Source organism: Phoca vitulina, unplaced genomic scaffold, assembly GCF_004348235.1.
Source record: "Phoca vitulina isolate PV1807 unplaced genomic scaffold, GSC_HSeal_1.0 scaffold59, whole genome shotgun sequence".
NCBI classification, from domain to species: domain Eukaryota; kingdom Metazoa; phylum Chordata; class Mammalia; order Carnivora; family Phocidae; genus Phoca; species Phoca vitulina.
Window position 1 is genome coordinate 2,028,257 of NW_022589762.1, and position 144,179 is coordinate 2,172,435.

At 38.4% G+C, this 144,179-nt stretch overlaps 1 protein-coding gene and 1 pseudogene across 1 annotated transcript; one reads left to right on the plus strand and one right to left on the minus strand.

Annotated features, from left to right (window-relative positions):
- Positions 1-3,314: 3,314 nt before the first annotated feature.
- On the minus strand, positions 3,315-97,934 carry ADIPOR2 (adiponectin receptor 2). The gene is made up of 8 exons (XM_032391078.1): positions 97,831-97,934; positions 47,432-47,685; positions 17,419-17,538; positions 13,288-13,459; positions 10,405-10,591; positions 9,953-10,140; positions 7,586-7,779; positions 3,315-6,175 (listed from the first exon to the last, which is right to left on the minus strand). The coding sequence occupies exons 2-8, from the start codon at positions 47,600-47,602 to the stop codon at positions 6,047-6,049; spliced, it is 1,161 nt and encodes a 386-aa protein (XP_032246969.1). The 5' UTR covers positions 47,603-47,685; positions 97,831-97,934; the 3' UTR covers positions 3,315-6,046.
- On the plus strand, positions 91,267-94,454 carry LOC116623697 (annotated as a pseudogene).
- Positions 97,935-144,179: the final 46,245 nt, after the last annotated feature.

Below are 144,179 nucleotides of genomic sequence, written 5' to 3' on the forward strand. Positions count from 1 at the left end.
GCCCCATTTATAGCTGAAGAAGTGGAGCCTCAGAGAAGAGAGTGACTCAAGCTCACTTGCTCAGCCAGTTTACGTGGGAAAATAATGCTAGGAATGGCTAGCACGGTCAGTAACAGGTATTAACTCATTTAATCTCGCAACAATCCTCTGAAGTAGGTACTGTTATTAGTCTCATATTATAGACCAGGAAACTGAAGCATAGCCTTGAAAATTGGCTGCAAATTATTGAAAGAGCTCTGTGAAGTTCGAATGTGATACTCATGCAGTGTGCCGGGCATATAGTAAGCACAAATTACATGTTAACTACTATTAGTCTATTACCTCATTTGGGGTTGGAAGGGGAGAGTGGACCAAGAAATGACAATGTGGATGCCAAGAACAATAGGCAAAGATCACAGGTGTCCATCTGGCACAGGTGGGTGAGAATGCAGCGGGGAACCCTTTCTCCAGCCCCCTCAGATGCCACAGCTCAGAGCTTCCCCACCCTCCTGTCAAGAAGACCTGATCGTGACAGGCATGGCAGCATGAACACTTCCTACCTGTTGCTCCAGCGCCTCCACCACCAACAGCACCCAGGGCCCACGGCCACCCCTCTGCCTTGCTTTGGCATTAATAAATGTTCTGGGCTCCAACAGCATCTGACCTCTACCAACTCCCAGACACAGGCTGCTAGTCTTTCTCTCTAGGACAGCAATCCTGTGTTTTGAAAGGCCTGTCTTCCCTGCCCACCCACGGAGAGCATTTTCAGGCAAATTTATCAACTATCTTGGCTAGGTCATTGAAAATCCAAGATTAGGAAGTGCAGGGCAGCTCCTGGCCTTGTTTTGTCTACTTCATCCCCATGTCTTTGGATGGCCAGGAGGAGACTGTAAAATTGGGAAATCACTTTTAGAACAAATGGAAGGAATAAACTAACCTTTCTGATAAACTAACCTTGCTCCTCACCTGGGAGAACGGGAAGATTCTTGTGAGCTTCGGAGATCCGAACAAATAGTCTTCCTTTCTTCAACATAACCACTAACAGACAGCAGGTGGCAGCCTCACTCAAGCTAAAGAGCCATCACTGATCTCGGATGAACAAAGTTAAAACCAAAGCCATTTAGGGCGCCTGGGTGGCTCAGATGGTTAAGCGTCTGCCTTCGGCTCAGGTCATGATCCCCAGCGTTCTGGGATCAAGTCCTGCATCGGGCTCCCTGCTCCTTGGGAGCCTGCTTCCCCTCTGCCTCTCTCTCTTTCTCTCTCATGAGTAAATAAAATCTTTAAAAAAAAAAAAAAAAAAAACCAAAGCCATTTAATAAATGACAAGATTCTGTTAGAATCTCGAAATCTCTTTTCTTAAATGACCAAAAACTCAAAGCTGCTGTCAGATCCTCCTTCTTCAGTACCAGGGATAAATTAACCACTAGATCCACCTAGTAATTTTGTACATTTTAATAGAAGTGCTTTCAGGTAAAAACAGTTCACCACTTCACAATGCTAAATGAAGTTCTGATTCAGGAGGGCAAGGGAATGGAAGTATCTTAAAGTGAGAGAAGTAAATATCGGGGAGGGGGTCACAACAGGAAGAAATTGGAGCAAGAGTTTGGCAGAAATGCCCGCCAATCACTATGGAAAGTTTGAGAAATGTTTATCTCAGTGAAAGATGCGAAGAATATAAGCCCATTTCAAAAGGTGAGAAAAGGGACACTAGGGAAATAAACTACCTCTTGCCCATGTCACTGGCAAATGGCAGAAACCTGACCCTGAACCTACCTCTTGTTCTAGGTCAACATAGCCAAGGCAGGGATGGGAGGTGGGCTATGAGAGGTTTTCATGTTCCTGCGGCTAGATTCCCTGCTTCCTCAGTTTCCCCGATCCCTGCTCCAGGCCATCACAAGTTACAAGAATCAGACGGACCTCCTTGTTTCTAAGTCACATCACTGAAGGCAGAAAAACTTCATACATAAGGACACAAGAAGTAGAGGTCAATAGTTCATAACCAATGAGTGAAAGAAAACACAGAACACGCTGTAACTGAAGCAAAATATTCTAGAGACAAGGATATTTTTTTAGGATAAATTGTAAAGCAACACTGCCCAAGGGCTTCTTTAGGAACCCCAGAGCCCTAGCATTCTACAAATTCAAAATTCAAACTTGTCCTTTATTTCCTTCGCAATACCCACGGCAATTATCATGCAATATCATCACCTGAGAATGGGAACATACAGTTTTTAGCAAAAAACTAGGAAAAAACCAAATGGTTCTTTATAAGCCCTCAAAAGAGCAGAATGAGATCCATGTTCTATACCCAGATAATATATGGGGAAACCCTAAAGTTGTATCTATGCTTAAAAATGAGAACTCGGGGTGCCTGGGTGCTGCAGTCGGTTAAGCGTCCAACTCTTGGTTTCAGCTGAAGCCATGATCTCAGGGTCATGAGATTGAGCCCCGCATCTGGCTCCAAGCTTAGCACAGAGTCTGCTTGAGGTTCTCTCTCTCCTTCTGCCCCTCCCGCTCATGCTCTAAAATAAATAAATCTTGGGGCGCCTGGGTGGCTCAGTCGTTAAGCGTCTGCTTCGGCTCAGGTCATGATCCCAGCGTCCTGGGATCGAGCCCCACATCGGGCTCTCTGCTCCGCGGGAAGCCTGCTTCTCCCTCTCCCATTCCCCCTGCTTGTGTTCCCTCTCTCGCTGTGTCTCTCTCTGTCAAATAAATAAATAAAATCTTTAAAATAAAAATAAAAATAAAAATAAAATAAATCTTTAAAAAAAAGAGAGAGAGATAGAATTCAAATACTGCAAATTCCCTTGCAAAGACAATTTACCCAAGGCAAAGTGGTTGGAATTCCTCTTTCTTAAATTACACAAAGGGTTAACAAACCCCCAAACCTTTAGGTCAACACATGAGATTTAATCCGAACGGTGTTCTTATTGTAAAGAGTGCTGGCACAAGTCACACTTGGCCTTTCTGAGTATTACTCAACCCAGGAAATGAGTAGTACTGATCAGAGCACAGGGAGGTGGTTACGATTCTCTGAGATACCAAGAGTCCTTCAACAGAAACCTTCACATAAAGTATCCATTATTTTAGGTATTATTCTGATAAACTTTAATCATAAATTAAGAACTACCCCTTGGAGTTAGCGCTCCCCTCCATTCTAAACCTGGTCCCAGTTGTAATGAAAGCTTAAGGAAGGTCAGGAAAAGTGAGTTGGGCATAAATAACTTTGATTTGTGCATTCAGAATGGGAAGTCTCTGATGATTTCTTAAGCTTCACTGTCTAAATTAAGGCTTCAAGGGAGGTAAGCTGAGGCAGTAAGACAGTACACAACAAATGTGGATATTCCATTTGGTTCTTTTTATTAGAAGTTGAGAATACAGCAAGTAAGGGAAATCCCATGGTGAATGGAACCATCACACAGAGGCCTTTCTGGAACCCCAACCTTCTATGATCCCCAAAATGTGCTTTGTGGCTTCAGCAATTTATAAAGGGGAAGGGGGAAAATACTGAAAAAGGCCACTATTTAATGGTGAAAGAATGAAGCTGGAGAGGTCCTAACCAGCCTTGGGCCAACAAAGAAAATTAAAAATCTGCACAGAGCAAGCAAGCCTCTGATGCTGAGAGTAAGGCATTCAGGCGCCAACCTGGTGAGAGTTCTCAGCAAGCACTGTGAAGACCAAGTGCACGGTGAGGCTGTTGGTAGTGAGCTGCACACAGACACACACATATAAATGGGGGCACACACACGCACTCGCGCACACACACCCTCAAGAGGGAGATTTTTACTGGATTACACATCACTGATGTTAATTTCATTTTTCCTAACAGTTTGTGCTATGTTGAACCAGATTCAGCTCCTCCTTTGGGGTGTGGGGTGACTGGGCCCAGAAACTACTACTTCTGTTGGTGTTGTCACAGGGCTGCATCTTATACCCTGTATCCCAAAGTGCATGACCAAAGAGCAAGCCTGGCTTCTGATATGTGCTGTTGCTTCCATGAGACTAAGTGTCCTTCCTTCCAGATGGCCACTGCCCTGCTGGACTATTCCCTCAAAGGGAGTAATACTGTTCTTTATTCTGCCAGGCACTGCACCAGTTCACCCACTCAAGTCTTCTGCTGGGTCCCCCGGCACCCAAGGCAGTGACCTTACCCAGAACCGAAATACTTTCAAGTTCTTCCCCAGTTCTACAATGGAGTCCTTCTTCCTGGTTCCCAGCTTTTGCTGGAGATTGGAAGGGGAGAGAAAGGAGATTAATAACCAAGAAAACGCTCTCCTGCATAGGAGACCCTTCCCATACACCAAACACCTATTGGAGGGTGCCAGCCCCTGTGCTCAGGGCTTCAATGCTTAGTTCTAAAACCCACAATCCCCAAGATGTAACTCAATCACCTGAAGTCTTGGGTGACAGCAAGTAACCTAATACTCAAGTGCTATTTTGGTGGTTTGTCTGTGAGCCAAGATTAGAATTCTATGAACCAGATCCTTCCCCTACCACTCTCCCTGACACCGTAACAGGGTACCTCTGGGGCATGAGCAACCCTTTTTCTACTTCTAGCAGCTCTTTAAAGATACAGCTGTACCAGACTCCCTGGCAATAACATACCATTTTCTTTCACAACTTCCCACCATGCTATCCCCAAAAATTGGGGTTCAGGGAATACTGATGACTCCAAGGTGGGTACTAGACCTTGCTTTACAAGAGTTCTACTGGCTTTCTTGTTCAAGGACAGCTGATATGTGTGTCACGACTAGGCTTACTAAGACAGTGGTGCCAGAGGTGAAATTTACCTTTTCTGATCCAAAGGAAGCATTCTCCCAACCTATGTAAATGAGCTCAGGAGGCACCTGGGCAAGTCGGAGTCTCTTTTGTGGCTGGCTCCATGCCAGGAACTATGAAGCCAGGGAAAAGTCCATTTGTATTCCCAAGAGGGGGAAGGGTAGTTAGGGCAGTGCTTTTAACAGAAGGAAATTTCTGGGGCGTTCCAGAGCTCCACAGCAAAGATATGGAAAACTGTCACATCCCTGCAGATAAAAATCACCACAAAATTGAATAGGATGCCAGGAAGTAATCAGATCAGCCTCTGGGCTTGCTCCACCCCCCCACTGTCTCCACTACCCCTTTGCTGGCATAATTGACTTTCCCAAGTAAATGGCTCTGCTCTTTAGAAGGGGTCACTCTCAGCACAGAAAACCAGTCTCTCAAGTGATATCTTAACTAGAGCCTTTATCTAACACATCCTGTCAGCCATTCACGTGCTGCTTCCAATGAGAAAACACATACAGCTTCCCTCTACCTTGGGACTCCCAAAGGCTCTCAGACATGAGAGTGGTCATGTGATCACTGGGCTGGAGCTGTACTTTCTGCCCCACAGGGTCCAAGGTATGCCAGCCTTTAGAAGGCACCTTGGTGCACCAAGGCATTATACATTCTGGGGCCATCACCTGATCCTCCTACAGTCACTTTGTGCAAAATTGAAACAGTGTGTGGTACTTGCATGTTTCATTCTATACAAAATTCCCCTCCCTCCCGTACCCCTATGTTTTAAACATTTATATAAATTCTTATTTTAAACAGTAAGTTAGAAATCTTATTTACATTAATTTCTTTGTTCTCCCAAAAGAACATCTAAAATCACATTCCCACCCTTTAATAGGATATAAATGTTCACCTAAATTGGTTTGTATTATTGATTTGAGAGAGAAAGGGAGAAGAACGAACCACCAGCTAAACTGTGTTCCCATCTTCTATAAAAAAATGTGACACGGATCAGAAGCCAGTTTGCCAAGGTAGTGCAGAGCCCTCAATCAGTAGATCCCAATTATAAGTCAGGGTTTGGGCCATTTCTCCTTTTCTCCAAATTGATGCACTCCATCCTTTGAGGTATGATTTATTTTTGTTTTTCTCTTCTCAGTCGTGTACCAGGTGGAGCCCCAGGGGCATCACAAAGCCCACGAGGCTGTCCAAGTTTTGGGGCTCCTCTGGCACTGGCATCAATGGCCAGTAAGGGAGGCCTGCAGACGCTGCAGGCCTGTTCAGGGTCACAGTCCCCGGCTTCTGGAAGGTGTCACAGTGCATCCTCTTCACTGCAGCCTCCGCCAATCATGAAACGGAACTCCTGGAGGTTTGAGACGCCGTGGAAGTGAACAAAAGCGCCAGCAACCACAAAGATGTGAAACAGCTGATGAGAGTGAAACTGGAGGGAAGGGGGGAGGAAAGAGAAACCCATTCATTATTAAAGTCTGCTAAAGAGTCTTCAGGTTTGTTTCTGCTGAGGAGGGCAGGGAATGGAGGTGACAGAGCTCAAATTCAAGGTGTCCACAGATCTTGGAACATCCATTAGGGCATATCACATTCTGCTGAACTCAAGGCCAGCTGTGTCCAAAGAAATCAAGGTGCTACCGGCTAAATTCTAACTACGAAGATGTGTACACATATCACAGGAGTATCTGGTAAACTTGGGCAAGTGGCATACACACACTCTTGCCAACAGACTACGAAGGCCCAAAAATCCCTCCATGCCCAGCAATGGGCTACAGTTAGACATGGGGAGGTTTTCCTCTTTGCTGAAGGAGGTTTTTATCATGGCCTCAATAAAGCACCAGGGCTATGGCCAATTTAAATGTTGCTCTCTCTCAGAAAAACTAAAGGGATTTCCAGGATTAGGTAGAAGGTTAAAACATATGTCTCCTCAGCTCTAAGACTCTGGAATCACATGAACAACATACCTTATCAAAAGACTAGCAAAGCCGGGCCTTTTCCTTCCTTCTCAAATCAGAAACTGGTCTACAAGCACATGACGTTTTTTTCTGATTTAATCTGTTCTGTTGAATGCTAGTTCATTTCTTAAAAGGGATCTATCAATTGCTCAGTGAACCAAACATCATTTCAAAAATTATACTATTCGCTCATTATCATCTCAAAATGAAAAGTACAGTTGCAAAACAGTATTCATCAAGAGAAAGATAATGATTTTAGAGGTGTAAACTAGAAGGAGCCACAAGTCACATCCCAGGAAATGCTTCCTAGGAAATCAGAGGGGATTCATTCTCCCACAAAAGGGGGGGGGGGGGGGGGGGGGGGGAGAAAAACTCCATAATCAATGTCCAAAATGATGATGAGGCAATCTCCAAAAGATAAATTAACTAATTTGAATCTGAAAAGATTGCCTAAATTAGCATTACCTTCATTTTATGAAGGGCTAAATTAAACTTTGAAGACTAGATGATCAACTTAGTTTACAATAATCAGCAACAGGTCAAGGAACAGAATTCCAAAGGTCAGACTTCATGTCAAACAACTTTTCAATTCTGTACCTATTGAAAATGTTTCAGGCCACCTTCAATTACAAAATTTTCCATCTATTGGTCCCTTACATTTCTTTCCCCTTCTCTTTCCCTCTCTCTTAACCACAATCTAGTTAGCTCTCCCTCCTCTTGCTACCAAAAACACATGTATACACAATCTCTCATTACAAATCAAACAACTAAAATACAGGTCTCAATTTTGAGTCTAAAATTTTTTCAATTATTTCATTTCCCGGGCTGCCAGGAACATACTAACAGATACGTATGTATACATACTAACTGCCCCTGGTCATACTCACCCAGATATCACACTTGCCAGGAAAAAAGCGTTCAGGGATGCGGGCAGCATAGAGGGCGGCGCCTGTGATATAGAGGCTGGCCATCAGCATCAGCCAGCCAATCTGCCCTATGGTGGCGGCCTTCAGGAATCCCTCCGAGATGACATAGTGCAAGGTAGGAATGATTCCACTCAGGCCAAGGCCCAAAAATACTCCTGGCAATCACAAGAACAGAATAAAGTAAAAATGCAGAAGAGAAGTAAGGAAGAAGTCAATATTACGACACAGCACTCGTAATCCTATAAACTAAATATTTCAAGTATGAGGCTTCTTGTTTGAAAGGCAAAAGGAGGTTCTTCAAACTCTGGGACACTGCCACAGCAGACAGCGCAGCTATGGTCTAAAAGAGAGCCATTTACGAATGCAAGGAGCCTCCTGCTGAGAGAGGCTCAGCTGAACAAGTCAGCAGTCCTCAAAGGGCTTAGAAATGTGTTGCTAAGTGTTTCAGGAATAGACAGCTCAAGGAGTTTGTTTAAAACCAACTTTCCTAAATGCTGCCACTTCATAGACACAGAATGCAATATAGAGCAATTTCACCTATTTTATCTCCCCCCTTTGAAGCAACAGGGATCCCTGGGGTTGGAGTGAAGTGGAAGGGCAGGGGGAGGCAACTGGGGGGGGTAGGGGGGAGGTCACGACTGCTCCTGAAAGCTCCCAGTCCCAAAAGTACCAATCTGGTACAGAAATCTATCAGAATCACTCCACCACAGCCCTACTGCCTTCAAAATCATCTACAGCAGTGTTTTTCAAACTTCTGAATATGACCTAGGTGAATCTGGATTAGCATTTTTTCTTTTTTAGTGAACTACAATGAAATAAAAATCAAACTGTCGCAAATGGAGTGTTAAGTAGTAGTTTGCAGAAGTTGAGTCATATGTGTGAATTTATGAGCATATACACAAATCTGTGTCAGTCGAAATACCACAGAACACCTCGCACCCAGGAGCCAATAACTGCTTCCACATTTTGACACAGAGTTAGAAATGACTTTTAAGTCTCAAAATACAAGACAAGGAGCCTATTACTTGCTTTGGACATTACCAAGTAAGTTGCTGGTATGCAACAATACATGCATGCACATACACATGATGAATAATGGGAACCTACAAGAGAAGAGGAAAATGACAATGCTCATCTCACAAAAGAAGGGAATCAAGCAGGCCAAAATAAAAACCTTTTCCTACTTCTACTCCTCACTGAAGAAAAACCGTCATGATCCTGTTTTATTTGTTATTTTTCTCTACATGCTAAACAGAGGCTCTAGCAGTCTTGCCTACCATTCTGGAAGTCAAAAGCTCAGGAGCCTGGTTCTTCTGATGTGTATCACAGCAGAACGAATGTTCAGCTGTACTCTATCTCCCGCGCTGAAGCAGGCTTAGCCCCACAGTTAAGTACTGCTGGAAGTCACCCCTGACCACTGCTTCTCTGCTCAGATAATCACTTAAAAAGGGAAGTGGGGAGACTGTTGCGAATAGTGGGCATTAACAAGAAGTTAAATTCTAACTTCTAACCTTCTATAGGAAACTGCAGATGAACCATGGCTTGGATTTTAATAGGAAATGGTTTTGGGGTTTTTTTTGTTTTGTTTTAATAAGGTTTTAAAGGTTTACTACTACTTGTTCATTCTCAGTAGGCTCCAGGTTTGATACCAAGGATAGAACACTGAAGGATATGGCCCTGGCTACAAGGAGTCCCAGTCCAGTGGGAAACAAAAACATGTCCCCATGAACTCCCTACTCCTAGAGGAAGGCTCAACCAGAGGCTTTTGGCTTTCCAAACAATCTCCATCGAGACAGGCCTCATTCTAAATATAAAAAGCCTCTTTTTCCCTATATTAAAAGAGATGTATGGTGCTTACTTTAGTAGAATACAATCATATGAAGTTTTATTTACCTAAGCAGTACACATTTTCGAATAAAAATACAAAACAAAAAAATGACGCCAACAAAAGAACCAATCACTAAAAAAAGTACACTCCAAGCTGAGAATGAGAAAGAGTAATCATTGTTCTTTTGTGGTTTTGTTTGTTTGTTTGTTTGTTTTTTACAAAGGTTACAGAGCCACAGCCTTATGGACAGTACATGGTCATAAACTCAAGTGAATTACAAAATATACACATTGACTCATAAAGCTCCCCGTGCCCCTCAGCTCTATGCGCTTTAAGACAACTAATGAACATTACACTACATTAAAAGCCCCTGAAGAACAGGAACTATGACTTATTTATCTTTGCATCACAAGTACATAGCACAGGACTTGGCAAGTAGACCTTTAATAAATGACTGGTAAATAAATGAATGTCCAATGTAAAACCCCCACATCTCTTACCTGCTCTTACTCCTCGATACTGAGGGGTAGCAAACATGTCCCACTGGGAAACTATAATGGCCGCAATGCCCAGCACACAGATGACAATTAAGTAGATAAAGCAAGGTTGTGGATTACAGTAGAAAGAATAATAAAGCCATGGAACAAAACTTCCCATAATCAGAAGAGCAATGCCAGAATAATCCAGTCTAAAATAGGAAAAAAAAAATTCATGTGATGTTAAAAAGTACGACCCACTACAGGTTCCAATTACTCCCCTATGACATGAGCTAGCACTAACAGACAAGAGGCAAACGGGGATGCTTGCTTTAATTAAAAAAAAAACAAAAACAAAAGAACTTTTTTTTAAGTTCCCATCAGATACTATCAAGAATTCTGCCAATTCTGCTGGATGTTCTTCCCTAACCACTGACTCTAATATTTGATTACAACGTAGACTTTCCAATACTTACTTAGAGAAGAGCCGGGAGACCCCTTCTGAGTGGCAGTAGACCGTGTGGAAGAGCCATGAAAAAGAAAGGCAGAGAATGGCCCCCAAGAAAAATAATCCAAAGACCACCTTCTCTTGAAGAGGGGCCACAAAGGAGATGTTCGGGCGAAACATATAAAAGATCCCCAGGCACAGGAAGAATACACAACCTACAAAAAGAGTACAGAAAGAGAAAAGACGATCCTTGTCAAGATAACAGTGTTATGTGTTGATGAGGTTCTCAGTACTTCACAATCACAATGTATCTGAATCAAAAGCTCCATGAGAAAGATTTTCCAAATAACTAAAGCTTATCCAAAATTTTGGTCTACTTCAAACACTGCTGGTACCATATACTCCTCAGCTTCAAAAACCGAGTGTATAGGAAATAGTACTTTATTTATCTAAGAGCATAATCCAAAAAGAAACCAGACAATGCTGCTACTCCTTAGAAGGCTAAATTAGTCCATTTCTACCTCTAGATCTAGTATAGAATTTCATTTAGAAAGTTTTTGGCACATATGCTGGAGCCCAGCTTTCAAAGATCCATTTTGGTGTTTGCTTTTGCAATGAATTCTAATACCTCCAAACCCTGTCAAGAAATACAGCTTTTGGGGCACCTGGGTGGCTCGGTTGGTTAAGCGTCTGCCTTCAGCTCAGGTCATGATCTCAGGGTCCTGGGATTGAGTCCCGCATCAGGCTCCCTGCTTAGCAGGGAGCCTGCTTCTCCCTCTCCTCCCCGTTCTTGCTCTATTTCTCTCTCTCAAATAAATAAATAAAATCTTAAAAAAAGAAAAAGAAATACAGCTTTCTTCCACCAATAGCCGTCAAGGAACATTATGCTTCTCGGTCCTCACCAGTTGGCCCAACAGATTCAAGAGTTAAGGACAATAAAATGCCTATTCATGCTATTTCATAATCAGTTTTTAAACTGCTCTTCTTCACAGTAAAATACATATTCTTGCTGCTTAGGAAAAGGTCACTTAACACAAGGAAGGCACAGAAATTAAGAAGTTAAACATGTGCTAAGTAACTGTTCTATTTAAAAAACTTTTACCCTTGAGTAGAAGTCAGTAGTGAACTGGTTTTGCTGCTCTATTCCACTCTCACTACACTCGCAGGTAGAAAGGAATTTGGGGACACAACAGAAATCAAATATGTGATACAAAATGCAAGTCAAATGGGGGTAAACCAAAAAAGATTTCGTATATTCACAGGGTTGTGCAACCATCACTATTATTTAATTTCAGAATATTTTCATCACCCCAAAAAGAAGCCCATACTTACTACATTCATCTCCCACTCCCTACTATCCCCCCAGCCCTAGACTACCACTAATCTACTTTCTGTCTCTATGGATTTTCACATTCTGGACATTTCGTGTATATGGATTACATAATATGTGGCCTTTTGTGTCTGGCTTGTTCCACTTAGCATAATGTTTCAAGGCTCACCCATGTTGCAACACATCAGTACTTCATCTCTTTTTATGGCCAAATAATATTTCATTTGTATGGATATGCCACATTTTTACCCATTCACCAGCTGAAAGGTGTCTGGGTTGTTTCTACTTTTTAACTATTATAAATAATGTTGCTAAAAACATCTGTATACATGGTTTTGTGTGAACATGTTTTCAATTCTCTTGAGTACGTAACTAAGGAGCAGAACTACTGATAACTCTGTTTAACTTTTTGAGGAACTGTCAAAACTGTTTTCCATAAAGGCTGTGCCATTTTACATTCCTACCAGCAAAGTATGAGAGTTGCAATTTTTCTACATCCTTGCCAAAACTTATTATTTTCCATTTTCTTGATTATAGCCATTCTAGGAAGCGTAAAGTGGTATCTCATTACGTTTTTCAAAGTATTTGAATTGCAATTTCCAAAATGACTAATGATGTTGAGCATCCCTTTTTTTCCCCCTTTTTTAAAACTGAAATAGAGTTGACACTTGAGCATTTTTTCATGTGTTTATTGGTCATCTGTAGACCTTTGGAGAAATGTCTATTCAGATGCTTTACTCATTTTTTAAACTGGGTCATCCTTTTATTGTTTAGCTGTAGAAGTTCTTTACTAGAGCCTCATCAGATAGATGATTTGCAAACATTTTCTCCCATTCTGTGGGCTATCTTTCCACTTTCTTGATAATGTCCTTTGACATACGAAAGTTTTTAATTTTGAGAAAGTCCAATTTATCTATTTTTTCTTTGGTTGTTTATACCAAACTTAGGTGTCAATTATCACATAATCTAAGGTCACAAAGATTTACATCTATGTTTTTACCTAATAATTTTATGGTTTTAGTTATGTTTAGGTCTTTGATCCATTTTGAGTTAATTTTGTAATGAGGTAGGGATCCAACTTGATTCTTTTACATGTAATTACTCAGTTTTCCCCAATACTCTTTGCTGAAAAGACTATTCTTCCCCCACTATATTCTTCCTTTAATATGCAATCATGATGGAAAAAAATATTAGGGATCACATTCTACTTCAAGCAAAACTAAAATTTAGTTGTGAATATTCTAAGTAATGATTTTGAAAAATCTATTAAATAAGCACCTTCCTCAAAGTGTTCATTAAGACATTATACCACATTTTATATAGCACATTTCCCTTGGCCTGGTTCAAGAATACAGTCTGAAAATCTAATAGATAAAATTATGACTTAGGTAAATAAAATCAAAGTGCAAACTAGGATAACCACAGAATAAACCAGTAAGAAACTTCATCATTAGAAATCCAAAAAACAAAATGGCAAATCCCAAATACATTTTTTTGTTTTATCCTTATCCTCAAAATACACAGGGAAAAAAAAAAGAATAAAGTGAATCACTAATCCCCTGCACCACTGATATTACATACCTAAAAGATGTGTCCAGATGTTACCTGTCTCTGTGTGTATTCTGAAAATGCTCTTAAAACAGGCCCGGAAAGAAGGCATTGGGGGCCGATGTCCATGTAAAAGGAAATCGTTATCCTTGAGCCAGTCTGGTAGTACATCATGAGGGATTACTCGCCACCGACCTTCCCATACCTGGAAGAAGAATATCAAATATCTTTGTGGTTTTGTCAATGTAGCAACACTGGTTGCCCTGAAAGAATGGTTTTAAGCTTCGTTTCAGTGTGGCTAAAGGTCGGGTCCACCTGTACAGACTTGCCTTCCTTCATCAACCACAACAGACTTTACCTCTGAAAAGTCCCTGTGATATTAAATATGACTGTTTTTATACTTAACATTTCTGTTGGTGGAAAAAGAACTACAGCAGACCCTTGAACGTGGGTTTGAAATGTGCGGGTCGACTTATATGCAGATTTTTTACAGTACAGTTCTGTAAATGAATTTTCTCTTCCTTATGATGTTACTAACATTTTTTCTCTAGCTTATTTTAAGAATATAGTTTATAATACATATCACGTACAAAATATGTTGACTTTTCATACTACTGGTAAGGCTCCCAATCAACAGTAGGCTATTAATAGTTAAGTTTTGGAGGAGTCAAAAGTTATGCATGGATTTTCAACTGCGAAGGAGTCAGTACCTTTAACCCCTGTGTCATTCAAGGGCCAAACCCATACATAGAATCACTTGTGTGCCTTCTGCTAAATTCTCTCCCTTTCCCTTCTCTTCCTACCACAACAAACATGAAGTAAAACAAAAAGTCCATAGGAGTCAAAATCTTTGATCTCCACCATCAACTAGTTGAAGGAGCTTTAATCAGAAAATCACCAAGCCTCAGTTTCATTTATAAAACGGGGTGACAGTACTTTACTTTGTAAGGATCAAATGAAATAACCCAGAGCACTTCGTGAATGTTTTAGCAAGCCCCAGCATCCACCCCACAGGTGGTATGTAACCCTGACCATTCCCAGAGGCTATTAACCTACCTAAGAGTTAGTGACTAATTCACCCTCCTCATGCTGGAGAGATGGCAAAGAAACTCAAACGTTAAGGGCCCTTCAAAAGTCCCATCACCACCACCCCCTACTCCCTTTTCTTCACTGCCCCTTCCCCCACAGACTCTAACAGAAAAGGGACCAGGAATTTGGTACCTGTCCTTAAAAACCTGTCATCCTCTGCACTCTGCTTCTTTTAATGTCTCTCAGCCTGGAGAGCTCACATCATTAGGATTACTTAATCCCAAACTAACTTGTTTCTCCTAATCAGAAAGATAGAAGGAAAAATGCCAGGTATATGTCTACCTATAGACTTCAGGTTGAGACAATGACCCCACTCCTACCCCTCAGGGTTCTTGTGACAAACAACGTGGCTAGGCTATTTCTACTGTGCAATGCAAAATGACTGCCAGCTACTGAGCCCATTTATTTTGCTTCACATCTTCCTGTTCTCTGCTCTCCTTAATCCTTATTGAAATACACTTGTAAAAGAACTGATCCTCTGTGTAACTCCAAAGGAAGTGAGAACTAACATTTTAAGAGCAGAAGTGGCCCTCTTAACGCTACTAAAATTCACTCTCTCTAGCCTCCTCACTTCCTCTCTCGCCTTCTAACTCAAAACCTGAGGCCTGGAGTTATGATAATCTGGCCATTCGATGCTTGTTCGTAACATACAAAAAAAATACAATAATGCCAAAAGACTAATCTAGATATTTAATGTCTACTGGTAATAGTATTACCACTTGTAAAAGTAGCTGTTTGAGATCTTCCAAAGGACTTTCTGGAGAGAAAGAATACTCTAGGAAACTGAATTTCTTTTCTCTAATTTGGACTTGAAAAAAAGATAGCTACTGTTAACATTAACTTTACAAGATGCTACTCTGTTTTACTTTGGGAGAATTTTATTCTCTAAGAGGGAGAGGAAAAGAGAAATCAATCCTTACATCCTCAAGGCAGTTCACAGTCTGCAAACAGCTCTGCTGTGACCATATGAAAAGTGCTATTGTGTTACCCCACACAGCCAAGATGCTCCCTTTTTGCAGTCAGAAAGAATATGTTGAGTTTCTTACTAGTTATATTTGCATATAACGTCAGAATGATTTTTCTCCATTGTTTCTAAACATTCTAGCAGTCTAAAATGAGCCAAGGAGCTATACTTTCATAATTATACTGAAGTTAGTGTCATATTCAACAGACACTGCACCCTCAATCCTCAACCTGGAGTCAATGCAAATGCCAACCCAAACAGGCATCCTCTTTTACCCGCCCCCCCAGGGGGAAAAAACAGGATCACAACTTGGCCAAATACTATTTATTTATAAGCTTAACAAAGGCACTGTATAAATCAAACATCTGAGCAATGGTCCACTGGATTTGTATTAGATCATTAATGCACAAAACACTTCTTTTTAATTGAAGGCTGGAAAAAAAGAGAGCATGATCAAATTGGACACTCTATAAAGACTAAATGATTTTATTTCCCCATTCCTATAATAAAAGCTTTTCCAAAAGGGAGTGTATACCAGCAAGGCCACAGGACACTTCATTTTAAATTGTTTACTTGCTTGCAATCCAAGAAAAAAACTGTGTGTGTCACTAGACCCAGCTAGTTGTCAAGTACACTCAGTCGCATGACCGCAGCAGAGCAAGTGTGGAGAACGCCGTGTCACAAGAAGCCTCTCTAGTCCACTCTCACTGACACACTGCTAGAGGATGATATGGGAATAGTAATAATTTTTGTGCTCCACTCATTCTTCTTCAATAAATCACAGTATGGAGCAAACAAATGCCCTAGTTATTCTCCCATTAGCTGTTACATTAGAAGTTTTATTTGCTTTATTCTTTAGTCTTAGTTCAGAAAAGGAGAATAAAAAGGCAGTCAAGTTAGCTACAGTACCCCACTGATATATATATATTACAAATCCCTAATGGCCCAGACACTAAATATTCAACATCCCTGTGTGTTAATTCTCCTGAGAGAGCAATCACTAGAAAAAATCTATTGTTTTGCTTGTCTTTTTCTTCACCAATTTTCAAACACTGAAAATTTTCTGGGCTCTAAGTAGACCCATAAATATTCGTTCCCCTCCCCCACCACTCTCCACCCATCCTTTTTCTCTTAGAAGAGATGTCTATGCTCAGATTATAATGTTTTCTCATCCTCTGGTCCAAAGTACAGTATTCTATAGTCAACTGGCCCCCAATTATTTCTACCACCACTGTGAATGTAGGAAAACCCAACTTAGTTTTCAGGATGTAAGACCACACACATAAAAAGTCTTGGTTCCATGAAACCTATAAAAAAAAAAAGCTAAGAGTCACAAAAATTTCTCTCTAAGTAATCAAGAGCTCTCCAGAAATGTTTAACAAATAAATTTATTTACACATACTAACACAGACAGACTGACTTATGATTTTGGATAATTCCTGCCAGGGTCCCTATTGATCAGATTATCAAGTAGTTATAAATTTACCAGTGTCCCTGACTCTTTTCTCTAAGAAAGCAACCCCAATTCCAGTTACCATTTTAGAAGAAGAAAAAAAAAATCCCCACAATTGGTCCTAAAGAATCAGATAATGCATTAGAAGAAAAACCTTAGAGACAGAAAACATGCCAGCTAAAACTAGAAATACTAGATGTGCATGAAAACTGGGAAATTTATATCTAAAGAGTAGTTTGATTACCCACAGAATCCTTAGAAAGATTAGCACATTTGCCATCACAGTCACATAGCAGAAGAGATTCAAAAGACTTGGAGATGGCATTTTAGTATCTCTAGGCATCAACCACTCCCAACTTTCATCCTGTTTTATCTAAACTGTCAATAAAACATCTACTGTGTTAACTTACATCAGGAAACACTTGTTTCCCAGATGGATATTCCAGTTTTATCACAACTTTATCATGGCTACTTCAGGTAAACAAATGTATTTTGTCTTAAACAGGGTTAAAGTCATGAGATTGTTTCTGTCTGCATTTTGCCACAGATTATGTCCAAAGTAAACCAAAGGCTAAGGTACTGCAAAATCTCCTTAAAGGTTCCTATTTGGGAAGGGTTAAATATATAGTACAGAAATGATAAGAAACTGCTATCTTACCTTACAAACAAATTCTTCCATTCTTTCCATAGCATGATGGGCTTGTAAAAGAGGGGACATGCCCATAAACCCCTCATCTTCCTGAGAAGCTTCATCATTGCACTCATATTCCTCAGAGATCTGTAAGGCAATCATAGAAACAGTCAGGGACAGAGACCAGGAGCCAAATGAAACAATCAATACACTGACCTTAAAAAATTATAATGAAATAATTCTCTCAAGGTCAAAGCAAGGCCTCAAACAAGTAACAATATAGGAAGTACTGTCAGTTTATTATAGAATTATGAGTATTAAAAATGAACAATAGTTACTCAATTCTTCTTTCTGGCAGACAAATGAAATACGAGAGCATTCCCATGTTTGTTTCAGTAGCAAATTCCTGGGGTAGCTTGAATGGTTCGTTTTTTGTTTTAAGATTATATTCACAGATCACAAATTATTATTGTATATACACAGTCGAGAAATTGCTGAGGGGAAAATCTCTAAGAACCCCACCTGGTACATATAAAATAAATAACTGTAATACAATATGGTAAGTACTCTAGGGTAAAAAAAGGAAAAAAAAAAAAAACAACAAGAGAAAAAAAATATTTATTCAATTCTTAAGATATGCCAACCATAAATAAAAGGGCTTTATACAGGCCATCTAACTTAATCCTGACAGTCACCTATTATTAGGTAAGTATGCTTACCCCCATTTAACATATAAAGAACATCAGGCAAAGAGGTTAAAATAAGTTGCCCAAGGTTAAAAAAAAAAAAAAGAAAAAAAAAGGTAAAAACTCCCACATGCACGATCTTTCCACATTCTTGATGAAATGAAGAAAAGACAATCCGGATAGACCTTAAGGGATGAATCACTAAAATTAAGATTTGTTTCCAGATGAAGCTTCACACTAGTAGAGACAGAATGATACTGTGAGAAGGGCAATGGAACAGAAGTCAGGAGACCTAAGTAGTTAAGTGTGGTTTTACCACTAGGAGCGATGGAACCGTATACAGGTCTCTCAACCTGAGCCTCAATTTTCTCATTTCTATCTAAAAGAAGGAGTTTAAAACTAAACAATCTCTACAGTCTTCCCTATTCTCTAAAATTCTGAGATTCTGCTACTCAGTGAAGATGACAGCACAAGAGAACTGGAATTCCGTATCTACTAAGAGTCTGCTAGATAAACAGTACTGGCTAACATGACTGCATGAAGAAATGAATGACCTTCTACCTCCAGTCAGAAAACTGGTAAGGATGAACATGTAGGCATAGTAAGTAATCTACCACAACACTTGAATTTGAACATGTTTAAAAAGAAATCCTAAGGGGCGCCTGGGTGGCTCAGTCGTTAAGCGCCTGCCTTCGGCTTGGGTCATGATCCCAGGGTCCTGGGATCGAGCCCCGCATCGGGTTCCCTGCTCGGCGGGAGGCCTGCTTCTCCCTCTCCCACTCCCCCTGCTTGTGTTCCCTCTCTCACTGTGTCTCTCTCTGTCAAATAAATAAATAAAATCTTTTAAAAAAAATTTTTTAAAAATAAAAAAAATAAAGAAATCCTAAGATTTCATTTTCCTATTCTTTACTTTTCAAGATAACTAGGGGCTTAGTATTAAGCAGCACTTGAAACATGTTACATATTCAATCTCAACTGTTAAAAAATCATGTTCTCCAAGAAATTTACCTTGACTCTATTCTTACTTATAAAACACCCTCCATAAAAATAAAACAAGACGAAACCAGAGAGGGAGACAAACCATAAGAGACTCTCAATCATAGGAAACAAACTGAGGGTTGCTGGAGGGGAAGGGGGTGGAGAGATGGGGTAACTGGGTGATGGACATTAAGGAGGGCATGTGATGTAATGAGCACTGGGTATTATATACGACTGATTAATCACAGGTCTGTACCTCTGAAACCAATAATACATTATATGCTAATTAATTGAATTTAAATTTTTTAAATGTTAAAAAAAAAAAAAACACCCTCCATTCTTTACTTCCCTGAAACTTCCCTGTCCTTCAGTGCCCAGTTGCTCAAGCTTTCTTTCATGATTGCTACCTTCCCCTCCCCTACCAAGCATTTTTAGATTGCTTCTTCCATCCCCAGGAAATTTCATTAACACAATATACTGTGTTATCTATTTATGTACTGTGGCCCTATGGAGGGCTACAAACCACTGTAGTATTTTAGAGTTTTTCAATCCTCTCTCAATCAAGAAGCAATTTTCACCAGAGAATGTATATGTCCTACCTAACCCACAACAACTGCCTCCTCTTCTGAACTTTTCTAGCAATTGAAGTCTGTAGCCCTCATTTGACAACGAATATAATATCTGATTTACAGCTCTTATTTTATTGACTTATACTGTTTTATTTCCTGTTTGACATAATTTTACTTTTTTAGTGTATCGTTTCCTAAGTGAGATTTTAAGTGTCTATGTGGTCTTCTTCCCCATGGCCCCCAGAACAGCTCTGTGTAATATGTTATATACTTCACTACAGCTCAATTAATTAATGCTTTAAAATTTTTTCAACAAAAAATTTAAAGGTGCCTAATTAAACATAAAATAGACAATAGCTTAAAAGGATCAGCAGACTGAATTTAAAATATAAATTTATCTATGAAATGTAGAATAGCGGGGCGCCTGGGTGGCTCAGTTGGTTGGGCAACTGCCTTCAGCTCAGGTCATGATCCCAAAGTCCTGGGACTGAGTCCCGAATCGAGTTCCCAGCTCAGCGGGGAGCCTGCTTCTCCCTCTGACCCTCTCCCCTCTCATGCTGTTTCTCTCTCTCTCTCTCTCTCTCTCAAATAAATAAATAAAATCTTTAAAAAATTTAAAAAATTTAAAATAGCTTAAATATTTATGCATGTTCAACATGTATTTGATCTTCACAAAGAGTAACAGAAATGAGGATTCAGTCTTGATTTCCTTACAAATAAATTATGCCAGCAGTTTCTAATAAAACTACATATAAATGAGCATATAAAGTAGGACTAGTTAAATATTTCCTATACCAACGTAAGTAAAACTCAAATTAAGTTGCAGAACTGGTCTGAAATGTCAATGGGATTACTTACGGTCAGTAGTTCTGAGTATCAGGCTAATAATACATTTGGATCCATAGAAGACTACTGATAGGAAAAGGTAAACCAGATTCCCTGGCAAAAGAAAGGGCATTTCACACACTTAATCTTAAATTGGAAACTCAGATAAGAAAAATGAGGATAGGGTGCTTCTCTCCATGGGTACTCACACTTTCTACAGAAAAGAGAGATGAATGGTTCAACTTCCCAATCATAAGGAGGTAAGAAGAACAATGACGCTGCTGTTGGGAGCTAATATGCGTTTATCGAAAGAAAACAAGTACATTCAGAATGTAGGATGTATGGTCTGGGTCAAACACCAACTAGTTGCCAAAAACTTTATTCATTGAGTCAAACATTTTTTAGGAAAAGGTGGCTTGCCATAATGGATTAAGAGTGAGTCTGAAGTCAAGATAAACTGTGACTAGTGACAAATTCTGTCATCTTTGACAAGATTACATTTAACCTAAGCATCAGTTTCCTTATCTGTGAAATGATTTTAACAATACCGTACCTATAATGCAGATCTGTTTTAGGGATAAAAGATAATAAAAAGAAACTATCATAGGGCCCAGGACTTAGAAGGCAATAAATGATGGTCTTTATTATTATAATGATGGGCTAGGTACTGAGAACATTAAAGTTAGTATCACAACCTAGGGGAGAAGATATGCATGTAAGTAAATACAGCAAGGAGCTACTGAACTGTACGAAAAAGGTCTGATACAAATAGAAAAGAGAAAACAGCTAACTTTGGCACTGTTGGGAAGTTTCCTAGAAAGGTAACATCAACCAAGACCTGAAAAATGTGTAAGAGATTCATGAATCAGGCATGACAGGAGAAAGACAACAGGTAAAGGCAATGGCATGTATCCAAAAACATAGAGGAAAGAAAAAGCATGACACAAAGAATACATAGTTTAGCACGGCTGCTTCAGCAACAAGTAAATGTGATGTGAGACTAGAAAAGGTTAAGTACAGGGCCGCCCGGGTGGCTCAGTCAGTTAAGCATCTGCCTTCAGTTCAGGTCATGATCCCAGGGTCCTGAAATCAAGCCCCACATTGGGCTCCCTGCTCTGTGGGGAACCTGCTTCTCCCTCTCCCCCTGCTTGTGCTCGCTCACTCTCTCTCCCTCTCTCTCTCTCTCTGTCAAATAAATAAATAAATAAATAAAATCTTTAAGAAAAAAAGGTTAAGCACAGAAACAATCCAAATGCCCATCAACAAATACATAAAATGTGGCATACACATACACAGAATATTACACTCAGTCATAAAAAGGAATGAAGTTCCAATATGTACTACCACATGGATAAACACTGAATTATGCCACACACAAAAGGGCAAATATTGTTCAATTCCATTTATAAGAAAAATCTGGAATAGGCAATTCACAGAGACTAGAGAAGTAGAGAGTGGGTACCAGGGACTGGACTGGAAGAAGGGAATGGTAAGTTCTAATTCAATAGGTACAGATTTTCTGTATGGGATGTTGAAAAATTTTGGAAATAGTGGTGATGGCTGTACAACACTGTGAATGTAATTAGTGCCACTAAGTTGTACACTGAAAACTGGCTAGAATGGCAAATTTTATACTATATATTTTACCATGATAAAAAAAATTTTAAAGGACACAGGTGTCCACAGCAGCATTGTTCATAATAGTCAAAAACCAGAAACAATCCAACTATCAATAAGAAAATGGATAAACAAGTGTGATATATTCATGTAACAGATACAAGAGATTACTACTCAGTAATTAAAAAGAACAACTAACATACAAAAGAGTATGGGTAAGTAGCAAAAACATGCCAATCATAAAGAGAATATATATTTTATGATTCCATTTATATTAAGTTCAGCAACAAGCAAACAATCTATTGTGGTAGAAGTCAGAATAATGGTTCTCTCTGGGAATAAAGGAAAGGTGGGGAGAGGTTACCGACTTGAAAAAGGCATGAGAGAAATTTCTGAAATGATGAAAATAATCTGAATCTTGATCTGTGGTGATAATATATAGGTAGTGTCATAATGCTATATATTTAAGATTTGGGTATTTTACTGTGTTTAAATTATCCCTCAATAAAACGTTTGTGTAAATTATCCCTCAATAAAATGCTTTCAAAAACAAAAACAGGGGCGCCTGGGTGGCTCAGTTGGTTAAGCGACTGCCTTCGGCTCAGGTCATGATCCTGGAGTCCCGGGATCGAGTCCCGCATCGGGCTCCCTGCTCAGTGGGGAGTCTGCTTCTCCCTCTGACCCTCCCCCCTCTCATGCTCTCTGTATCTCATTCTCTCTCTCAAATAAATAAATAAAATCTTTAAAAAAAAAAAAAAAAAACAGGAGAGAGAACTAGAGGTGCTAAAGGTTTTTCATACTAAGGGGTTTTAGGTTTTATCATGCAGGCAAAGCTGAGCATTTAAATGATGAGGTTGGGCCAAGCTGAACACAATTAACATTTGTGTTTACAAACTTAACTTTGGCAACAGAGAGAAGGCGGCACTGAAGAAGGGAGATGGAAAGGAAAGAAAGAAATTAAGAAAACACAAAGTCTAAAGCAGTTGTTCTCAACTAGGGGCAATTTTGCTCCCCCACCTAGGGGACATCTGGCAATATCTATAGTCATCTTTACTTGTCACAAGTTGGGGGAAATGATACAGGCAACTAGTAGGTAGGGGGCAGGATGCTGTTACACACCCTACAATGCAAAAGACAGTTCTCCAAAACAAAGAACTATCTAGTTAAAATGTCAAGAGTCGTTGAGAAACTCTGATCTAAAGAAAATGATGAGAGAGGATCTATACACCTACTACAGTATTACGTGTTCACATAAGAAAAAAAAAATATTTTATAAGATACTTCACTCTTCTTACTAAGAAGTGGTTACTAGTGCCATGGCTAAATGGTAACCATTCATTCAAAAAATTTAGAAAGTACTCATTGAGCAGCTACCATTTGACAGATGAGGAACTTGAGGCTAAATGATTTGCTCAGGGTCACACACCTAGAAAATACCAGTCAGAAGTTCAACTCAGGTCCATGTAAGTTCCAAAGTTCATGCTATATTCTTTCCACTCACATTGTTTTCTAATTATAAAAGTGCCTGACTTTGTGGATAACAGACATTTGACCAAAAGGCCACAACACATACAGGCAGACCTTGATTTCTAGTAGTGCAGGATAGTAAAAATGACTGTGCAAGCCAAAATCATGTAAAGCAATCTTAATAACCAATGAGGAAAATGGCTATTTCATGACCTTTAAAAATTGTTAAAATATTAAAAACTCTATCAGTTATAAATGTATAAGGAAATTTAAAAAATAGTAAAACTAGTATTTAGTATGCTATATTTTAAAACAGAAACATTGAGAATTAAGTATTTATTTATTTGTAAGAAACTTACCAAGAGTAATTTGAACAGTGTTTTTTGTGTGTGTGTGTGTTTTTTTAAATAGGCTCCACACCCAATGTGGGGCTTGAACTCATGACCCTAAGATCAAGACTCACCTGCTTTACCAACTGAGCCAGCCAGGTGCCCCAGTGCTTGCCTTCTTGTTGTATAATTTATGATACAAAGTGGGCATCTTTTCTCAGCCTAGGGAAATTGTCCATACTCTTAAGTTTGGATCAGCTTTCAACATTTTATTCTTTGTGCTGTCACTTCATGAAATATCTTTAAGATTTCCTTTAACTTGACTTTTTTCCCCTGCATCACCTCTCTGGACATCTTCATCCTTTTTGTCACAAACGCTTTACTCCTTTATGTTGACCAGTTTGCCTTCACTATGTTCCTCTGGCTGCACATCTAGAATCTCTTAAGTGGTAGCAGCGTCAACATTCCCAGTCCCAATCAGGTATTTCTTCTACAGCCATTTATGTTTGATCTGATTTGCAAATGCAGCATTAACAGTTTCATTTCTTTGCTTTTATTTTTATCTTTGTTAGCCAATTCCCCCTTCTGATTATCCATTTTTGTAAAAAGTCATATGGGTTTATCACTGGGAAACCACACAACCTATACTCGCTGTCTTGTGCATTAAATGAATGACAGATGTATGATAACCAATCAGTCATGATAGACTTTTTTTTTTTTTTTAAGATTTTATTTATTTATTTGACAGAGAGAGAGATAGCGAGAGCAGGAACACAAGCAGGGGGAGTGGGAGAGGGAGAAGCAGGCCTCCCGCGGAGCAGGGAGGCCGATGCGGGGACTCGATCCCAGGACCCTGGGATCACGACCCGAGCCGAAGGCAGACGCTTAACAACTGAGCCACCCAGGCGCCCAGTCATGATAGACTTTCAAAGAAGTGACATGACTGCTCACTAATCACGATGCGTATCTACTATTTGCACAGTATATGCAGATTGTAGACTGAAGAGCTAGCACAAAAGTTTGTGCTTTATGCAATTACACACAGTAAATATACCACAGTAAGTGAAATTTGAACCATACTGTTGAGAGCCTGCTATTATTTAACTAACCCATGATAACTGAAACTCATGCATACTGGAACCTTGCAAAGCATTAAAGCTGCTTGTCCATTTTCTCTTCTCATCTTTTACAACTGCCCTTTCTACCCAAAATAGTGCTTCTAAAAAAATTAATTTCAATTTAACAGAATGCAAGCCTATACGTAAGGCAAGGATTTCACTGTGGATTACATTTCTAAGATATGTAACTACATCCATTTTTTTTTTTTAAGGCAGTTTTGTTAATAAATACCACCCAACAGTAATACAGCTGACACTGAACACGGGTTTGAATAGCACAGATCCACGTACACATGAATTTTTTACAGTACAGTACCACAAATGTATTTCTCTTCCTTAATGCTTTCCTTAGTAACACTTTTCTCTAGCTTATACAGTACACAGTATATAATACTGTACATAATACATAGAACATATAAAATATGTGTTAATCAACTTTTATATTATCAGTAAGGCTTCCAATCAACAGTGGGCTACCAGCAGGTAAGTTTTGGGGGAAGTCAAAAGTTATACACAGATTTTCAAAAAGTCGACACACCCTTAACCTCTGCACTTCTCAAGGGTCAACTATAATTCCATTTCTGGTGGTCCAGTGTATGCTTTGAGGCAGAATGTAGTCAGTGGTCAGAAATACATATCCCAGTAAAGATAAATACTTCTATCCATCCCAATATGTCAGCAAAATTTCTCAATTATAAAAGAATGTTTCATTCAGAAGTACAAAGTATTCTTTGTCTGTTAATTTACCAAGTATTGTCTCCAATTCTCCCCCTCCTAAAACAGAAGGCTCACAAATATGTCCTCAAAAAATAAACATCTAAGATACTAGCCCATAATGAGCTATATATTGTGTTCAAGCATTATGGAGTTGCTGATTAAGAGCTCTACATAGAGTCAGTGGAAGTAAATATAACTCCCTGGGTTAGACAGAGGATAACAAGTAGGAATAAAATGGTAGAGTCAAACACTGGCTAGAACACAGGATAAAAAAAAAATACTTTCTCTAGGGTACACATGCAAGTTCACGGCTATGCCACACAACAATGGTTTAGAAAGCCTATCCTGGGCACAGTATAAAAAATAGTCTTTGTCTTCCAATATTAACTCTAAAGAACTACCTTGTCATGAGCATTTGAAATGACATTCAATTTCCCATTAGCAGGCACTAAACCACAGTACCCAAAGATCTCTCTTTCAACACTAAATAGCATCTATATTAAGAAGACCACGGGGCACCTGGGTGGCTCAGACAGTTAAGCGTCTGCCTTCGACTCAGGTCATGATCCCAGGGTCCTGGGATCGAGTCCCACATCAGGCTCCCTGCTCTGCAGGGAGCCTGCTTCTCCCTCTGCCTCTCTCTCTCATGAATAAATAAAATCTTTAAAAAAAAAAAAAAAAAAGATGATCACATACAAGTGTTAAATACATGATATATTCTGTTTCTGTTGTCATATTCTAACCCTCATCAAAATAAATTATGAAGAGAAACAGGATATTGTGAAAGATGAAACACCACCAAAGCTGCCTTAAAAATGGCATAAAATTGGGACACCTCGGTGGCTCAGTCAGCTAAGCGTCTGCTCAGTTGGAAGCCTGCTTCTCCCTCTGCCTGCCACTCCCCCTGCTTTGTGCTCTCTCTCTCACTCTGACAAATAAATAATCTTAAAAAAAAAAGGGGCATAAAATTTAATTTTCTAAGGCTTTCTACAAATAAATTACTATATTTAAACTTAAAGGTCAATGCTCTGAAGTACAAAGACACTTTTAAATATTTTTCTCCTACATTCAGTGAAGTCCATCTGTGAAAACACTAAGTTAAACATATTATATTTCAAAATACAATGATATCTGACTCTGATGATCTATCCACAGTGCAACCTAAAATGACAATTCTCTAGAGTATCTTTTGCCTTTGGAAAGACAGACAACCATAGTGATAAAGATGAAAGACCTTTAAGATCAGTCTAATATGAAAAGAATTCATTTGGACATTTACCTGTTTTTAGCCCAATTCAGTTCAAAACCGTCATTAAGTTAAATGTTTACTAAAAAGATTCTTTTATTTAAAAAAGATATTTAGGGGCGCCTGGGTGGCTCAGTTGTTAAGTGTCTGCCTTCGGCTCATGTCATGATCCCAGAGTCCTGGGATCAAGCCCTGCATCAGGCTCCCTGCTCGGCGGGAAGCCTGCTTCTCCCTCTGCCTGCTGCTCCCCCTTGCTTGTGTTCCCTCTCTCGCTGTCTCTCTGTCAAATAAATAAATAAAATTTTTAAAAAATAAAATAAAATAAAAAATATATTTATTTGCCAGAAAGAGAGAAAAAACACAAGCAGGGGGAGCAGCAGGCAGAGGGAGAAGCAGGCTTCCCGCTGAGCAAGGAGCCCGATGTGGTGGGACTCCATCCCAGGACCCTAGGATCATGACCTGAGCTGAAGGCAGATGCTTAACTGACTGAGCCACTCAGGCGTCCCTACTAAAAAGATTCTTAAATAGATGAGTAAAGTATAGTCTCCGTCTTCCATGGGCTTACAACCTAATGAGCGTCTGACTTAGTCATATAAATGACTAAAATAGAAATAAGGTATAGTTATTAAAGGCAGGGAGATGTGGAGCTCAGAAAAGGTTGCATGAAAAACAGAATTTTGAAAAGATAAAAGAAAATAATCAAGAGGGGAAAAAAGCTAAAGTACCACTTTGAGGACAAGAGACCCATTCAGTTCAACTGAAAATAAGGATGCATTCAGGAGAGTAGCAAGACATAAATTATAAATGTAAATATTAGTTGAAGTCAGTAGACCAGTAGACAAAATGCCACACAGATCCACAATCGTAATACCTTCCATAGTTAGAAAATAAAGGTCAAGGAAATGGTAAAATACCCAGGGCAGAGAACAGTAAATCTTTGGTTAAAATTTGTCTGCCTTTATAGATGTCACTGAGAACTGAGATCTTCTGCATTCACAGATAGCTTAATTACGAGGACTAAGATCTAAAGGCCCCTATTTTTATCATCTGTTCCAGGGGATTCCTGCCCAGGAAGGTTAAGAATACCAGCCAGTAAATAACTTTATTATCCGCTTTAGAAACTTCTCAAAAATTCATTTAACTAAACAACAAACTGCTCAATCAGTTCCTTAGTACAATCAACTGTTCAACTGGGCAAATCTGCTCACTTAATCAAATACCTGTTCATTGAGACTTGCTCCACCAGTCCTAAAATATCAAATCACAAACTCTGTGTAACACCAATATGACTGCTATATATTTTTTTTTAAGATTTGAGAGGGAGCACACGTGCACACGCATGCGTACACACACACACACACACACACACACGTGGTGGAGGGGGGCAGAGGGACAGGGAGAGAGAAACTCTAAGCAGACTGGCCCTGAGCACAGAGTCCAATGTAGGGCTTGATCTCATCACCGTGAGATCACGACCTGAGCTGAAACCAAGAGTCTGACACTTAACAGACTATGCCACCCAGCCACCCCTGTATTCTTTTTTTTAAAGATTTTATTTATTTTAGAGAGAGAGCAAGGGACGGAGGGGGATCCCAAACAGACTGCGCTGAGAGCAGAGCCCCACGCAGGGCTCGATCTCCCGAGATCATGACCTGAGCCGAAATCAAGAATTGGACGCTCAACTGACTGAGCCACCCAGGCACCCCATGACTGCTATATTCAAAGACCTGACTTAAACCACTAGAACCCAGACCTCCAAACCCTATAAGTATCTATTCATGACCTCTCCTTTGTAAAACACTACTAGGATGCTTTATGTGGAATGCACTCTTACTGCAGCAAGTAATAAACCTGGCTTAGTTTGAGCAACAGGTTATTTAATGGTCTTTTTGGAAAGCTGACAGGCTGAATCCAGCTTAAATTTAGAAATCTGAAATGTGTAGTAAGGTAGTAAGCTGATATAGCTAACGAAGACAAACGCATAAGTTAATGGAAATTAAGGTGTGTACAAAAAAATGAAAGCTGAAAGAGAAAAGGCACTGATGAATGTGTCTCTTGAATTGTCCAGTAAAATAAGTACAATATCTAATGTATAAAACATTCATTTTGGGCTGCCTAAAAATATATATACTCTTAGCCTGTATAGACTAGTTGTCTCTATCAAAGCTTAACAGAAAAGATCTTTAAAATAATCCAATTTTTTTTTATTGTCACATAGCAACTCTATCTAATCTTAACTGAATGTCCTAAATACATTTCCCTCCAGAAAAGAAAATGTAGGATCAGCAGAAGAGAGCCTATTTACAAGATAGCTTTCTTAGGATAAATTAATATACAGTGGCATTCTCATGAGTTTGGTTAAAGTATAACTGCTCAATAAATAATTCCTAGGTGAAATGAGTAAAAGTTGGCTCCTTATCCCATTTATGAAGAAGAATCTGGAGCAGAAGTCAAGTAGGACAACCATAAAGGCTGCTCTCTTTGACTTAATACCTTGAAAACTCAAAGATGTGAAGAAAACGTGTAAACTAAAGATCAGGGCAACCTGGTTTAAAATGCCTCTTTTGTGGTTTTGTCTAAGGAAGCTTACAAAACACTAAACTATATACTTCAGCAAATACAGTTAAAAGAACCCAGGTTTTGGAGTCAGAGGCCTGGAAGAAATGGCCTATTCATTTCAACCAACAAACCACATTATACATTTCAAAAAGAATTCTGGATGATAAGAATACTGCACCAGGAGTCTAGAAATCTGGATTTTAGGCCTCAATTGTCTAGGCTTACTTGCTACCAAACCCTCTGCTACCTTGCACTCTTGATCTTTCATTCTAGCTATGCTGAACACTTTCCAGGCTTAGACACCAGTACATACCAATGTATACTCAATACATGCTAGCTATTATTGGTACTATTCCCTAAAAGCATCATACTATTTCTTACTTGTGTCTTCACATCTGCTGTTCCCTCTGCCTAGAATGACCTTAGTCTTTTCTCTTAGTTAACTCTGAAACTCAAGTTTTGCCTCCCTAGACCCCCAGCTGGAAGTACAGTTACTCCTATAGTATCCTGCACAATCGTACATCCCTTACCACAAATGTAGTGATTTCCTTGTCTGTCCCTCTAACTGGACTGTTAGCTGCTTAAGGGCAGAAACTATGTTTTATCTTTGTATTCCCAGAGTGCCAATACATACTTAAAAAAACACCGGGGTCCTAGGTGGCTCAGTTGGTTAAGCCATCCAACCCTTTTTCGGTTTCGGCTCAGGTCATGATCTCGGGTCATGAGACCGAGCTCTGCGTTGGGCTCCTCGCAGAGTGTGGAGTCTGCTTGTCCCTGCCCCCCCACCCCGACTTGTACTCTCTCTCTAAAAATAAATAAATAAAATCTTTTTTTAAAAGCACCTAAAAAATCTGCAGAAAGAATAAATGCATGCATGCATCTTTACTAAACTAAATGACTCTTAGTATTCCCTCCACTCTGACATTCTAGGAACCAGGTTTGGATACTTGGAAGAAAGCTGGGACTATTTAATAGAAACCAGGACATCTGAAGTAAAAGCTTATGGGGGAGGGAGCAGGCTAAATTAGTTCAATTTAAAGCAGTTAAAGGTCCAATAAAGGGGTCAGTACTAAGATGACAGATTTAGAAAACACCTTTGTGGAAAAAAAATGTTGAAGTCAAGGGTGGCTGAGATGTAAGAATAAGTTCAGGATGTGATTACCAGGATTTATTGCAATTACTTGAGTACTATTACAAAGAAGTATGGGGTAACAGAATTCTTATTTATTGTGCACTAACTTTAGCATGCCAGACACTGCACTGCTTTTACAAATTAAATAATCAAATCCTCAACAACCTTCTGAGATGAGTATTTTTATCCCCATTTTATGATGTGGAAATCCAGATCTAGCATGGTAAATAAAGAAATGCAATCTAAGGGAAGATACACAGCTCTGAGTGGTACCTTGATTCCCAAACTAACGACAATATCTTACATAAATGAACTAAATTCCTGGTCAATTTCTATCAGGCATTTTTTTCAAACTAATATTAAAAATATGACCATCATGTGAGCATCTGTTAAATGTTTTTGTTGTTTAAAGGAGGAAAGGGGTCATCCCTGACCCAGCAATTCCACTCCTAGGTATAGAGCTAACAGAAATACTTCTATACATTCACCAGAAGACAAGTACTTGAATATTCATAGAAATACTTTTTATAATAGCCCAAAACTTGAAACAACCCACTAGCCTTCATTAAGAGAATATGTTATAGTCACACAAAGAAAGTTAAAATGAACAAACTACAGCTACACAAAGTACAAATGAATTTCACAAACATGATACTGAAAGAAGCCAGAAATAAGAGTACATACTGAATGGTTCCGACGACATAAAGTACAAAAACAGGAAAACTAATCTATACCATTAGAAGTCAGGACAATGGTTACCTCTGGGAAAGAGACAGGCATCACTATGGAGGAGGGAAGGCATTAAGGGGACCTCTAGGGGTACTGGTTACACAGCTGGTGCCCAGTTTATACAAATTTATCACACTATCCATTTACAATATACGCACTTTTCTGCATGCATATTATACTTCAATAAGGTTTTCTGTTGTTTTTTCTCAAAAATGTTGGGAAATAATGATGTAGAAGAGATCAGAGATTCAAATCCAGGTCTCTCTGAACCCAAAACTCTGCTTTTTTTTTTTTTTCCTTTTACCAAACTGCTTCCTTTGAGATTATCTACTGAAGTACAGAAATGGCTTCACTAAATAAAAACAAACTTGGTAAAAGTGATAAAAGTAGCTATTAAATAGAGTTATTAAGCAAAGACACCTAATTAGACCAATCCATGAAAAACTAATTATGACCCTCATTCATCTTTTATCCTCTGACAAACAAGAGTTAAAACTATAGTGGGGGACCACAGAAATGTGGAGGTTGAGAAAACCTTAGCTATCACCTAGTTCCAACAACTTCATTTCAATATTAAGAAAATGAGGCCCAAAGAAATAAAGAAAACTGGCCAAAATCACACAGCTGGCTAGCAGTGGACCAGGGCTAAAACTTAGGTTCAATCATTCACTCATTCCTTTCCTTATTTATTGAGCAAATACAACACTCCAAACTATTTTAAGTGTTGGGGATAGGCATTCTGTTTACGTTAGCAAAAACAGATAATAACAAAGTCAACCTTTTTTTAAAGATGATTACAAAGTCTAATAAGAACAATATCCAATAGATTATGCCCTGTCTTTTGGATAGAACAGTCTGCCTTTCTAAGGTGAAATTTAAGCAGATCTTTTCTGACAAAAATACAGGCCTCCAATGATGTGTCATATCCAACATTTGTAAGTACTCTCCATATACCAGGCATCGTTCTCACTACCACACTACGAGACAAAGTACATACTATCAAATACTCCACTTACGGATAAGGACACATGCAGCTACTCTGGACCTACCCTGCTGAAGTTCCATCAGTCTAGAACACATACATATATATCATGAAAAGGAGAAGGCTATAATCACTAGTTCTCAAATTTTAAGTGTGCCCCAGAATCATATGAGGGAGCTTATAAAAAACAGACTCCTATTCCAGAGATTTTAATTTTATAAGTACAGTTAACCCTTGAACAACCAAGGGATGGGGCACTGACCCCCCCCCCCCATGTAGTCAAAAATCCACGTATAACTTTTGATTCCTCACAAACTTAACTACTAATTGTCTACTATGGACCAGAAGCCTTACCAATAATATAAACAGTTGATTAATACATATTTTGTATGTTATATACTGTATTCTTACAATGAAGTAGGCTAAAGAAAATGTTACTAAAAAATCATAAATAATATACATTTACAGTACTGGTACTTCATATTTCAAAAAAAAAATCCACATATAAGTAGGCCCATGCAGTTTAAACCTGTATCATTCAAGGGTCAACTGTATTTGATTCCTAGTCCTCTTTCTTTCTTTTTTTTTTTTTAAAGATTTTATTTATTCATAAGAGACAGAGAGAGAGGCAGAGGGAGAAGCAGGCTCCCCATTGAGCAGGGAGCCCGATGCGGAACTTGATCCCAGGACCCTGGGATCATGACCTGAGCCGAAGGCAGACGCTTAACCATCTGAGCCACCCAGGCGCCCCTAGTCCTCTTTCTTAAAAAAAAAAAAAAAAAAAAAAACCATTTTGCTTCTCAAGGAATAAAGTAAATTAACCTCTCCATTGCCTCAAATAAAGGACCCTCACACACAGGGAAATGAATTAATTGTGCACTATTTCATTTGAAGCTACTTAAGAGTCAATTCCACAATTACAATGGATCACTACCATCTATCACAGCGTCTCTTTTTCCACAATTTTGACCATCTATGAAAACAGTGTCCTTTAAAATGTATTATATTAAAGACAAATAACCATTCAAACTGCCAAATCACACTTTTGACAATAAATCAATGAAAGGAAAATCCAGCCCCATGCAGAGAAGTAGTATATTAAAACCTCCAATAAGAGTCCCAGTGTATCACTCACATAAACTCAATGGAACCTTAGTTTCCTCATCTGTAAAACAAATACTACTAATACCCACTCTATAAGGCTACTCCAGGAATGAATGAGATGATATGTGCAAAAGAGCTTAGAAAGTTGCCTCATACATTGTACAGGCCCAATAAATATGAGCTATCATTCTTCTGATAAATAATAAAAATATACTTATTCTATCACAGATTAAACAAGTATGTTGACTAATTTTCCCTGAACATCAAAACAGCATGCCCCAATATTCTCTTTCTATACATCTTTTTATGGAAACTACCTGAAACAATTTAGACCTAGAACACTATATTGGCTACTGATAAATTCATTCAACAACTATGTGTTATACACCCACCACAAATCAAAAAGACTGGGCTAGAATCTGAGGATGGGGTAACAAAAGGCAAGATTTGTTCCACCATGGAACATAGTCTACAAGCAAAAATAATTATTAACATCTAATCATATAAATACATAATTACAAGTTATGGTGTGTATTGTGATGAAATATAAATGGTATGCTTTAAGAATGGGAAAGATGAAATAGAATGAAGTGGAGATAGAGAATTTGTGAAAGGTTTTTCTAAGGAAGTGATATTTAATTTAAATACTAAAGAATAAGCAGCAGTTAGCCAGAAGTGTGGCCCTAACAACACCCCAGGCAGAGAAAATAACCACGTTTGAAGGCTCTCTAGCTGGAGAGAACTTAGCCTGTTTAAGGAAATAAGGCCAGTGTGGTTAAGGCTCACTGACCAAGAAAGAGAATGTCCTGAAATGAATTCAGACAACCAGAGAGGTGAGATCATCAGAGTCCTGTAGATTATGGAAAAGAGTTGGGATTTTGTCCTAAGTGCAATGGGAAGCAAATGAATTTTTTAAAATGGAAATGGCTAACAAAACTCTGCATTTTTTAAGAATTCTCTTTAGCAACTGTGTGAGGAATACACTGGACAAAAACAAGAAACAAAACAGAAATCCCTATTAGGAGATCTAGCCCAATATTCCAGATGGGAGATGATAGTAGGTTAAAGTAGTTTAATGGTATAGACAAAAAGAACCGAACCATTAGAAGTTGAACAGACACAACTTGAGTTTTTAATAGGTTTGAATTTAATTTCTATTTCCAGAGTCTTCAAAGAAGTTAAATAATTAAAATCTTCAGCCACAGCTAACCTAGGTAGATCTCCTGATAAAAACTCAAGAGTAGGGGAGACTGGGTGGCTCAGTCGTCACACGTCTGCCTTCTGCTCAGGTCATGATCCCAGGGTCCTGGGATGGAGGCCTGCATCGGGCTCCCTCCTCAGTGGGAAGCCTGCTTCTCCCTCTCCCACTCCCCTTGCTTGTGTTCCCTTTCTCACTGTGTCTCTCTCTGTCAAATAAATAAAATCTTTAAAAAATTAAAAAATTAAAAAAAACTCAAGAGTCAGGGACGCCTGGGTGGCTCAAGTCAGTTAAGTGTCTGCCTTTGGCTCAGGTCATGATCCCAGGGCCCTGGGATTGAGCCCCACATCGGGCTCCTTGCTCAGCAGGAAACCTGCTTCTCGCTCTGCCTGCCGCTCCCTCTGCTTGTGCTCTCTCTCAAATAAATAAAATCTTAAAAAAAAAAAAAAAAACCTCGAGTCAACTGTAACCACAATGAGATACCACTTCACACCCACTCAGATGGCTATATTCAAAAAGACAGGCAACGGACGCCTGGGTGGCTCAATCGGTTAAACATCTGCCTTTGGCTCAGGTCATGATCCCAGAGTCCTGGGATCAAGTCTAGCATTGGGCTCCCTGCTCAGCAGGGAGACTGCTTCTGCTTCTCCCTCTCCCCTTGCTCATGCTCTCTCTGTCAAATAAATAAAATCTTTAAATATACATATATATGTTTAAAAAAAATAACAAAGACAGGCCAAACTAAGTGCCGGCCAGGACATGGAAAAAGTGGAACCCTCGAACATTGCTAGTGGGGATGTAAAATGGTACAGCTGCTATAGAAAGCAGTCTGGCAGTTCCTCAAAATGTTACAAACATAGTTAACACATGGTCCAGAAAAATCACTCCTGTGTATAAGAAATGAAACCATATGGGCACACAAAAACTTGTACATGAATGTTCATAGCAACATTTTTTTCAATAAAGCATAGTACAACCATACAATGGAATATTACTCAGCCATAAAAGAAAATGAAGTTCTGATAAGTGATACAACACAAATGAACCTTGAAAGCATTATGCTAAGTAAAAGAGCTGGTCATAAAACACCACACATCCCATGATTCCATTATATAAAAAGTCTACAACAGGAAAATCCATAAAGACAGAAAGGAGACTGGAAATCAGCTGCCTAGAGTTAAGGCGTGGGGATAGGAATGATAGCTAATGGGTAAAAGAGGTTTCTTTTAGAGATAATAAAAATGTTCTAAATTAAGAGTGTTGTGATGGTTGCACAATTCTGTGTATGTACTAAAACTTTTGAATTGTACAACACTTTAAATGGGTGAACTTTATATATGAATTATCTCAGTATTTTTAAAAATAGTGAACTGTGAGTAAATGTGACATTTTCCTTTAACAAACAACAAAAAATCTAACTTGATTTCCCAAATATTCCTCAGAGGATACACAGAGATTTGTCTTTTTGCACACCATGCTCCTGAGAAGTTTATAATACATTATTTTAAATAAAAGAACTATAGGGTTGCCTGGATGGCACAGTTGATTAAGCATCCAACTCTTGGTTTCGGCTCAGGGGATGATCTCAGGATGGTGAGATCGAGTCCCATGTCAGACTCTGTACTAGGCATGAAATCGGCTTGAGATTCTCTCTCCTTTCTCCCTCGACCCTCCCTCTTGTGCGCTCTCTCTCTAAAAATAAATCTTTAAAAAAAAAAAAAAAAGAACTATAACTCTAGGCACTAATTTTTAAACAACAGTGAGCATCTTAGTCACTTGTGAAGATTTTAAAAAATACATTCATCCAGGACCCAAAGATTTGACTTAGTAGGCTAGGGATTTAATCCTGGCATTTGTGTTTATTTTCCTTAAAGGGCCATAAGTGATCAGATAAGCATTCCAAAATAGATTCATTGATTTAAAGGAATCTGCTAATAAACACCTGCACAAAAAGACATATCACTCTGTCATGGATACAACTACCTTTAAACCTTATTTTTATAAATTTAGAATTTCATTTAACTTGTTTTTTGTTTAAAAAAAAAAAGACACCTCTCTTGCCTTTCCTATTACATTTTTATCCTTATGCACAACTGGCATTTAATGTAGCTAGAGAATCTAAGCCTATGCAATCTACATTAAGTTCTATATTTTAAAAAGAGGGAAAAGGTGTGCCTGGGTGGCTCAGTCGGTTAAGCATCTGCCTTTGGCTCAGGTCATGACCCTGGGGTCCGGGATCAAGTCCCTTGTTGGGCTTCCTGCTCAGCGGAGAGTCTGCTTCTCCCTCTGCCCCTCCCCCCAACTCGTGCAAGCTCGCTTGTTCTCTCTCAAGTAAATAAAATCCTTTAAAAAAATTATAAATAAAAATAAAAAGAGGGAACAAATACTCAAAGAAAATGATGCAAAATCATTAGAAATATGAAAGAACGCACCATGATAACGTTAGGTTTCTTTCAAAATAAACAAAAAATCCACTGAAAGGTTAGAATGCTTCTGAGAAGCAAAATTATCCTGGCCTAAGAGAAAATTAGGTGTGCACAAAAATTCTGTCAAAAAACAAGTACCAATGGTTGAATCTAACCTCTGGGCTCAACATAAATACTCAGAGGCAGAGTTTGGAAATGAGGAACATGAAGCCAGCCTGCTGCCAATTTTCATAAAGGCATCATTGTTCAGCAGAAAGTGCAGTCAGAAGACCTAGCACATGCTCTCATTTAGCCATGTGACCTTGGGCAAATTACTCTAAGCTTTCTAAATCTCACTTTCATCCACTTTTAAAAAGAGATATCTGGTCTTCCTATTTCAGAGTGCAATCTTGAGAAGCAAATGAGATCATGTCTGTGAGAGTGCTACATACAAATTTAAGGCACTATTAGAATTATTTAGATGGATACACTCTATTTGCTAACAGTTCACATACTTCCACTTCAAAACTGGAAATTTCAAGAAATGAATCCTTCCTCCAAAAACAAAAAAAATCAGTGTATGGAACTCATTACGCCCCTGGAAGATATTAAGTTAGTATTTTGTCTTTAATTTCAGTCTCAAAATTACATAGTTTTCTGTAACTCTATCTTCCTTCTTTTCTAGCTCCCATCATTATTCTATACTAACAACTCTGAAATTAACAACAAGGGACAGAACTGTATACAGAGTAAATAAAGAACGTCATGAATGAAGAGAAGGGGCAAGGGAAAACTAGAGCAGTAGAAAAGTTTTCATTGCTTAAATGATCCAATAAGTTTTCTTATTGAAACCACCTCCCAGGTAGGTAGTACATACAGAGACACTGGCCTTTCCATAAACCACCTTCTCATTTTCAGCAAAGAACTTCCACTCCAAAGGGAAACAATACAGAAAGGACAAATTTTCATTAGGAACAAAAACACATAATTTCCTCTTTAGTAAATTGAGGAGAGTAAACAAGATGGTTTCAGAGAGTCTTTTCAACTCTAACATTCCACAATCTAAGGATCTCATTCTCTCACTCCATGATTCCTCACAGAAAATGTTAAAACAGATGTGAAGAGAGAAATGGTTCTTTTGTTCAGGATTTTGGCTTCTGAGTTAACTGTAAGATTAAAGGAAAATCAAATACAGGTTTTCAAGGCAATATAATGAGTTCATTCATAAGGATGAAAAAAATCACATTTGCTCAATTATTTGTTAGTGAAACAAAGAGCACAAACATTGTATTTAGAAGATACCACTCTATCAAGTGAAAATGATAAATAAAAATACATAGTATAAAATGAAACATTGTGAATCTGACACAAAAGGGACTGGATGGATAAATTCTAAATTCTAAAAACATTTTACTGTCTCATTAACTAATATTATAAATATAACTTTGTTGCCATTTTTAATCTCAAATTGGCTAGTCTGAAATTCTACTTCTAGCTTTAATAAAAGTCTTTAGGTTCAATAAGCATGTGTCAGTTTTGAATATAGTTAAAAAACAGTGGTACATTAAAAATCATATAGCGATATAGTTACCACCTATTCAATTAGACTGAAGAGAATCTCAAATCTCACATTTTAAAACAAAACTCTTGATTCCCCCTTTTTAAGCCTGCCTCCCCCACTTTACCAATCCCAGTTTTTGTGCAGTTAAAATATCCAGTAATCATCCTTGATTACCCTCTTTTCCTCACTCTCCACATCGAATCCATCAGGAAGTCCTGCTGGCTTGCCCTCCAAGATATACTGGGAATCCCTCCACTTCCCTCCATTTCTGCGGCTACTACCACCCTGTTTCAAGCCAACATCTTCTCTGACGTAGAATATTCTACCGGCTCCTGTCCTTCCATTCTGTCTTCTCACAGTTCCTTCTCCACATCCAAAGTGATCTTTTAAAAATCACAATCCCTCCCTCCTGTTTAAACACCCCAAAGGCTGTTCATTTTTTAGCGGATTTTATTAAAATAAAATCTAAACTCCTTCTATACACCTATATGATCTGATCCGTCCCTGGCCTACTGACCTCATCTCATTTCACTCTTTCTTCGTGTTCCTCATGCTCTAATTGCACTGGCCTTCTTTCAGTCCTCAAGGGGGAAAAAAGGGGGTGGGGAGGAGGAGACAGAAACAGCAGAGGGGAAAAAGCTTATTCCACCTCTGGCCCCCTATACTAGCTTGTTTCCTCTACCTGGAAATACTCTTCCCCTAGCTCTTTGCTGGTTCCTTATCACTCAGGCCTCACCTCAAACATGCTTTTCTTAACTATAGCTAAAGAACTTGGGGGGGGGGGCTGTTGATGGAGCACAGAGGATTTTTAGGGCACTAAAAGTACTCTGCATAATACCATAATGATGGATATATGTCATACATTTGTCCAAACCCATAGTATATACAACATCATGAATAAACTGTAAACTATGAACTTTGGGTAATTACGATGTGTCAATATAGGCTCATGAATTGTAACAAAGATAGCACTCTGGTGGGGGATGTTCACAGTGGGGGAGGCTATGCATGTGTGAGTGCAGGGAGTATGCAGAAAATCTCTGTATTTTCCCCTCAATTTTTCTGTGAACCTAAAAACTGCTCTAAAAAAAAAATAAGAAATAAATGTCTTCAAAATTCTCTCACCTCATTACTTTAGCATACTTTTCTCCTCATAGCAATTATCACCATCTGTAATTAGCTTATTCATTTATGTGTTCAGGGGTTTATCGTGTGTCTTCACCTCTGCACTTGCACCATGCAGGCAAAAATCATGGCTCTTACCCATCACATATTCCTAGCACTTAGAAACGCACCTGGCCCAGAGCAGGCAAACAGGGCCACCATGTTCCACCCTGCAGGCTGTGCACAGCACAACTTCAAATGAATCATTTACAAAGATTATGATTTGATGAAATCTCTTGGAGATTTGCAAAATGACAGACCTGGATCTGAAAAAATACATTCCTACAATACTTCCATTAATAGAAGACATAATAGTTCTAGATATGCTATTGTGACAATGTGCTACTGAGGTAGTCAGTACATATATTAGCTTTCTCAACCTGGGTACTTACTGACATACTTGGCTAGATACTTCTTTGTTATGGGAGCTGTCTGTGCATTATAGGATCTTTATCAGCAACCTTGGCCTCTACCCACAAGATGCTAGTAGCACAACTACCCTAGTTTTGACAACCAAAAATGTCTCCAGACACTGGAAATTCCTGGGAGGCTGGAATGGTCACTTAAGCATTCACTAAGTTTTCTCATCTATAACACATAGAGACTCAACATATCATAGAATAGTTCAACTGCAATACTTGTTTACATCATCTTAGGTAACCTCTGGATATTTACACTACTAAGTTTGTTTTTTGTTTTTTTAACATAATGCTCATTATTAGAATTCAGGGCAACAGTCCGGAACAGAAAAGCAAGCATCAAATCTAAAAACTAAAAGAATTTTCACAAATTCTCACATTATTCATGTAATATGCATACAGAAGACATACACAATGTTCTTGTTGCTCTTTTCTCAGAGAAACTGATGCACTGAAAAGTTCTGCAAAGTTATAATCAGGGGTCAGATAAACAGAAGAACCTACATCTTCCAACTGTCATTCCGGTATTCTGTGGTATAAGAAAATTCTCTCCAGCATCTGATGCAGCACTGAAAATTTGTGTTTTTTTTAAAGATTTTATTTATTTATTGGGGGGGGGCAGAGGAAGGACAAGCCCCAATGTGGGGCTTGATCCCATGACCCTGAGGTCATGACCTGAGCCGAAGTCAAGAGCTGGACACTTAACCGACTTAGCCATCCAGGTACCCCTAGCACTGAAAATTTATTTTATGAAGTATAGTAACCTACATAAAGATACTGGGATAGGGAATGGCTTTTTCCTTACAAACTGTGGCAGATTATAAAGTTTTCAATTATTCATTCACTCCTTTCCCATAGAGAAATAAAACCCCATCCCATTATCTTTGGACCTGGGCACATAACTGCTTTGGCCAATGGAACATAAGCAAATGCAACATACATCACATATGAGCAGAAACTTTGAATGCAAATGTGTGATTTGATTTGTTCTCTGGGACTTTCGCAATCTGCCACATGAACATATCCCAGACAGCCTCCTTCAGCCTGGGTCCCAGAGTAAGAATACTCATGGAGGTGACCCACAACAGAATGGCAACCTAGAGCAGTCACACTTGACCTACAGCCCTCATGTATGTTTCTATCGTTCTAAGTCATTGAGCTTTTAGAGTATTTAGTTCCTGCAGCAAAAGCTGACTAACATAGGGATGTACTTTTTTGGTGCACAAACATTAAAATATTTACATAACTCTAAATTTCAGTGTGTATGACCTTATAAGTTGTTCTCTCTCTCTCTCTTGCTCTCTCTACACACACACACACACACACACACACACACACACACACACACACAATCTTACCTTCTGCTTTTCTTTAACATTCAATATGCATATTATGAACATTTTTAGATTAAAAAATTACCAGAACATCTTTCTGCACTGAAGATAGTTGTGTTACAATTCTCAAATTCACATTTTGATACTCAAATACCACAAAAATAAGCAAAGTACAGATTCCAAGTATAGGTCCAAAGAATCCAGGAAAGATTCTCCACAAATCTAGAGTTAGAATATAGCAGGCCTGGGACACCTGGGTGGCTCAGTCGGTTAAGCATCTGCCTTTGGCTCAGGTCATGATCTCAGGGTCCTGGGATCAAGTCCTGCATTGGGCTCCTTGCTCAGCAGGGAGCCTGCTTCTCGCTCTGCCTGCCACTCCCCCTGCTTATGCACACGCCCATGCTCTTTCTCTGACAAATAAATAAAATCTTTAAAAATAAAGAATATAGTAGGCCTTGTGTCCTCCAATTCAGTCTTAGTAAGTGTTCTTTTATAGTCCAAAAATACCTAAAAAATAAGTACTTATATCTACACATTTGCTGTCCATAGAGGACAAAATGTACTCATTTATAAAAGGAATAAGCAAAAAACTAAAGGTTTTATGTAATTCTAATTTTATTATTATTATTTATTATTATTCTGTGTGGGAAACCAGAAAGTTTAAAATAATTTCAGCGCATGAGAAACACAACTTGGAAAAAAAGGTCACTTGTTTGTTTGAAACATCTTTTTACATGACAGAGAAAGAACTGCTTATTACACATGCTGTGAATACTTATCACCTGCTATTCACAATTTGATCTACTCCAAGGTCTGGCTTCTGTTCCCACTCCTCCACCAAAACAGCTCTTGTTAAGTTCACCTAGGAACACCATGTTTCCAGAACCAATGGTCACTGGTCTATCCTTTTTGTCCATGATCTCTTTAGCAGCACTAGAAACAAACCAATCACTGCTACTGCTCCCTCCCCTCCTTCTTGAAAGACTTTCCCAGTTTTTGTGATGTAACACTTTCCTGGGTTTTCCTCCTACCTTACCTACTTGCTCTCTCTCCTTGAAATGCCCTGAGAATGCTGGCGTCCTTCAGGCTGGATCCTAGGCCCTTCTCTTTTCCCTCTCTTCTCTCTTCCTCTCTTAAGTAACCTTAACCATTTGAATGGTTTTAAGTATCATATCTACATTGCAGCTAGTTCTAAATAAATTACTTCCAGCCCAGGCCACTCTTAGGAATGCCACATTCTTACCCAACTATCTTCTAGATGCATCCACTAAGATGTCTCACGTGCATTTTATATTTAACACAGCCAAAAGCAAGCTCTTGATCCTCCCACCTAAACTTAACTTCACCTCCAAACTTATCCTCTAGTTTTTCCCATCTCAGAATACAGAATCATACCCCAGCAATCCCAAGTATTCACGTCATACCTCAGACTCATTCTTGTCATTTCCTTCCCTTCTCCCTTAACCCATCATATCCAATCTACCAGCAAATTCTGTCAGCTCTACCTCCAAAGCACAGCTCAAAAGTATCCACTTCTTGCCAACTCAACTATCACCATCAACCCAGAATAAGCAACTCTCATGAATTTCTGTAGCAGCCTTCTGACTCATCTCCAAGTTTCTCTCCCGACCAACAGCCCCCAAAATCTGCTGTCTTCGCCTAAGAGCCCAAAGTGATCTTTCTAGAATGCAAATAAAATCTTATCACTCCTTTGCTAAAACTTTCCAATAACCTCCAATATACTTTCTCCATATCATGGTCTACAAAGGTTCTTACCTGAATTTTTTTTCCTCATTTCTTACTATCCTCCCCCTACCCACTGACCACACTTCTTAAATATGCCAAGTTCTTTTCAGATTCAGGACCTTGCACACACTACTATTAATTAAAATGCCCTGCACACACTTTCTCCTTTCCTCTTCCCCAATTTTCCATCAATCATTACTAAGCATTCAGTTACACAATCACTTCTAGAAACTGCCAGAGGTACTAATAATCACCATCAGTTCTTTAAATTGGGTATTAGTATATTTCAGAATAATTCAATGTGAGGCACCTGGCTGGCTCAGTCAGTAAAGCATGCAACTCTTGATCTTGGGGTTGTGAGTTCAAGCCCCACATTGGGTGTAGAGATTACTTAAAAACAAAATCTTAAAAAAAAAAAAAAAAAGAATAGTTCAATGTGTACATTCTGGAAACCCTTGAGAACATTTCTTAGTATCAGAAAATTGATAAAAATGTAGAATCCTGGGGCAGCTAGGTGGCTCAGTCAGTTAAGTGTCTGCCTTCGGCTCAGGTCATGATCTCAGGGTCCTGGGATCAAGCCCTGCATCAGGCTCCTTGCTCAGCAGGGAGTCTGCTTCTCCCTCTTACTGTCCCTCTGTGCATGCATGCGCCTGCACTCTCTCTCTCTCAAATAAATAAATAAAATCTTTTTTTAAAAAATGTAGAGTCCTATCATAACTGGAAAGGAACACAGATATCATCTATGACAAATATAAATCAAGGATAATTAAGTAACTTTTTCTATTTAACAAGGGTAGATGATGGGTCTCCTGACCCTGTGTTCAATAACTTGGGTCAACCCTCTTCCAATTCTGTTTACTACATCTCTATTTTCTTTAAGATAACCTCAATCATTAAAAAAAAAAAAAATCCCTAAGTTCATATGGAATGACAAAGGGCCTCAAATAGTCAAAACAGTATTTTTTTAAGATTTTATTTATTTATTTGAGAGAGAGCACAAGTGGGGGATGGGAGGGGCAGAGGGAGAGGGAGAAGCAGACTCCCCACTGAGCAGGGAGCCCGACATGGGACTCGATCCCAGGACTCTTGAGATCATGACCTGAGCCAAAGGCAGACGTTTAACCGACTGAGTCACCCAGGCACCCCTAGTCAAAATAGTCTAGAGAAAAAACAACAAAGCTGGAAATATCCCACTTCCTTCAAAACGTATTACAAAAGTACAGTAACCAAAATTGTATGGTACTGGCAGGAAGACATAGAGACCAATGGAACAGAATCATGAGCCCAGAAATAAACTCAGCATATATAGTCAAGTGATCTTCTGCAAGAACAGCAAGACTATATAATGGGAAAGAGACTATACAGAATCTCTCCGATAAATGGTACTAGAAAACTGGATACCCACGTGCAAAAGAGTAAAAATGGACCCTTACATAATACACAAAAATCAATTCAAAATGACTTAACTCAAAAAAACCTAAATGTAAAACCTGAAACTATAAATCTCCTAGAAGAAAATACAGAGCAAAAGTTAAGTTTTACAACACTGGTTTTGGCAATGATTTCTTGGATATGACATCAAAAGCACAAATAATAAAAGCAAATTAGACAAGTGGGACTATGTCACCTAAATAGCTCCTGCACAGCAAAGAAAACAATCAACAGAATGAAAAGGTAACCTATGGAATAGGAGAAAATATTTGCAAACCATATATCTGATAAGGAGTTAATATCCAAAATATAAAAGGAACTCCTAAAACTCAACAGAAAAAAAAAAAAACCAAAACTCAATTGGTTTATAAATGGATTAAAAAATGGGCAAAAGATGTGAAGAGACATTTCTCCAAGTATACAAGTAGAGGAAAAGAATGCTCAACATCACTAATCATCCAAAAAATGCAAAGCAAAACTACAGTGAGGTACCACATCACATCTGTTAGGATAGCCATTATCAAAAAAGAAAATAGTAAGTGTTGGCGAGGATGTGGAGAAATGAGAACCCTTATGCACTATTGATGGGAACATGATGCAGCTCCTATGGAAAACAGTACGGAGGTTCCTCAAAAAAACTAAAAATAGAAGTCATATGATCCAGTAATCCTACTTCTGGGTATATACAAAAAAGAACTGAAAACAGTACTGATAGCATTATTCACAATGGCTAAGAGGTACAAACAACCTAAATGTTCATCAGTGGATGAATGGATAAAATAATGCGGTATATACCCATAATGGAATAGCATTTAGCCTTAAAAAAGAAGTCTTGATATACGCTACAACATGTACAAACCTTGAGAATATTATGCTAAGTGAAATAAGCCAGTAATAGAAGGTGAGATACTGCATGATTCCACCTACATGAGATCTCTAAAGCAGTCAGACTCATAAAAGCAGAAAGCACAATGGCAGCTGCCAAGGGCTAGCAGGGGCAGAGAAAATGGGAGGTTTTCAGTCATGCAAGCTGTAAAAGTTCTAGAGATCTAATGGACATATAGTTAGCAATAATTCATGTTGTGTTTACGGTAATAAAAAGGAAAATTAAAAAAACACCTCCAGTCACTCATCCAAGTAAAATAACAACTGTTTAGGCCTTAGTAGCAAATGAGAGAAACAGCTTGCTGAGCTTAGATAGGAAAGTCTTAGCTACTAGTACACATTACTATAAAATGGCAGCAAGAAAGCAAGGTCTTAACTGTAGACGGAAGTTCTTACCCCAGATATCTCTTAAACTTCTCTCTAAACAGTAATAATGCTGGTTTAAAGACCAAATAATATTATACTTACTATAGGCAAATAGGTGCTTTTTTAATCCTACTGACCTGTCCTCTGTATGTGTGGGCACATACACACGCATGCATGCAAATCTTTCACTATAGCACAATCTAGCCAAGAAGATAAAGTTGGCTTAAGAATAGAAGAACTATCTTAAATTTCCTATATTGTGCCTATATTGCTACAGTGCTCTGATGAAATTCTTGTAATAGACCTGAAAGGACAAGAAAACCCTCTGGAGTTCAAACCAACACCACTATTACCCACACAATAAACATATCTCTTAGGATGGTAAAGATACAGTTTGGAGTAGAGGCTTTCAAAATGTTTTAACTACAACCCACATTAAGAAATGTATATATTATTCATATCTATGTACATATTTATATAAAACTATACAATTTCAACAAATAATATAATTTAAAGGTATATTACTACATACATGCACCTCACTGTTCTCTTACTATTTAATTTTTTAAACACTACTTGTAGTACCAAAATCAATTTCACAAACCACTAATGGAAACAACCTACAGTTTGAGAAACATTGTACTAGAGCCACAACAGTGAACACATGCTACGGAATTCCAAGGATACAAAGCACATAACAAAATGTATAAAACAATGACTTTCTGATGCTGTTCATAGATACTTATACCTTTGCTCTCAAGGCATAGTTGCTTAAATAATTTCAAAGCTGCTCTTTTCTCTGGGAAGTAAAAGGAAAGATTAAAATCTGCCTTCTGTTCCCAGAATTCTAGTGACTCCCAAGGTAGACACTGGAGATAAACCATATTTGTAGTAGTTCTAGCACAGAGTTAGAATTTCTCCAAAAATATAAATGATAATATGTCATAACTAAAACATGGTTGAATTATAAAGATTAAATAGTAACTACAAAAATCCATTTCCTTTCTCGGGCGCCTGGGTGGCTCAGTTGGTTAAGTGACTGCCTTCGGCTCAGGTCATGATCCCGGGGTCCTGGGATCGAGTCCCACATCAGGCTCCCCCTGCTCTGCGGGGAGCCTGCTTCTCCCTCTCCCTCTGCCTGCCACTCCCCCTGCTTGTGCTCTCTGTCAAATAAATAAATAAAGTCTTAAAAAAAAAATCCATTTCCTTTCTCAAACAAGATAAAGCAGATTAAGTATGATTTTAGGGTCAGCAGAAAAGGATTAACTATAAAATCAAATAATACCTAGCTAATTTAAAAATGAGACTTTTATTTATCCTGAACAAAAACTTACAAATGTGCTCAATATTCCTTTTCAAAACCCCATCCTCTCTCCAGCAACATCCCCATACTTTTTTTTTTCCTAAATATCTTCCCTCCAACCACATTCCCATAAACATTGTTTTACTTACCATCCTTCCCCTTTAACTTACTTTTTTATGATGGGAAGAAAGAACAGATGCCTCTAAAACAGGTTCCAAATTTCCTTGGTGGCTGTCATTATCACCTCTCCTTGTACCATCCAGCTGGTGCCCTTTTCTGAGCCTTATATCTGGCTCTGGAGTCCTGCTGCACCCCAATCGGTTTTCTGCTGTCTGGTTCATGGGATACCCAAGCCTTTCTTACAAAGAGGTCTTCCTTTCTGTCCCTTCTGGGGAGGATGGACTTTCTGGATAGTGAGTTGACCCTAAGGAGAGGAAAGTTGTGAATTAACATATTTTAAATAAACACATTAAATGAGTGGCTGGCGGAAGACAAAGGTTATATTATTATACACTCAAACAATAGAATACCCAGCAATCATTAAAAATAATAAAACAGGGAGCCTGGATGGCTCAGTGGGTTGAGTGTCTGCCTTCAGCTCAAGTCATGATCCCAGAGTCCTGTGACTCCCTGCTCAGTGGGGAGCCTGCTACTCCCTCTCCCTTTGTCCGTTCCCCGGTTCATGTGTGCGCCCATGCGCACACGCACTCTCTCGCTCTCAAATAAATAAATAAAATCCTTTAAAAAAAAGAGGGGCACCTGGGCGGCTCAGTCGTTAAGCGTCTGCCTTTGGCTCAGGTAATGATCCCAGGGTCCTGGAATCAAGCCCCACATCGGGCTCCCTGCTCAGTGGGAAGCCTGCTTCTCCCTCTCCCACTCCCCTGCTTGTGTTCCCTCTCTCACTGTGTCTCTCTGTCAAATAAATAAATAAAATCTTTTTTAAAAAAAGAATAAAACAATGTATAAAATATCTATATTTGCTAACAGGAAAGATGGTCAAAATCAATTTTTTTAAAAAAATCAGGATACAAGACAACATGTATAATGTTCCCAGAAGTTATAAAAGTATAATTGTATACGCACAGAATAACTACTAGAAAATATTAAAAACTGTGCTCTTGGTACGGAAGCACACAGGGAAGAATTTAAGGTCTCAAGTGAGGAAACTTTTCATTTTGTTCTGCCTGCATTTTTTTTTTTTTTTAACAATATATCATTTTACAGTATGCAATTCTTACTTACTTACTTCAAATATACCATTTTACAATACATCACTTTTTCATTAAAACCAGACCAAACTGCAGAAAGAGTATGTGGATTTTATGTATAATAGCTGGGTCCTACATATCCAGTCTCATTTAAACATCACAATGACCTCAAAGGGTGTATTTGTGTATCTACTTTCCAGGTGAGGAAACCAAAATTCACCATATTTTGTATGAAATAAATAGGACAAAGTCTCTGACTTTCATAGCACATATCATTGGTAATGTTTTGCATTTAAGTTCCTTAAACGTCTGACATTTCAATATTTGAGTTGTTGTGAATTCTAACTAGACTAACCTGGAAGGCAAGAAACTCAGGACTGGAGCATACTTCTTTTACATCCCTTGAGTTCCTAGAAAGTGCTATGCACATAAATATTTAATGAATATTTGACAGATAACATTTAAATGTTCTTGAGTGGTAAAAACTTTCAGAAATCATCACTATCTCTCTAAATTAGGCTGTAGTAAGTCCTTGGAGTTCAATTATTTCACGTCCTTGGCCCTGTACCTCTTAAACTCACAGTACAAAAGCTTAATTTAGACATGTAGTTACATTTACTAATAAGGTCATTATCACAGCCAATCCAACTAGAACATAAACAGAAGAAGCCAGGGTATGTGTTATGCTCATGAAATCCCATGAGATTCAAAGTTCTTCCTGGAGGAAAGGAGGAGTAGGGCAAAGTGGGAGGGCCCGGATAGCATAAAAAGAAGGTAAAATGGGTATTTGGTTTTCACATATAAATGGGTACGAAGACTAAGAATCTGCCCTAGAATTCGAATTAAGATAAGACTAAAAATCAGCCAACTGTTTCATATAATCATGTGAGTTTGCTGCAGGATTTCTCTAAGGGCTTTCAAAGTTTCTGGAGCAAGAACAAACACAAATCTTTAAGGATCACCAAACCTTAGCATGTGCCTATCACTTAAGGGCCTCAGCAAGCATATTAATAATACTGAGATTATAAACTATGCTATTAATGCCCAATTCTAAAAGAGAAAGCAATGCTAATAACCTACACTTATTTATGTGCAGCTCAGAAAACTATTTCACACCCACTACTTCATTTTGTTTCAGGGAAAAGGAAGCTAACATTTATTGTGGATCAACGATTCCACAAAGTTAAATTCTGTACCAGATAATTTACATGTGGTATCTCACATAATCCTAACATATAGCCACCCCCCCTGAGGTGTTTTATCCCCCATTTTATAGATGTGGAAACTGAAACTTGGGAGATTAATTTATTCAAGACCATGAGTCAATACAAATAAAGAGGAGCAGCTGGGATTTACATCCAGGTCTTTCTGGCCCTCATGATGTTCATGTTCTTTCTACTACCCAAAAGATTAAGACTGGGGAAAAAAAGATAAAAATTTGAACCCTAAAGGCACTTGGCTTACGTGGCAAGTAAACTACAGAATCAGAATCTTTATTCTCAAATTGTAGCAAGTAAAATAAAGCTTTCTGCAAAGCAGCCTTGAAATATGACCACACCAAACTTCTCATAAGCAGGAGCTATATATGGAGGAGTGTTGCTCATTTATGAGAATGTTAATGGAATATTCTATTAGTTAGAATTGTTTTGTAATCTGCAACTCAGAAAAAGAAAGCAGGGGCGCTGAGTGGCTCAGTCGTTAAACGTCTGCCTTCGGCTCAGGTCATGATCCCAGGGTCCTGGGATCGAGCCCCGCATCGGTCTCCCTGCTCTGTGGGAAGCCTGCTTCTCCCTCTGCCGCTCCGCCTGCTTGTGTTCCCTCTCTCGCTGTGTCTCTCTGTCTAAAATAAATAAATAAAATCTTTAAAAAAAAAAAAAGAAAGAAAGAAAAAGAAAGCAAATAACAAGAAATAAGTTTTCCCAAAGAATTTGTAAAGGATTCATCTTAAAATACAAAGAGTAAAATCAATTTCCAGGAAAGGCCTGAGAGATCAATATACATTCCTATCAACAATGTTTTCTAAATTTACAAGTAAAATAAAAGAATGAACAAAATAAGGCACTGTAAAATCTTCAATCAAAAAAATTTAATTCTATTCACTAATTTATATATACAAAGCAAGAAGGCCTACCACATTATTTTAGTTTCAACAATAAAATTATTGAAGGAAAAAGCATTTATGTCAGCCCTCCGGTTCCTAAAGATTTAATAAAACATCCCAATCCTAAAACACTCAACAACTGTAATGTACTATACATTTTAGTTTATTTGCATTCTACCTAATGATAAAATTAATTGCTCCTGGATGCAATGCTTTGAAATCAAAAGCATTGATACTAAAAGTCTAAGGTAAAATTACAATTAAGGTAAAGGTATCTTTAATGACCATTATTTAGCTCTGTCTTGGAGGTGTTAGACAATTAAAATAAGAGGTGAAAATGAGGGTTGAAAAACTATAACTACTTACAGATTATATGATACTTTAGCTAAAAACCCAACAGAATCAACTGGGAAAAATTATAATAAAAAAATTACCAAATGATTGGGTATAAAATTGACATATGGATATTAACAGCCTGCATCCTAAAAGCCCATAATATTTGGTTACTATGGAATAAACTAATATATCACAATAGGGAAAAAAAGGATAAAATGCTTCAAAGAAAACCTCAAAATGCTAATGAAGAGCTACAAAAACTGGGACTAATAAATGAGTTCAGCAATGTTGACAGAATATTGACACTCAAATATCACTTTTTTATATACTAAAAATAAATATGTAGAAACTGAAACTTAGAAAAATACTATTTAAAATTACTCCCAAGAAAATTAAATACTTAAGTATACACTTAACAAAGTATGCACAGGATCTGTTTGCCAAAAATTACAAAATGCTGATGAACAAAAACAGCAACATACCATATTCATGTACTAGAAGACTCAATAAAGATGTCAATTCTCCCCAAATTTTCTATAGGTTTAAAGGCAACTCCTATCAAGATCTTAGCATAGAAACAAAATAATGGCAAGCTTACTCTAAAATTTATATGGAAGGCACAAGGCCTACCAAAAACAATCTACCAAAAATCACTCTATCTAAAGGAAGGCCTATTATACAGCTACAGCAGTCAAGACAGTGTGGTAATGGCAGAGGAAAAGACACACAGATTGATGGAACAAAACAGAGATCCAAAATGTAGACACACAAATATGCCCAACTCTTATTTTAAAGATATGCAAAAGCAATTTATTTTTTTATAATTATTATATTTATTTATTCGTCAGAGAGAGAGAGAGAGAGAGAGCGCATGAGCACACACAAGCAGGGGGAGCGGCAGGCAGAGGGAGAAGCAGGCTCCACACTGAGCAAGGAGCTCAATGCAGGACTCAATCTCAGGGCCCCGAAGGCAGATGCTTAACTGACTAAGCAACCCAGGCATCCCTGGCAAAAGCAATTTAATGGTGAATCACAAAGGTGATAGCCACCCCCCCCCAAAAAAAGAGGACTTCAACCTAAACCTTACATGTTATACAAAAGTTAACTCAAAATGGATAATGGACTTAAATGTAAAATGCAGAAGTATAAAACTTGTATAAAAAACACAGGAGAAAGCCATCATAATCTAGAGCTATGCACAGAGTATTGAGACTTGACACCAAAAGATCCATAATAGGAAAAAAAATGAAAAATTGGACTTCATCAAAATTAACTTTTCTGTGAAGCACTCTACTAAAAAGTTAAAAAGACAAGTTGTAGACTGAGAGAAAATATTTGTAAATCACATATCCAACAACTATTATCTAAACTATGTAAAGAACTCAAAAATTCAACAGTACAAAAAAAACACTCCAACTAGAAAATGGACAAATGACAGGAACAGGTCCTTCCCCAAAGAGGATGTACAAATGGCAAATAATCACAAGAAAAGATGTTCAATGTCATTAGCCATCAGGGAAATGCAAATTAAAACCAAAATGAGCTATCATCACAAACCTAATCAGAATGGTTAAAATAAAAAAACAGTAAGAACAGGAGAATGACTTCTGGCATAACAGTGTGAGGAGCTCTGCTGACCTGCTCCCCAATGAAAATGATAAAAACCAAAACAAAACATTAAAAGCCTCTGGAAACAGTCCTAAAGGTAAACAGCAAATAAAGAAACATTCAAGATTACCTATGAAAATTCAGTAAGAAAAGCAAGAAGTCTATGGTATCTGAACCAAGATGTCTCTCTTCCTCCCAGGCCCAATTCAGAGGAGCAGAGAATCCACTCCAGACTTCTGCAGTCAAAAACACAGGACCCCTTGGCCTCCAGCACCCAGATGCAATCGGGAGGAACAGGAGGATGCCAGTATTTCTCATTCTGCCTTGGGTAACTATTGCCAAGGCTAATCCCAGATAAACAGTTTACAAGTAGGGGCTCTCTTCCCTCCTACCAGCCAGCTCTACTTGTGGAATTGAGGCAACTGCTACTTGACCATGTTATGCATGGTCATTCTTGACCCAGGGCACTGGGCACTGATCATTCTTGACCCAGCTCATGTGGACGTCCTACACCAGGAGAAGCAAGATGAGTGGACCCAAGACCAATGCCCACTGGCCCACCAAGCACTCATCTCTTAGAGTGTGGCTATTACTCAGAGAGAAACTTGTCATTGTCCCCATCCCCATATCTCTAGAGCCCTGGTTCAGAGATTTTGCCTGGGGGGAAGAAGCAGGAAGGGGGTGGGCAGGGAGGTCTAATCTCTTCCCAAAAGGCTTAACTTTATTTACAACACAGGTGAAGAAGTCTAAAGGCATTCTAAGGAACAGCAGAAATGCTGGCAGCAGATTCAAGATAGAGACTAAACTAGGGGTACCTGGATGGCTCAGTCAGTTAAGCATCGACTTTTTTTTTAAAGATTTTATTTCTTTGTCGGGGGGCGGGGCGCACAAGTAGAGGGAGCGGCAGGCAGTGGGAGAAGCAGGCTCCCTGCTGAGCAAGGAGCCCAATGTGGGACTCGATCTCAGGACCCTGGGATCATGACCTGAGCTGAAGGCTGATTCTTAACTGACTGAGCGCCACCCAGGCGTCCTAAGCATCGGACTCTTGATTTCGGCTCAGGTAATGATCTCAGGGTTGTGAGATTGAGGCCCACCCACCTCAGACTCTGCACTGGGCATGGAGCCTGCTTAAGGTTCTCTCTCTCCTCTCCCTCTGCCCATCCCTGCCTCCAAAAATTAAAAAAAAAAATTTTTAAAGATACAGGCTAAACTCTAGGCAGGTTAGTTTGCAAAAGAGTACCAGAGAATAAGAGAACTGATAGGAGTTCTCCTAGTGTCTAACAAAAATTAAACACTAAACTCAGAAACCATTCCTTCAAAGGAGCTAGAATTTGATGGGATTAGTCTGCAGAACAATTATAGTCCACGGCATTCTTAAAATCATGAGGGCAATCAGCTGGCAATTAATGAAGTTTTTAACAGCTGAGTGTGGTCTCAGAGAAACAAAAAAAGAGAGCCCAATCTAAACCATTATCACCCTTGGTAACTGAGCATATCCAAAATTACACCTCCCTGAGAAACAGTATCAGAAGCTGAACACTAATGGGGGAAACGACTCAACTAAAACAATCCAATCAGTCACTATGCAAGTTAACAAGCAAACAACAAACACTGGAAGAGGCAGCCCAGTACCTGTACCTAGAGCTGCTACATTATCTAAAAGGTCAAGTATCCAATAAAAAGTTAGGAGGCATGCAAAGAAGCAGGAAAGTATATCCATACACTGGGAAGAAAGAAAAAAGAAAAAAAAAAAAAAGGGTTACAAAGGTGGTCAAAAGGTGCAGACTTCCACTTGTAAAATAAGTCCTAGGGATATAATGTACAGATGGGGACTAGAGTTAATAAAACTGTATCGTATCTTTGAAAGTTGCTAAAAGGGTAAATCTTCAAAGTTTTCAACACAAGGAAAAGGGAAAAGAATAAATCTTCAAAGTTCTCATCACAAGGAAAAAGTTTTCATCACTACGTGGGGGGAAAAAACAGGCAAGAGAAAATATCTGTGAGAGAGACTAGACGTCAGATTTATCAAATAAATACTATAATGTAGCCATTATAAACATGTTCACACAGCTAAAGGAAACTATGGCTCACAATAACAATGTCACATCAGGGAGCTCAGTTGGAGGAGCATGTGACTCTTGATCTCGGGGATCCTGAGTTTGAGCCCGACACTGGGTATAGAGATTACTTAAATAAGTAAATAAAAACTTAACAACAATGTCACATCAGATAGAAAATATCAATAGAGACAAATTAGAAAAAAGAATCCAACAGAAATCATGGCATTAAAAAGTACAATAACAAACTTAAAAGTCATTAGATGGGCTCAACAGAATTGCAGAAGAAAAAATAAGCACACTTGGACAAAGATAAGACCTGATGCAAACCAAAAGACAGAAAGAAAAAAAAGTAGTAAAATGAAGAGACCCTCAAAGGTATTCCAGAAACCATGAAAACTTTAAGGACAGGACAAGAGGTGAGAAACCTCCAAATGCCCGGGTTCGGCTTACAGGTCAACCACTGGTCATGTCCTCTTAATTACCATCTCCTAAAAATTGTAAAGCAAGAATCCTACATCAAGCAAAACTACCCTTCAAAAGTGAGGGAGAAATCAAGACATTTACAGATAAACAAAAGCTGAAGTGGTTTGTGACCACTAGACCTGCCCTGCAAGAAATGCTCAAGGGAATTCTACAAGGTGAAATGAAAAGGAACTAGACAATACCCTGAAACCAAACAGAGAAATAAAGAATTATAAATAAATAATTATAAAAGCTAACAATGGTTTATAACTGTATTCATTTTCTATGTGATTTAAGAGACTAATCCATTTTTTTTTCCTTAAGATTGATTTATTTTAGAGAGAGAGAGCGAGCGTGTGCGTGCTCACGAGTGGGAGGGACAAAGGGAAAGGAAGAGAAGCCCCAAGAAGACTCCCCACTGAGCATGGAGCCCAATGCGGGGCTCAATCCCAGGACCCCAAGGATCATGACCTGAGCCAAAATCAAAAGCCAGATGCCCAAACAACTGAGCCACCCAGGTGTCCCAAGAAACTAAGACATTTAAAGGAAAAAACTATTAGTGTAACAGCTAGTACTACTGTAACTTTGTAACTCCAATCTTGTTTTCTACGTAATTTATGAGACTGATATATTTAAAAGAATTATTACTTATGTTTGGGGGCAAACAACATATAAAGATGTAATTTTGTGACAACAATAAAAATAAGTGGGAACAGAGCTGTAAAAGAGCAGATTCTGCGCATTCTTGAAGTTACTGTAACTTTAAAATGTTAAAGGTAACCCCATGAAAACCACCCACACACACACAAAATAGCTATAGAATATACAAAAAAGGACATTAAGGAATTTAAACAATGCCCTACAAAACACTGCATGATTTTTTGTTGTTGTTAATCAACAAACATAGGAATTCAGAAGGGACAAAAAGGCTATTGGGCATATAGAAAATAGTACAAACAGGCTGAAAGTGAAAGGATTGGAAAAGATATTCCACGCAAATAGTAACCAAGAGTGCAGGAATGGCTGTACTGATATTAGACAGAACAGACTTTACATCAAAAAAAAGATTTTAAGAGATAAAGAAGGATGGGGTGGCTGGGTGACTCGGTTGAGTGTCTGCCTTCAGCTCAGGTTGTGATCCCGTGGTCCTGGGATCCAGTCCCACATCAGGCTCCTTGCTCTGCGGGGAGCTTGCTTCTCCCTCTGCCTCTCTCTCTCTGTCTCTCATGAATAAATAAAATCTTTTTTAAAAAAAAGATAAAGAAGAACATTATATACTAACAAAAGTTTCAAAAAAGAAGATACAACAATCAGAAACATTTAGGCACCTAATAATAGACCATCAAAATATATGAAGCAAAAACTGATGGAATTAAAGGGAAAAATAGTTCTACAATAATAGGGAAGGCTTCAATACCCAGCTCACAATAATGGAGAGAACCACCAGACAGAAGTAAGGAAACAGGGGCGCCTGGGTGGCCCAGTCATTAAGCGTCTTCCTTCAGCTCAGGTCATGATCCCGGGTTCCAGGGATAGAGCCCTGCATCAGGCTCCCTGCTCAGCGGGAAGCATGCTTCTCTCCCACTCCCCCTGCTTGTATTTCCTTTCTCGCTGTCTCTTTCTCTGTCAAATAAATAAAATCTTTAAAAAAAAAAACAAAAAGAAGGAAACAGAGGACTTAACACAATAAACCAATTATATTTTTTTGTTAAGATTTTATTTATTTGACAGAGAGAGAGAGAGACAGCGAGAGAGGGAACACAAGCAGGGGGAATGGGAGAGGGAGAAGCAGGCTTCCCGCTGAGCAAGGAGCCCGATGCGGGGCTCAATCCCAGAACCCCGGGATCATGACCTGAGCCAAAGGCAGACGCTTAACGACTGAGCCACCCAGGTGCCCCTTAAACCAACTATATCTAACAGACATATACAGAACCACTTTACTCAACAACACACATATTCTCAGGCACATGTGGGACAGACCATATGTTAGGCCACAAATTAAATCTCAATACATTAAAAATCTCACAACAGAATAAACTTACAAATCAGTAAACTTAAAAGAAAACTGGAAAATTGACAATTTAATACAAATTAAACAACATACTTTTAAGCAACTGATGGATCAAAGATGAAATCACAGAAGAATGAAAATGACAACATATCAAAACTTACAAGACAACACAAATGGTGCTGGGGGGGAGGGGACTTTATAGCTATAAATGTTTACATTAAAAAAGCAAGACCAGATCTCAAATCAACAACCTAACTTTACAACTTAAAGAACTAGAAAAGAAGAACTAACTCTAAAGCTAGAAGGAGGGAAGTAACGAAGATTAGAGCAGGGACAAAGGGAACAGAGGGAAGAAAAATCAATGAAACCAAAAAATGGTTCTCCAAAAGATCAACAAAATTGACATAAACCTTTCGCTAGATGTACTAAGAAAAAGAGAAGATTCAAATTACTAATATTAGAAATGAACCTGGGAATATTACTACCAATCCTACAGAAATTAAAAGGATTATAAGAGAACACTATGAACAACTGTATATCAAAAAATGAGAAAACCTAGATGAAATGAACTTCTAAAAACAAAACCTACCAAGCCTAAAATTATGAAAAAATAGAAAATCTGACCTTATAGTCCTGTAACTGGTAAGGAAACTTAATCAGTAATAAAAAATTTTCCAACAAAGAAAAGCACCAGACCTAATGGCTTTACTCTTGAATTCTACCAAACATTTAAAGAACTAATACCAATTCTCAAACTTTTCCAAAAAAAAAAACAAAAAACAAAAAACTGAACAGTTCCTAACTCATTCTATGAGGCCAGCATAACCCTGATTACAAAGCCAGACAAAAACACTACAACAAAACTACAGACCAATCTCCCTTGTGAACACGATGCAAAAATCCACAAGAAAATACTACCAAAAATTCAGCGGCATATTAAGATTATACACCATACAATCTGATTTATTCCTGGAATGCAAGAATAGTTCAACACAGAAAAATCGATCAATGTAATATACCACATCAACAAAATGAAGGGAAAAAACATTCACATCACAAATGATGCAGAAAAAGCATCTGACAAAATTCAACACCCTCTCATGATAAAAACACTCAGTAAAATAAGAATAGAAGGAAACCTTCAGAGAAGTCATATATGAAAAAAAACACAGCAAACATCAAACTCAATAATAAAGACTGAAAACTTCTCCTCTAAGATCAGAATTTTGTACTTCATGTATCTATTCCAAGATAAATTTAATAAATCCAAAGATTAACAAACAATAAAATTAATCCCAAGCACTGAATATAGTGTTTTATTACCAAAATCATTAAGTATAAGCACCTTTTAAAAATTCCCAAGAATTTGGAACATAACAGGAAATTAAGGTATTCCTTTCTGTATTTTAATATAGTGTCCTATAACCTCCTAACATTAATTTAAGTAACATGAGTAGTGGTCTCATCCCTCATACATACACAATGACAGTCTGAAAAAAAATTAAAAGACTGATCATGAAATGACAACTCCAAAAAGTCACATTTTTAATGTAATAAAGGAGTTAAATTATTTTATATATATAGTTCTTATATATAGTATAGCCTGTTTATCACATACAGCTCTCTTAAGCCAGACCTTTATACAGACAGAAATCACCAAAACTGATTTTTAGTTTTAACAATTCAAAATAACTCGTATCAACAGTATGTGGATATCTGAGTTACATGTCTCATAGAATATGAGCTATTGTTTGCCAATGCCACTTGACAAATTTTGGACTGTCATAAAATCTCCTTCCGGGACACCTGGGTGGCTCAGTCAGTTAAGTGTCTACCTTCGGCTGGGGGCTGGGGTCATCATCAAGTCGGGTCATGATCAAGTCCTGTGTCAGGCTCCCTCCTCGGCGGGGAGCCTGCTTCTCCCTCTCCCCGCTCCACCACCCCCCCCCACTTTGCTTGCACTCTATCTCTCAAATAAATGTTTTTTAAAAAAATAAAATAGTATCTCTTTCCACAAGCAATTTTTTTAAATGATTCTCAAAGAGCTGTACTTTGCAAATGCCTCCAGAATTGCTATAATCTCCCTAAATAAGAAAGTAACACCACTAAACCCTTTAATTTCCAGCTCTTCACAAGGAAAACAAAACTTGGTACTCTTGACATAAAAAAGGTTGCTACTATATTAGCGTTACTTCTGTACATTCCATTTTTCAGAACCCTGAATTACTGTGTCCCGGAATGCTTTCTTCTATTAGGTGCCTGTCTTATGGACAGAGGACCTGAGCCTCAGAGGTGGAGATCTAACCACAAAAATTAGCAAAAATCAGATCCAGATTTCGTAACTCTGACTCCCCACTGAGTTCAAATTCTTGGTAGAGAATGTTTAAATTCCCCAAAAAGACAGTCTTAACCTATTAAAGTTCTTCTTTACCTATCATCATATTAATATATCATACCTACTTTCACCTAAGGGCTGCTCCACTTTAAAAACATTTACCTTGGAATAAAGAGCTCTAGCTCTAGCTCTAGCTCTAAAGAAAATCACTTAATGCCATTCATAGTCATTCCATCAAACCTGACATTTATTATTTTATAAGAGTCTCCAAGGCTTTTTAGTTCTAGACAGGTTATTTGTCCCAAAGGCACACTTTCCGGCAAACTATGAATTCCCTACATGTTTTCTAATAGTTATAAGCCTGTCAGTTGGACATTGAATTAAACCAAACCATTGTTTATTTGCCTTATGTTTTCCTACTTAATGATTTAAGGCTTTACCTTTCCAAGTTATATTCTCCAACTTGCTGACACAACAATTTGCTAATAATACAGATTTACTTGCCTTAGTGGACAGTATTACACAACATTATTGCTAAAGATATTCCTCCCCTATCCCAAATCCCTATATCCAATCCATTAGCAAATGCTATAGATTTTACCTCCAAAATACCTCTCAAATTCTTTCCATTTCTTTTCCTTTTCTCTATCACTTCTTAGGCCAGGTTATCAATATCTCTGACCAAGAATACTTTTGATAATCCCCTAATGGGTCTCCTTGTCTCTATTCTCAAACCTGCAGTCTATACAACGGCCAAAGTGTTCTTTCAAACAGAAAAATCCTACCAATTACCCTGCTAAAATACTTCTGGTACATTTTATTCCTTGCGCAAAAGAAAACCAAAACCTTTTCCATAATCTCCACAAGGCCCTTCATGATTTGGTCCCTGTCAACCTCTCCAATTTACCTCATAAAGCTCCCTAACCTGTTCAGTTATTCTTCTGATCCTTGTCTATACCAATCCCGAGAGTCATCAAGACCTGGAAAAAGACCTGGTCCCTAAAGTCACCTTTTCCAAAAACACTTACATGACCATCCTTACCTAACACAGCATTACCCCACCCTCCATACCAGTCACTGATAGCACTTTACACTGTTCATTTCCTTCATAACATTTCCCACTCTCTGAAATCATATTTTTGCTTGTTTCCTTTTTTATTATCTATCTTCCCCCACCAAACCATCAGTTCCAAAAGTGCAAACCTTTCTGTCCTGTTCACCACACGTATCTCTAACAGTGCCTGTCATGTAGTACACCCTCAAATTTTACCTAATGATTAAATGAAGCTTCTATTAGATATTCCTTGGTATTGGGGCACCTGGGTGGCTCAGTAGGTTAAGCATCTACCTTCAGCTCAGGCCCTGATCTCAGGGTCCTGGGATCGAGCCCCACATCGGGCTCCCTGCTCAGCAGGAAGTCTGCTTCTCCCTCTTCCTCTGCCCCTCCCACCTCCATCATGTGCGCACACCCTCTCAAATTTAAAAAAAAAATAAAATTCCCTTCAGTCCACAGACTGAACTCTGTCCTCCAAAATTCATGTTAAAGCCCTAACTCCAAGTACTTTAGAATATGACTATTATTTGAAGATAGGGCTATTAAGGAGGTAATTAAATTCATAATGGTAGGGCCCTTATCAAATATGACTGGTATTCTTATAAAAAGAGGAAGATACCAGAGATGCATATGCACAGAAAAAAGGCCATGTGAGGACATAGCAAGAAGGTAACTGTCTGCAAGCCAAGAAGAGAGATCTCAGGAGAAACCAAAACTGCCAACACCTTGATGTTGGACCTCTAGCCTCCATAATTGTGGGAAAATAAATTTCTGTTGTTTAAGCCACCCAGTCTGTGGTATTTTATGGAAGCCCTAGCAAACAAATACACCTGCCTTTCAATAGTAGCACGTTTCTTCAGAAATAAATGAAAATTAATTACATCTCAATGTTTATCTCTAGTAGCAGACATCATCATGGCCCTTTAGTCATTTACCATTTGATTTTTAACCACTTAATAAGCAATTTGGGGAAACCGCTTCAAGAGCATACAATTAACTAGTCAGTGTTGAGGACACTCAGGCAGGATCAACAAACTTTTTCTGTAAAAGTCCTGATAGTAAACATTTTAGACTTTGCAGGCCATAAAAGGTATCTGATACAGCTACTTAACTCTTACACTGTAGTGTAAAATTGACCTTAGACAATATGTAAGTGAATGGGTGTGGCCGTATACCAATGAAGTTTTATTTATGGACACTGAAATTTACACGTCGTATCATTTACATTCATATGTCACAAAACAACTTCTTTAAAACTATTTAAAGGGCGCCTGGGTGGCTCAGTTGGTTAAGCGACTGCCTTCGGCTCAGGTCATGATCCTGGAGTCCCTGGATCGAGTCCCGCATCGGGCTCCCTGCTCGGCAGGGAGCCTGCTTCTCCCTCTGACCCTCCCCCCTCTCATGTGCTCTCTCTCTCATTCTCTCTGTCTCAAATAAATAAATAAAATCTTTAAAAATAAAAAAATAAAAAAAATAAATAAAACTATTTAAAAATGTAAAAACCACTCTTAGCTCATGAGCCATACAAAAAAAGGCAAAAGCCTGGAGGCTACATTTCACCAACACTACCCTAAAACAGTAAGCTTACTTTATCACCTCCATTTTATAGATTAGGAAATCTCCAGGTTTCCCAACAGAGCAATGATTAACATAGCATCCCAATGCCTAGACTGCAAGTATGTTCATCTATTTCTGTCTACAAAACTATACAAACAGCAAAACAAAAAGGTGTCACAATTTGGGTTTTTTCTATCCTGAAGAACTCTGTGTTTACTAAACCTAAAAAAATCATTATTCTTCCTTAAGTTATATTTCTTCTCACACCATGAAGGAATTGAAAAAAAAAAATTATATAAATTAACAGATCAAATGACATGTCCCACTATTAACCTGACAATGGCTAGTAAGTACCAGAAACAAGGTACAGAAAAACACACCCTTAGATTCTAGTTTAATAAAGATTTTCTAAAATGGAAAAGTGACTCATAACAAAATTTGTAAAACCACCCAAGGTCACAATTCTGTAACTGTTTCCAGGTGCCTTCTTTCTTTGCATTAAACAATGACCACAACATGGTAACCTTTATTTTTTAACTCTTTTAAAAAAAATTTTTTTTGCCTCTTTTCAAGCTTAGGTAAATGGAAAACACAAAAAGCATTGAGAAGAATCCTCGCCAGTAAGAAAATGGCTACTGGGATATCAGAAAAGGGTAGCTTAAATTATCTTCTTTTTAAAAAGTTAAAGAGTATTTCTTCAAAAGAAAATTTCCAACCTAGAGGTAAGATTGGCAACCAAGTCAGACCTGAAACTTATGCCTCAAAATTCCTCTTTTTAAAAGGGACACCTGGGTGGCTCAGTAGGTTAAGTGTCCAACTCTTGATTTCAGCTCAGGTCATGGTCTCATGGTGTGGGATCAAGCCCCTCATCAGGTTCCACACTCAGTGTGGAGTCTGCCTGGAATTCTCCCTGTCTCCCTCTGCCTTGCTCAATTAATTAATTAATTTTTTTAAAAAGAGGTAAGTAAATTATGGTAAAGCAGAATAATGCCCCACACCACCAAAGATGTCTACATCTTAATCCCTGGAACCTATGAATATGTTATGAAACATGTCCAAAAGAGAATTAAGTTTATACATGGAATTAAGTCTTCAATGTTTAAGAGTATAAAGAAGCCCTGAGACCAAAAAAGTTTGCTAACCCCTGAGCTAAAAGCCTACAGCAGACAAGAAATTAACTAAGATAGGAGAGTGTGATTTTGGTTCTTTAGGTTTTCATCTAGTCTTTCACCATGTCAAGATAAATCTATATTTTTGTATTTGTAATTTTTAAAACCATTCAGTTTAGCTCGAATTAAAACAAGGTAATGTCTCATCCCTACTTAAAATCTTTAAATGAATGCTCACAACTTATAGAATAAAGTAAAAACTTCTCAGTACAACACAAAAGGCATCCAATCTTCTCCTCCTTACCAGAAAGCCACTTCAGGTACACTAAATTCTAGATACTCAATGTACTCGGCTACCTCTTCTCTCCAGGTGTCCTCCATATTACACTCAGTCTAGAACCACCTCCACTTTCATTTTGCTAACATTCTCATTTTTCAGAACTCCAGTCAGGTATTCCCCTCTCCTCCAGGAAGCATCCTAAGGTAGGGTAATAACCTCTGTGTTATCATGGTTTCGTCTGCACTAATCCACTGTTTCCTTACCTACCTATTGTTCCCACTAGAGTACAAGCAAAAGTATAAAAACAGAGAGCAGTAGTTTAATCATCTTTTAAATCCACAGGCAAGTACACTTCTTGGCACACAGTAAATTTTCAAATGTCTTCTGAAGGAATTCATGTTCTCTAACTTAAGATTTTCCTTTCAACTCTGGGGCGCCTGGGTGACTCAGTGAGTTAAGCGTCTGCCTTTGGCTCAGGTCATGATCTCAGGGTCCAGGAATCGAGCCCTGTGTTGGGCTCCCTGCTCATCAGGGAGTCGGCTTCTCCCTCTGCCCCTCCCCCAACTTGTACTCTCTCTCTCTCAAATAAATAAAATCGTAAAAATTTTTTTCCTTTCAACTCTATTACTGCCCCCCCAAAAGCCTATACGTAAGTCATCCCCCCAAAAAGAATTTTTATGGCAGTATAAAATTAAAAAAGAAATCTTGCATTGAAGAGAATATCTCACTCAAAAACTGTTACTCTTTAAGGTGACCAGCCCCCAAATATACTCAACAAAGATGGACTTTTTGTTATTAATGCAACTATTAATTTCCATTTTTAAGAAAAGTATTCCTTTGCTCTTCAAAAGAATATGAATATAAAAATTTAGTCCCTGATCAAAATAGAGAAAAATATCCACGAAAATGGCTGCATCATTCAACACAGAAGAAAATCTCTTAACTGTACCCACTCCATTAATAAACATGCTTATGAAGCTGCCAGATAGTTTTGAGTAGCAGAGTTCATCCATCCCCAAAAGATCATCATTTGGGGAGATAGGAGAGACCAGCGTAACTACCAATTTGAGATAAAATGATTTCTGCAGGCTGGAGAATTCACTTATTTAGTCGGTATTTTATTCTTTTAGGCTCTGGAATTCTTCCAGACACTCTTTAAAGAAAAATATAAGAGGGAGGGCGCCTGGGTGACTCAGTTGGTTAGGCAACTGCCTTCAGCTGACGTCATGATCCTGGAGTCCCGGGATCGAGTCCCGCATCGGGCTCCCTGCTCAACAGGGAGCCTGCTTCTCCCTCTGAGCCTCCTGCCTCTCATGCTCTCTCTCTCTTTCTCTCTCAAATAAATAAATAAAATCTTTAAAAAAAAAAAAATGAGGGAACAAAAATATGAACTCCCTGGGGCGGGAAAAAGGAGTTGTTTTGGTTTTCTCTAAAACAAGAAATGACAGAATTAGAGCTTTTTTTGGCTCAACATGAAAAACTAAATTCAATTTATAAATAAAACAGAAAATAATAAAACTTATTAAGGTGTGACCATAAGGGAATAACACATTAAAATCAAGTATTGATAATATTCTAACATTTACTTCCACCCCTGAATAGAAAAAATAAATTATCAAAAAAAGTGAATCTGACATATGGCAACTCTTTAAGACGACACTGACCAAATCCTAAATTCCAAGTAAGAATATGGAAAGGATGGGAGTAATGCTGTCATTAAAAGTCAGTTTGTAGGGGCACCTGGGTGGCTCAGCTGATTAAAGCATCTGACTCTTGATTTTGGCTCAGGTCATGATCTCGTGGAGCCTGCTTAAGATTCTCTCTCCCTCTCCCCTCTACCCCTCCCTCCTGCGTCCCCCAACCCTGTGTGCATGCGCTCCCTCTCTTTCTCTCTAAAAAAAATAAAGTAAAATAAAATAAAATAAGAAATAAATAAAAGTCTATGATGCCTGGGTGGCTCAGTCGTTAAGCATCTGCTTTTCTCTCAGGTCATGATCCCAGAGTCCTGGGATCGAGTCCTGCACTGGGCTCCTTGCTCAGCCTGCCGCTCCCCCTGCTTGTGCTCTCTCTCTCTGGCAAATAAATAATAAAATCGGAAGGAAGGAAGGAAGGGAGGAGGGAAGGAAGGAAGGCCAGTTTGTATAACAAAACTGTGTTTCTTGCATTACAGGAAGACTAATGAACAACTCACTGGTGTACTCCTTTTCCAACATTTCTTTAAGGACCCATCTTTCTATTTGGTAAACTTGGAAATTATAAATAACACCATGAAGACAACTAGGTACCAACTCCAGAAGGAACTGACTGGTTTTGAAACACAATTCAGCAGAAAACCTAAAGCCTGGTAACAAACATATATTTTCTACATGACAAATTAATAACACTCTTTTGAGGAAAAAAAAAAAAACTTAAACTATGAAAAGTGCGCTGAAATATACCTAAACAATTTGTCTAAAGAACAAGTATTCAGGCACTGAATATCTAACAAAAGGAGACCACAATTCCAAACAGAAATAAATACATGTTATTTAATATAAACACATGCTGTCAAGTACCCATTATCTGATTTAGTCTTCACAACAACTGTAAGGACTCAATACTTCCCTTCTACAGCTGAGGAACCTTAGGTTCAAACAGGTTGAGCAGGTAACTCAAAGTCTCCCAGCTGGCAAGTAGAAGAACAGAATTCAAACTCAGGTCCTTCACACTTTCTCCACTCAGCCATGATGCCCTAACTAGAAATGAAAATAGGCCAAAAATATGCACAGTAACTCTGACCAAATTTTTTGTACCAAAAATAAGGGTACATGGTTTAGCCAGGAATATATTTTCCTAACTTTAAATTTCTATATTTGAAATATACCTTCAAAAAACCCAATTTAATGACCTACAAAAAAAAATTGATCCAGTAATTCTATTGATATTTAACTTGCAAAAAAAGTTACTGCAGGTCTCAAGAGTTTAATTACTACTCTTAGCGTTGTATCCAAGAGCATGCTGTCTCAAGGAAAGCCTGTTTCCCCGCTATAAAAAGAATTATTTGTGAAAGAATCTTATTTAACTACACTAGATGCACATTCAGACTACACCATAATAAGAGAAACTCAGGCATGTATTAAAACTATATCTAAAACCTTCAATAAACTATTACATAAAGTTCTGAAGTAACCAAGAACAGAAGATCGAGATGACAAACATTAATTTCTGAACAACAAAAAAACACAATACCACCACCTTCTTAAGTGAAACCATTGAGAAGTTTAAAAACAAAAAAGTTAGACCTTAGAATTATACATATAACTGATATTATTCTTTTCTGGATAGCAATATAAACTGTAGTAAATCTCCAGTATACACAGAACAGTATCTGCAGTCCTAGTACATAAAGAACTACCTAAAAATGGCCTTGACTCCTTGACCTAATAACCCTACTTTTTGGAATTTCTCCTTGAAATTTATACTAAAGCAATATAAAATGGGAAAATCTATATGCACAAAAGCATTTATTTTAGGGAGAAAAAAAAAGTAGTTAACCAGTAACAAAAGAATGGTAAACTACATTCATTTTTCTCATTAGAATATTAAGTACATTTAGAAAATGTACAAATGGTTTGTTTACGGTATCTTAAAATTAAGGAGCAAGACAAAATGCTTATTACAACTAGACAAAAATAAGCTTTACAGCTATATAAAAATGTGTGTGCCTAAATATAAAAGTTAAAAAGGCAATTTACCTAAATGAGTTGAAAACTTAGGGCCACACAAGAAGTTGCACAAATGTTTATGGTAGCTTTATTCACGATTACCAAAAGTTGAAAGCAAGATATTCTTCCATAGGTGAATGGATAAACTGTGATACACTGACACAACAAAATATTATTCAGTAATAAAAAGAAACAAGCTATCAAACCATGCAAAAAAAACTTACACAGAGGAAATTTACATGAATATTCCTAATGGAAAGATGCCAATGTGAAAGGCTATATACATATGATTTCAACTATATGACATTCTGGAAAAGGCAAAATTAGGGAGACAGTAAAAAGATCAGTGATTAACAGGAGTTCAGGGGAAAGAGAGAGAGAGAGAGATGAATAGGTGGAGCACGGGATATATTTAGGGCAGTGAAACTATTCTGTATGATGCTGTAATGGTGGATACATATAATTATACATTTCTCACAACCCACACAAAGAATAAACCCTATTGTAAACTATTGAATTTTGTCAATAATAATATATCAATACTGGCACATCAACCATAACAAATATACTACACTAATGAAATATATCAATACTACAGGAAACTAGAGGGAATGAAAGAGGGTATATGGGAACTCTGTACTTTCCACTCGATTTTTCTAACAACTTAAAATTGCTCAAAAAAAACAAGTATTGGGGTGCCTAGGTGGCTCAGTCTGTTACGCATCTGCCTTCAGCTCAGGTCATGATCCCAGGGTCCTGGAATCGAGCCCCACATCGGGCTCCCTGCTCATCAGAGAGCCTGCTTCTCCCTCTCCCTCTGCCTGCCGTTCTACTTGTGCTCTCTGTAAAATAAATAAATAAAATCTTTAAAAAAAAAAAAAAGGTATTAATTTTTTAAAAAAGAAATGAACTTTCAAAAACAAGAGATACTTTCCCAAACAAAAGCTGAGGGAGTTATTACCACACCTGCCTTACAAGAATTGCTGAAGAGTTCTTCAAACTGAAATGAAAGGATACTAATTAATAACATGAAAACATACAAAATTATAACACTCATTGACAAAGGAAAGTATATACCCAAATATAGACTATTCTAATACTGTACTGATGGTGTGCACATCACTTTCAACTTTAGTATGAAAGTTAAAAAACAAAACTATTAAAAATAACTATAGCTACAGGCGCCTGGGTGGCTCAGTCGGTTGGACATCTGCCTTCAGCTCAGGTCATGATTTCAGGGTTCTGGGATCAAGCCCCATGTTGGGCTACCTGCTCAGTGGGGAGTCTGCTTCTCACTCTCCCTCTACCCCTCACCACACTCTTGTGCACATGCTCTCTCTCAAATAAAATCTTTAAAAAAAAAAATTGGGGGGCGCCTGGGTGGCTCAGTCGTTAAGCGTCTGCCTTCGGCTCAGGTCATGATCTTGGGGTCCTGGGATCGAGCCCCACATCGGGCTCTCTGCTCAGCAGGAAGCCTGCTTCTCCCTCTCCCACTCCCCCTGCTTGTGTTCCCTCTCTCGCTGTGTGTCTCTCTCTGTCAAATAAATAAATAAAATCTTAAAAAAATAAATAAAAAATAAAAAATAAAAAAATTTAAAAATACCTATAGCTACAATATTTTGCTAATGAATACACAATGTAAAAATATGTAAATTGTGACATCAATAATATAAAAGATGGGATGGGGTAAAAGTGTTGAATATGTTGTTATCAGCTTAAAATAAGGTGTTACGTTTTTATGTAAGCTTCATGGCAACCAAAAAGAAGACTGCTCAAGTAGATACATAAAAGATAAAAAATCCAATGCATACCACTATTTAAAAATCATTAAATCATGAAGAAAGACAATAAGAGAAGAAGAATGGAACAAAGGAAATAAAAAAGTCAGAAAACAGTAAAATGGCAACAGTAAGTCCTTACATATCAATAACAGTTTAAATGTTAATGGATTTGATTCTCCAATGAAAGATGTAAGAGTATGTGAGTGGATTAAAATACAAGATCTAACAATATGTTCACTACAAGAGACTCACTTTAGCTATAAGGACACACAGGCTGAAAACAAAGAGATGGAAAAAGATATTCCATGCAAATTGTAAATGAAAGAGAGCAGGATATTACTCAGCCATCAAAAAGAATGAAATCTTGCCATTTGTAACGATGTGGATAAAGCTAGAGTGTATTATGCTAAGTGAAATAAGTCAGCCAGAGAAAGACAAATACCACGATTTCACTCTTATGTGGAATTTAAGAAACAAAACAGATGAACATAGGGGAAGGAGGAAAAAAAGAGAGAGAGGGAAGGAAATCTTAAGAGACTCTTAACTATAGAGAACAAACTAAGGGTTGATGCAGGGAGGTGAGTGGGGGATGGGCTAGATGGGTGATGGATATTAAGGAGGGCACCTCTGATGAGCAGTGGGTATTATATTAAGCGATGAATCACTAAATTCTACACCTGAAACCAATTTTACCATATATGTTAATGAACTAGAATTTATTTTTATTAAGATTTTATTTATTTATTTAGAGAGAGAGATTGCGCACGCAAGCAGGGCGAGCGGCAGAGGGACAGAGAATCTCAAGCAGACTCCATGTTCAGCGCAAAGCCCAATTCAGGGCTTCATCTCACAACCCTGAGATCATGACTTGAGCGGAAATCAAGAGTCAGACGCTTAAATGAACCACCCAGACGCCCCAACTAACTAGAATTTAAATAAAAACTTGAAATCAAAAAAAAAAAAAAGAAAGAAAGAGGAGTAGCTGTACTTATACCAGACAAAAATACACTTTCAGTTAAAACTATGACAAAAGATAGACATTATGTAATTATAAAGGGGTCAACTCAACAAAAGCATATAATAATTGTAAATACACATGCAACCAACACCAGAGAACCTAAATATATAAAGTAATTATTAACCAAACTGAAAAGACACACAGACAGCAATACCTACTTTCAAAAATGGATAGATCATCCCAATACAAAAGCAGTAAGGAAATACTGGCCTTGAGTAACACTTCAGACCAAACAGACCTAATAGATATATAGAACATTCCATCCAACAGCAGCAAAATACACATTCTTCTCAAGCATACACAAAACATTTCCTATGATGAATCACGTTAGGCCTCAAAATAAGTCTTAACTAATTTAAGAGGACTAAAAGTATACCTAGTATCTTTTCCAACCACAATGGTATGAAACTAGAAATCAGTATCAGGAAGAAAATGGGAACATTCACAAAAATGTGGAAATTAAATGACATGCTCCTGAACAACCAATGAGTCAAAGCAAAAATCAAAAGAGAAATAAAAAGAATACATTGAGACAAAGCTGGGGGAAAAAAAATGTCAAAACTTCTGGGATACAGCAAAAGGGGTTCTAAGAGGGAAGTTTAAGCCAATAAATACCTACATTGAGAAAAAGGAAAAATCTCAAATAAACAATCTAACTTAACCCTTCAAGGAGCCAGAAAAAGAACTAACTAAGCCCAAAGTTAGCAGAAGGAAATAGTAAGATTACAACAGAAATAAAATAGAGACTAGAAAAACAATTTTAAAAACCAATGACACTAGGATGTGGGGCTGTTTTTTTTACGATAAACAAAATTGACAAACCTTTGGCTAGGCTAATCAAGCAAAAAGATTCAAATGAAATAATGACATAAGAGATATTACAACTAATACTTAAGAAATGGAAAAGATCATAAAATACTACTATGAACAATTACACTCCAAGAAATTAAATAATCTGGAAGAAATGGATAAACTCCTATAATCACACAACCTACCAAGACTCAATCATGAAAAAAATAAAAAATCTGAACAAACCAGTAACAAAAAAGTAAGAAGACTGAAACAGTAATCAAACATCTTTAAACAAAGAAAAGCCCATGACCTTCATTGGTAAATTCTATCTATAATTTAAAGAAGAATTAATGCCAATTCTTGTCAAGCTCTTCCAAAAAACTGGAAGAAAGGAGCACTTCCAAATTCATTTTACAAAGGCAGCATTACCCCAATACCAAAGCCCGACAAGGACACTACAAGATAAGACAATTACAGGCTAATATCCCTGATGAACACAGATGCAAAAATCCTCAGCAAAATACCAGGAAACCTAATTCAATAGCACATTTAAACAATCATATACCATGATCAAGTCAAATTTATCCCTGGGATGCAAGAGATGATTCAACATATGCAAATCAACAAATGTATTATACCACATTAACAGGATCAATATTATCACAGTTCATATGATCATCTCAATAGCTAACATCTCAATAGCTAATGACAAGCTAATATCATATTCAATGGTAAAAAGCTGAAAAGCTTTACATCTAAGATCAGGAACAAGACAAAGATGCCCATTCTCACCCCTTCTATTCAATATGGCATTGGAAGTCCTAGCCAGAGCACTTAGGCAAAAAAAAAAAAAAAGAAAAGAAAGAAAAGGCATCCAAATTGGAAAAGAAGTAAAATCTCTATCTGTAGATGACATGATCTTATATAGAAAAAACACCAAAGGAGTGCCTGGGTGGCTCAGTCGGTTAAGCCTTCGGCTCAGGTCATGATCCCAGGGCATGTCGGGCTCCCTGCTCAGCTGGGAGTCTGCTTCTCCCTCTCCCTCTGCCCCTCTCCCTGCTGGTGCTCCCTCTCTAGCCCAAATAGATAAAATCTTAAAAAAAGAAAACTCCGCCAAAAAATGTTAGAATAAACAAAGTCAATAAATTTGCAGGATATAAACCAATATACAAAAAAATCAATTAATTGCACTGAACCATCAAAAAAATATATATTAAGAAAACAATCTCATTGGGGTGCCTGGGTGGCTCAGTCGTTAAGCGCTGCCTTCGGCTCAGGTCATGATCCCAGGGTCCTGGTGTCAAGTCCTGCATCAGGCTCCCCACTTGGTGGGAAGCCTGCTTCTCCCTCTCCCACTCCCCCTGCTTGTGTTCCCTCTCTCGCTGTGTCTCTCTGTCAAATAAATAAATAATACCTTTAAAAAAAAAAGAAAGAAAGAAAATCTCATTTACAATAGCTTTAAAAGGATGAAATATTTAGGAATAAATTTAAATGAGGAGGGTGAAAGATCTATACACTGAAAACTCTTATGATATTGATGAAAGAAATTGTAAAGGACACAAATAAATGGCAAGTTAGTCCATGCTCATGGATTAGAAGAATTAACACTGTTAAATGTGCATACTACCCAAAGCAATCTACAAATTCAAGGCAATCCCTACCAAAATTCCAGTGGCATTGTTCACAGAAATAGGAAAAAAATGTCTGAAGATCCATATGGTACCAAAATGAACTCCAAGTAGTCAAAGCAATCTTGAGCTAAAAGAACAAAGCTGAAGGCATCATACTTCCTGATTTCAAAATACATTACAAAGCTACAGTAATGAAAACATATGGTATTGGCATAAAAACAGACATAGACTGATGGAACAAAATAGAGCCCAGAAATAAACCCAAGCAACTACAGTCAACTGATCTTCAACAGTGCCAAAAACACACAATGAGGAAATAGTCTCTTCAATAAATGGTGTTATGAAAACTGGATAACCATATGCAAAAGAATGGAACTGGTCCAGTATCTCACACCATATACAAAAATCAATTCAAAACAGACTTAAATGTAAGACCTGAAACTGTAAAACTACTAGAAGAAAACAGGGGGGAAAGTTTCTTGACATTAGCCTGGGAAATGATTTTTTTGGATAGGACCCCAAAAGCAAAGGTAATCAAAGCAAAAAGATGGTGGAATTACATTAAACTAAAAAGTTTCTGCACAGCAAAGAAAACAATCAGCAGAGTGAAGAGACAACCTATGGAAAGACAGAAAATATTTGCAAACCATACGTATGATAAGGGGCTAATCAAAATACACAAATAAACAACTCAACAGCAAAAAAACAAATAACCCAACTAAAAAATAGGCAAAGGACCTGAGTAGACACATCTCCAGAGAAAACATACAAATGGCAACAGGTATGTGAAAAGGTCCTCAACATCACTAGTCATCAGGAAAGAGCAAATCAAAACCAGGAGATATCACCTCACACCTGTTAGAACAGCTATTATCAAAAAGACAAAAGATAACACGAGCTGATGAGGATGATCCAGCAATCCCACTTGTGGGTATATAGTCAACAAAATGAAAAGATATCAGGATCACAAAAAGATGTCTGCACTCCATGTTCATTTGAAGCATTATTCACAATATACATATGGGAAAAAATGGAGTGTCCACTGTCAGATGAATGAATAAAGAAATTAGGATATGTGATATTCCATTACACACACACACACACACACACACACACACAGAGCACTAAAAGAAGGAAATCCTGCCATTTGCAACAACATGGATGAAACTGGAGGATATTATGCTAAGTATAATGAGCCAGACACAGATTGACAAATATCGCATGAACTCACTTATATGCGGCATCTAAAAAAGTCAAACTCATAAAAACGGAAAGTAAAATGGCAGCTGCCAGGGGCTGGGTAGTGTGGGACATAGAGAGACTTTAATCAAAGGGTACAAAGTTTCAGTTATGCAGGATGAATGTCCTGGAGATGTAATATACAGCATGGTGACTGCAGTTAATAATGCTGTATTGTATACTTGCTATCTACTGAGAGTAAATCTTAAGTGTTTTCAGGACCAAATAAAAAGGGAGGTAAGGATATGTTATGTGAGGTACGAGATATGTTAATTATCTGACTGTAGTAACCACTTCACTATATGCATATACATACATATGTGTGTGTGTATATATATATATCAATCAAATCATTCTATTCTCCTAAATTATATATAATTTTTTATTTGTCACTTAAACCCCAGTAAAGCTAAAGGGGGCAGGAAGGAATCTACATAGCAGCACTATTCACAATGGCCAAAAAGCTTAAAGAACAGATGAATGGATAAACAAAATGTGGTATAATCATAATATAGAATATTCTTCAGCCATAGAAAGAAATGAAATTCTAATACATGCTACAACATGAATGAACGCCATAAACATTATGCTATATGCTATATATTAAATAAGCCAGACACAAAAAGACAAATACTGTATGATTCCGCTTACTGGAATAGGCAAATTCATAGACTGAAAGTAAAACAGAGGTAACCAGGAGGTGGGGGAAGGATGGGGTGTAAAGTTACTGTTTAATTGCATGTATTTTCTTTTTGGAATGATGAAAAAGTTCGGGAAATAGCAGTGATGGTTACACAACACTGCAAATGTATTTAATACCAATGAACTATACACTTAAAAATGGGTAAGATGTAAATTTTATGATATATATTTTTTTACAATAAAAAAAATGAAGTATTGATACATCTACAACATGGATGAATCTTAAAAACATCTGCTAAGTGAAAGACATCAAATACAAAAGGCCATATTATCTTATGATTCCATCTATATGAAATATCCAGAATAGCTAAGTCCATATGAACAGAAAGCAAGATTATTGGCTGCCAGGGGCTGGACTGCAGGGAAAATGGGAGTAACTGCTTGATAGGTATGGGGGTTTCCTTTTGGGGTGATAAAAAATTTTCTGGAACTGGACTGTGGTGATGGTTGCACAACACCGGTGAATGTACTTAAAGTCAATGAACTGTACACTTTAAAATGGTAAATTCTGGGGCACCTGGGTGGTTCAGTTGGTTATTTGTCGACTCTTGATCTCAGCTCAGGTCTCAATCTCAGAGTTGTGAGTTCAAGCCCCACTGCATAACCAGCTGGGTGCTGAGACTACTTCAAAAAAAAAAAAGACTGATTTTTCCACAATTTTAAAAAAGGAATCTAGAATATTAAAATGTGTAATACTTTACTGTTAGCTTTATCAAGGTACAATTTCCCTTCAAATACATGTGGTATAAACTAATTTTTAATAAGATAAGCATAATTTACTCGTCACAGTATACAAAAAAACTTAAAATCTATGGTATTATATATAATAAGAGGACTAATCATTGAAATCTGTAAAAAATTAGCCACAGTTTTAACTTGCTTCTCCCCTAAACCTTTAATTAAGGTCAAATAAAATCTTTTAAAGTTATAATTTACACTCTTCCACTCTGCGCTTGTTTCCATGTAGAGGTGCTAATGATCAGCAAACTGACCAGGAAATTTTGTAAAGAAACAAAATGCTAAGAATTTAGATAATCTAAAACCAGGTAATCAAATATTAGCCATAAACAATATAATGGGCTCTTCAAGTGTTTCTGCTAAAACAGTATTGATTAAACCGTCCTTTCAGGGTGCCTGGGTGGCTCAGTCAGTTAAGCATCTGCCTTCAGCTCAGGTCATGATCCCAAGGTCCTAGGATGGAGCCCCATGTTGGGCTCCCTGCTCAGTGGGAGGCCTTTTTCTCCCTCTCCCACTCCCCCTGTTTGTGTTCCCTCTCTCACTGTGTCTCTGTCAAACAATAAAATCTTAAAAAAATAAACAAAATAAACAGTCCTTTCAAAAAATCTGTCTCCTAGGATTTTGAGTAAAATTCACTACTAAGGGTGAAGACCTACTAAGCATAACTTTTTCTGCCTAAGCTCTGGTAAGAATACTTTTATACCTATAACTGCAGTAATTATGATTACGTAAGGTCCGAGAGGTATATCCAATTATCTCTAGAGATGCTTCAGAATTCTCCTGAACTAACTAAATTAGCTTAAAATGTAAATGAGAATCACAATGCACTTTCAGAAATGGGGACATACTGTATAGTGGCATAAGGTAGTTGCTTAAGCAATATATACTTTTTCCTCCATATTTTTTTTGTTTGTTCGTTTCCAATGTGCCTTAGTTCTTAGCTAAGGATCCTAGGATAAACAGTACCACTAAACAAGGCTGCTTCCTAGTGTGTGAGTTTAGCTTTATTCCCTATTCATTCATTCACTCACTCATTTCTTCAAACAAAATTTACTAAATCAAGTTTTGTACTTTTCCCTGCTCTCTTACTATAGTTTTACTACAACACAAGAACTAGTTATATAGATGACACTTCTTTCTCCTAAGAAATAAGTAGAAATAATACAATACATAGCAAAATAACAGAAAATATACGCAGTTTTTGGGGGGAATGGAAACTAAATTTAAAGACGAACTATTCAGGGTAGGATAAGAAAATAATTAGAAGCTATTAAAAGCAAACATTACTCAAAAAACTAAAAAGCATATGGTAATATATATCCCTTTCCTGTGCTTGTCATTCTAAAGAAAAAAAACTATAAAAAAAAAAGATTGCCTAATAATTATTTTTAAACTATTAATAAAGGAAAAACGTTCCAAGTCAAAAAAAATCTAAGAACTTTTACTTTCTCCAAAAACTAAGTAATACTCAAACAATACACAAAAGTCAATGTTCAAATATTTATCATAGTATAATATTAGGAATCAAAAACTAACCTCAGCCTCATAGCCTCCAGCACATTCTAGGGATAATGGGAAAGACAAATGGTCCTGAGGTGTAGTATCATGATGATTTACTGCAAGTTTCAAAAAGAAATTATGGGTGGAGGAGAAAAAAGATCTAGATAAGGCACAGAGAACAAAAGTATTAAAACAATGAACTGTCCCACCATTAAACAAATGACTGTCTAGTGAGAAAGAATAAAAAATAGGAAAAGTATTTGAAACTAGGCTTTAATTTGCTCTAAGAGTCTTAACGGTAAAAGGAGTAATACGGGAGATGGAAAGTAAGACTTCTGAGTATCTGTCAATCAGAAGAGTTAACCTTTATTCTACTTACACAGAAAATTTTCACTCATCAAGATTCTATGAATACTGTGCTGCATTACAAAGAGCTAAAAAAAAAAATACAGACAGAAAATAGCTGGTAGGAAGAAACAACTAAGAGGTACTTTGAGTCTATGAATAGTTGCAGAAATCCTATACAAATTTGGCCACTGCATTTTCAGCAAGAAGAGCAAATCTAGGGTCTTTTAAAATCTCTGGGTGGCCAGAAGTGATGAGGAGGAGAGAAAGAAAATACCACTAGTTTTTCAAATCCTACACCTCCTCCTCATATTGCAAGGCCCCTCTTTCCCAATATCTAGATTAAATATCCTCTTATTGAGTGAATTATTATGCTTACAATGTTTGTTGGAAAAGAGACTCATTTTCCGTATAAAATCATTCAAGCATACATTCTACTACTTTTTCTTTTTAGGAAATACATTCTCGGGCGCCTGGGTGGCTCAGTCAGTTAAGTGTCTGCCGTCAGCTCAGGTCCTGGGATTGAGCCCTGCATCAGGGTCCCTGTTCAGCGGGGAGCCTCTCTCTCCCTCTGCCGCTCCCCCTGCTTGTGTTCTCTCGCTCTGTCAAATAAATAAATAGGGCGCCTGGGTGGCTCAGATGGTTAGGCGTCTGCCTTCAGCTCAGGTCATGATCTCAGGGTCCTGGGATCGAGTCCCGCATCGGGCTCCCTGCTCCTTGGGAGCCTGCTTCTCCCTCTGCCTCTCTCTCTCTGTCTCTCATAAATAAATAAATAAAATCTTTAAAAAAATAAATAAATAAAATCTTAAAAAAAAAAAAAGATACGTTCTCACAAACTAATTTATCTATAGGCACAGACTTACTTTTAAATTTGCTAAGGCTACGTTCCCAGAAGACGCCGTAATAAGAGTCTGTTCTATGGATGATCAAATATGAAACTATAGAACTACAGACATACAATAGAGACTAGATTTCATGTGCTCTAGGAGCAGAGACCCAGGAGTCACTAATTCTGCCCAAAAGAGATGAAGGTTTTATAGAGGGGGTTTGCCAACCACAAGAGATGAAAGGTATTCTGTACAAAGAAAATAGCATATACAAACAAGGACAGAAAGGTCTGTTCAGAAATTAGAGGACAAGGGACAGATTCAAGATATACTAGGTAGAGAAAAATCAACATCTGGATGACTGATTAAATAAAGATCAAAGAATAGAAAATCAGATGACTCAGGTTTTTTGCTTAGGCTGAGGATCCTAGGATCCTTTTGCTTAGGCCTGAGGATGGCATTCACTGAGATGAAGGGATGATAAAGGGGACAACAATATATAACAAGAATGAATTTGTTTCGGGGCGCCTAGGTGGCTCAGTCCATTAAGCTTCTGCCTTCAGTTCAGGTCATGATCCCAGGGTCTTAGGATTCAGCCCCGCATCAGGCTCCCTGCTCAGCGGGGAGCCTACTTCTCCCTCTCCCTCTGCCACTCCCCCTGCTTGTTCGCACCTCCCCCCTCCTCAAATAAATAAAATCTTTAAAAAAACAAAAAGAATGAATTTGTTTTTGGAAATGAAGTTTCAAGTGACAAATATTCAGCTAACATCAGGAAACACAAATTAAGAGAATAAACTTGAAAATAGTACTGGATATTACCAGTATAAAAAGTGACACTGAAATAGTTACTAGCCTAACAATAGTCAAAATCCTTTTAAAAAAAGTATGGAGCACCTGGGTGGCTCAGTCAGTTAAACATCCGACTCTTAATCTCAGTTCAGGTCTTGATCTCACGATTGATTGTTGAGTTCAAGCGCCGCATTGGGCTACATGCTGGGTGCGGAACTTTAAAAAAAAAAGTTATATAAAGAAGTGAACAGGGACAAAAATGAAAGTGAAGACTCCAGGAATACCAAATATTACATGATAAAGTCAGGACTAGAACCTACATCTCTTGACTCCAGTCAAATGTACTAATACCAGGTTGCCTCTAATGGGAAAGCAATGGAAAATTTTAAATTCCCACCTCTTAGACATTACTTTCCCTTCAAATAATACTGCATAAAGTTATCACATTGCTTAAAAGCACCATAGTTACTTAAACGTACCTCAAAAGCAATTTTTTCTACCTGAAGAAATTGCTAACTTAATTGCCACTTCAGCTCTATAACTCTATTCTAGGAAAAGTATTTTTAGAAAACCAATAGTTTGTATGTTCCATGACGGCAAGGATTTCTGTTTTGTTCACTGCTGAAACCCAAATTGCAACAGATATACAGTAGACATTCAATATAGGTTGCTTGAATGAATGAATGAATGAATGTCCCATTCTCTAGGGGGACAAAAGGAAAGAAGGAATTAAAATTATTTATATTTAATCATAGTTCAGTTGGGCTTGTCAAGATAGATTATATTAGTACAATATATTACTTCACCTATTTTGTAATTTTGATTTTTATTTTGCCCTCAATTTTAAAAGAGCAGGCAAGATGTGGAAAACAGGATGGTAGTTCCACAAAAAAATTAAAAATAGAATTACTATACGATCTAGCAATTCTATTTTTGGGTATATATACAAAAGAACTGAAAAGAGGGTCTGGAAGAGACATTTATACACTCATGTGCATAACAGCATTACTTACAACAGCTAATATACGGAAGCAACCCAAGCTTCTACAGTGGATGAGTCAATAATGTAATCCATACATACAATAAAATACTACTTAGCCTCAAAAAGAAAGGAAATTCTAGAGTGCCTGGGTGGCTCAGTCGGTTGAGCGACTGACTCCTGCTGTCAGCTCAGGTTGTGATCTCAAGGTCATTTGAGCCCTGCATTGGACTCAACGCTAGGCATGGAAAAGAGAGGGAGAGAGAGAGAGAGCAGGCAAGCCCAGCTCCACAGTTTTAAATGTAATTCTCCACACCAGAAATTTCAATCCAAGGAGTGAAAAATTACGCACAAAGCTTCCAATAAACATGCATACCACAACACTAATAGCACCCAGGTAATAAACCTAATTTCCAAAAAAAAAAAGCTCATCCATACATTTTACCAAATGATGATGATGATAATAAAAACAACAGTGACAAGTTCCTCAAAGAGTTAAACACAGAATTACAGTGATTCAGCAATTCCACTCCTCGATATATAGCCAAAATAACTGAAAGCAGGCATTCAAACAGATACTTATACACCAACACTCCCAAGAGCCAAAACATGGAAACTCTACTAGCATCCATGGATGAATGGATAAACAAAATGTGGTATAAACATACAATGACATATTAAGCTATTAATAATAACAAAAGAGAATGAAGTTCAGATTCATGCTACAGAATGATCACAGGTAAAACACAGGTTATCAGGGCTAGTGGGAGGGAGTAAAGGAGAGTTACTGCTAATGGTTAATTTTGTTTTAGGTGATACAGAAGTTCTGGGATGCTAGTGATGGCTACAAAACACTGTAAATGTAGTATTTAATGCTACTGAAGTGTAAACTTAAAAATGGTCAAAATGGTAAACTTCTTGTATTTTTTTCACAATAAAATGGTAATAGCAGCTATAACTTATTTAGTGCTTTACTGTATGCCAGGCACTGTCTTTCAAATAATATATAAGAGTTAACTCAGTTAAAACCCTGTTAGATGGGTACTATCCCCACTTCATAGATGAGGAAATAAAGCAAGACAGTCTGCGTAACTAACATACAATGAGTAACTGGTGAGCTAGAATTTGAATCTAGTCAGCCTCACTCCTGGTATTCTTAACCTATGCTACTTCTGTAACTTTATTAATAAATGATTAATATCAGCAAAGAAAAGCTCAATTCATTGATCCTTATTTGGGGAATAAATGAAAAGTAAAAAAATTTTTTTTAAGATTTTATTTATTCATTTGACAGAGAGAGAGAGGCAGGAGAGAGGGAACACACGTGGGGGAGTGGGAGAGGGAGAAGCAGGCTTCCCGCCGAGCAGGGAGCCTGATGCGGGGCTTGATCCCAGGAGGTTGGGATCATGACCTGAGCCGAAGGCAGGCGCCTAACGACTGAGCCACCCAGGCCCCCAAAAGTAAAAATTTTTTCAAAGTCAAATTACCATTAAAAATGGGATGAATAGGGGGGTGCCTGGGTGGCTCAGTTGGATTATGACCTGAGCCAAAGGCAGATGCCTAACTGACTGAGCCACCCAGGTGTCCCTTAAGGATTAATATTAAGGATCAACCACTTTCCTTGCCAGCTGAGAGAAATCTCCCATCCCAATTCTGTAAGGACTTAAGCCAGTCATGGAACATACATCTAGTATTTTGATTGATAGTGATTAAAAAAGAAAAAAAAAAGCTAATGTTCAAAAGAAAATCTGGTACCTTTACTATTCTTGCTGGTCCTATTGATGAAATAAACTATTACATCCTAAAAAAATAATCCCATTCCACTAGTTGTTCAGATTTGTATCCACTATATTTCACTTCACATTGAAGTCAGAAAGAGGTAATGAGGGATACAAGATACCACTACTTCCATGCAGAACATTTTGTACCACTCAGGTTTCCAATGAAGGAAAAGCATGAACTTGATATCAGAAATCTCATTAACCATGCACCAACTTCAAAGGCATACCTCAATACGGAATGACAGACCACACTAGAATTGTTTCCGTATACAACTTTCAAGTCACTGTGAAATTGGCTACTTTCACCTTCGAGGAAGCCAACAAAACCCTGGAACATATTTTGCAGCCCATCCTCTACCACTGAATAATTTAATTATAGAACTAGAAAGTGATGGGCTCCTGTCCCCATGCTTTAATAAAACCACCATTTTGCACCAAAAACAAACAAACAAACCAAAACTAGAAAGTGATGTCACCAGATTTCAACTATCACACCCTACTCACCGTGTCCCAACTAATACAAAGAGACATTGCACTACCGGCCCTCAGAATGTGAAAATTTAATATCTTAATTGTTAACAACCTCAAAGGTCCATAGCAGACAGAAAGTTAACCTGTAAAGAGTTAACAATCTCTACACTTCATATGTGGTTGTGAGAACTGAATAGGCTAACAGAGGCAAAGCACCAAGAATTAATTTAAATCATGCCTTGTGAGGTTGGTGATAGACTAGGACCACTAGTGAGAAGGCCTAGCCAAATACCACACACCCAGTAGTGGTAGTCATACTTGAAAATTCTGAAGTTTCTGATCACAACAAACACTAATAAGAAGCATTAAAAAGCCACTTTAATATTATTTCATCCTCAATTTCTGCATTTCCCCTTGCCATTTTTTATTTGGAAGACGGGGTACCCACAGGACAAGGAAGAATTAGCTAAGTATAAATTTAACTTTTAAAAATAAATGGCTAAAAAAAAATAAAATAAAATAAAAATAAATGGTTGATGGGGTGCCTGGGTGGCTCAGTCGTTAAGCGTCTGCCTTCAGCTCAGGTCATGATCTCAGGGTCCTGGGATGGAGCCCCACATTGGGCTCCCTGCTCAGCGGGAAGCCTGCTTCTCCCTCTCCCCCTCCCCCTGCTTGTGTCTCCTCTCTCACTGTGTCTCTCTCTGCCAAATAAATAAATAAATAAAATATTTTAAAAAATAAAATAAAATAAATGGCTGAGGCCCTAGCTTCTAATCATATGATAAACTGGAAAAGTATGGATATACAATAAACAACCAATATCTAATCTTCTTTCATTAAGCAATACAAATAATCAAACGAAATACAAGATTTCAAAATATATGATGGTTTCAATTCTTTATATTACCAAGTGAAAATCATTCAATACATTCTTAAAACGTGTCCAAGGATGGGGATCTCCTACGAGGGTTTCTTTAAATGTTTAATAATCCTTAAGGTCTAGAAGTCAATTGTATTTACAGTGAACGTCAAAAGACATCATCTATTTTTGTTCTCCACAATGGTGATATCCAACACTTTGCTGCAAATCCTTATTATTAATTCAACTTTGACTAATCCAGGTTAAATAATTCTTATTCAGGGGTACCTGGCTGGCTCACTTGGTTGATCTTGGCGTTATAAGTTCGAGCCCAACACTGGGTGCACAGATTGCTTAAAAATAAAATCTTAAAAAAAAAATAGTAATTCTTATTCATTAAACTTTTCCATAAAGGATCCATTTTCTAATTTATGATCATTTCCTGAAGACTTTACTAGAGTCTACACGATTTTTTCATATCCTATCTAGCATAAGAAGCTCAAAATTAAATATTAATAAAATGTTTACATAATAATTACAATTACCATGTGACATGTAACATATACCTATAACATATTATTATTTAAGCATCAAAGAGCATTCCTATAATAAAGTTTCTGCTAAATTTCTGAATTGTTCTTTGTATAATCTTATTAACAACTATAATGAATCAGTTTTTTGTTTTAAATAACAATTAGCTACATGATTTGTATTCTGTTACCTACTGAAGTTTCTCATTTTACAAAAGAGGAAATCAAGTAAAGATTCTCCCAAGGATTCCGTGACAATTTACAGCTTAAAAAGAATTTTCACATCTCTCATCCTGTAATCTTTTCAAAAACTCTAAGGTAGACGGGACTTAACCAAAGTCATAAAAGTTTAAAGGGCATTTTGGTATATCGAAAAGTACTCTGTATGAGATAAACAAAGGGAGTACAAATACAGGTTCCACTGTCTTATAAATTCCTGAACTGTCATTTAACTTTCCGAGACAATCTCTCATGTTACAAGAGGAAAAATACCACTTACCTCAATACTATAGAGATGACTGGATAAGGTACATAAAGTAACTTAATCTTTAGAATGCACTCAAATAATAACTGCATCCAGGCAAATACAAAAACAAGACTCAAGTCTAGGCCTTACTTATAGATACAACTATTCTTCTGCTTCCCTTCCACCAGAAAATTTCTCAAAGAGGAGTCTATGGTTGCCGTCCTCATTCGCTAACCTCACATTCTCACTCCATCCCTCACCTGATACCTCTCTACAACCTATCTTCTATTCCCACTGAGGCCACACTTAACAAGTTCATCACTGAAATCTTTCTCACCAAATCTAGCAGATACAAGTCAGTGATTGCCAAATATTTATCTCTCACTTAACTCCATAACCTATAATTATTATAACCTATCACCAAGTATAAAATCTCTACACCTCTACACAGATATCTAATTGGCACCTCAAACTTAACCGAACAGAACCCATGATTTCCCACAAAACCTCTTCTCCCTTCCAGACTTACCCATTTCATTAAACTGCACTATCAATCTTCTAATTGCTTAAGTCCTAGGATTTCTCTCACTGGTGATAATTCAGTCAGCAAGTCCTACTAATTCAGTCTTCAAAACAGGGCCCAAATCTACCCATTTCTCTCCTCTATTACTTTCTGGTTCAAGCCAAAAAATAAGCTCTCTCTCACCTGTCCTGAATACAATAGCCTACAAAGGTCTTCTTGGTTTCATCTTTGTTACCCAATTACCCCAACTCCTTATCCTCAGAATCCAGAATCCACTCCCCACACAGCAGTCACAGTGATCTTTATCGAAAGGCACTCCCTTGCTTTGAGCTCTCCAATAACTTTCTTTTATAACTAGGAACCTCTTACTCTGGCTTACAAAACTTAAATGACTTAACCCTTCCTCTGGCCTCATCTTATACCACTCTCCCCCTTGCACACTACATTCCAGCCACACTGACCTGTCTGCTCCTCCTAACACTCCAAAAGCTCAAATAGCTTTATGTCACCTGGTTTCCCAAAGACTGGAATGCTCATCCCTCTGATAATCACCCACTACAGGCTCCCTCTTCACAGGCTGATCTCAACTTCAAGGTTATCTACTCAAAGAATCCTCCTCTGTCCACACAATCTAAAGCACCTCCTAACTCAACTCACTCCTTATCACATGACCTTTTAATTTACAGCACTTGTCTATGATTTTTTTTCTTTGTTTACTACTGGTCTTTTTTCCCACTAGACTGAAAGCTTCTGAAAGAGACATTGCCTTCTTTACTCCTATATTCCCAGCACCTAAAATAGCAACTGGCACACAGTAGCTATATTCAATAAAGTATTAGCCAAATAAATGAATGGGGAATTACCACTCACACTTCGTAAGAAGTTCAGAGGCAGAAAATAATTGCCCTGACCTCCCCAGGCTCCTGACACTGACTCCTTTATTCTTCTCACTTATTAATGTTTTTATTACTGTACCTGTCACAATTTATTGCATTTATCTGTTTACATGCCTGTCTTCCCCTTTTGAACAGTTAAACTTCTTAGGGTCAGGAAGCCTTTAGAATCCATTTTTGGATCACAACACCAAGCATGGTTTGGACGCAAAGTAGGAGCTCAAAAACCTTTGTTGGATGTGGAGGAGGAGAACAGCTAACATGCACTGAGTACTTACTATATGCAAAGAACATTTCCCATGAATTCCCTCTTTAATCTTTACAATAATCCTGGGAGACAGGTAAAATTATTTCCTACATTTTGGAAATGACAAAACATCCAGGGAAGTTATAAATAACTTGCCTGAGCTAACTATATTTATAAGTGGCAAACTAATCTACCTAATCAACCTACTCTGCCTAACACCCAAGTCAATGCTCTTATCCACAACCCTGTTTCTGTGAACTATAAGCTGTACTCAAATAAATGCACACTACTACTTAAATGCCAAATACAGGAGTTTCAACACTGATAACAGATCGTACTTTACAACAATGTTGAAAATATGAAGGAAGGACACAGAGCCTTGCTACATATTGGAGGCAATAAAGCAATTGATTAAAATTGGAATTCTTCCCCAAACACTCAGAACATTTCTGAGTAGAAAAATGTCAATAAAACAAAACTGGTAACTGAAAAAAAAAAAAACTGATAAAATGGGCAAAGTTCCCAACATATGTTACTGATACAGCCCTTAAGAAAATGATACAGTTGATAACTGAGAAGAAGCAACACCTCAATTTTTAAGACAGGCATTCTCAAGCCTTCATGTTCATAACATCTTAACTACTATAAACACAAAAAAAACACGTCAAATCAATTTGGTTTTAAAAAATTATTTTGGATATACAAACACAGGCAACATTTGTATAATTTACACTACCTTTTTTTTTCCCCTAGCACGCAGGCATGGAACCTGTTCTAACTGCCACATCGCACTGACCAACTTTCCTAAGGAAAAAACAGACAAGTATCATCACATGAAGCAGAGTTGTGGGAAAAGCCAGTGGAGCTGACCACACAACTGGTCTCTTGTTATGCCTAATGCAAATCTTCCTATAAAGATTTCCAAAGTGATAAACAGATGCCAAACTGTTATGTGCTGAGCTGCTACGTTAGGCCTTTCCACTAGTTATCAAGTCCACTTTGGCCATTTAAAAATCCTTCAGTAATGTTTGTAAAAATTCACAGAACTGGACATCTAAAAAAGGGTGAATTTTACTGAGTGTAAACTATACTCAATAAATTTGACTTTGTAAAAAGCTGAAATACCATAAACATGACAAAAAAAAATTTTTAGTCCTCAGTAAAAATCATCTGAATTTATTTTATCAAATCCCCGAAATATAAAGTCAAGTTCTAAGAATTTAAAAAAGAGTTGGAGGGAAGACACTGGACTTATATGTATCATATATACTGTATTTTTATAAAAGATTTATTTCTTTGAGGTGGGAGGGGGAAGAGAACACAAGCAGGAGCAGGGGCAGAGAGAAAAGGAGAAGCAGACCCCCCTGCTGAGCAGGGAGCCCAATGTGGGGCTCCATCCCAGGACCCCGAGATCATGATCTGAGCCAAAGGCAGATGCTTAACTGACTGAGCCACCCAGGCACCCTATACTGTATTATAATATGAAGTTAAGCTAGAGAAAAGCTTTTTAAGAAAATCATAAAATACACTTAAAGTACTGTACCGTAAAAAATCCGTCTATAAGTAGACCTGCACAGTTCAAACCCGTGTTGTTCAAGGGTCAACTGTATTCTGAAGTTTCAAGTATCAAGATGTCAAATGAGGGGTACGTGGGTGGCTAGGCTGGTTAAGTATCTGCCTTCCGCTCAGGTCATGATCCCAGGGATCAAGCCCCACGTCGGGCTCCCTGCTCAGGAGGGAGCCTGCTTCTCCCTCTCCTCCCTGCTCATGCTCTCTCAAATAAATAAATAAAATCTTTAAAAAAAAAAAAAAAAATCAATCGAACACCTGCTTCTCTAGTTTCCAAAGTCCAAAGTTCCAAGATGTTAACCAGCAATGCAAAAAACCAGCAGTCTGTTTCCTCACCAAAGTATAGTCTCAAACTACCTGCAACCCAGCTTCTATTACAAAAGTGGTTGAGAGAAATGACATTTGGGTGAGATCTACAAAATGTGCTCTTTATCTACTCCTCTAAGATATATTTCTGAATCAAACAATCACCCAATCACATTACTCTTGCGCAGAAGTCACGAACTTGAACATGTGAAGCAGCCTGAGGAAAGACAAAAAGGCTGTTACTGTGTTGAACCAAAAACTGCTTAAAAGATTAACAATTCAAATTTTAAAACACACACTGTTAAACAGTGCTGTCATAACTGGCTATGTATATAAAAAATTAAATTAGATCCCTGCCTCATCATCATACACAAAAGAAAATTTTTCTTCCAGGCAGAATCAAGACCTAAATGTAAAAAAAAAAAAAAGTTTTTTTTTCTTCTTAAAGATTTTACTTACTTACACAAGAGAGAATCTGAAGCAGACCCTGCACTGAGCAAAGAGCTCAACGTGGGGCTCTATCCCACAACCTCAAGATCATGACCTGAGCCGAAACCAAGAGTCAGATGCTCAACCAAATGAGCCACCCAGGCGCCCCTTCAAAAACTTTTTGAAAAAAATATGGAAGACTCTTAATGACCTTGGGGTATGGAGTAGATTTAAGACACAAAAGACACAAATGAGTAAGGAAAATTGTGATAGATTAAATAATACTTCTATTCAACAAAACCATATAAAAAGTTAACTGATAAACCACATACACTAGAAGAAAATATTTGCAATTCACTTGACATAACGAAATCATGTAATAAACTCCTAAAATCAATTTAAAAAGACAAAGCAAGGGTGCCTAGGTGGCTCAGTTGGTTAGGCATCTGACTGGATTTGGGCTCAGGTCATTATCTCACGGTTATGAGATCGGGCCCATGTGGGGCTCTGCGCTTGGTGTGGAGCCTGCTTGGGATTCTCTCTCTCTCTCCCTTCCCCCGCCCCCAGACTCCCACACCCTCACCCCTGCCCTGCTGGCAGCACAAACATGCACACTCTCTACCTCTCTCTCTCTTAAAAAAAAAAAAAAAAAAAAAAAAGATAAAGCAATAGGCATGGGGGGGCTGTAGCAGATAGTCAATTCAAGAAATGGAAACCTGAACAGTCACTCAACATTTGAAAAAAAATGCTCAATTCTGGGCGCCTGGGTGGCTCAGTTGGTTAAGCGACTGCCTTTAGCTCAGGTCATGATCCCAGGGTTCTGGGATTGAATCCCACATCAGGCTCCCCTTGCTCTGCGGGGAGCCTGCTCCTCCCTCTGCCTCTGCCTGCCACTTCCCTGCTTGTGCACGCGCTCACTCTCTCTCTCTCTCTCTCCGTCAAATAAATAAATAAAATCTTAATAAAAAAGAAAAAATGCTCAATTTCATAATTACTCAAGAAAAATCTTAATTAAAAATTAAGATGATGTGATATCATCTTAAACCCCATCTGATTTGTAAACGTGTAAAAAATCTGACAATGCCATGGATCACAGGATTTGGAAACAGCAGATTCTCATACTCTCGTGCTAAAACAAAGTGACACAATTTTGGAGGGTAATTTGGCACTATCAGACAGTTAAAAGTTCCCATAATATCTATAACCTCCAACCCATTAACTTCACCTCTGGGTAATTTTCACTACAGAATTTCATTTCACACTTGGTAATCATAGGGGGCCTGGCTGACTCAGAACAGCATGTGACTCCAGATTCTTGGAGTCGTGAGTTCAAGCCCCATGTTGGGTACAGAGATTACTTAAAAATAAATAAACTTACAAAAAACAAACTTAGTAGCCACATACGTGGCTATTTCACAAAACATTTTATCCATACTGCCTACAATACAAACTGATACTTTCTATCCTATTTTAATTCCTAAGCTGATTTCACAACCCATTCATTAATGGCTTCCAACATGCAGTTTAAAAAACTTGCCACAGATCTTAAATATGTGCACAAGGATTCCTAATCAGGAATGTTCAATGTAGCATTGTTTTTTAAAAGAGAAAAAATTGGAAACAACCTAAATACCCACCAACATGATGATAAATTAAAAACACCTGTATTCATTTAATAGAATAATGTAACTGTACCCCAGATAAAAGTGATGAGTATGATTAGGTTGAACCATATGAAACTGTCATTTCTGTAGGTCAAAAATGGTAATGTATCAGGAATTTCATATGAATAAAAAATACGTGTTTCAAAAAAAACAAGTTACAGAACAGGTAGAATACTGTTTACATCAAGTTTGAAAATATGCAAAACAATATTATGATTTGCTTATGAATGTATTTCTATTACATAAATCAGGCATTAGCAATGATCAACACCAAATTCACGATAGTCTTTAGTTCTGGAAACAAAGTGAAATGCAATCCAAGAAGGTGCTTCAAGTGTATGTGCAATTTTTTCTTAAAGAAAAAAATGGAAAGTATGAGAAAATGTTAAGATTTGATAAAGCTGTATGGTGGATATGTGAATGTTAATTATATTGGTCTCTGTAGTCTCCTGAATGTTGAAATATTTTAAGGAAAAAAATCTATTACCCAAATAAAACACACATCCCCAGCCTAACCTCAAACCAAACCCCATGCAAAATTTCTTTCACTGGCTTGAAATGTTAATGCTTAGTCCTCTCCCTTTAACTAAGGCCTCTAGCAAAAACAAACAAAACAAAACAAAACAAAAACAGCTTTTATGTACTTCCCAACTTAAACAGTTCTTTAAAATCTGTCAAGAAAAGATTTACCCCTGGAAAATTGGGTCTTGTTCCTCCTCCCAGTTTAGTGCTCTGTATTTTACCATATTTCCATCTTTACCTTTGCTGCCAAGAAAACTCAAATCCAACTTTTATTCTTAGTCATTGAATTATGCTTCTTTCTTTTCCTCCTTTCCTCCTTATATTTTATTACACTTCTGGATGACACAGGATATAAATAAATTCCAAGCAAATAAGAAGTAACCTGCGTGTTCCACCATGCTAAAGAGTTTTCACCACACCACTTTCTTCCATGACCAAAGGAATGAGTGTATAGATACAATTATACATAATATGCTCACTGAACTCAGATTTCAGGGCATACAGGATTAAAGTGAATATGCTGCCAGAGAAAAATAATTAGCTAATATACTAACAAAGAAATGCAAACAAAAGGCCTAGATGGCCAAAATTTAATAAGGTAAATTTGTTTCTTTAAAACCATATGCTTTAAAAAAAATAAAAATAAAAATAAAATAAAATAAAACCATATGCTTTATAGGGGCACCTGGGTGGCTCAGTCGTTAAGCGTCTGCCTTTGGCTCAGGTCATGATCCCAGGGTCCTGGGATCGAGCCCCGCATCAGGCTCCCCGCTCAGCGGGAGGCCTGCTTCTCCCTCTCTCACTCCCCCTGCTTGTGTTCCCTCTCTCGCTGTGTCTCTCTCTGTCAAATAAATAAATAAAATCTTAAAAAAAAAAAAAAAAAAAAGACCATATGCTTTATATGCTTTGTTTTCTAGTACAAGGATACTGCAGAAAATACATAAATCCAATATGAATATGTAATACTGGGGCGTCTGGGTGGCTCAGTCGGTTAAGCATCTGCCTTCGGCTCAGGTCACAATCTCAGGGTTCTAGCCCCGTGTCGGACTCCCTGCTCAGTGGGGAGTCTGTTTCCCCTCTCCCTCTGCCCCGCCATGCTTGCATGCTTGCTCTCTCTGTATCTAAAATAAACAAAATTTTTGGGCGCCTGGGTGGCTCAGTCGGTAAGCGTCTGCCTTCGGCTCAGGTCATGATCCCAGAGTCCTGGGATCGAGCCCCGCATCGGGCTCCCTGCTCTGCTGGAAGCCTGCTTCTCCCTCTCCCACTCCCCCTGCTTGTGTTCCCTCTCTCGCTGTCTCTCTCTCTCTCTGTCAAATAAAATCTTTAAAAAATAATAAAATAAAATAAACAAAATTTTTAAAATAGAAAGATAAAATTTGTTTTAAAAAAAAAAGAATATGGAGCACCTGGGTGGCTCAGATGGTTAAGCGTCTGCCTTCGGCTCAGGTCGTGATCCCAGAGTCCTGGGATTAAGCCCCACATCGGGCTCGTGGCTCAGTGGGAAGCCTGCTTCTCCCTCTCTCTCTGCCTCTTCCCCTGCTCATGCTCTCTCTCTATATATATATCTCTGTGTCTCGAATAAAATCTTTAAAAAAAATTTTAGAAAGAATGTGTAATACTATAAATCAGCTATTAAAAAAATTCTATTTTTCTGCACTTTTCCATTAAAAACTTCAAATGTCCTTTCCGACAGGTATTTTCCCTATGCCTGAAGATATTCTGGCAGTTTCCAGAATTTAGCTTCATTTTTCCTTCTCTCTGGACACTTACGTCTAATTAAGCCAGGCTATAAAATCATTTAGCCAGCATACATCCCCTCTAACACATGGTATACTGCAATACAGAAAAATCAAAACCATGGGTTACATGAAACAAATCCCCTATTTAATCCATTCCTTAACTTCCAAAACTGAATACCAAATGTTACATGTTAAATAGGTTAATTATTCCTAGCAAACAGGTCCTAGGATATTCCTTATTTACCTCATTTTAGAATTAAAGGATGAAACAGACAACATATCCCAAGATGACAATTTTATGCTGCAATTTTTCAAGTTTATATTTCACCAAGACTTTAAAAAGGTTATTTTTAACAAAATTAAAGCACTTCACTCAGCACAAGAGCACAATCCAATTTAGGTTTTAAAAAGACCATTTACTCCTCACTTGCTATATGCCAGGATTGCTGTTGAATATAAAGAAAACTACACTCTCCTTACTCTCAAGAAATATATAGTCTACTGCTCAGACTCTTTTAACAGGGGTGGCAAAATCATACTGCTTTCAAGGGCTGGGTAGGGAATCTAAATAGGTGAACAGATCTTAAAAAAGTACTAGAAGAACAACTACAGAATGTAAGCTCCATCTAAAATAATTCTAAATCAACTTCAAAAGAATGCCATCACAACAAAACACATCTCCCAGTGAGAGAGACATAATACACTGCAAGGAACATTTAACCGATAATCAGATAAACAAAGATTTTTTTAAAAAGTTGGAAATGGCATGGAGAAACTAGACCTCACCCACATTTGTGGTGAGCGTTTACATTGCTGTGACCTTTCTGGATGGCATTCTGGTAACACATATCAAAATGAAACCCATGCTGCATTGTATGTTAACTAACTAAAACTTAAATAAAAATGTAAAAAAAATAAAAATAAAAACCATGTACTTCCTTCAACCCAGTAACCAGACTTAGAAAGTTATCCTACAGAGTCATTAGCATCAACAATTGTACATACAATGTTTATGTACATAATACAATAAATTTAAACAATCTAAATATCCAGTAACAGAAACACTATTAAATTATGACTCACCCATTTAATAAAATACTAAGTAACTACTTAAAAGAACAGAGTAGATGCAGACGTACTGATGTGGGAAGCTATTGTGAATATTAATTTTTAAAGCACACTACTATGAGCCAAGATGGCGCCACCTGCCGAGCTCCAAGGCTATTTCTAGTCACACCCAGAAGCATGATTCCAAGCCACAGCTGAGAAGGGTTGGCTGGTGTCGGGTGTAGGTTTTCTGAGAGCTGCTTATCGCCAGCCAATCTGCACCCATCATGTCCAGCAGAAACAAACACTAGCTGCCCAGCAACCTGCAGCAGTTACAGAATTAATAAAGTGGACCCTCTGCCTATGCTGAGAGTTTCTACAGCATTAGAATATTCACTACAAATCCAAGTGGAGATTTTCAAATTGCAACCAAATAAACCTAGCAAAGAACTGGCAAAGCTGGTGATGTTTACGGCACTGATTGGTCACTGCTACCCAAAACAGCTAGACAACTTTCCTCAAGAGCTGAAAGAGCTGCTCTCCTACAATTACACTGTCTTGAATGTAGATCTTCCAATAACATTTTGCAAAGCTTTGATCTCTGGGAGAAGAATCTCATCAATCCATCAAGTTTGCTATTGCTCTTCTTTGAACGTCTACATTGCCATACAAGCAATACACTCATTTTGTGACTGATTAGAATAAAAGTGCAAAATACAAGAATAAAATTTATTACAGAATTTTATGTGCATGTTAAGAGACAGCAATGCAACTGCAGCCAAGATATCTTTGAAAGTGATGACTGAACTCTTCAGAAGAAACATCTGAAATGATGCCAATGACTGTCAATGTTACTGCAATTCACGCTTCTCTGAGGTCACCAAAGTATTAGTTGCTGCCCTGACCTTCTCCCTAGGAAAAGATGAAGAAGAGAAACAGGACAGCAACTAAGAATGTTAGTGCAGTATGCCACAGGGAAAACAGGCTCCAAACACAATTAAAGTGCTTAAAAACAAAAGAAAAAAAAAAAACAAGGTGTTTAACTTCTCAGTTATCCATCTGATTCATGATTCTCCAAGATTTTGCAGAAAAACTAATACTGCAGCTCAAGAGCTCTAAAGAAATGTGTGAAGTGAATATGATGCTCTAGAAACTTATCTCTAGACTGGTGGGAATTTATGAGCTTTTTCTAACTTCCATCCCTTTGTGCAAAGGTTTCTACAGCAGCACCAAAGAGAATTAGTAAGATCCTTCTGTTTGGTGCACAAACACACAAACATCTCATCACCTGGTATAGTCCCAGAGATCATTCAGTCACTCATGATTGTGGCCACCCATTTCGTTATGGACAAGAACTCTGGGGAAATCATGACAGTAGGAATCAATGAAAAAGATTCTATGAAAGAGGTAACAGTTTAATGACTTAAGAACTTCCTCAAGGCCTGGCCCAGTATAAAAAACACAACGTTAAGAAAGTGACAATGTCTGCCAGAACTCTGACTCAGTTCTTCCGAACACTAAATCCCTCAGATTAAGGAATTCCAGGGTTAAGACTAGATAAAATCAAGAGTACAAAAATATGGAAAATTAGATGCTGAAGTTTACATTCTAGGAATGAAAGTGCTAGAAATTGAGAAAGAGGAAGAGAATGCTAAGAACAAAAAAGATGGGTGGGGAAGTATCTGTCTCAATGAGGAGGATGTTAATGGTAGTAACTAGGTTGATGTGCATCACTCTTCCAATAAAGAACAGCAAGAAAATCTCCAAGAACCTGAACAGCTTTCAAGGAGCCAGAATGTCCAGTCAAAAAATAAGCAGTCCTTCCAAGAAAAGCAACTGGCCCTATAATATAAACTTATGAAAAAGAAAAGAAGATTCAAATAACTTCCTAGCAACTTTTCCATTCCAAAAGACTGTTAAATTTGTGTTATTAATCTGAAAATTAGTGAATTAACAATATTTTTTTTCCATTAAAAAGTCCAGAAACGGGGGCGCCTGGGTGGCTTAGTCCTTAGGCGTCTGCCTTCAGCTCAGGTCATGATCCCAGGGTCCTGGGATCTAGCCCCGCATCAGGCTCCCTGCTCCCTGCTCAGCAGGAAGCCTGCTTCTCCCTCGCTCACTCCCCCCTGCTTGGGTTCCCTCTCTTGCTGTGTCTGTCAAATAAATAAATAAAATCTTTAAAAAAAAAAAAAAAAAGTCCAGAAACACTGTATTTTAAAAACCACCCAAAAAAGCACACCACAGAACAATGATTGGTTGGATCCCTTTTTAAAAAACAACTCTGCGGGGTGCCTGGGTGGCTCAGGTCATGATCCCAGGGTCCTGGGATTGAGTCCTGCATCGGACTCCCCGCTCAGCAGGAAGCCTACTTCTCTCTCCCACTCCCCCTGCTTGTGTTCCCTCTCTCGCTGTGCCTCTCTGTCAAATATTAAAAAAAAAACAAAACTCTGCAACATAAAAAGGAGCCCTATTATAAAATATAGATTTTAATTAATGACTATGTAACAACATTGGTACATCAACTGTAACAAATATACCACATTAATGCATGCTATTAATAACAGAAAATAGAGTAGGTGATATAGCAACTTTCTATACTATCCACACAAATTTCTGTAAACCTAAAACTGCTCTAAAAAATCAAGTCTATTTATTTTTTTAAAACCTGCATGTATAGACAGATTTGTGAATAAACATTTGTATAAGCAGACAAAGAGCTGGAAATCTCTACATCAAACTGCAGTGGATTTCTACAGAGAGTGAAACTGGAAAGAAGGGAATAAGGACGAATTTTTACATCATATACCTCTGGACTGTCTCAACTTTCCTACACTGAGCAGTGCTCTAATGAGAGGCTCTGTGACATACTGGGAGCTGGGTCCTGAAGCCAGACTGCATGGATTCAAACCCCAACTGCACCATTAACGAGTTGATGAACTTGCGCAATTAATTTCTCTGTGCCTGAGTTTCCTCATCTTTAAATATGGATACTTGTATGTGTATCCATAGAGCTGCTGCAGGTATTAAATAACTTAATACATGTAAAGTATTGAAACACTACCTAGCACACAGTAAGTGCTCAATAAATGGTGTTCACCACTACCATCAAGCATCTATTATTCCTGATTTTTTTTTTTTTAATCTTAACTGGTAAAGACAAATCAGGAAAACTTGGCTCATCAAGCTCCTTTCTAGTAGCCAAATAACAATAATCTGAGGTTTTTTTAAAGCAGATTACAAACAGGCGTGCCCAGCTGGCTCAGTCCTTGCAACTCGTGATCTCAGGGTCATGAGTTTGAGACCCACATTCAGTGTAGAAATTACCTTAAAAAAAATAAAATTAAAAAAAAAAGATTACAAACCACCACTTAACAGTATGAGCCCATTTATACAAAAGCAATCGCTAACAGATTCTGTAATAATCACACAAAAAAAACCCTCGGAGTGGTGTGATTGTGGACAATTTTAACTTTCTTCTTTAGACTTTTCTGACTCATTTTAACTTTCTACATTACATATGCATGATTGTTAATAAAATAAAGTAGGAGTCAGCAAGCTTTTTCTATTACGGGCCAGACAGTAAATATTTTAGGCTTTGTAGGCCATATGAGTCTCTGGCCCCACTACTCAATTCTACTTTGCACTGCAAAAGCAACCACAAACAACATCAAAATGAATACAAATGGCTACATCTCAATAAAAACTTAACTTACAAAAGCACACAGCTAGCAAAACTTGCCCCACAAGCTATAAAGTTTGCGGCCCCTGAGATAAAGAATAAACTATTTTCATTTTGGAACACAAGATGTGATTTATACTAAAGACAGTGCATCGGCTAAATTGATACTACTGGTGGAAAAAGATTCATCCGTTTATTTATTTGTACTAGTCTAGGGATAGAAAAACACAAACTCTTTTAGGCTGTGGTAATCTACTCATCCGTAGTGTTCGGATAAGAGAAAATTTGCTACTAAGTAGCCTGTAAAGTATAGATATGAACATATACTGGTGGATATGCAGTTACAAATAGAAGCTAAAAGAAATGCCTTTCATATTTATACCAATCTGAATTTTTTTCAAAGTTCATAATAATTCACCACCAAGCAGCTGCCACCACGAGTGGAAGTCCCAACTAGTGATGAAATTATTTTAGTTACGAATAGTCAGCAAATGAAAATCTTCATTTCTATGAAATGAAAAAACTAGGAATGAAAAAATCTATCAAATTCTAACAGACTGAGAGTGAGAGGGTGGTAAAAGGAAACAATGGGTGGCCTTTGTTAAGAGAACACTTCAAACTTCAGAAATGACAGTTTAAGATCTCCCCTCCAAAATTAAAGCTTGGGTTGAAGGAAATTGTTTTTAACACTTCACTGAGAAGTTTTGTGATCAAACGATTTTAAATGTTATAACAGGTTTCTTCAAGTTTTAAACGGTTTCTTGGGGGGGGGGGACTGTTTTTGGAAGAGATCTAATGGGATTAACAGAAGGCTAAGAAATCCAGAATCTAAAAATAAAATATTAAAAGGCCATCCTACTAAAAAAAAAAAAAAAAAGCCAAGAACCTGCACTGAAGTCACCATAGCTAGTAAAATTCTGGTCGGACATCTGAATCTTTCTACCAAAAGTCACAGTTGGGCCGTCTCATGAAGTTGTCAAATTCCAGAGGCAAACGTATTTATATTTACTGTCAAAAGCCAGAGGGAGAAAAGAAGTTACCTATTAGTTTCCAATCCGACCTCTCTCATAGACCCCTAGAATTGACTTAAACCCTGTTACCATCAGTTTTAAAAGAAGCAAACAGTGACAGACTTGGGAAACAAGGGCCCAAGGTTCTATCGCAAGTAGGTTGCCTGGAGCGCCACCGAAGAAAAGGTAAGGAAGGAAAATCTTCCTACCCCAGGGACTATAAAAGTAGTACCAAGCAGAACCCATTCGAAGCCTGCCACCAAAGAAATTCCTAGAACTAATAAAAGAGACGGAAATGAAAAAAGGGAGGGCAAAGTCTCTCGGTGAGCAATAAGGAAGGGCAACTGCACGCGAAGGAAGAAGAGCTGAAAGAGGGCTCCGGACCCCGTGCCGGGAGGGGCGAGGCGGGTGGGGGGCGCCAGGCGCTACAGACAGCGGTTGAAAGGAGAGCGGATCCAGGCCCCTCACGGTCGGCCCCTGGGGCCACTGCACTGCGCGCTGTGCCCCGCGGCGAGTCAGGTAAGGAGGCCAAGTTGAAGGCTGGGACGAGCGCGCGCTCCCCGGCCCGTGCCGGGGACACTCTCCGCCTCAGACCCCTCACCTCCTCCTCGACCCCGGGCTCTCTCCCTTCGCCCGCGAAACGGCGCTAACACTCCAGAGACCCTCACCCAGAGCTTGTCGCCGCCTCGCCGCAAGTCTCGGACTCCTCAGGAACCACGGCGGGGGGGGGGGGGGGGAAGGGGGGGCGGAGGAGGGAGGGGACCCGGAGGAGCTGCGCCGCTGCCGCCGCCGCGATACCGCGTCTGAGATCCTGCTCGAGCCGCCGCGACAGCCGCCGCCACCTCTTCCCGCCCCCACGACTGCACGTCGCCGTGACGCGCATCGCACGAGGCGGTTCGAACCAATAAGACCACAGTTCGTGCGCAGGCGCACTGGCCCAAACCGGAAACTGCTCTTCTGACTGCTCTAGAACATGGATGCATCCTGGGAGTTGTGGTTCCGGCTAGGAACTCAACGAAAACAGTACTGAGCATCAAGGGACCGAAAGAGTGCTCCATGGGCGCGCACACAAATCCCCTTCGTTTATTTTTTCTCCCACCAAGAGCGGAAGCAGTTTAGATCAGAAGAGTCAGGGGCCCGCCCCAGCTTGGGGACGCTTTTTCCGGTCTCTATGGATACGGGCTACACACCTTGGGCGGAAGCCAAAATTTAGGGATTTAGGCTGGATCGTGTTTCTGCCAACCGCCAATATATTGTTAGGCGTCGTCTGTGAAAGCTTCCGAAATAAATCCGAAAGCATTAGCCAAGTCTTGTGCAAAACAGTAGCGTTTGCCTTTTATTGCCTTGTTAAGGTATTATGATTTATACCCTACTCCTCAAAAACAAATGTGAACCCACTCACTCTTAGAATATAATTCAGAATGATTTGTAAAATGTTTTTAATGTAATAGCAGGTCAGAAACTAATTCAGCATTAAATACTGTGTCCATTTCCCAGAGTGAGTGATTTTCTACCTTTGAGGTTTCAACGGAGCTCTAACTTCTTAGAAATCAAAGAATGGTTTGGTTACATACTATTTCTATAAGAAAAGGAAGTACAAGCCCTCAAACCCCATCCAAAAGTTCGGTTTTTCACTAACCAAAGGATTTACAAAGAGGAAATTTTCGCTTTTCCAAAATGGTAATTGTTCTTTGCCTTTCGCCTGAGCTTGAGAAAGGCTTCATAAGAACGCGCTGTATTTTCGGATAGCCGGGTGAAACCTGGGTAAAAATTGGTTGGCGTATAAAAATGTTTTCCTCACGTTCAGCTCTAAGATGAATTTATCACCCTCTGAACAGGTTATTGCCTTAATTGTAAAAACTCTTGTTAATGATTAGAGAAAATCCATAAGCTTTCAAGAACGCTTATGTGCATACCTTGTTTGTCCTTCCCTTGATCCACAACAAGAGAAAACAAAGAATTCTGGAAAAAGCTGCACAGATCTCATATCAAAAGGCCTAGAGTCTAATGTATGAGGGAAACACCCCTCCCCCCAAAAATAGAGAACTCTTCAACCCTGGAAATGTAAATCCTAGAATTGATTAAAGTTACTAAATTCACAAAAAGCATGAATAAGATGATCTTAATACTAGTATTTTAGGCCACCCAGTTAAGCTTGCAAGAGATAAAATTAATACAAATTAAATTATAGAAATTAAATGTAAAGGACGAAATTCCCTTCAAGGAGTAATTTACATTGAAAATATAAATTACCTTTTTTTAAGTTTGCAGTAATTTGTAAAGATATAGCAATAATGACTTCTATTTTTCCAGACGTAAAGACATAAAGCTTTTGAGATTGAAATCAAGGAAGACATTCATACACTTCCACAGCACATCAGAAACAAAACACAGGCACCTTTGGATAGCAAATTTGACCCAGTATACCAACTCACATAGCGAAAAGATGAGAAGAACAAGAGCCTCAGGCTTAATAAAAGGTCTGCTAAAGGTGACAGAGCTATATAAGAAAGATTAATTAAAAAAGAGATTGTTTGAAGATCTCAAATCTTTTCTCAAATCATCCTTGTCTCTTAATGATTTGCTTTGACAAAGTGCTTTACTCTAAGAAACTTCCTCTGGAACAGTACTTTATGTGCTAAAACATGTGAGAAAGATTGTTCTCATTTTCCCACCAAGATTTTACCTCTCATTCTCTGTCACCTTGATCCCATTCCCAGATCACTATTGCCAATTCCTGATGCTTTCAATGATAAAATAAACCACATTATTTCCTCAAAATGCTCACACCTTCTCAGCTGTTGAGGATATTGCCACCATACTTCCCATACATGTCCGATGTCTATGCTGGCTTCACCCACGTCCCTTACCCAAATGTCACCATTAAATGTTCCAAAGCAAATTTCTCAGGCCTCTGTCCCAGGCTGTACTTCAGTTAGTAATCCTTATATATATTATCCTATGACTAGCTGTCCAAAAACCCAGGAGAATTCTGTAAAATTCTGTATCCTCCAGTGTCAGCTGTGGATCTTTAGAATCTCTGCTCTCTCCATTCTTATCGTGTCACACTTCCCCACAGGAGAGTGTAGTTCTTCATCTTCTGCAGCACCAAGACAAGAGTCCCTTCTACCCCTACACCCCATACTAGTCACCAGTGACACAACAGTGCCCTGTGGCACAGCTAGTCTGATGTAGTCATCTCTACAATTATCAGATGCTGTTGACAAGGAGAACGCATCACTGGGTGAGTAACATTCATAATATAGTTGCGGCCATCCTGGAATGAGGCTTCGGTGACATTACAGTATGTTGCTGAAATGGTAATATTGGACTTGCTCTAGGAACAGACTTAGCTTCCATTGTGATATGCGAGTCAATAGCCAATGGGAGTTGAAGATGTATCTAAAACAACAAACAAATGAAGGTGCAGCTTTCAAATTCTAAAGGGTAAAAAAAAAAAAAAAGCACTCGACTCCATTGTGAACTTAAACTTGAGTCCACAACTGGTTTTTGTTACTTCTATAAAGAGAAGAGGAATTATTCCATTCATTATTTTTCTAATCAGAACAATTGCTATTTTCAAGAAGAAAAAAAAAGCCAAATTATCTGCTAGAGAAAACCAAATTAGTAGTCTTCTTTGAGAGAATTGTTTCTATGACTTTCCCCCAAAAGATTACAAAGGGAAATCAGCTTCATTACTACAAAATACTTAAAGGCCTCTAAACTCTTCTTTTCTCTGCCAATATCTATAAGCTTTTGAGGGGCGCCTGGGTGGCTCAGTTGTTAAGCATCAGCCTTCAGATTATAAAGGTCATGATCCCAGGGTCCTGGGATCGAGCTCCGCATCGAGCCCCACATCGCGCTCCCTGATCGGCAGGGAGCCTGCTTCTCCCTCTCCCTCTACTGTTCGCCCTACTTGTGCTGCTCTCTCATTGTGAAATAAATAAATAAAATCTTAAAAAAAAAACTTTTGAAATATAAACATTAGAACTGAAGGAAAAATCTGCACAATATAGAAGTCGGACCATAAAAAAAGATAAAGCAAAAGAAAAAGCAAGGAATGAATGTCAAATCAGTCCCTGTGACTATCTCATATATATGTTGTAGGAGAGGAGAAACTCTTATCCTCTTATGTTCCATGGCTGGCCTGTGAATTAAACTGACAGAAGACAGATTAAGAGGAGAAAAGCATGCAAATGTATTTAGTATTTTTATGTGTATCCTCAGAAAGAAAATGAAGACCTGAGGAAGACTTTGTTTTTTGAAGATTTTATTTATTTATTTGTCAGAGAGAGAGAGAGAGCATGCAAGCAGGGGGAGCAGCACGCGAGAGGGAGAAGCAGACTCCCCGCTGACCAAGGAGCCCTACATGGACTCAGTCACAGGACCCCAGGATCATGACCTGAGCTGAAGGCAGATGCTCAACCGACTGAGCCACCCAGGGGTCCCTGAGGAAGACTTTAGACACAAAAGCTTATAGACTTTTTATACAAAAAATGAAAAACTGTAGGTATGTGACAAGACAAAGGGACTTCTGCTAAGAACAGTAAACTGTGGGGCAATGACTAGGAACTATACTGGGGAAACTAAGAGTTACTTTAGTAGGTTTGTTTATACATGTCTATTTTAGCATTGAATCCCAATCTCTGATGATATGAATGTTCCTCTCAAGGGATGGATGTCAACTAAACTTATTGTGGTGATCATTTCACAATGTATACATATATCCCATCATTATGTTGTACACCTTTAACTCATACAATATTAAATGTCAGTTATATCACAATAAAACTGGGAGGGGGAAAAAAATGTTCTCTTCCTGGCACAGAAAGGGTACCTTTCTCATGGGAAATTTTATGACCTGTTTTTAGATAGAAAGGGGAAGGGTAGAGAGCCCTTCATGCATCTGCTGTTTCTCAAGTGCTCTCAGTTCAAAATAATCAATATGCGAAAGTGTCATATTTTGGGATGGCACGTTCTGAACCCCTTCAATGTAAAACAGTCAAATGCAGCCAGCTAACTGGATTTTGAAGCATAGGGATTCAAAGGTATTAGTTGCTTTAAAAATAATCTAGTAATCTATACAGCACAGTGAAAAACATAAATATCTGTATTCTGGCTTAATTGCAATTACAATGATATCAAATACATATTGATAGATATCACATTAGTCTTAGATTTGAAAGTTTTCGAGGAGGCCATTTTAAACACTTAGAGAGGGGGGCCTGGGTGGTTCAGTCGTTAAGCGTCTGCCTTCGGCTCAGGTCCTGATCCTGTGGTCCTGGGATCGAGCCCCGCATCGAGCCCCACATTGAGCCTCACATCAGGCTCCCTGCTCAGTGGGAAGCCTGCTTCTCCCTCTCCCACTCCCCCTGCTTGTGTTCCCTCTCTTGCTGTGTCTCTCTGTCAAATAAATAAATAAAATCTTAAAAAAAACCACACACACACACTTAGAGAAACATCATGACACACTAAATTTCCATTTGGGCCACATTTTAGTAATGTTTAAAACTGAGGATGGGGTACCTGGGTGGCTCAGTCGGTTAAGCGTCTGCCTTCGGCGTGGGTCATGATCTCAGGGTCCTGGGATCGAGTCCCACGTCTGGCTCCCTCCTCAACAAGGAGCCTGTTTCTCCCTCTCCTCCATGCTCATGCTCTCTCTTGCTATCTCTGTCTCTCTCTCTCTCAAATAAATGGATGGAATCTTTGAAAAATAAATAAAACTGAGGATAAAGAACAGTATAAACATTCTCATAATTACATAAATTATAATACCAGTTCCACAAACACAGGTTAAGTAACATAGCCCTGGGGAATGAGCAGAAGATGAACATCACTCCTGGCCATGCTGCTAACGGACTCACTGTACAACTGTGACCGATGCACCGTTCCTGTAAAGCTTTGGTATCTTCATCAATGAAATGAAGATGTCTATTAATACATTTTTTTGAAAGGACAGAGAAAAGAAACACATAGCGTTATGAATGTACTTGAAGTGGGGAGGGGTGGAAAATAGGTCTGGGAACTAAGAATTCACCTTCATTGGTAATAGTTCATTTCCACTATATGAAAACAGATAAAGCAAATGACAAATGTTTGACATTTATTAATCCTGGGTGATGCGTACATGGATGTGTGTTAGAGTCTTCTCCAAACATTTTTTTTTAAACATACTTTTGAGTTGAGGCGTTTTATTTTATTTTATTTTATTTTATTTTATTTTATCCTTTTAGACAGGGGGTGGGGTAGCGAAGGGCAGAGGGAAAGAAAGAATCTTAAGAATCTTAAGCAGGCTCCATGCCCAGGGCAGAGCCTGATGCAGGGCTCAATCTCACGACTCTGACCTGAGTCAAAATCAAGAATTAGACACTAAACCGACTGAGCCACCTAGGGGCCCATTCTCTAAACATTTTTTTTTTTGTAGTTTGTAAAAATCAACTTCATTGAAGTACACGATTTTTTGTGCACAGTTCAAATAACAGGTTTTTCTCAGCTATTTTCACAGTTCAAATAACAAGCAAATAAAATTGTAAGACATTTAAAGTTTACAATATGGGGGCGCCTGGGTGGCTCAGTCGTTAAGTGTCTGCCTTCGGCTCAGGTCATGATCCCAGGGTCCTGGGATCAAGCCCCGCATCGGGCTCCCTGCTCGGCGGGAGGCCTGCTTCTCCCTCTTCCACTCCCCCTGCTTGTATTCCCTCTCTCGCTGTGTCTCTCTCTGTCAAATAAATAAATAAAATCTTTAAAAAAAATAAAAAAATAAAAAATAAATAAAGTTTACAACATGATGATTTGATATACATGTACATTGTGAAAGGATTGCCCCCACCAGCAAGTTAATTAACACATACGTCACCTCACATATTTACTTTTGTGTGTGTTGGTGAAAACATTTAAGTTCTACTCTCTTAGCAAGTTTCAATGATAAAATACAGTGTTATCAAACATGGTCACCATTTTATAACTTAGATCCTCAGAGCTTACTCATCATATAACTGAAAGTTTGTACCCTTTTACCAACCTCTCCCTCTTTCCCCTACCCTGCAGTCCTTGGCAACCTCTTTTCCACTCTATGATTCTACAAGTTCAACTTTTTTTTTTTTTAGATTGCACATGTAAGTGATACCATGCAGTAGTATTTGTATTTCTCTGTCTAGCTTATTTCATTTAGCATAATGAACGCCAGCTTCGTTCATGTTGTAGCAAATGAAAAGATCTTCTTTTTCATTTTTTAAAATATTTTTATTTATTTATTTGTCAGAGAGAGAGAGAGTACAAGCACGGGGAGTGGCAGGCAGAGGGAGAAGGAGGCTCCTCACTGAGCAGGGAGCCTGATGTGGAACTCGATCCCAGGACCCCAGGATCATGACCTGAGCTGAAGTCAGGCGCTTAACACACTGAGCCACCCAGGAATCCCAAGATTTTCTTCTTTTTAAGGATGATAATATTCCATTACATATATATGGCACATTTCCTTGATCCATTCAGGCATTGATGGACACTTAAGCTGTTTCTACACCTTGGCTGTTGTGAATAATTCTTCAATGAACACAGGAGTGTAAATATCTCTTCAAGACAATGGTTGTGTTTCCTTTGGATACATATCCAGAAGTGGGATAGCTGGATCATATGGTAGTTCTACTTTTTTTTTTTTTTTAAAGTGAACTTTACACCCAGTGTGGGGCTCAAACTCATGACCCTAAGATTAAGAGATACATGCTCTACCAACTAGGCCAGCCAGGTGCCCCAGTAGTTCTACTTTTAATTTCTTGATGAACGTCTATCCTGATTTATATTGCTACCAGCAGCATATAAGGGTTCCCTTTTTTCCACCTTCTCTCTCTTTTTTTTTCAGCGTGGAGCCCAATGCCTAGTGTGGAACCCAAACCAGGGCTTGAACTCACGACCCTGAGATCAAGACCCAAGGTGAGATCAAATTGGACACTTAACCAATTGCCTCCTTTTCTCCACATTCTTTTTTTTTTTTTTAAGACTTTATTTATTTATTTGACAGAGAGAGCAAGAAAGCACAAGCAGGGAGAACAGTAGAGGGAGAGGGAGAAGTAGGCTCCCCGCCAAGCAGGGAGCCTGATGTGGAGCTCGATCCCGGGACCCTGGCATCATGACCTGAGCCGAAGGCAGACACTTAACCATCTGAGCCACATGGGTACCCATTTTCTCCACATTCTTGATAGGATTTGTTAGCTCCTGTATTTTTTATAATAACCATCCTAACAGGTGTGAGGTTATATAAGTTTTTATTTACATTTCCCTGAAGATTAGTGATGTTGAGATTTTTATGTATTTGTTGGATATTTGTATGTTTTCTTTGGAAAAATGTATATTCGGGTCCTTTGGCCATTTTGAAATTGGGTTACTTTTTTTTAGGAGTTCCTTCTATATTTTGGATATTAACCACTTATCAGATATGTGGTTTCCAATATTTTATGCCATTTCATAGGTTTCCTTTTCATTTTGTTGTTGATGGTTTCATTTGCTGAGCGGAGCTTTTTAATTTGAGGTAGTGGACTTGCTTATTTTTGCTTTTGTTGCCTTTGCTTTTGGTGTCAAATCCAAACATTCATTGCCAAGACCAATGTCAAGGAGCTTATTCTCTATGTTTTCTTCCTAGGAATTCTATGATTTCAGGTCTTATGGTCAAGTCTTTAATACATTTGGAGTTGATTTTTGTATATCATATGAGATAATGGTCCAATTTCATTCCTTTGCATATTGATATCTAATTTTTCCAACACCATTTATTAAAGAGACTATCCTTTTCTCGTTGTATATCCTTGGCTTCTTTGTCAAAAATTAATTTACCATATGCATGGGGGTTTTTCTCTGCCCTCTATTCTACTCTTTTGATTATTGTGTCTCTTTTTATGCCAAAACTATACAATACTATATAGCTTTATAATATAGTTTGAAATCAGGAAGCATGATCCCTCCAGCTTTGTTTTTCTTCCTCAAGATTGTTTGGCTATTCAGTGTCTTTTGTGATTCCTTATAAACTTTAAGATTGTTTTTCTAATCCTGTGGAAAATGTCATTGAAAATTTGATAGAGGGGTGCCTGGGTGGCTCAGTCGATTAAGCGTCTGCCTTCAGCTCAGTTCATGATCCCAGGGTCCTGGGTTCGAGCCCCCTGTCGGGCTCCTTGCTCATTGGGGAGCCTGTTTCTCCCTCTCCCTCTGCCTCTCCCTCTGCCTCTCCTTCTCTCTTAAATAAATAAATAAAATCTTAAAAAAATTTTGATAGAGATTACATTTAATCTGCAGATCACTTTGGATAGTATGCACATTTTAACAATATTAATTCTTCCAATCCATAAGCATGAAATATCTTTCCATTTATTTGTGTCTTCTTCAATTTTTTTCATCAATACCTTATAGTTTTCAACATACAGAACTTTTACCTCCTTGGTTAAATTTATTCCTAAGTGGGGATGCCTGGGTGGCTCAGTCCGTTAAGCATCTGCCTTTGGCTCCGGTCATGATCCTGGGGTCCTAGGATCGAGTCTCATGTCAGCTCCTTGCTCCGTGGGGAGCCTGCTTCTTCCTCTCCCTCTGCCTGCCATTCCCCCTGCTTGTGTTGTCTCTCTCCTCTCTCTCCTTCTCTTTCTGACAAATAAATAAATAAAATCTTTTAAAAAAAATTTATTCCTAAGTGTTTTATTATTTTTGATGCTATAGTAAATGAGATTTTTTTTATTTATCTCCCAGATAGTTTATCATTAATGTATAAAAATGCAATTGATTTTTGTATACTGATTTTTTATCCTGTAAATTTGCTGAATTCATTAATTAGTTCTAGCAGATTTTGTCTGATCTTAGAGGAAAAGCTTTCAGCTTTTTTACCATTGAGTGTGATGTTAGCTGTGGGCTTGATACAACAGCCTTTATTATGATGAAGTACATACCTTTTATACCAAGTTTATTGAGAGTTTTGTCAAACGTTTTTCCTGCATCTATTGAGACGATCATATGATTTTTATCGTTCACTTTATTAATGTAGTATATCACATTGATTGATTTATGGATGTTGAACCATTCTTGTATCTCTAGAATAAATCCCACTTGATCATGGAATTTGATCCTTTCAATGTACTGTCAAATTTGGTTTGCTAGTATTTGTTCAGGATTTTTGCATCTATGTTCTTTAGTGATGTTGGCCTCTAATTTTCTTTTCTTTCTTTTTTTTTTAAGATTTTATTTATTTATTTGACAGAGAAAGAGAGAGAGAACAAGTATGCAGAGTGACAGGCAGAGGGAGGAGAACCAGGCTTCCCACCGAGCAGGGAGCCCAATGCAGGGCTCAGTCTCAGGACCCCGGGATCATGACCTGAGCCTAAGGCAGATGCTTAACCGACTGAGCCACCCAGGTGCCCCATGCCTCTAATTTTCTTTTCATGCAGTGCCCTTGTCTGGTTTTGGTATCAAAGTAATGCTGGCTGCATCAAATGAGGGAAGTGTTTCCTCCCGTATTTTTTGGAAGACTTTGAGAAGGATTGGTATTATTCTTCTTTAAATGTTTGGTAGAATGCACCAGTAAAGCCATCTCACCCTGGACTTTTGTTTATTGGGAGGTATTTGATTACAGATTCGATCTCCTTACTAATAATTGATCTCTTCAGATTTTCTATTTCTTTATGATTCAGTCTTGGTAGGTTGTATATTTCTAGGAATTTATCCATTTCTTCTGGTTGTCTAATTTGTTGACATATAATTGTTCATACCAGTCTTTTATGATCCTTCATATTTGTTTGGTATCAGTTGTAACTTCTCCACTTTTATTTGTAATTTTATTTGTTTGCATTCTCTTTCTGTTTTTTTGGTAAATCTAGCTAAAAGTTTGTGTATCTTGTTTATCTTTTCCAAAAAAAAAAAAAAAACAGCTCTCAGTTTCATTTACCTTTTCTATTGTCTTTTTAGTCTCTATTTATTTTCACTGTGATCTTTATTGTTTTCTTCCTTCTACTAGCTTTGATCTTCATTTGTGCTTCCTTTTCTAGTGCCTTAAAGTGTAAAGTTAGATTGTTTAATTGAGATCTTTCTTTTTCTTAATGTAGGCATTTATCACTATGAACTTCCTTCTTAGAACTGCTTTTGCTGCATCCCATAAGTTTTAGTAAGTTTATTTCCATTTTCATTTGTCTCAAGATATTTTTTTATTTCTCTTTCGATTTATTTGACCCATGGATTATTCAGTAGCATATAGTTTAATCTCCACATATTAGGTTAATTATTCAGTTTTCTCCTTGTAATTGATTTGCAGTTTTATACCATTATTATCAGAAAAGATGTTTGACATCATTTAAATCTTCTTGAAGTTATTAAGACTTTTTTTGTGGGGGCACCTGGGTGGCTCAGTCGTTAGGCGTCTGCCTTTGGTTCAGGTCATGATCCCAGGGTCCTGGAATCGAGCCCCACATCGGGCTCCCTGCTCCGCGGGGAGCCTGCTTCTCCCTCTCCCACTCCCCCTGCTTGTATTGCCTCTCTTGCTGTCTCTCTCTGTCAAACAAGTAAATAAAATCTTTAAAAAAATAAAAAAATAAATACTTGTTTTGTGGCCTAAAACAAAATCTATCCTGGAGAATGTTCCATATGTGCTGGAGAAGACTGTATATTCCACTGCTATTCAATGGAATGTTCTGTAAAATGCCTGTTAGAGCCATCTAATCAAATATGTAGTTTAAATCCAATGTTTCCATATTGATTTTCTGTCTGGATGCTCTATCCATTGTTAAAAATGGGGTTTTGAAGTTCCCTACTATTATTATATTGCTGTCCATTTTTCCCTATCAATCTGTTAACATTTGCTTTATATATTTAAGTTCTCCTATGTTGGGAGCATAAATATTTACTTATGTTATATCATCTTGATGAATTGACCCCTTTATATAATGGCTTTTGTCTCTTGTTACTGTCTTTGACTTACAGTCTGTTTTCTGTTGTAAGTATAGTTAACTCTGCTTTCTTTAGGTTTTCATTTGCATGGACTATCTTTTTCCATCTCTTCACTTTCAGGCTGTGTGTCTTTAAAGCTGAAATGAGGGGCACCTGGGTGGCTAAGTTGGTTGAGCATCCAACTCTTGATTTCTGCTCAGGTCATGATCTCAAGGTCCTGAGATCGAGCCCTGAGTTGGGCTCTGCACTCAGCAGGGAGTCTGCTTGAGATTCTCTCTCCCTCCCTCTTGCTCTGCCCCTCCTCCTGCTCATGTTCTCTCTCTTTTAAATAAATAAATAAATAAATAAATAAATAAATAAAATCTTTTTTTTTTTAAGTTGAAATGAGTCTCTTGTAGGCAGTACATAGCAGGTCTTGTTTTTATCCATTCAGCCATTCTGTCTTTTGATTGGAGAATCTAATCCATTTACATTTAAAGTAATTATTGAAAGATATGAACTTACTATTACCATTTTGTCCATTGTTTTCTGGTTGTTTTGTATTTCTTTTATTTTGTTTGTCCCTTCCTTCATGTTTTAATGATTTTCTTTTTTTCTTTTTTTATTGAAGTATAGTTGACACACAATGTTATGTGAGTTTTCAGGTGTACATGTGGTATAATTATTTTCTATGGTGGTATGCTCTGAGTCATTTCTCTTTATCTTTTGTGTATTTACTATAGGTTTTTGCTTTGTGGTTATCATGTGGTTTACATAAAACTCTTATCTTTATAAAAGTCTATTTTATAGCTGGTAACAACTTAACTTCAAACACATGCAAAAGCTCTACATTATTATACACTCTCCCCATTTTGTGAAACCCATGCTGTGTCACAATTTACATCTTTATCCATTTGCAAATTATTGTAGTATGGTTATTTTTAATACTTTTGTCTTTTAATAATCCAACTAGAGTATAAGAAATTTATCCACAACAATTATAACATTAGAGTATTCTGAATTTAACTCTACAGTTGATCTTTGAACAACATGGGAGTTAGAGACACCAAGTCCTCATGCAGGCAAATATCCATGTATAATTTTTGACTTCAACAAATGAACTACTAATAGCATACTATTAACTGAAAGCCTTTCCAATAACATAAACAGTCAATTAACACACGTATTTGTATGTTATATGTATTATATAACCTATTATAATAACTAAGCTAGAGAAAGGAAATGCTTTTTAATGCTTTTAAGGAAATCATGAGGAACAGAAAATACATTTATGGTACTGTACTGTATTTATTGAAAAAATCCACTTATAAGTGGATCTGTACAATTCAACCCATGTTGTTCAAGGGTCAACTGTATATTTACTTTTACCAGTGAGTGTTATACTTTTGTATGTTTTCCAGTTACTAGTTAGGATCCTTTTAATTCAGCTTAAAGAGCTCCTTTTAACATTTCTTGTAAGCCTGGCCTAGTGGTGACAAACTCCTTCAGCTTTTGTTTGCCTGAAAACTTTATAACTACGTTGATTCTGAAGGACAACTTTGCTAGGTAAAGTATTCTTGGTTGGCAGTTTTTTTCTTTCAGCACTTTGAATGTATCATGCCACTGTCTTCTGACTTGCAAAGTTTCTGCTGAAAAATCTACTGATAGTCTCATGGGGGCTCCATTGTTCCTAAAAACTTGCTTTTCTCTTGCTGCTTTTAAGATTCTCTCCTTGTCTTTAACTTTAGACAGTTTCATTGTAATGTCAGTTGGTGTGGGTCTCTTTGGTTTATCTTTTTGGAATGCTCTGGATCTGGATGTCTGTGTCTTTCTCCAGATTAAAGAAGTTTTTAGCCATTATTTCTTTGAATAAGCTTTCTGCCTTTTTCTGTGTCTTTCTCCTGGGAGACCTATAATGTATATATAGGTCTGCTTGATGCTACCTCATAAGTTCTTTAAAGAATCTTTTTTTTTTTTTCATTCCTTTTTCTTTTTGCTTTTCTGACTGGATAAATTCCACTGCCCTGCCTTCTAGTTTGCTGATCCTTTTCTTCTGTTCGATGTAGTCTTCTGTCAAACCCCTCCACTGAAATTTCCAGTTCAGTTATTGTATTCTTCAGCTCTCTATTTTTTTTAAGCTTATTTATTTTTTTAGTAATCTCTACACCCATCATGGGGCTTGAACTCATGACCCCAAGATCAAGAATCACATGCTCTTCTGACTAAGCCAGCCAGGCACCCATGTTTGGTACTTTTTAATATTTTCAAACTCTTTGTTAAAATTCTCACTTTGATCATGCATTACGCTCCTGACCTTGATGAGCATCTTTATCACCATTATTTTGAACTCTCAACCAGATAAAACACTTATCTCTGTGTCGTTTACATATTTTTCTGGAAATTTGTCTCTTTTTAAAAACATATTTCTTTGTTTCTTCATTTTCCTTGACTCTCTGTGTTGGTTTCTGCATCTTAGATAAAACAGCCACCTCTTCCAGTTTTGACAGAGTGGTACCATGTAGGACATCAAACTTGTCAATCAGCCCAGCCTGAGCTCCTGGTTGTCTCCCAAACCTTTGTGATTATTCAAGCCACCTTCTTTGTTCTTAGTGGCTTCCAATAGTTGAGAGTGTGCCAAGACCCATCAGTGTCCCAAAGGGAAGGATCTCATTCAGTACCTAGATAAGGGCTGATTGGAAGCCAGACCCTCAGGCAGCAGTTAGAAAAGCATGCAGTTAATCCCCCTCCAGGAAGAAACTAGAAGGATGTTTCTGTTTGCTCCTTCTGCCCTGGGCCCAGGTCTAAAGTTACAAGGACGTGCTCTTGTACCCATCAAGAACCACTTCTTGTTTGCTGTAGTCCTATGGGACTCATGAAGTCCCACTGGCTAAGAGAGACAGGTGATCCAGAAACCTTTCCTTTGGGCAACAGCTGCAAAAGCTGGAGCACAGTGTGTACAGTCACTCAAAGGAGATACTGGCAACTTGGAGTAATCTGGAGAGAGATGGTGGGGGAGGCGTCCACCAGTTTCCTTGGTCCCTAAGGAAGTCACAGCCAGCCCCTAGATGTGTGCTAAATTAGAAGCCTGACCCTCAGGAAGAGGTTTTCAAAGTACAAAAATGGACCCCTTTCAGGGAAATGTTGATATATGAACATTTCTGCCTACTCTCTCTGCTCTGAGCCTAGGGGGATAGCCATTTTGTGAGTACTGAATGCCAGTTAACAACTGCTTCTTTGTTTGCTATACTCCTGTGGGTCTTGTGGATGCAAGCCTCATTGGCTTTCAGAGCTAGGTGTTTTGGGAGCCCATCCCTTAGGTGGGAATCTTAAAAGTTGGGGTACTAAATGTGAAGTCCAAATCCTTTGCTCCTTGTGGAGAATCTGGGAGTTGGGAGTTCCCTCCCAATTGTATGATGCCCTGCTGGGGTGGTATTTATGGTGAGTGTCTTTCACCCTTTCCTACACATTCTGATATGGATATATTCTCATTCACCCAATGTGTAGGTAGTCTCTGGGTTTCTTTCAGAGGTATTGCTCTGTGTGTAGCTATGTACTTGGTGTGTCCATGAGAGGAGGGGAGTTCAGGAGCCTTCCAGGTCAAATGAGTTTTGACAAAGGTATACACTCATGGAAGCATCACTTCAATCAAAATATAGAATGTTTCCAGGGGCGCCTGAGTGGCTCAGTTGGTTAAGCATCTGCCTTCAGATTAGGTCATGATCCCAGCATCCTGGGATTGAGCCCCACATTGGGCTCCCTGCTCAGCAGGAAGCTTGCTTCTCCCTCTCCCCACTGCTCATGCTCTCTCTCTCACTATCTCTCTCTCTCTCTCTCAAATAAATAAATAAATAAAATCTTTAAAAATATTTAAAAAAATTTTTTTTAAATATTGAAAGTTCCCAACACCCCCCCAAAATTCCCTCATGCCCCTTTGGAGTTCAATAGTCCCCTCCCAAGCCTGGCCCCAGGCAAGCACTGATCTTCTGTCACTGCAGATTAGTTTTGCCTCTTCTAGAATCCAAATCAATGGAATTGTTGCAATATGTAATCCTTTGAGTCTGGCTTCTTTCTCTCAGCATAATGTTTTTGTTTTGTTTTGTTTAATTTAAAGATTTTATTTATTTATTTGACAGAGAGACAGAGAGAGAGCCCAAGCAGGGGGGGAGCGGCAGGCAGAGGGAGATCTGGGATCATGACCTGAACCAAAGGTAGACACCTAACTGACTGAGCCACCCAGGTGCCCCTCAGCATAATATTTTTCAGATTCATTCATGTTACTGCACATATCAGTAGTTCATTCTTTTCTATTGCTAAGTAGTGTGCATATACCACAGTTTCATCTATTCACTCATTGATGAATTTATGGGTAATTTCCAGTTCTTGATTGTTATGAATAAAGCTGCTATGAACATTCATGTATAAATCTTTGAGAAGACATATGTTTTCATTTCTTTTGGGTTAATACCTAGGAGTGAAATAGTTGGGTTATATGGTAACTTTATATTTAAACTCATGTTTATGAGAAACTGCCAAATTGTTTCTCAACGTAATTGAATCATTTTACACTCTCACCAGCAATGTATGAGATTCCTAGTTGCTCCACATCCTTGACAACACTTGGTTTGGTCAGATATTTTTATTTTAGCTGTTCTAGTGGCTATGTTAGTATTAGCTTATTGTAATTTGCCTTTCTCTGATGACAAATGATGTTGAAACTTTTTCATGTGCTTATTGGCCATTCTTATATTTTCTTTTTTTTTAATTTTTTTTATTAACATATAATGTATTATTTGTTTCAAGGGTACAGATCTATGATTCATCAGTCTTACACAATTCACAGTGCTCACCATAGTACTTACCCTCCAAAATGTCCATTACCTAGCCACCCCATCCCTCTCACCCCCCTCCACTCCAGCAACCCTCAGTTTGTTTCCTGAGATGAAGAGTCTCTTATGGTTTGTCTCCCTCTCTGGTTTCGTCTTGTTTCATTTTTCCCTCCCTTCCCCTAAGATCCTCTGTCTTGTTTCTCAAATTGCTCATATCAGTGAGATCATATGATACTTGTATTTCTCTGATTGACTTATTTTGCTTAGCATAATACCCTCTAGTTCCATCCACATTGTTGCAAATGGCAAGATTTCATTTTTTTGATGGCTGCATAATATCCCATTGTATATATATACCACATCTTCTTTATCCATTCATCTGTTGATGGACATCTAGGCTCTTTCCATAGTTTGGCTATTGTGGACATTGCTGCTATAAACACTGGGGTGCATGTGCCCCTTCGGATCACTACATTTGTATCCTTGGGGTAAATACCCAGTAGTGCAATTGCTGGGTCATACGGTAGCTCTATTTTCAACTTTTTGAGGAACCTCCATACTGTTCTCCAGAGTGGCTGCACCAACTTGCATTCCTAGCAACAGTGTAGGAGGGTTCCCCTTTCTCTGAATCCCCACCAACATCTGTCGCTTCCTGACTTGTTAATTTTAGCCATTCTAACTGGTGTGAGGTGGTTTCTCATTGATGTTTTGATTTGGATTTCCTTGATGCCGAGTGATGTTGAGCACTTTTTCATGTGTCGGCCATTTGGATGTCTTCTTTGCAGAAATGTCTGTTCATGTCTTCTGCCCATTTCTTGATTGGATTCTTTTTTTTTTTTATTTTATTTTATTTATTTTTTTGACAGAGAGCGACATAGCGAGAGCAGGAACACAAGCAGGGGGAGTGGGAGAGGGAGAAGCAGGCTTCCCGCTGAGCAAGGAGCCCGATGTGGGGCTTGACCCCAGGACCCTGGGATCATGACCTGAGCCGAAGGCAGACGCTTAACGACTGAGCCACCCAGGCGCCCCTCTTGATTGGATTCTTTGTTCTTTGGGTGTTGAGTTTGATAAGTTCTTTATAGATTTTGGATACTAGCCATTTCTCTGATATGTCATTTGCAAATATCTTCTCCCATTTTGTCGGTTGTCTTTTGATTTTGTTGACTGTTTCCTTTACTGTGCAAAAGCTTCTTATCTTGATGAAGTCCCAATAGTTCATTTTTGCCCTTGCTTCCCTTGCCTTCACCGATGTTTCTAGGAAGAAGTTGCTGCAGCTGAGGTTGAAGAGATTGCTGCTTGTGTTCTCCTCAAGGATTTTGATGGATTCCTGTCTCACATTTAGGTCTTTCATCCATTTTGAGTCTATTTTTGTGTGTGGTGTAAGGAAATGGTCCAGTTTCATTCTTCTGCATGTGGCTGTCCAATTTTCCCAACACCATTTGTTGAAGAGACTGTCTTTTTTCCATTGGACATTCTTTTCCTGCTTTGTCGAAGATGAGTTGACCATAGAGTTGAGGGTCCATTTCTGGGTTCTCTATTCTGTTCCATTGATCTACCTGTCTGTTTTTGTGCCAGTACCATACTGTCTTGATGATGACAGCTTTGTAATAGAGCTTGAAGTCCAGAATTGTGATACTACCAGCTTTGTTTTTCTTTTTCAACATTCCTCTGGCTATTCGGGGTCTTTTCTGGTTCCATACAAATTTTAGGATTATTTATTCCATTTCTTTGAAAAAAGTTGATGGTATTTGGATAAGGATTACATTAAATGTGTAGATTGCTCTAGGTAGCATAGACATTTTCATAATATTTGTTCTTCCAATCCATGAGCATGGAACGTTTTTCCATTTCTTTGTGTCTTCCTCAATTTCTTTCATGAGTATTCTATAGTTTTCTGAGTACAGATCTTTTGCCTTTTTGGTTAGATTTATTCCTAGGTATCTTATGATTTTGGGTGCAATTGTAAATGGGATCGACTCCTTAATTTCTCTTTCTTCTGGGACGCCTGGGTGGCTCAGTCAGTTAAGCAGCTGCCTTCGGCTCAGGTCATGGTCCCGGGGTCCTGGGATCGAGTCCCACATCGGGCTCCTTGCTCACCGGGGAGCCTGCTTCTCCCTCTGCCTCTGCCTCTCCCCCTGCTTGTGCTCTGTCTCTCTCTCTCTCTGGCAAATAAATAAAATCTTAAAAAAAAAAAATTCTCTTTCTTCTGTCTTGTTGTTGGTGTACAGCATTCTCATATTTTCTTTTGTAATATGTCTATTCCAATTTTTTGCCTATTTTTTAAAGTGAATTGTTTCCCTTCTTACTGATTTGTAAGAGTTCTTTACATATTCTTGCATAGAAGTCCTTTGTGAGAATAAAAAACAAGCAGGAAATATTTTTTAAGAACTTCAGGGTTATAGGGGGCACCTGGATGGCTCAGTCGGTTAAGTGTCTGACTCTTGGTTTCGGCTTAGGTCATGATCTCATGGGTCATGAGATCAAGCCCCAATTCGGGCTCCACATTCAGTGGGATCTGCTTGAGATTCTCTCCCTTTGCCCCTTCTCCCACTCATGTGTGCTTGCTCTCTCTGTCTCTCTCTCTCTCTAAAATAAATAATCTTTAAAAAAAAAGAACCTCAGAGTTACATATTTCAAAGTTACAAAGAGTTGTTTTCATTTAGTCTCTCATTTGCTTTGAGAATAGAAATAGAAACACAAACGTTTACATTACTTTAAAAACAGAGAATAATAAAGCTCTGTGTTAAAAAACTGCAAATACTAAGAAAAAAAACAGGAAATAGAAGTGAAAATCAATAAAGAAGAAAGTATTTTCAAAAGGATTTAGAAGCACCTGTTAGTAAAAATCTGTCGGCTTTTTATTAAGCAAAAATTCAAGACAGCGTCTGTTCTACTTAGTGACTACTTAAGCAGTCACCCACACAGAGAAAACTGTGAGCCAAAAAGAAAAAAAAAAAAAAGCACATTTGTTGTGCTAAACTTTGAGGTCCATAATATAAAGAGGTTTATTAACCTTGGATTATTTTGATGATGTACAGTTAAACTCAGAACTTAAAACCAAGTGTTCAAGATAATTTGATAAGAATTCGCTCATGAAGTTACCCAGGATGAATTCCTGAGCCCTTGGGGTTACAATTTAGTGAAGAGACAATTTGTAGAAATAAATTCCAAGAACTGGCAGGCATTTACTGTGGAGCAAATGGACTGATCTCAAATCGAATTACAATGAATGTGACCAAATAGTCACTGAGGATGGGGCTGTGGAATTGGGGTGCTCTCACATTGTTTCTCTGATTTTTTCCCTTTTTTGTTTTTTTTTAGAAATAAAAGCAAACTTGGCTCTGGCAAAAACAAAACAAAACACACCATAATCCCTACAGAAAAAGTGCCTAGACCACTGAAAGTCTTATCACCTCCTCTCAAATTTTCTTTGTTTAATATTTTCATATGCCTTGGGTGTCATCAGCCAAGTTTAGCCAAGCCTGGCATACTACTGACAGGTTGCAAACAAATGTAGAATAGAAGAGGAAAGGGAAGAAAGAGAATAAAGAGAGAAAGAAAGAAAAAAGAAAAGCTGAATGTGGTACAAGGTAGCTGCCTCAGGTAGCTATCAAGACAAGCAAGCCACACACTTTTAAAAGATAGAATTGCTTTTTCTTCCCAAGCAAATGAAAGAAATAGGTGAGAGGTTATCAACTGTACAAAATTAACATTGGAGAGCTTGTTAAGAATGATGATTCACAAACACTATCTCCAGAGATTCTAATTCATTAACTCTCTGGAAGGCCCCAGATACAGATTTACCAGTCAGATTCCACACACGCTTGGTCTCATGGACCTATGTCCTCTGCCTTGACACAGGGCTGTGTGCTCAAAAGGACTCTTCACTTGGGTTTAATGCTCTCTTGCAGCTGTTGAAATTCTTACCTTTTGAACAAGAGACCTTCCCCCCGGCAGTGTTCATTTTACAATATGCCTTGAAAATTATGTAACTGGTCCTGTCCCCATGGACCACACTTTGGAAAACAATACAATAAGGGTTAGATCTTAAGCTTCAAGCTTTCACTACTGAAACTATTCAGGCAATTATCTATAGGTATATTGGATTTTAAGTCTGATAGATACCCAGCATCTGAGTAAAACCACTTTACACAATTTCTACTTGGCACTTTTGGATCCAGAGTTCCTAAGTGGGATTGTTTCAAGAGGTAGAGCCCAGAGAGAGAAGTAGCCATCATTACAGGAAGCAAATTCTTGGGGGCAGTTGTTACAGGAATTGGAAATTATTTGTGCAAGGAAGGGAGAAAAAAAAATAGAGACCTCAAAAACAATACATGGGGAAAAAATCACTCTCAGGCATTTGAAGGGAGACAAAATCAACCCAACAAAGGTAAAAAGATAACCCTAAAATTCAATTATCTAAAGAAAACTTTGGTCATTATAAGCTAGAAATAGCTGAAGACCTAATTTGACTAACCCTTTCAGCAGTAGAGGTCAGTGGGTGGAGATGGAGACTTCAAGAAAATGTTTGTCAGTTTGTAACAGTATTTTGTGGGAGAACTGGGACCGAAAAGCTTTAGGACAGCTAATCAAAGGTTCCCATTTCCCTATGCATTGTTTATCATTTGTAAAGCATCAACATTGCACATTCCATGGGGTAAAAAACAGAACCATAACAATGAGTCAGTTCCATCCCAGGCTAAAAAATAGAATCAGTATAGGGGCGCCTGGGTGACTCAGTCGGTTAAGCATCTGCCTTCAGTTCAGGTCATGAACCCAGGGTCCTGGAACTGATCCCTGTGTGAGGGCTCCACGCTCAGCAGGGAGCCTGCTTCTCCCTCTTCTTCTGCGCCTCCCCCCAAATAAATAAATAAAATCTTAAAAAAAAAAATAGAATCAGTATACATGCTGGTTAAATCTAAGAGGCAAACTGCTTTTGCCACTGTAATTCAACTTGAATATACTCATCTCAACAGTTGAAACAGATTACCCAGGCTTAAGAGTCTGGCTATCCTTACAGTAGAACAAGAAGAGAAAAACTGTTATTAGCTTTACCCAGAATGGCAGCTGGTTATGCAACATTTCTTATGATTGCTCATTTTCATTCACGCTTAAGTGGCTTCGGGAAGGTATAAGTCATCATGATCTTCACCATCATTATCACCAATGCCACATCTATGTAATAATTATAATAATAGTAGCTAACATATATAGAATATATACTATGTGCTAAGCATTTTCTGAGTTATTTATACATATATTAACTTATGACATAGTACTATCATTATCTCCATTTTACAGATGAGGAAACTGATGCACAAAGAGGTTAAGTGACTTGTTTGAGGTCACACAGCTATTACGTAGCAGAGCTAAGATTCAAACACAGGGACTATGACTACATTACCCAACCACTTAACCACTAGACAATGTAGAAAAGAGAGCTTAATGAAGCAAGGCAAACAAAATTTCTCTTAACATTTTTGGGGTTATGAACTCCTTTGAGAATCTGTATCCCTCAGAAAAATAAATATATACACCACATCTTTACAAACTGCCTTTGTTCCTCCAAGACCATACATTTACCTTTATGACTCAATCTCAGGCTAAAAATGCCTACTCCAGACACTAATCACTTAAAATTGTAAAATAGCTGTCATTACCAAAGACAAAAAAATTTTTTTAAATCTAATGACTCTGTGAAGTGTAGACTCAGAGCAATAATAAAACTGTAAGCCTTACACTTGTATCTGTACCATGTCATCAAATCCAAGAACCAGCTATTTTTAAATAATAAACTTTTTTTTCAAAGATTTTATTTATTTTTAATAGTTTTTTTTTAAAGATTTTATTTATTTATTTGACAGAGAGATACACAGCAAGAGAGGGAACACAAGCAGGGGGAGTGGGAGAGGGAGAAGCAGGCTTCCTACTGAGCAGGAAGCCTGATGCTGGGATCGATCCCAGGACGCTGGGATCATGACCTGAGCTGAAGGCAGATGTTTAACAACTGAGCCACCCAGGCGCCCCAGATTTTATTTATTTATTTGTCAGAGAGAGAGAGAAAAAGAACACGAGCAGGGGGTAGGGACAGAAAAAGAGAAGCAGACTTCCCGCTGATCAAGCACCCTGACCTGGGACTCAATCTCAGGACCCCGGGATCATGACCCGAGCCGAAGGCAGACGCTTAACTGACTGAGCCACCCAGGTGCCCCTTTAAATAACAAACTTTAAAGCTTTTCATCAACTGCCAAACTATTTCAAGATGAAAGAACAAATCACTGTAATTTCCAGCATGTAACATGGTGCTTACCTGTACTGAGTGCTCAACAAATGTTGATAGAGAAGTTCAAAAGGGAGAAAAGGAATGTAAAGGTATCCTAATGTTCTTTAGTAGTGTAGTAATTGTGATTCCAAAATATCATTCAACTTCTGTTTTTTCATTTTTTTTTAATTTTTTATCTTTTAAGTACTCTCTACACCCAATGTGGGGCTGGAACTCACAACCCAGAGATCGAGAGTCACATGCTCTACCAGCTGAGACAACCAGGTGCCCCTCAACTGCTTTTTAATAGCATTCACCCATTCAATCATTTATATAACAAGATTTGTTGAATATTTGTTATGTAATAAAAACCATGGTAGGCATCAAGGGTATGAATTTAAAAGGCATTGTGGAACAAACACACCAAAAATGTGAAATACGTGAAATGCAAGTTGTCACATGATGAACAAAAACTAGCAATTAGAGAAACACATAAAGGAATATATAAAGGTTGAAAGCAAAATCTATATAGATGTTGCAAATTTGGTGAGGGAGCATCAATATTTGCCTTTACTTCCCAGGTTCTTTCTTTCCACTGTCCACACCCACACCTTGACAACTCATTCTCAAAATTATTTGAGTTCCTCTCCAATAAACTTCTTAGTTTCATAATTTTATTGCTTTTCATCAGTTCATTCATTCATTAAATATTAAATGTGGCATTTCAAAATAGCTGGTGTTCATTTAAATTTAGCCAATTAAGAAACAAGTTAAACAATGGATCGTGGATCACTACATCAAAAACCAATGATGTATTATATGGTGACTAACATAACATAATAAAATTAAAAAAAAAAAAGAAAGAAACAAGTTAGAAAACAACCCACAGCAGTTTGGGAAAGTGAGACTCCTACTCAGGACATATAAGAAAATCACCTTAGAACATACCAGAGTAATAAGAAAACAAGCTCAAATGAAGACAGTTTGGGTGTCCATCATGCCAACTGGACATATGTCCCAGTAGAAACAGGTGACCAATTTGGCCTGTTAAGACATTTGGTGATAGAAAAAAAAAAAGACATTTGGTGATAGAAAGTCCAGATCAATGATTTCAGAAGATCTTGTTAACACCAGAAGCAAACAATGGGAGACCACTTAAAACTCTTACTGATGATGCTAAGAACAGTTGTTTATACTATGTAGAGCTATGGATCATTCTGTTTTACTTGACACTCCCTGTCTTAAAACCATTTTTCAAACTATACTGATGCATGCTTTTCAAGCCTGGGTTCAATCACAGGAAAGCTCTAACTAGCACAACAGACTAATGAGCAGACATTTTATAAATAGCATCTCTAAGAGTTCATAATGCTACTCCATTCAGAAGCAACTTAGCTCTAGAGAATGCTGTCATATGGCTATATCAGCATCTTTTCTCTGCCCCAATTTGGTTAATAACTACAATTATGCTTTGGTCATTTCAACAACTCTGAGCCTTTGTCAGGCCTTACCCTTATTACGTGTCTTCATATCTTCTTCTTGGGCTACTGCAATAAGTTCCTAATTGGTCTCTGACATCAATCTCACCACCCTCTAAATCGTTCTATATACTGCTACCAACACTAACCTTCAAATTGAACTAAGTTTGAGTGGCGCCTGGGTGGCTCAGTCGGTTAAGCGCTTAACTTTTTATTTTGGCTCAGGTCATGATCTCAGGGTCGTGAGACTGAGCCCAGTGCTGGGCTTTGTGCTCAGCACGAGTCTGCTTGTCCTTCTCCCTCTGGTCCTCCCCCTGGTCTCCTCTCTCTCTCTCTCTCAAATAAATAAATAAAATCTCAAAAAAAAAAAAAAAAAAAGAACTAATATCGAAAACTTCAGAATTTCAAAGTCCAAATTCCCTTAAGCAGAAAGCCAAGGCCCTCCACGGTCTGTCCCTAATTTACTATTCCAGAAAATTGCTCACATCATTCCAGATAACATGTACTACCATCCACCCAAACCAATTATTTACCATTCCCGGAATATGTCCTCCAATCTCTGCCTCTCTGTCTCTCATTCCCTTGGAAAACCTTCACTTCCTACTAATGTACTAAGGAGTCCTTTCTAATACTGCAACTAAAAATGGGCATTCTTTCTGCAGTTTTACTCACCTTATTAAAAGCTAATTAATAGGGCGCCTGGGTGGCTCAGTTGGTTAAGCGACTGCCTTCGGCTCAGGTCATGATCCTGGAGTCCCTGGATCGAGTCCCGCATCGGGCTCCCTGCTCGGCAGGGAGTCTGCTTCTCCCTCTGACCCTCCCCCCTCTCATGTGCTTGCTCTCTCTCATTCTCTCTCTCTCAAATAAATAAGTAAAATCTTAAAAAAAAAAAAAAAAAACTTAAAAGCTAATTAATAAATCTTATGGTATGTGTTTTACCACAATTTAAAAATGGTTTAAATTAAAACACACATACACACAAAATTAATAACCTTCAAGTTTAGCAAGTTGACAGAGCAGATAACCTGAAAATTCTCTTGTGATAAACACCTAGAACTGCTGAATAAATTCAAAAGCTTTGTTTTAAATGTAAAGCTGAATACTCAAGAAAGAAAGTTAAGTTGTCAGGTTTCAGAAACACAAAGGGAATGAAAACCACTGTAGGGGCGCCTGAGTGGCTCAGTCGTTAAGCATCTGCCTTGGGCTCAGGTCATGATCCCAGGGTCCTGGGATCAAGTACCACGTCGGGCTCCCTGCTCAACAAGGGGTCTGCTTCTCCCTCTCCCTCTGCCACTCCCCCTGATTGTGCTCTCTCTCTCAAATAAATAAATAAGTAATTTAAAAATCTTTAAAAAAAAAAAAGAAAGAAAGAAAGAAAAAGAAAACCACTTAGTAAATGTGAATTAAAGCTTCATTTGCCCCGAAGATAGGGAACAGGGGAAAGAAAAAAGCCATCATTGAAGAATTAATAACCTTGTAATAACCATGTAAGCCTAGGATTTAAATGTAGAACAATATTATTGAGGTGAAAAAATAAGTATTTTAAAATTATAAACTCTCTAAAAGAAAAAATGTAAGAAAGAACAAGAATAAACGAAACAAGAACAAGTAGAAATGCAAAACAAATTTCTAAAAATTATAAATAAAAATTTAGTGAATAAATTGAACAGTAGATTAGTTATAACTAAAGAGAAAAATCAAGAGGCTGGCTGGATTAACCCAGAAGGCATCACAGAATGAGAGAGAAAAAAATCGAGATTTAGAGAAAAGAGGAAAATATGTTCACTATAACTTTAATAATAGGTGATCTAGGAGAAAAGGGAGAAGGGAAGATAGGAGTAGAGTAGGAGGAGCCCAGGCTCACCTCATCCCATAAATACAACTAGATAACTACCAAATCATCTTAAGTACTCCAGAAATTGACCTGCAGACAAGCAGAACAAAATCCACAACTAAAGGTAGTGAAGAGATGGAATATTACTCAGCCATCAAAAAGAATGAAATCTTGCCATGTGCAAAGACGTGGAAGGAACTAGAGGGTATTATGCTAAGCAAAATAAGTCAGTCAGAGGAAGACAAATACCATATGATTTCACTTATATGTGGAATTTAAGAAACAAAACAGATGAACATAGGGGAAGGGAAGGAAAAATAAAATAAGATGAAAATAGAGAGGGAGGCAAACCATAAGAGACACTGAACTCCAAGAAACAGAGGGTTGCTGGAGGGGAGGTAGGTGGGGGGGGTAGGGGTAATTGGGTGATGGGCATTAAGGAGGGCATTTGATGTAATGAGAACTGGGTCTTATATGCAACTGATGAATCACTAAATTCTAATAATACAGAATATGTTAACTAAATTGAATTTAAATAAAGAATTAAGGGGCACCTGGGTGGCTCAGTTGTTTAAGCATCTGCCTTTGGCTTGGGCCATGATCCTGGGGTCCTGAGATCGAGTCCCACATCAGGTTCCCTGCTCGTCGGGGAGCCTGCTTCTCCCTCTCCCTCTCCCCCTCCTCCTTGCTTGTGCTCTCTCTCTCTCACTCTCTCTCTCAAATAAATAAAGTATTTTTAAAAAAAATAAAGAGGGGCACCTGGGTGGCTCAGTCAGTTAAGTGGCTGCCTTTGGCTCAGGTTATGACCCCAGGGTCCTGGGATCGAGCCCCGCATCAGGCTCCCTGCTCAACGAGGAGCCTGCTTCTCCCTCTCCCACTCTCCCTACTTGTGTTCCCTCTTTCGCTGTCTCTCTCTGTCAAATAAATAAATAAAATCTTAAAAAAAATAAATAAATAAAAATAAAGAAAGAGGGGCGCCTGAGTGGTTCAGTCTTTAAGCATCTGCCTTTGGCTCAGGTCATTATCCCAGGGTCCTGGGGTCGAACCCCACATCGGGCTCCCTGCTCCACAGGAAGCTTGCTTCTCGCTCTCCCACTCCCCTGCTTGTGTTCCCTCTCTCACTGTGTCTCTCTCTGTCAAATAAATAAATAAGATCTTTAAAAAAAAAATAAAAAAAAGAAAGAAAGAATTAAAAAAATAAATAAATAAAAGTAATGAAGAGGCCACATTGAAAAAGGTAGGAAGTGCAGAGACATGATTTGGGAGAGAAACAGATTGTGGCCACTACAGTAGGGAGGGGGCTGTGGCCTCAGAAAAAGGTGAGAAACAAACTAGCATACAGGGAAGCACATGGGAAAACAAATCCCCATAGCAATTGTCTTGTAAAATGAAAGGGCCCAAATTTTGTGAGTTCTTACAGTCAGTGGGACTTAAAGCCTGGAGTTTTAAAGGTCAGTATGCTTGACTCTAGGAGAGCTCAGAGGCCATTGGGACTGCTCTTGGAGAGAAGACAAGCAAACAACTCATGGACATACAGCATGGAAACTGATCTGAAGAATGCCTGGGGCACACAGTAGTGAGGTTAGTTGCTCATCTTGGAGCATGTCCCAGAGAGGCAGCATACATAGAGAGACCTCTTCAGAAACAAAGGAGCTAGCTGGTGCCATTTCCCTCCCCCACCACTCAGCATAAGCACAGAACCACCTGTGGGAACCAGCACAGCACCCACATTCACCATCTAACTTGCTTACCCCAAACCCCACTCCCACACACACACTTCAGAAGAACCACCCTTCTCAGTCACACTTACCTCAGTCACAATGTAGTGGGCCCCTCCCCCAGAAGACCAGCCCAAACCCTTCCCAACACCATTGTCTCCGGACCCAAGAGTTATTTGAGGCCATGGTTCTGCTGGTGGTGGTGATGGGTCTCATTTCACAAGCAGACCAGAGCACACATAGTTAAAACTCACCACATGCAGGCCAGGGACCAAACACTGCCCACAACAGGCAAAGAGAGCCTCTGCAGACAATTGGCCTGAAGGTTAAAGTGACCAAGACACAATAGCAGAGCACATGCAGCACACATTGGAGACACTCCTGGAAGTGCCAGGCCCTGGAGAACAGAGGACACTATGCTGCAGGCACTACAGGACCTCTTCTTCATAAAGCCATTACCCTCAAGAACAGGAAACATAGCTGACTTTCCTAACACAGAGAAACAGGCAAAGAGACTTAGACAAAAAGAGAAGACAGAGGAATTTGTCCAAAAAGAAAGAACAAGACAAGGCCATGGCCAGACATCTAGGCAAAACAGATATAAATAACATGCCTGATGGAAAATTTAAAGCAATCATCACAAGGATACTCACTGGAATTGAGAAGATTGGAGGACATAAGTGAGACCTTTAACACAGAAATAAGGAATAACATAGCACAGACAAAGGACTCAATAAATGAAATGAGAAACACACTTGATGGAATGAACTGCAAGCTGGAAGAAGCAGAGAAACAAATTAATGACGTAGAAGACAGAGTGGAGGAAAATAATCAAGTGGACAAAAGAGAAAAAAAGGAATTATGCAAAACGAAATTTGACTTACCTAATAACATTTGTAATATAGGAGTCCCAGAAGAAGAAGAGAGAGAAACGCAGGCAGAGAATTTATTTGAGGAAATAATAGCTGTAAACTTTCCTAATCTGGAGTAAGAAATAGATATCCAGATCAAAGAGTCACAGAGAACCCCCAAAAAATCAACCAAAACAGATCCACACCCACATATATTGTAATTAAAATGGCAAAATATAATGATTTTGAAAAGTATTAAAAGCTACAATACAAAAGAAGACAGTTACATACAAAGGAAACCCCATGAGGCTATCAGTGGATTTTTCAGCAGAAACTTTCCAAGCCAGAAAGGACTGGTACAATATATTCAAAGTGCTGAAAGGGAAAAACCTGCAGCCAAGAATACTCTATCCAGCAAGGCTATCATTCAGAAAAGGAGAGATAAAGAATTTCCCAGACAAACAAAAACTAAAGGAGTTTATGAACACTAAACTAGCCCTGCAAGAAATACTAACGGGGGGCGAGGGGGCAGGGGGCGCCTGGGTGGCTCAGTCGTTAAGCATCTGCCTTCGGCTCAGGTCATGATCCCAGGGTCCTGGGATCGAGCCCCACATTGGGCTCCCTGCTCTGTGGGAAAGCCTGCTTCTCCCTCTCCCACTCCCCCTACTTGTGTTCTCTCTCTCACTGTGTCTCTCTCTGTGAAATGAATGAATAAAATCTTAAAAAAAAAAAAAAAGACCTTCTTCTTAAAAAAAAAGAAAAAAGAAATACTAACAGGGACTCTTGAGTGTAAAGGAAAGACCAAAAATGACAGTATGAAGATAGGAAACACAAAAGCAGTAAAAATTAATATTTCTGTGAAAAATCAGTCAAAGAAGTCACAAAATAAAAGAATGTACAATATGACACCATACACCTAAAACATGAGGAGAGGAGTAAAGAATGACCATCAACTTGGGCGCCTGGGTGGCTCAGTCATTAACCGTCTGCCTTCAGCTCAGGTCATGATCCCATGGTCCTAGGATTGAGCCCCATATCAGGCTTCCTGTTCAGTGGGGGAGCTTGCTTCTCCCTCTCCCACTCCCCCTGCTTGTGTTCCCTCTCTTGCTGTGTATCTCTCTGTCAAATAAATAAATAAATAAAATCTTAAAAAAAAAAAAAGAATGACCATCAACTTAATATAGACCACTATATGCAGAAGATGTTATATACAAACTAAATTGTAACCACAAATCAAAAACCACTAATAAATATGCAAAGAATAAAGAGAAAAAATCCAAATATATCACTAAAGAAAACCAGCAAACCATGAATAAAAGACAAGAAAGGATCAGGGAAAACCTTCAGAAACAACCACAAAACAAGAAATAAAACAGCAATAAATACATATTTATCAATAATCACTTTGAATGTAAATGGACTAGATGCTCTGATCAAAAGACATAGGATGACAGAATGGATAAAAAACAAGACCCATCTATATGCTACCTACTAAAGACACCTGCAGATTGAAAGGGAGGGAATAGAGAAAATTGATCATGCAAATGGATGTCACAAGAAAGCCAGAATAGCAATACTTATATCAAGACAGACTTTAAAACAAAAGCTGTAACAAGAGACAAAGAAGGACACTATATAATAATAAAGGGGACAATCCGACAAGATATAACAATTGTAAATATTTATGCACCCAACATAGGAGCACCCAAATACATAAAATAGTTAATAACAAACTAATCGATAACAATATAATAGTAGTAGGGGTCATTAACGCCCCACCTATAGATCATCCAAACAGAAAATCAACAAGGAAACAATGGTTTTGAATGACACAGTAGACCGGATGGATTTAACAGATACATTCAGAACATTCCATCTTAAAACAGCAGAATACACATTCTTTTCAAGTGCACATGGAACATTCTCCAGAATAGATCACATATAAGGCCACAAGATAAGCCTCAACAAATTTATTTATTATTTATTTATTTATTTATTTATCAGAGAGAGAGCAAACAAACACAAGCAGGGAGAGTGGCAGGCAGAGGAAGAAGCAGGCTCCCTGCTGAGCAAGAAGCCCGATGTGGGGCTCAATCCCAGGATGCTGGAATCATTACCTGAGCTGAAGGCAGATGTTTAACTGAATGAGCCACCCAGGTGTCCCAAGCCTCAACAAATTTAAAGAGATTAAAGTCATACCATGCATCTTTTCTGACCACAGTGCTATGAAACTAGAAATCAACCATAAGAAAATATCTAGAAACGTTAAATAACGTGCTACTAAACAACGAATGAGTCAACCAGGAAATAAAAGAAGAAATGAAAAAATACACGGAAACAAATGAAAATGAAAACACAACAGTTTGAAACCTTTGGGATGCAGCAAAAGTGGTTCTAAGAGGGAAGATTATAACAATGTAGGCCTACCTCAAGAAGCAAGAAAAATTTCAAATAAAAAATCTAAACTTACACCTAAAGGAGCTAGAACAACAAACAAAGCCCAAAACCAGCAGAAGGAAGGAAATAATAAAGACTGGAGCAAAAATGAATGATATAGACACTAAAAACACAATAGAACAGATCAATGAAACCAGGAGCTGGTTCTTTAAAAAAAAAAGTGAATAAAATTGATAAACCACTAGCCAGACTTATCAAGAAAAAAAGAGAAAAGACCCAAGTAAATAAAATCACAAATGAGAGAGGAGAAAAAACAACCAACACCACAGAAATACAAACAATTGTAAGAGAATATTATGAAAAACTGTATGCTAACAAATTGGACAACCTAGAAGAAATGGATAAATTCCTAGAAACATATACACTATCAAAATGAAAAGGAATAAATAGAAATTTTGAACAGACCAATTACTGGCAAAGAAATTAAGAAATCAGTAATTTAAAAATTCTCAACAAACAAAAGTCTAGGATCAGATGGCTTCACAGGTGAATTCTACCAAACATGTAAAGAAGAGTTAATCCTTATTCATCTCAAACTGTTCCCCAAAAATAGAAGAAAAAAAAAAAAAGGAAAACTTCCAAATTCATTCTATGAGTCCAGCATTACCCTGATACCAAAGCCAGATAAAGACACCACAAAAAAAAAGAACAATACAGGCCAATATCTCTGATGAACATAGATGCAAAATTCCTCAACAAAATGCTAGCAAACCTAATCCAACAATACATTAAAAAAATCATTCATCACAGTCAAGTGGATTTATGCCTGGATTGCAAGGGTGGTTCAATATTTGCAAATCAAACAACATGATACATCACATCAATAAGAGAAAGGATAAGAATCATATGAATGTTTCAATAGATGCAGGAAAAACATTTGACAAAATACAACATCCATTCATGGTAAAAACCCTCAACAAAGTAGGTTTAGAGGTAACACACCTCAACATAATAAAGACCATCTAGGAAAAACCCACAGCTAACATCATCCTTGGTGGGGAAAAACTGAGAGCCTTTCCCCTAAAGTCAGGAACAAGACAAGGATGTCCACTCTCACCACAGTTACTCAACACAGTACCAGAAGCCACAGCAATCAGACAACAAAAAGAAATAAAAGGCATCCAAATTGGTAAGGAAGAAGTAAAAGCCTCACTATTTGCAAATGGCATGATACTATATATAGAAAAACCCAAAGACTCCACCAAAAATACTGCTAGAACTGATAAACAAATTCAGTAAAGTCACAGGGTACAAAATCAATCTACAGAAATCTGTTGCATTTCTATACACCAGTAATGAAGAAGTAGAAAGAGAAATTAAGAAAACAATCCCAAGAGGCAACTGGGTGGCTCAGTTGGTTAAGTGTCTGATTCTTGACTTTGGCTCAGGTCATTATCTCGGGGTCATGAGCTCAAGCTCAGTGCGGAGTCTGCTTGAGATTCTTTCTCCCTCTTCCTCTGCCCTTTCCCCTGCTCACGCTCTCTAAATAAATAAATAAATCTTTTCTAAAATCATCTTTATAAAAAAAACAAAGAAAGAAAACAATCCCATTTATAATTGCACCAAAAAAATAATAAGATATCTAGGAATAAACCTAACCAAAGGCCTGTACTCTGAAAACTATAAAGCACTGATGAAAGAAATTGAAGATGGCACGAAGAAATGGAAAGACATTGCATGTTCATGGATTGGAAGAACAAATATTGTTAAAATGTCTATACTATCCAAAGCAATCTACACATTTAATGCAATCCCTATCAAAATATCAACAGCATTTTTCACAGAACTAGAACAAACAATCCTAAACTTTATATGGAACCATAAAAGGCCCTGAATAGCTAAAGCAATCTTGAAAAAGAAAAACAAAGCTGAAGGCATCACAATTCTGAACTTAAAGTTATATTACAAAGCGGAAGTAATCAAAATATTATGGTACTGGCACAAACACAGATACATAGCTTAATGGAACAGAATAGAAAATGCAGAAATGAAGCCATAATTATATGGTCAATTAATCTTCAACAAGGCAGGAAAGAACATCCAATGGGAAAAAGAATGTCTCTTCAACAAATGGTATTGGGAAAACTGGACAGCAACATGCAGAAGAATGAAACTGAACCATTTTCTTATACCATACACAAAAAGAAATTCAAAATGGATTAAACACCTCAATGTGAAGACCTGAAACCACAAAAATCCTCGAAGAGAGCACAGACTGTAATTTCTCTGACTCTAACCTTAGCAACTTTTTTCTAGATAGGTCCCCTGAGGCAAAGGAAACAAAAGCAGTAACAAACTATTGAGATTATAGCAAAACTATAAAGCTTCTGCACAGGGAAGGAAACAATCAACAAAACTAAAAGAAAACCTTTTAAATGGGAGAAGATACTTGCAAATGACATATCCAAAAACGGGTCAGTCTCCAAAATATATAAAGAACATGTAAAACGCAACACCCAAAAAACAAATAATCCAATTAAAAAATGAGCAGAAGACATGAATAGACATTTCTCCAAAGAAGACATACAAATGGCCAACAGACACATGAAAAGATGCTCATCATCACTTATCATCAGGGAAATGCAAATCAAAACTATAATGAGGGCCTGCCTGGTTGGCTCAGTCGGGGGAGCATGTGACTCTTGGTCTCAGGGTTGTGAGTTTGAGGCCCACCTTGGGTATAGAGACTACTTAAAAATAAAACCTTAAAAAAAAAAACCTTCAATGAGATATCACCACACACCTGTCAGAATGGCTAAAATTCAACAACACAAAACAACAACAGGTTTTGACAAGGATGTTGCACTGTTGGTGGGGATGCAAACTGGTACAGCCATTGTGGAAAACAGTATGGAGTTTCCACAAAAAGTTAAGAATAGAACTACCCTATGATCCCACAGTCACATACTGGGTATGTATCCAAAAAATACAAAAACACTAATTCAAAGGGATACATGCACCCCTATGTTTATTGCAGTGTTATGTACAATAGCCAAACTACGGAAGCAACCCAGGTGTCTATGGATAGATGAATAGATAAAGATGTGGTATATAGAGGGGAAAGATGGCGGAGGAGTAGGGGACCCTATTTCAACTGGTCCCCGGAATTGAGCTGGATATCTACCAGACCACTCTGAGCACCCACGAAACCAGTCTGAGATGTAAGAAGATCTGGATCTCTACAAACAGAATATCGCAGGCGGTTGGTTTTGAGGTAGGAAGCGGAGAGCCGTGATCCTGCGGGCAGATATCAGAGGATAAACGGCAGCGGGAGGGTACCTGGACGTGGGGATCTTGCACGCCGGTGAGTGACAGCCTCGCGCCCTGCGGACAGGCACAGACTCGCAGACCGGTAGCGTGGGGAAAGGACTTTAGGGCAGCCCCCGGGGTGGAAAACCAGACCGGCGGGGTCGCGCGCACCCGAACCGCAGCCCCCCAGACAGAAACCCCCGGACAGAAACCCGGAGAGACGGTTGCGCGCACGCGAACTGCAGCCTCCGAGGCGGAAACCTGGTGCGCCGGGGTCCCGCCGGTGAACTGCAACCCCCGGGGTGGAAACCTCGAGCGGCGGAATCGCGCGCACGCGAACTGGGAGTGGCTGGCGGTTTTAGAAGCACAAAGGGCAGAGACGTGCCCCGACCTGGAGGCAGGACTGGGAGCGCTGCGGAGGGGCGCACAACCCAGGCCGCTGCAGTTTATAGCAGCACGGACAGAAACGGAGACGGTGTGGCCTGGAGGGCTCACTGAAGAACAGACTGCGGTCTCTCTGCTCTGAGGCAGAGGGTTGGAAACGGTCTCTTCTGCTCTGACTCGCGGAAGAGACGCGGAAAGCTGCCAGGGAAAGGCGCCAGAGAACAAAAGCCCCAAAGACTGATTCCCACTGAGCCCATCCCCCGCCACAGGGGGGCAGGGCAACTCCGCCCAAACAGGGTTGCCTGAGTAACAGCGCGGCAGGCCCCTCCCCCAGAAGACAGGCTGGGAAAACAAGAGGCCAGCAACCCTAAGGTCCCAAAAAAACAGGTGCATCTTGCTTGGGTTCTGGTCAATAATTTCGACTCTATACATTCCCTCAAACACCCATCAACAGAATGACTAGGAGGAGGAGCCCCCAAAACAGAAAAGACTCAGAGATTATGACTTATGCTGCAGATTTACAAATGGATGCAGATATAACCAAGATGTCAGAGATGGAATTCAGGCTAGCAATTGTGAAGACAATGGCTAGAATGGAGAAATCAATTAATGGCAACATAGAGTCTCTAAGGGCAGAAATAAAAGGTGATTTGGCAGAACTTAAAAATGTTATCAATGAGATCCAATCCAATCTAGATAATCTAACAGCTAGGGTAACTGAGACAGAAGAGAGAATAAGCGATCTGGAAGACAGTATAATAGATAAAAAGGGAAAAGAGGAGGCCAGGGAAAAACAACTCAGAATCCATGAAAATAGAATCAGAGAAATAAGTGACACCATGAGGCGTTCCAATGTCAGAATAATTGGAATCCCGGAGGGAGCGGAGAGAGACAGAGGGCTAGAAGATGTATTTGAGCAAATCGTAGCTGAGAACTTCCCTAATCTAGAGAATGAAACAAACATTCGAGTCCTAGAGTCAGAGAGGACCCATCCTAAGATCAAGGAAAACAGGCCAACACCCTGGCATGTAATAGTAAAACTTGCAAATCTTAGAACCAAGGAAACCATCTTAAGGGCAGTTAGGGGGAAGAGAGTCCTTACGTACAGAGGGAGGAACATCAGAATAACGTCAGACCTGTCTACAGAGACCTGGCAAGCCAGAAAGGCCTGGCAAGACATATTCAGGGTACTAAATGAGAAGAACATGCAGCCAAGAATACTTTATCCGGCAAGGCTTTCATTTAGAATGGATGGAGAGATGCAGAGCTTCCACGACCGGCAGAAGTTGAAAGAATATGTGACCACTAAGCCGGCCCTGCAAGAAATATTAAGGGGGGTTCTATAAAAGGAGAAAGACCCCAAGAGTGATCTACAACAGAAATTTACAGGGACAATCTATAAAAACAACGTCTTCACAGGCAACATGATGACAATTAATTCATATCTTTCAATAATCACTCTCAACGTGAATGGCCTAAACACTCCCATAAAACGGCACAGGGTTGCAGATTGGATAAAAAGACAGGACCCATCCATATGCGGTCTACAAGAGACTCATTTTGACCCTAAAGATACATCCAGACTGAAAGTGAAGGGATGGAGATCTATCTTCCATGCCAGCGGACGTCAAAAGAAAGCTGGGGTAGCAATTCTTATATCAGACAAATTAGATTGTAAACTAAAGTCTGTAATAAGAGACACAGAAGGACACTCTATCATTCTTAAAGGGTCTATCCAACAAGAAGATCTAACAATTGTAAATATCTATGCCCCCAACATGGGAGCAGCCATCTACATAAGCCAACTGTTAACCAAAATAAAGAGTCTATTGATAACAATACGTTAATTGGAGGAGACCTCAATACTCCACTCTCAGCAATGGACAGATCATCTAAGCAGAAAATCAACAAGGAAACAAGAGCTTTGAATGATACATTGGACCAGATGGACCTCATAGATATTTACAGAACATTCCACCCTAAAACAACAGAATACTCATTCTTCTCGAGCGCACATGGAACTTTCTCCAGAATAGACCATATACTGGGTCACAAATCAGGTCTCAACAGATACCAAAAGATTGAGATTATTCCCTGCATATTCTCAGACCACAATGCTCTAAAACTGGAACTCAATCACAAGAAAAAATTTGGCAGAAATTCAAACACTTGGAAGCTAAAGACCACTCTGCTCAAGAATGTTTGGGTCAACCAAGAAATCAAAGAAGAACTTAAACAATTCATGGAAATCAATGAGAACGAAAACACGTCGGTCCAAAACCTATGGGATACTGCAAAGGCGGTCCTAAGGGGGAAATACATAGCCATCCAAGCCTCACTCAAAAAAATAGAAAAATCCCGAATTCACCAACTAATTCTACACCTTAAAGAACTAGAGAAAAAGCAACAAACGACGCCTAAGCCATGCATTAGAAGAGAAATAATTAAAATTAGAGCAGAAATCAATGAATTAGAAACCAGAAACACAGTAGATCAGATCAATGAAACTAGAAGTTGGTTCTTTGAAAGAATTAATAAGATTGATAAACCACTGGCCAGACTTATCCAAAAGAAGAGAGAAAGGACCCAAATTGATAAAATTATGAATGAAAGGGGAGAGATCACGACTAACACCAAGGAAATAGAAACAATTATCAGAAATTATTATCAACAACTATATGCCAATAAACTGAGCAATCTGGATGAAATGGAGGCCTTCCTAGAAACCTATAAGCTGCCAAGACTGAAACAGGAAGAAATTGACAACCTGAATAGGCCAATAACCAGTAACAAGATTGAAGCAGTGATCAAAAACCTCCCAAAAAACAAGAGTCCAGGGCCTGATGGATTCCCTGGGGAATTCTACCAAACATTCAAAGAAGAAATAATACCTATTCTACTGAAGCTGTTTCAAAAAATAGAAACAGAAGGAAAACTTCCAAACTCATTGTATGAGGCCAGCATTACCTTAATCCCCAAACCAGGCAAAGACCCCATCAAAAAGGGGAATTTCAGACCGATATCCCTGATGAATATGGATTCCAAAATCCTCAACAAAATCCTAGCTCATAGGATCCAACAATACATTCAAAGGATCATCCACCACAACCAAGTGGGATTTATCCCCAGAATGCAAGGGAAACATTCACAAATCAATCAATGTGATAGAACACATTAATAAGAGGAGGGAGAAGAACCATATGGTCCTCTCAATTGATGCAGAAAAAGCATTTGACAAAATACAACATCCTTTCCTGATTAAAACTCTCCAGAGTATAGGGATAGAGGGAACATTCCTCAAGCTCATAAAATCCATCTATGAAAAACCCACAGCAAATATCATCCTCAATGGGGAAAAGCTGAGAGCCTTTCCCTTAAGATCAGGAACACGTCAAGGGTGCCCACTCTCACCACTGTTGTTCAACATAGTACTAGAAGTCCTAGCAACAGCAATCAGACAACAAAAAGAAATAAAAGGTATTCAAATTGGCAAAGAAGAAGTCAAACTCTCTCTTTTCGCAGACGACATGATACTTTATGTGGAAAACCCAAAAGACTCCACCCCCAAATTACTAGAACTCATCCAGCAATTCAGTAATGTGGCAGGATACAAAACCAATGCAGAGAAATCAGTTGCTTTCTTATACACTAACAACGCAACTGTAGAAAGAGAAATTAAAGAAACGATTCCATTTACAATAGCACCAAAAACCATAAGATACCTCGGAATAAACCTAACGAAAGAGGTAAAGGATCTATACTCTAGGAATTACAAAACACTCATGAAAGAAATTGAAGAAGACACAAAAAGATGGAAAAATATTCCATGCTCATGGATCGGAAGAATAAACATTGTTAAAATGTCTATGCTACCCAGAGCAATCTATACCTTCAATGCCATCCTGATCAAAATTCCAATGACATTTTTCAAAGTGCTGGAACAAACAATCCTAAAATTTGTATGGAATCAGAAAAGACCCCTAATCGCCAAGGAGATGTTGAAAAAGAAAAACAAAGCTGGGGGCATCACGTTGCCCGATTTCAAGCTATATTACAAAGCAGTGATCACCAAGACAGCATGGTCCTGGCACAAAAACAGACATACAGACCAATGGAACAGAATAGAGAACCCAGATATGGACCCTCAACTCTATGGTCAAATAATCTTTGACAAAGCAGGAAAAAGCATGCAATGGAAAAAAGACAGTCTCTTCAATAAATGGTGCTGGGAAAATTGGACAGCCACATGCAGAAGAATGAAACTCGACCATTCTCTAACACCATTCACAAAGATAAACTCAAAGTGGATGTGAGACAGGAATCCATCCAAATCCTAGAGGAGAACATAAGCAGTAACCTCTTTGACATCGGCCACAGCAACTTCTTTCAAGATACATCTCCAAAAGCTAGTGAAACAAAAGCAAAAATGAACTTTTGGGACTTCATCAAGATAAAAAGCTTCTGCACAGCAAAGGAAACAGTCAACAAAACAAAGAGGTAACCCACAGAATGGGAGAAGATATTTGCAAATGACACTACAGATAAAGGGCTGGTATCCAAGATCTATAAAGAACTTCTCAAACTCAACACCCGAAAAACAAATAATCAAGTCAAAAAGTGGGCAGAAGAGATGAACAGACACTTCTCTGAAGAAGACATACAAATGGCTAACAGACACATGAAAAAATGTTCATCATCATTAGCCATCAGGGAAATCCAAATCAAAACCACACTGAGATACCACCTTACACCAGTTAGAATGGCAAAAATGGACAGGGAAAGAAACAACAAATGTTGGAGAGGTTGTGGAGAAAGGGGCACCCTCTTACACTGTTGGTGGGAATGCAAGTTGGTACAGCCACTTTGGAAAACAGTGTGGAGGTTCCTCAAAAATTTAAAAATAGAGCTACCCTATGACCCAGCAATTGCACTCCTGGGTATTTACCCCAAAGACACAGATGTAGTGAAAAGAAGGGCCATATGCACCCCAATGTTCATAGCAGCAATGTCCGCAATAGCCAAACTGTGGAAAGAGCCGAGATGCCCTTCAACAGATGAATGGATAAAGAAGATGTAGTCCATATATACAATGGAATATTACTCAGCCATCAGAAAAGATGAATACCCAACTTTTACATCAACATGGATGGGACTGGAGGAGATTATGCTAAGTGAAATAAGTCAAGCAGAGAAAGTCAATTATCATATGGTTTCACTTATTTGTGAAACATAAGGAATAACATGGAGGACATTAGGAGAAGGAAGGGAAAAATGGGCGGGGGGAATTGGAGGGAGAGATGGACCATGAGAGACTATGGACCTGAGAAACAAACAGGGTTTTAGAGGGGAGGGGGGGAGGGGGGATGGGTTAGCCCGGTGATGGGTATTAAGGAGGGCACGTACTGCATGGAGCACTGGGTGTTATACGAAAACAATGGATCGTGGATCACTACATCAAAAACTAATGATGTATTGTATGGTGAGTAACATAACATAATAAAATTTAAAAAAAAAAAATGTGGTATATATACAATGGAATATTATTCAGCCATAAAAAAGAATGAAATCTTGCCATTTGCAATGACATGGATGGAGATAGAGAGTATAAAGCTAAGAGAAATAAGTCAGTCAGAGAAGGACAAATACCATATGATTTCACTCATATGTGAAATTTAAGAAAGAAAACAGGGGTCCCTCTCTCTTTCTCTCTCTCCCACTCTCCCAGCTCATGCTCTCTCTCTCTCAAATAAATAAAATCTTAAAACAAAGGAAAGAAAATAAAAGATCATAGGGGAAAAAAAGAGAGAGAGAGACAAATCAAGAAACAGACTCTTAACTAGAGAGAACAAACTGATAGTTACCAGAGGAGAAGTAGGTGGGGGTTGGGTGAAATCAGGAATGTGGATTAAGAAGAGCACTTGTTGTGATGAGCACTGGGAAATTAAAATAAAAACTTTTAGAAAATAAATAAAAATAAGATTAAAATTTAAATTTAAAAAAAAAAGGAGAAAAGGGAGAAAATGGGGAGAGTCAAAACTCAAAGAGATAACCACTGGTAATTTCTCAGAATTGATGAAACCTATGAATCCTCTGATTCAGGGATCAAAATAAGTGCCAAGTAGAACAAACAAGAAATGCACACCTAGACACATCATGGCAAAATTGTAGGTATCACACAGATCTTAAACTCTACCAGAGACAGAAGACAGGAATTGCAAGTAGATGGAACAATAAAGGCCCAAAGGTGATGAGAAAAAAACAAAAAACATTGTCTATATAGAATTCTATGTCCAGATAAATTCTCATTCAACAGTGCAGATAAGGGTGCCTGGGTGGCTCAGTCGTTAAGCGTCTGCCTTCGGCTCAGGTCATGATCCCAGGGTCCTGGGATCGAGTCCCACATCGGGCTCCCTGCTCAGCGGGAAGCCTGCTTCTCCCTCTCCCACTCCCCCTGCTTGTGTTCCTGTTCTCGCTGTCTCTCACTGTCAAAAAAATAAAAAAAAACTTTAAAAAAAAAAAAAAAAACAAAAAACAGTGCAGATAAAACAGAAACATTTTCAATAAAATAAATACCAGGAGAGCTTAACATTTGCAGAATTTCTATTAGAAAAAACACAAACAACTAAAATGTATTCTTCAGGGAGAAGGATACTGAACCCAGAGGGAAGGAATAAAATGTAAAAGACAGTGGTGAGAATTCTCACCTACTTCAGGTGGCAGTCAAGTTGTATAACCACTTTGGAGGACAGCTTGGATTACTAAGTAAAGTTTAATATACAAATATCCTATGACCCAGAAATTCCATTGCTAGGTATAGTAACTCTTATATGTGTGTACTAGAAGACATACAGGAATATGTAGCATCATGTGTCATTATAGCAAAAACTTGGGAACAACCCAAATGGATAAATAAGGTCCTGTATATTTGCATAATAGAAAAAACTGTGAAAAATTAACTAATAAACAGGAGCTACAAGGAGGAGGCAGTTCAAGATGGTGGGCTAGGAAGATCCTGAACTTAATTCTTCCCATGGACACAGAAATCTATAGCTACATATGAAATAACTCCCTCTGATAAAGACCTGAAAGATAGCTGAGCACCTCCTCCACAACAGATAAAAAGGCCACATGGAGACAGGTAGGAGGGGCAGAGATATGGTCTCTGCAGTGACCCACAATCAGGAGGGATCTCACAAATACAGAGTTTCTCCCTGAGGAGTGAGGAGTTTATGCACCACATCAGGCCCCTCAAGCCTTGGGATCTGCACTAGAGAGATGAGCCCCCAAAATGTCTGGCTTTGAAAACCAACAGGGCTTATATCCAAGAGAAGCATAGGGCTATAGGGAACAGAGCTTCTACTCTTAAAAGGCTTGTATGCAGGCTCACTCACCTTGGGACCCAGCACAAAAGTACCAGTTTGAAAAGTTCCAAGACCATATGTGTACTAGATTTATTTGCTCATCTTCAAGCATATGTTGGATGGACCGGATCCTCTTAGGATTCTCTCTGCAGGGATGCAGGCGCTGGAAGGCCACATTTCTGCACCATCCTTCTAACCGGCTAGCACTGGTGGGTACACCCCCCCCACCCCCGCACCACCTGTGCAGCCTTGCCAGAGCAGGGTTGCTGAGTGCTGCCCACTGGCTCTGCCAGAGCCAGCAGATGTGTGCAGCCCACATAGGGGAAGCCCCTTGATTGCCTGGCTCTGGTGGCCAGGGAAGATTGTGTTACTGGGCCTCACAGTTCTGAAATAATTGAAGACACAGTTCTTAGCAGGCTACCACATGCAGGGCACTTCACAGACATCAGACCAAAACACATCTCCAGTCTTTCTGTGAAAAAGACCTATTTACTTGTACTGGAGCTTCAACCTGAGGGGCACATTTTGGGTTTACTACACATCCAGAGGCTACAGAGATGCTCTCAGGAAATGAACATAGCCTAGGGGATGCCAACTTTGTACTCTCCCTTGGCCTTGCTAAAACTTTCTGTGCCTCCCAGAAAGGACTCATCTGGAGCCCCAATTTTTGCAACTGTCTCCAAGGAGACACCTCCAGATTGCCTGGGCTGGAGGCCAGCAGGGTTTACAATTATGGTACCACAGGACTGTACATACCTTAAAAGCTGCTGCCTGAGGGTCTACTTTCCAATCAGCCTGAATCTAGGGACTGAGACCCTTCCCTCTGGAACTGGAAGTCAATAACTGGGATCTATCAGGAATAAATCAGGTTACTTAGACAATCACTAAAGTTTGAGAAACAACGAAGAGCTAAGGCAAGGTTAAATGATAAGCTGTCTCTCCTACAAAAGGCCACTCCTTCAAGACTGGAGGAGATAGCTGTTTCACTTAATGTGTAGAAACAGAGAGTCAAGGAAAATAAGGAGATGGGGTATGTCCCAAACAAAAGAACAAGATAAAACCCAAGGGAGGAAAAACTTTAATGAAACAAAGATAAGGGGGCACCTGGGTGGCTAAGTTGGTTAAGCGTCTGCCTTCAGCTTGGGTCATGATCCAAGGGTCCTGGGATCAAGCCCTGCATCAGGCTCCTTGCTCAGCGGGGAGTCTGCTTCTCCCTCTTCCTCTGCCTGCCGCTCCCCCTGCTTGTGCTCTCTCTCTCTCTGTCATATAAATAAAAATAAAATCTTAAAAAAAAAAAAGAAAGAAAGAAAGAAAAGAAAGAAAGATAAGTGATGTACCTGATAAAGAGTTCAGGATAATGGTCATAAAGATGCTCACTGAACTCGGGAGAAGAATGGAGGAACACAGCGAGAACTTCAACAAAGAGATAGAAAATATAAAGTACCAAACAGAAGTTAAAGAACTAAAGAATACAATAATTGCACTGAAAAAATACACTAGTGGGGTTCAACAGCAGACTCAATGAAGCAGAAGAAAGAATCAGTGAGCTGGAAAAGAGGGAAGTGGAGCTCACCCAATCAGAGCAGCAAAAAGAAAAAAGAATTTTTAAAAGTGAGATAACATCACACAGAATAACATCTGCGTTAGAGGGGTCCCAAAAGGAGAAGAGAGAGATGAAAGGAGCAGAAAATTTATTTGAAAAAATAATGGCTGAAAACTACCCTAACCTGGGAAAGGAAACAGACAACCAGATTCAGGAAGGCCAAAGAATTCTGAAAAAGATAAACCCAGAGAGACCCACACCAAGACACATTATAATTAAAATGTCAAGAATTAAAGATGAAGGGGCGCCTGGGTGGCTCAGTTGGTTAAGCGACTGCCTTCAGCTCAGGTCATGATCCTGGAGTCCCGGGATCAAGTCCCACATCGGGTTCCCTGCTCAGCAGGGAGTCTGCTTCTCCCTCTGACCCTCCCCCCTCTCATGCTCTCTGTATCTCATTCTCTCTCTCAAATAAATAAATAAAATCTTTAAAAAAAAAAATAAAAATAAATTAAAAAAATAAAAAAAAAGAATTAAAGATGAAGAGAAAGTCTTAAAAGCAGCAAGAGAAAAACAAATCATTATGTAAAAGAGAAACATTTCAGGCCAGAAGAAAGTGTCATGATACATTCAAAGTGCTAAAGAGGAAAAATTTCCAACCTGGAGCACTCTATTTGGCAAAGTTATCATTCAGAATTAAAGGAGAGATAAAGAGCTTTCCAGACAAACAAAATCTAAAGGTTAGTTCATCACCACTAAATTGGCCCTACAAGAAATGTTAAAGGAATTTCTTTAAGCTAAAAAAAAAAAAAAAAAGGAGGCTACAAATTAGTAAGAAGAAAACATTGAGAGTAAAAATCTCAATGGTAAATATATAGTAAATGTAGTGGGTTAATCATTTATAAAGCTAGTATGAAGGTTAAGAGGCAAAAGTAGCAAAAATAACTATAACCACAATAATTAGTTAAGGGATGTACAAAATAAAAAGATGTAAATTGTGACATCAAATGCAGTCTATTTTAAGTTGATAAAAAATTTGAATGGATTCTAACACTCTATATTTTTACACCTCCCCATTACTTTTCACATTTTGCATCTGATATAAGAGAAATACAAGGGATCATAAGAGACTACTATGAACAATTATATGCCAACAAATTTGACAGCCTAGAAAAAAATAGGTAAGTTGCTAGAAACATATAGTATTCCAATACTGATTCATGAAGAAAAAAAAATCTGAATATACCAATTACTGCAAAAGATTTTTTTGCAGATGGTAACTAGACATTGTGGTGATCATTTTGCAATGTACACAAATATCAAATCATGTTGTACACCTGAAAACTAATATGATGTTGTGGTCAACTATACTTCAATTTTAAAAAGCTACATTAGCATAAGTGAATTGCAAAACATAATGTGTTTTGAAATAAGCAAGTCACAGTAAAGTACATACAATATGATTTCACTTATACAAAAGTTTAAAAATAGGCAAAACTAACTAATGTACTGTTTTGGGATAGATACACAGTCAGCTTTAAAAAAAAAGAGAGACACCAAAGAAATGATGAGAAAGCTTGATCAAAGAGTGACATACAAGTGGCTTTTGAAGTATAATAATGTTCTATATCATGGCTTAGGTACATTTTATACCTTTTTTTTTTTTAAGATTTTTATTTATTGGGGTGCCTGGGTGGCTCAGTCGTTAAGCATCTGCCTTCGGCTCAGGTCATGATCCCTGGGTCCTGGAATCGAGCCCTGCATTGGGTTCCCTGCTCAGCAGGAAGCCTGCTTCTCTCTCTCCCACTCCCCCTGCTTGTGTTTCCTCTCTCACTGTGTCTTTCTCTGTCAAATAAATAAATAAAATCTTTTTTAAAAAATGGTGAATTGCAAAAATGAACTATTGGGACTTCATCAAGATTAAACAGCTTTTGCACAGCAAAGGAAACAGTCAACAAAACCAAAAGACAACTGACAGAATGAGAGAAGATATTTGGAAATGACATATCAGATAAAGGGCTAGTATCCAAAATCTATAAAGAACTTATCAAACTCAACACCCAAAGAACAAATGATCCAATCAAGAAATGGGCAGAAGACATGAACAGACATTTTTCCAGAGAAGACATCCAAATGGCCAACAGACACACGAAAAAGTGCTCAACATCGTTCGGCATCAGGGAAATCCAAATCAAAACCTCATTGAGATACCACCTCACACCAGTCAGAATGGCTAAAATTAAGAATTCAGGAAACGACAGATGTTGGCGGGGATTCGGAGAAAGGGGAACCCTCCTACATTGTTGGTGGGAACGCAAGCTGGTGCAGCCACTCTGGAAAACAGTATGGAGGTTCCTCAAAAAGTTGAAAATAGAGCTACCGTATGACCCAGCAATTGCACTACTGGGTATTTACCCCAAGGATACAAATGTAGTGATCCGTAGGGGTACGTGCACCCCGATGTTTATAGCAGCAATGTCCACAATAGCCAAACTGTGGAAAGAGCCAAGATGTCCATCAACAGATGAATGGATAAAGAAGGTGTGGTATATATATAAAATGGAATATTATGCAGCCATCAAAAAGAATGAAATCTTGCCATTTGCAACAACATGGATGGAACTGGAGGGTATTATGCTGAGCGAAATAAGTCAATCAGAGAAAGACATGTATCATATGATCTCACTGATATGAGGAATTCTTAATCTCAGGAAACAAACTGAGGGTTGCTGGAGTGGTGGGGGGTGGGAGGGATGGGGTGGCTGGGTGATAGACATTGGGGAGGGTATGTGCTATGGTGAGCACTGTGAATTGTGTAAGACTGTTGAATCACAGACCTGTACCTCTGAAACAAATAATACATTGTATGTTAAAAAAAAAAAAAGAAGATAGCAGGAGGGGAAGAATGAAGGGGGAGAAATCGGAGAGGGAGACAAACCATGAGAGACTGTGGACTCTGAGAAACAAACTGAGGGTTCTAGAGGGGAGGAGGGTGGGGGGATGGGTTAGCCTGGTGATGGGTATTAAAGAGGGCACGTATTGAATGGAGCACTGGGTGTTAGATGCAAACAATGAATCATGGAACACTACATCAAAAAAAATAAATAAATTTTTAAAAATGGTGAATTATATGGTATGGGAATTATATCTAAATAAAAATACAAAAAATAG

Excerpts from the sequence above, each read along its gene's own strand:
- ADIPOR2 (XM_032391078.1), bottom strand. The coding sequence starts at position 47,602 with ATGAACCAGACAGCAGAAAACCGATTGGGGTGCAGCAGGACTCCAGAG. Across the intron at positions 13,460-17,418 it reads TGGAAGAATTTGTTTGTAAG|GTATGGGAAGGTCGGTGGCG; the intron begins GTAAGATAGCAG and ends TTCTTCTTCCAG. Across the intron at positions 7,780-9,952 it reads GTATCGAGGAGTAAGAGCAG|GAGTATTTTTGGGCCTTGGC; the intron begins GTAAGAGATGTG and ends TGTGATTGCCAG.